General features: G+C 36.5%; 2 protein-coding genes across 2 annotated transcripts in view; one reads left to right on the forward strand and one right to left on the reverse strand.

Moving 5' to 3' along the window:
• Nucleotides 1-20,279: 20,279 nt before the first annotated feature.
• LOC148943632 (F-box/LRR-repeat protein 20) lies at nt 20,280-114,763 on the forward strand. The gene is made up of 11 exons (XM_089101023.1): nt 20,280-20,347; nt 26,917-26,952; nt 40,734-40,807; nt 57,217-57,346; nt 59,062-59,225; nt 80,569-80,726; nt 94,507-94,646; nt 100,219-100,410; nt 103,010-103,111; nt 107,195-107,407; nt 114,330-114,763. The coding sequence occupies exons 1-11, from the start codon at nt 20,285-20,287 to the stop codon at nt 114,435-114,437; spliced, it is 1,380 nt and encodes a 459-aa protein (XP_088957149.1). The 5' UTR covers nt 20,280-20,284; the 3' UTR covers nt 114,438-114,763.
• Nucleotides 114,764-123,111: 8,348 nt separating this feature from the next.
• LOC148943633 (uncharacterized) overlaps nt 123,112-144,179 on the reverse strand; it is a 22,264-nt gene continuing 1,196 nt past the window's right edge. Inside the window, exons 2-3 of the mRNA XM_089100875.1 lie at nt 130,069-130,290; nt 123,112-123,425 (exon numbers count right to left, since the gene is read on the reverse strand). Coding sequence (XP_088957001.1) covers nt 123,174-123,425; nt 130,069-130,290 — 474 coding nt within the window. The 3' untranslated portion in view covers nt 123,112-123,173. The remainder of the gene's footprint in view (nt 123,426-130,068; nt 130,291-144,179) is intronic.

Raw genomic sequence — 144,179 nt, forward strand, 5'->3', positions numbered from 1 at the left:
GCCCAAAGATTTTTCAAAGAATTCCATTTAAGAAATCTACTAATGAGATGTATTACAAGAAAAATGTTAAAATAAATTTATAAATTTCAAGCCAAAATTTGGTTATAATGCACAATCCTATGTAAAGTCAATTAAGTTGTAATTCTAATAGAACAGTATATAAAGTTTATACATGCTTTTGTTTCTAAACGAATTTTTTTTGGTAATCATCAGTTTTTTTTTCTCAATGTCTATGAACATACAGTCAGTAACACGTTCAAATGGACAGCAGATTTTTCAATAATGGAAATATTTTTTATAGTAAGATGACATCTTATTACTTTAAAGCATACAGCATACCATATTGCTATAAATGGTTTGTTAGCCTTGACAACTTAGATACATTATTTTCTCTTGTTAAGTTTTTACAAGTCGTAATTTTTAGACGTATAAAACTGAATATCTGAGGGCTAGTGGAGGTTTACATAATTCCGGCATTATGTACTTTTTTTTAAGGCATATAGCATCCCTCTCCTCGCCTACCATATGACCCACCACCCCTCCCCGATAATAGCTGCTGCACTATTATATATTTTTCTTCGTTCTTTTTATCTGTCTGCATTTCCATATGGCTGCTCAATTTTAATTGTGGGGATGATTTCCCATGTGGAATTTTCCGGGACATCGTCTCTTGTTAGTTTTTGTGGACTGAACAGAAATTTATTTAAAGTAAAATCTAAGATGGTATTTTTTTTATTTATATAGAATATTTTTTTAACCACACGGTCAGAAAACTTGTTAATAGTTCTTTTCACCGTTAATATCGATTTCAGAATGTCTGATTTAATTAGAAATTCAAGTCAGGATAATAGTACAATACGTAATAGATTATTAATGAATTTTCAAATATCTTATACATTTTCTGTCATTCACTCTCTGTTTTTCGTAGTTGTTTTCGTTCACTCCAAACTACAAAGCGATTTTTAGAGCAAACTTTTGATACGTAAATGCCTCAAACCATGATTTATACGAGATATGATTTATTTTTATTCTTTTTCTACTGTTTATACCCATGATTCTTAACGTTGGGCGAAGGCCCTACCGGTGGTGCGTGAGAATATTTTGGTGGGAGGTGGACAGAACGCGGACCCTTCGGCTGACTTTGCATTAGAGGCTTAATTTAAAAAAAATTGCCTTAATGACTTCACATTCAAATTCATTTAAAGAGAAAAGAAATAATGGAAAAACTGTTTATAATGACGCTACTTAATAATGACTGTTGCCTTAGTGACCCCACATTCAAATACGTATAAAGAGAAAAGAAATAAAGGAAAAACTGTTTAATGTCTAGGTTTGACCCAAACTTATAAGACTGAAATGAAAAACCAGATTTTTAAAATGAATTTTTCTCGTGTTAGTTTTTGTGGACTCATCAGATATTTATAAAGTAAAATCTAAGATCATATATTTTTTTTTATTCAGAATAATTTTTAAAACACAGTTTGAAATATTTTGCGTCTGTCAAAGGCCTATATATATATATATATGTATATATATATATATATATATATATATATATATATATATATATATATATATATATATATATATATATATATATATATATATATATATATATATATATATATATATATATATATATATATATATATATATATATATATATATATATATATATATATATATATATATATATATATATATATATATATATATATATATGAATTGTGTTTTAGGAAAAAAAAAGAATTGACCAAAAATGTTGAAAAATGCCAAAAAAGCACTTTTTGTATCTCGTTACCATTCAAGAATACCTCAATCACGAACCTGGCAAGCCTCTAATATATTTTCCGTGATAAGTATGTTCCCTTGCAAGACCATAATGGGCCTTTCACTAACCAAAAATTCTATCTACTGACGATTTCCCTCCAGACTCATGTTTTCCATATTAGTTTTCCCCTTTTTTCCAGGCGGCACGTCCAGAAGTTGGTCTGTATAAAGAAGATTCGTATCCTAATAACTGGATACGAAGAGTTAGTTTGGATACTGTTTTGGTAGCTTTATTGCGACCACCTGCGGATTATGACTTCAGTCCTATGATCAAGTGCCCCCTTTCCTTCAGGAATTGAATAAGAAATTGACGGATTCTGTGTCCTACGGACACGAAAAAGGTAGTTTCGTTATTGTTTTGGTAGCTTTACTGTGACCACTTGTGGATAAGGACTTCGGTCCTATGATCAAGTGCCCCTTTCCTTCGGAATCGAATATGGACTTGACGGATTTTGTGTCCTATGGACACGAAAAAGGTAGTTTCGTTACTGTTTCGGTAGCTTTACTGCCACTTGCGGATTAGGAATTCGGTCCTATGATCAAGTGCCTCATTTCCTCTTTGGGAATAAGGAATCATATATAAGGAATTGACGGAGGATTTGTAGGTGAAATGTAGGTAGATATACTAATCTTTATAGGACTAAGAGTGTCCTATCTGAAACTTGAAAGAATATTGTAAAGTTTCTGTCTCCTAAAACCATTAGAATGGTTTAAAAAGAACGAAGAAAAAGGCTTAAAGAAAAAAAGACGACCGAAAGCAGAGCTGAAAAAAGATCTGCAGACAAAAAAAAATTATGAAGAAAACAAGAATGACATAAAAGCAAAAGTTACTAATAGATTCAAAAACGATGACAAAGCTTCACTTTTAAATAAAAAACACTTGTAAACGCATTAAAACGAAAAATGCAACAGATGATTCTTTTTGGGAGCATTGTTTAGACTCAGCCCTTAAAAGAGATCAAATCAAGTACAACACTGATGAAGCTTTTCGCCAAAACCACATTGAAAGGGATCGAACCAATTACAACACTAATGAAACGTTTCGCCAAAAACGTATGGAGTCACCCCATAGAAGGGATCAAACCAATTACAATGCTGATGAAACCTTTCGCCAAGAACGTATCGAGTCAGCCCTCAGAAGGGATCAAACCAAGTAAAATACTGATGAAACCTTTCGCCAAGAACATATTGAATCATCTTTCCAAAAGTACTGGACAGACAGTGATTATAGAAAAAATCATATTGCTAGAACAACACAAAAGTACCGGAATAAAGAAAAGAATCCAATTCATGAAGTTCGAGGCACTAATGCACGGGAAAGAAATAAAAAACCAATGTTTATTAACAAGAAAATATATTTAGCCAAGATGAGATCTGACTATGAAGCATTACAAGATGCCTCTTATCTTTACACTCTAAACGATACAGACAACTCTATGGTTAAAATCAAACTACTTTCAGAAAAATCGAAGGAAATTGTAAAACATGTATCTAATTCATTGGCAAAACTGCATGTGAAGATTAGAAATCAATGCAAAAAATTTGTACAGAACCTACCTAATTCATTTGATGTGCCCGAAGCATCTCAATTCAAGGTTGCAATGGAAAATACTCTAGAACATTGTGAGAAGAGTGAAACTTTCCATTTGGAACCGCTTATAAAAGCAGTGGCACAAATAAATGCAACAGTTGTGGTCAAGTAGGTGATGTATACAAGACAATACCAATTAACACGACAGGACAAGCAATTTTTTTTTACTACGGTGAAAATTTCCTAGTACAACTTCAGGATAGATGCAGATGTAATATTTGGAAGGATGACAGAAAAGAAATGAAATCAACTGAAATTGACAAAATGAGTAGAAGCCTTGACAGTTTGTCTTTGACAGGAACTGAAGAAGTTTTGAAAACTATAAGTGACGGAGGCAAATTTTATCAACATTTGATAGAAACTAAGAAAGATTCCATAGAAGAAAACTTTAGAAAAATTCGTAGAAGCCTCGAAACAGCCACAATAAGTGACAATGAGTTTGAAGGAACAACTAATATTGATGAACAGGCTGCATCTACTGCAATCCACGAAGGTATGGTAGGTCAAATACTTTTTGATGATCTGGAAATGAGTGATATGACGTGGGAAGCTAAAAAAGCAAATCCCGAAAACAGAGATTCAGTGAATTGGAAATGTCCATCCTAAACTTTGTAAATATGAATCAATTAATATTGAAATATGTCAACAATTATTTTCTGATATAGCTGATATGAGTGAAGAAGAATCGTCAACATATTCTCTTGTCATAGGATACCTAGAGTTCCTTTATTTTGTTGCAAAAGCAAGGACATTCATATTACTGTCACCCCGAAAATGGTTGTGACAGTGCTTTTCGAGCTCTAAGAGCCTTAGCTCCACATACTTCCGTCCTTAGAAAGTTTGTCAGAGCATTGTATAAGGCTGTGTACCAATGTAAAATTATTCGGGACATAACCGTTGCCAGGACTGCAGGAAACTTTCAGATGCTTCATTCACTTGTTGAAGAAGCAATTTGCAAAATACAAATTAAATGTAGAAGAGTTAACCCACATATATCTAATCTTAGAGTGTCAACTGATGAATATCACGTTTGGAAAGAGTTAATTAGAGTAGCCCAGATCAGGGATGAGTATCCTTCGGTTCCATGCGACTGTTGTGAACAGTTGAAAAATACAAAAGATATTGGGTTTCTAAAAGCATTTTTAAAGAGAAAGGAATTCAATGACATGGTTACGGCTTTATTAGACAAAACTGAAAGATATATACCCATGGAAGAAAGACAAGAGATTACATCAAATGCTGTCTTGTAAGTAGACATCCACAGTTCCGTTAAGATATACAATACTTATTCCATAACTTTCAAGTTCAAGAACTTTCACATTTCTGTAATAGCACTTTCTGTGCTATTTACGGTCACATTCTGTGCACTTTACAACCTAACCAAAACGCTCGTGATATTATGGATCGTCTCAAAAATCGAGATGGAGATATGGAGTCTTCAATATTTTCTCTACAATCCAGAATCAGAGGTTTGCGCCAATATTTTCAGGCACTTACTGGTAATGTAAGGGCAATGATAGAGCAAGAGCGTCCACCAAAGATGTTCATTAAACTTTCTTGTGCAGAATGGTATTCTCCAGAATTTATCAAACATTTAAGAAAAATAAACAAAAATATGCCAGGCATAGATAAGATGACTGCAGGAGAATTAACTTCTATGGATCCTGTTTTCGTATCCGTGCATTTTCAACAGAAATGGAGAGCAATCTTTAACGAACTAATATGTGCGAAGGACAAAACTATATTTGGAAAAGTAAAGGATCATTTTTGGCGCATAGAGTATCAAGCAAGAGGAGCACCGCATGTGCACTGTATATTTTGGATAGAACATACACCTGTTATTGGAACGTCGACAATAGAAAAAGTGGTCGAATATTTAGACAGTATTATCACTGGTGAACTTCCAGATAAGTTAACAAGTCCAACACTCCACAAATTGGTTGCCGATCATCAAATACATCGATGCAAGAAATACTGTATTCGACTTGCAATTAACTTGATTCGACTTTAGAATTCTATTAAAAATATGAAAAAGGTCAACTCTATGAAATTTTATCATAAGCCATAATTTGATTTAAATGAATCCAATTTCTACTTCATCTTCAAATAAATCCTAATTAATTTCTATAGAAAAATTATAACCTAGCTGCCTCCATTATATGACCTGAAAGGATAAGTAACAATTAATTAAACAAACGTTTATAGGTGATAACCATGGACAAGAAATCTGTAGAGCTGTGAGAATGTGGGAAAGCCATCATAACCTGACTAAATTGTAAAAGTAGCAAACTATGACTTTTGAGTAATGATAAAGTAACGAAATATTAATTTTCTTTGTGTAAGGAAACAAACAACATTAAATTTGAATAAGTGTACCCTATATCCAACAAGGTCCATAAAATGCAAATACAAATACCGGACCGCCGCTTCAAACTCGAGGGTTCAACGACAAGAGATATTACGTGATTTGAATCACATGACAAAACAGGGTTTTTAATAGAGAAAGCGGAAACTAACTTTTTGAACAAAGAACTATTATTAGGATTACATCAAAACTAGTCTCTGGCCAATGAGAAACAAGAGTGACAAAATAAGACAAAGTTTAAAATAGGGATTCGGAAACTAAAACAGGGTAGTCTTTTTTGGACCAAACAACGAGTAAGTGTTTTTTACTTTGCAATTAAGGTAGACTACCACTGTCTGTCTGAATTCCTCTTGGAGATAAAAGTTTGAAGATAAAATTAAAATAAGAAGAAAACCTCTAAAGATTTCTGTCACTTGGAGATAACTTTAATATGTATGTAAGAGAAAATAATAATAACTAGTGCTGAAATCTAACATTTTACTATAAGTTGGTAATTTTGGGTTTATAGTTCGGTAGTATTTCCACTTAGACAATGCTTGAGCCATTTGGACAAAACAGCATTTTAAGGTTAGAATAAACTAAATTAAATTTCTTCCCAGAAATTTAAGCTTCGAATAACTGAGAGTTCAAAGAAGGAAAGGAACCTTAACCAAGAAGTCAACGTTAGAAGAGCCCTTTGTGCTCCCCTTTTTAGCCTAGAGTTCCTTGGAACTTAGCTTGACTGTATAAGGACCTTATATCCGAAAATTGGAATTATCGGACAACAACATTACTTGCCCCCCACCCTTGTGCAATCTTCAGACGTTTATACGAAGGAGAACCCTGTTCCCTTTTAATCATTCTTTCATTTCGTTAAACCCGTACTGCATGTTTATACAAAGGTGGCCTCGATGTTTATACAGATAGGTTAAAGGAAAGGGAACAATATTGTCAATTTAAAAATTTCTAGACCTTTATATCCAGATATTTTTAATTGAGAGCTTTCCTTGCTAAGGTTAAAGCTTACTAAAAGTCCTAGGAATACACAGACCTTTTCAAGAAATAATAAGAGGATCTCTTAGTTTGGGTTAGTGTAAATTGAAATAAAATAAAGTACTGTTATTCTTAGCTTAGCTCAGCTATATTTTGAACTAAAGGATTTTAATAACCAGAACTCAAGCCTTGACTAACTATTCAAGTGTAACTCTTTTAAGTAGAAACATTCGATAGCCTAGAATTAACTTAATATTTTTCTTTTCGGTAAACATTGGTGGATTGAACAAGTAGACCTTACACATTAGACCTAGAAGAGGCTTAGAAATATTCAACATAATCAGAACTAGAATACTTTTCTTTTTATCTTCTTTTGTAATAAAAATCAGTTGTCACTGAATTCTGAGTACCGATTTCTTACCCAAGCCTCAGTTTGTAACACGCTACCAAATTTATTAACCCTTATAGTAGGGGCAACCTTACAGAGCTATAGGACTCAGAGACACATAATTACATGCGCTGTTAGTGGGAATAATATTAAGGGGTCGGGTTTGATGCTAGGGGGCGGACAGGGTTGGCTGTGTAAAACCTTTACATTGGAGCACTGTTTTTACGAATCTCAGTGCATTTATACACAACTAGCAGCTTATCCAGAAGATCCAGGATCAAACATGCCCTATTTTCTGCTATAATAAACTAAAATAACTTTACACAAGAGATAATCATTCACAAGCAGTATATAGAGCTATCCTCCCATTTGCGCCGCAAATGGGAGGATATCATAATTAATTTGATAATTTATATAGGTGATAACCATGGACAAGAAGTCTATAGAGCTATGAGACCCACAGACACATATTTAGATGCGATGTTAGTGGGAGGATATTAAGGGGTCGGGTTTGATGCTAGGGGGCGGACAGGGTTGGCTGTGTAAAACCTTTACATTGGAGCACTGTTTTCACGAATCTCAGTACATTTATACACAACTAGCAGCGCATCAAGAAGATCCAAGATCAAACATGCCCTATTTTCTGTTAAAATAAACTAAAATAACTTTACACAAGAGATAACCATTCCTCCCATAACCCTGGGAGGATATTATAGTTAATTGGATAATTCATTTGGGTGATACCCATGGCCAAGAAGTCTATAGAGCTATGGGACTCACAGACACAAATTTATCTGCGCTGTTAGGGAGAGGATATTAAGGGTTCGGGTTTGATTCTAGGGGTCGGACAGAGCTGGGTGTTTAAAACCTTCAAATTGGAGCATTGTTTTCACAAATTTCAGTGCATTTATACACAACTAGCAGCGCAACTAGAAGATTCAAGATGAAATATGCCCTATTTTCTGCTAAAATAAACAAAAATAACTTTACACAAGAGTTAACCATATAACCATGGGAGGATATCATAATTAATCTGATAATTTATATAGGTGATAACCATGGACAAGAAGTCTATAGAGCTATGAGTCTGATAGACACATATTTACACGCGCTGTTAGTGGGAGGATAAAGCGGTTGGGTTTGATGCAAGAAGGCGGACAGGGTTGGCTGTGTAAAACCCTTACATTGGAGCACTTTTTTCACGAATCTCAGTGCATTTATGCACAACTAGCAGCACATCCAGAATATCCAGGATCAAACTTGCCCTACTTTCTGCTAAAATAAACTAAAATAACTTTACACAAGAGATAACCCTTCACAAGCAGTATATAGAGCTATCATTAGGGGGTTGGACAGACCTATCATCCCATTTGTTCTGCAAATGGGAGGAAATCATAATTATTATACAGGTGATAACCATGAACAAGAAGTCTATAGACCTATCTTTAGTCCCTATCCTCCCATTTGCGCTGCAAATGGGAGGATATCATAATTTTTTTGATAATTGAGGATTTCGTAATTAATTTGAGGATAACATAATTTAATCATTATTAATTTCTATAAAAATATTATAACCTAGCTGCCTCCATTATATGACCTGAAAGGATAAGTAACAACTAATTAAACAAACTTATATAGGTGATAACCATGGACAAGAAGTCTATAGAGCTATCTTTGGACAGACCTATCTTCCAATTTGCGCTGCAAATGGGAAGATATCATAATTAATTTGATAATTTGATAATTGAGGATTTCATAATTAATTTGAGGATATCATAATTTAATCATAATTAATTTCTATAGGAATATTATAACCTAGCTGCCTCCATTATATGACCTGAAAGGATAATTAACAATTAATTAAACAAACTTATATAGGTGATAACCATGGACAAGAAGTCTATAGAGCTATGAGACTCACAGACACATATTTACATGCGCTGTTAGTGGGAGGATAAAGGGGTCGGGTTTGGTGCTAGGAGGCGGACAGGGTTGGTTGTGTAAAACCTTTGCATTGGAGCACTGTTTTCACGAATCTCAGTGCATTTATACACAACTAGCAGCGCATCCGGAAGATCCAGGGTCAAACATGCCCTATTTTCTGTTAAAATAAACTAAAATAACTTTACACAAGAGATAACCATTCACAAGCAGTATATAGAGCTATCATTAGGAGGTTGGACAGACCTATCCTCCCATTTGTACTGTAAAAGGAGGATATCATAATTATTATATAGGTGATAACCATGGACAAGAAGTCTATAGGCCTATCTTTAGTCCCTATCCTCCCATTTGCGCTGCAAATGGGAGGATATCGTAACTTTTTTGATAATTGAGGATTTCGTATTTAATTTGAGGATATCATAATTTAATCATAATGCCCCCAGGGCATAACTTAAAACCCTTGCCCCGAGGGTTGTGGGGAGTGTCCTCCTCAAAAAGATATTTTCTATCTGGAAATCAGCTACGCTGAACAAAATTGCTATCTCAAAATTTTGATTGGATATGTTTGGAGAATGATGGGCGTGGGGGTGGTGGGGGGGAGAGGGGCTAGTTCCCCTCCAATCACTTTCGACTATTAAAAAGGGTACTAGCCACTCCAATTTCCAATAGAATGAGCCCTTATCGAAGTTTCTACGACAACTCCTTCGATACGAAGTGCCCGGATATGGAGAAGAAAAAATAAATAATACATTGTGCCCCAGGGCATAACTTAAAACCCTTGCCCTGAAGGTTGTGGGGGAGTGTCCTCCTCAAAAACATATTTTCTACGTGGAAATCAACTACGCTGAACAAAATGGCTATCTCAAAATTTTGATTGGATGTGTTTGGGGGAAAGATGGGTGGGGGGGCTAGTTGCCCTCCAATCACTTTCGACTATTAAAAAGGGTACTAGGCCTTCAAATTTCCAATCGAATGTGCCTGTTTTACGACAACGCCTTCTATAAAAACCTTATATGCCCCCAGGGCATAGCTAAAAAACCCTTGCCCTGAGGGTTGTGGGGGAGTGTCCTCCTCAAAAACATATTTTCTATCTAGAAATTAACTACGCTGAACAAAATGGCTATTTCATAATTTTAATTGGATGTGTTTGGGGGAATGATGGGCGGGGGGGGGGGCGTTTGCCCTCCAATCACTTTCGGCTATTAAAAAGGGCACTAGAACTCTCAACTTCCAATCGAATGAGCCCCTTTTGAAGTTTCTACGACGACCCCTTCCATATGAAGTGCACTGCTCTAAAGGAAAAAAATAATTAATAGTACATTGTGCCAACATTGTTCTTATATGCCCTCGGGGCATAACTTAAAACCCTTGCCCCGAGAGTTGTGGGGGAGTGTCCTCCTAAAAAAAAATATTTTCTATCTGTGTTTGGGGGAATAATGGGCATGGGGGGGGGGGCGACTTGCCCTTCAATCACTTTCGATTATTAAAAAGGGCACTAGTCACTTCAATTTCCAATCGAATGAGCCCTTTTCAAAGTTTCTACGACAACTCCTTCGATACGAAGTACCTGACTGAAGAAGAAGAAAAAAACACATTGTGCCCACATCGTTCTTTACTTAGGCAGCGCTAGCGTGCTGCCTATGATAGAACCGTATCCTACTTGAATTTTCTGACTAATAAAACTGTAACAAGTAACAACCCCTACGGCTAATACCTTCAAACTTGGATTTGAGCGTGACTGGCAGATGCAATCATGGAAGTAAGAGTGAAATACAGCCAATTTGTGTCGTCGTCATTGCTCACCATCACCATCATAAAATCTGTCTTAGATGCGGGACTTCGCGATTTAAGGTAGGTTAGGGGATTAACCCTTTCCCTATGTTTGTTATGAAAAATTGTTTATATTTATCAAGTGTTTTTTTTTCAGATCGAGAAGTTTAATTGTTATAAAGATAAGGTTATACGTTAGTGATTTAAGGGGATTAGAGGCAAAAGCAAAGTTTATAAGCGGCAAGTAGGCTAATTTAGCAGTTTTAAATAGGACGAAGTTATCTCCAAACTCATTGTTTATATCCGTAATCTAATAAGTTTTAAACTCTCGTTCTCAATTTAAAACTATTCTTAAAACAAACCGTTAAAACATACAAATGTGATGTATTGGATTAAGGACGCATCTTGACTACTAAGGTCCTTGCATCAGCACTACAGTCTGTTGCTACAGCTGGGTTAGAACTCTGGGACCCATATTACCAAGCTGAGATTAAACCCACTGCACCACCACAGGACAAGCCCATACAACTCTCATATTATGTAACGTTTTTGAAATTCAATACAATTTGGAGGTTTTAATTTAAAGTCTAAATTCTTGGTCAACCTGAATAAGACTCTAGGAAGGCCTGCCCTTCCAAAAGCTAATAAACATGTATTGGTCCGATAAGAGAGTCATACTTACTACCACCGTTTACCCGTGCCATTTAACCAAACACTTGCAAAACTACAGATTTTACCGCTCACTTGCAAGTCCATGGGACTTGTTGGTCAAGTTTCAATCCTATGACACAGTATTCCATCTTTAATCTATAAGCTTCCATTATTCAGTTTTCAATTAGATCATGAACTGTCAAGACGTCTTGTTTGTAAATAAATGACGCTTGTGATTTTTAAGTCAAGACGCGAGATTAGCCTTGTTAACTTTTCTCTAGCAAGTACCAGTGCTAATCCTGTCTTAGACGACCAGGTTTTAGTTGAAATTTAGCTTCCAATTCAAGGTCTGTCCCCTTTTTGTTCCTGAGCCCAGAATGTCCCATCCTTGTAACGAATACTACAGAAAATGTGGAACAGGGTCTTTCCAGTGTTCTAACTGCAATGCTTGGCTGCACCCAGCTTGTGCTGGAGCAATAAAAAGTAATCGTCTTGAAAACCCTAATTGGTTATGTCCACAATGCCGAGCGTCAATGGTTGAAAATGACGAGATAAATATAATCGATAATCAACCAGAAGTGGTCCAACCAATCGAGGCTGTAAGATCCTACCTTATTTCTAATGAAGAAAATTCATTATTTCCAACGAAAATTAACTGGAAGTGATCGTTCCAAGTGGTATTGCAAATTCCCCTGCTGTACCTTGTGTTTCGAGTAATGTCAACAATAGTTCTGCTGGATCGATTGATTCTACAAAAACAAAAATCACCCATCAATCACAAATTACCCCACAAATCTCTTGTTCCAGTAAAGGTGAATCAACACACAGTGCAGAGACGGCTAGTGTATTCAAGCTCCATAACTGTGAAGATTGCCTAAAAAAAGACGCAGAAATCGTCAATCTCAGGAAACTGATTATTAATCTCAAATTACTTTATGATAGCCTATCTGATCTTTACGAGCGCCAGAAAAGTGATCTTTTCAAGGACAATGAAATCAAAATGTTCAAAGTCGGTTTTCCGCTCGCAATTGTTGATGCTATTCATGGATTAAAATCCCCTACACTGCCCAGAGTTTCCCCTTTAGCTCATACTTCTGCTCCAAATATGCATTATCAAAATTCTTCAAATTGCGTAAAAACAGTCAAAACCTTTGAACAAGAAAACGTCACTAAATATAATCAAGCAAGTGCTAGTGAACTTCCTTCATCAGAATTTTCTCCAGAGATTAAAAAGGTTACGCAAGCTAATCCTACTGAACTTGTTTTAACTGAAGATAATTTATTCTTGAAATCCAGTGGTAATGACACATCTTTAAAAATTTGACAATGTAGTCGAACTTGCAAGCGGAAATTCTCACCCAATGCAATTATATATTCCAAAAAATGCGTTCAGTGATCTTAAGTGTAATCAACCTAATGTTTGCTTTAGATTTTTAGACAGTAAGCGTACGTCTAGTAATTGTAAAAATGTACACATTTGTAAATTTTATGTTCTTAGCCGTTGTACAAATAATATGTGTAAATACCCCCTTGTTGATATTTGTAAACAATTATCAAGTGGAAGGTGCTTTGGCTGTGCAAAAGCTCATATAAAATTCCCCATTAAGAATCATAGTAGGTTCCACAAAACTGGGCTGCCCATAGGTCACCTTAATTTTACTAATCCTACTAAACATTTTTTAGACCATTGCTCACACACAAGAAAGCCCTCGATCCATCCAGTCTTTTCCAATTGAGTACCTATCCAAAGGATATCCCAGCCTTAAGATCGACTTCCATACACCTTCCTTTTTTCCAAGATAAACCCACACACCCTTCTGCATGCTTTCCAGCATTTCCCTACGCTTCCTTCTATCCTTCCTCGACACCTTGCGAGCCCACTCAACGTAGACTCTTCGTATCATGTGCCTGCAAAAATAATCTCATCTCTCTTGATTCCTCCGGTTCACCCCAAACTCAGCCACTACTTGGTTACTGCTGTTTAGAGTTTCCGCTAGTAACTGCTAGATTAAATGCCGTTGCATACGAAAAAGAAGAATGTGATCCTCCAGCCCCTTGTTCTGACTACACGAGCTTAGCTCCTGACAAGAATTCCACTAAAACTCCTGATCTCATCTGTGATATAAAAAAGTAAAGTGTTAAAACGGTACCTTCACAAGTCGTTTTCAATTCCCCACACTTTTGTCGAGCAACGCTGAGGGCCTTAACTTTTACAAACTTAATGAATCAAACACCCTTCCTAAAATATATAGATTAGATGTAATCAATATTACTGAAGTGCAAGCTCAAAATTTACACATGTTAAAAATTAATATTTTCTCACAATTTATTAAATTAAGACCTAAAAACCACTCTTTGGGTAAGAAAGGTGGTGAAATTCTCTTCTTTGTCCGCAATGACATGTACCCAAGTGAAATCTCAATTCCGTATCTTTCTCCCTTTGATGAGATTATGTGGGTGTCTGTTCGACCTAAAGTCTTGCCGCGTCCTTTAAATTTAATTGCCCTGGGGTTTTTATTACTCCCCTAATCAGAGATCCTCTAACAAAAGTAATTTTATTGAAAAATTACATGCAAGTGCTGAATTTTTACTATCAAAATAGCCAAATGTAGGAATTTTCCTGATGGGTGAAGCAGATGATATAAAACTTTATTCTACATGCAATGCTTTTAATTTAAAACAAATTGCTAAGGTCCCAACTACAAAAGACAATAATACTCTTGATTTAATTTGCACCAATCTTTCGAAGCTCTACAAACCCATTTCCACTCTCCCCCCTCTTGGGGTTAATTACTACTTTACCCTTCTCCTATCTCCGCTGGCTAAAGTTAAACAGTCGCTTTCTATAACTGAAACTGCTTATAGACCTCTTATTGACTCAGGACTCTAATATTTTTGCTCTTGGATTACTACTGAAAATTGGTCCACTGTGAACCCCCTAATAAGACTACCAACGATTCGAACTTGTACCTTGCTTCCGTCATTGAAAGTCTTCCCTCTTCCACTCGCTCAAGTCCAACTATTCCTCTCAATACCTCAATCCCCGTTATTTATGAACCTGATGTTATAAATAAAAGCCTAAAGCTTAGAAAATCAAGAACTTTTCCCTTGGACATCCCAGTTGAATTAATTAAAGCCTTTTTAGACAAAATTGCTGAGCCTTTGTCAAATATTTTCAACCACATGACAAAATTTGGTTAATTCACAAGTTGCTGCAAACAAGGTTTTGTAACACCTGTCCCAAAAAAATTACCCAGTCTGACTTTCGTCATTATTCGCCCCACTACACTCGCTTCAATTTTTTCCAAACTTTTTGAAGGTTTCCTCTGTGACTGGCTTAAAGTTAGAAATTTATCCACATATTGACATCCAATAGTTTGGTAACTTAAAGAAAATTTCCATCACCCATTACCTTATGCACTTAATACATACCATCTTAAGTAACCTTGATAAACCAAATGTTTGGCTGAACCTTGTCTTAGTTGATTTCCGAAAAGCTTTTGACCTGGTTGACCACACCACCCTATTTTGTTAACTACTTGTTAACTTTGAACTTAATTCTCTGATACTATATATTGTTATGTTGTTTCTCTCGAATAGATCTCAAGTTATAAATACAAAAATATTTTCTCTAACCCTCTCCCTATGTATTGTGGAATTCCTCAAGGAGCCTTATTGGGACCACTTTTATCTCTAGTTAAGATTAACGATATTGGTACCTTTATTGGTACCCTTCTTTGGGGATTTCCCCCAAAGATGGAAATACGTAGATAGCTTGTCGATTCTTAAAGTATGTCACAAGAATTTTAAAAGTGATCCTTTCGAAATCCTAACCCATATTTCGGGTGTCAAGCTAAGAACCTAAATATGAAAGTAAATTCCATTAAATCAGATATAATGACGATAAATTTCTTGAAATCCACTCCCCGCTTTTTTTTAACCCTATCCCACCCGAAATACTTGTGAAACATGTTAAAATCCTTGGTTTCACAATTTCAAATAATTTTAAGTGGGACATGCATGTTTCAAATATTGTTAAACAAGCAAATGTTTTATTATCTTTGTTGACACTTTTAAACAAGTTTAATTGCCCTAAGATGCATTCTCTCCGTGTTTATTTATTTTTTGTCATGCATTTAAGGTCTGGCATTTCCATCTTTAAAGCGAACTTAGCGACAAAATTGAGTCAGGCCAAAAGCATTTGCTTAGGATCCTTTACAAAAAGATCAAAATTCCATACTCTTTCCTCCTTATTTCCGCACGTATTACCACGTTAAAAGAAAGGAGAGAACAAATTTGTTTACGTTTCGCTAAATCTGCAATATCTAATCTGATGTATCGAGGACATCTTTCATGATTTTCAAGGCCCCATTAGACCCCGATTGCCCCACTTAGCTTCCTTGGCAGTTGCAAAGTATTGACCGATCCGTACCATTACTGAGAGGTCCCGGAAAAGTTTTATTCCCTCTTTTCTGGAGCGCCTAAATAATTCCTGAACTATGTCCTGCACCAAAATTAACTCCTCCGTTCCTTATTTTAGTTGCTGGTGTATAATCACAACAATCATGCGTTATTTTTTCTCTTTATCTTTGATCACTGTATTTTTCCCTTTTGTGGTATTTATTTATGCTATACTTCATTTTTGACCTTCATTTGTAAATCCTTTGACATTTAATCGTCATCCTTTCTTTAATTGAAATATTTCATTTTGACAGTTAATTTGACATGATTTTAAGTGTTTTTTTTTATTTTACGGTATTTGACTTTGAATACGAATTTGGCAATCTTTTTCTTCTTGCCTATGATTTTGCTTTATCCCCAACCCTTTCTGTTTCTGTTTTTGCCATTATTCGCACAAAGTTCATTTTAGTTCTTGGAATAAGTTTTTGCGTAAAGTTTTTATTGACCATTTTTATACTTTGTTAGTGTTTCTTTTCTCTCTGTATTATTTGTTTTTGTTTTGCTTTTTTTGTTCTTTTAGACATACGAAGCGAATTTGGCTCTATTAGAGTTTGTGATAGCCTTTTAAAAATAAGTATTATCTTATCTTATAAGCGGCCAAACCTATTAGGCTTAGGTTTCACTTATTCGCCGCGTATGATTACAAGCATATTGAGTCCCAGATTTTGCATACAAGTATAGTGGACATTGTTAGTCACGCGCAAATATCCAATCTATTGTCCCTTAATTCTATGACTATCTACCTTAGTTTTGGCCTAGGAATGACATTTGGATAGACGGTAGATAGACTTATCTATCAAAAAATGAAACGACATCATTTTTATACAATCCTAATTGGGCTTATCCCAGATTTGCCTCTCAATCTCTCGAACTATTTTGATTCGGCGCCAAATCCATGAGCAACAAATGTGTTCGACTCAGGGTTGCCACTGGTGACACTTTAGTATCACTTTTGACACTTTTTTTTAAAAATGGCACTTTTCGGGACACCTGACACTATTAGGACACTTTTTAGCAAAAGTGGCACTTTTTTTTCCTAAGTAGCACTATTTTACAAAAAGAGAATTTTTTCGGACAAAAAACTGGAAGGAAAACTGTCAATGTAGATATGCATTGATATCCCTTTTCTGTCAGTTAAGATTCTTATCTTAACTCCGCGCTTGGCAATTATTGGATGCAAGAACAGGGTTGCCACCCTGGCCTGGAAGAATTTACTAAATCTGAGAGAAAAAGTTTACTAAATCGAATCTGTTTATACTAAATGCTGAAAAAAAAATTTTTGTGCGTGCAGCTACCGCCGCACGCGCACCATCAAGCTTCGATGTTTACTATAGGAGGACAATCAATAGGATTTCCACAATCTCTTTTCCTTTTTTCTTCTTTTTTTTCACTTTTCCTCTTTTCTTTCGTGCTCATAGTATGATTGAAAATTCCGGAAACCTATAAGTTCAAAAACCTTTTTTTTATTTGGATGTACTACTGGATATGCTTCATATTCCAGATGAGGTTTATCTAAGACGGCAAACAAATGTCTGGAATCTTAGATTCTGGAAATCCTGCTGGTGAAGCCCGGCTTTAAATTTATCAATGGTCTTCAGGTCATAAAATTCAGATATATTGAAAAATTAAAAAACAATCAACGAAAAAAAACTGCTATAACTCTTATTCACGAAGCAATTCAGACGATGAAGTGCTTAGAATCTCAGGTGTGTTTGAAACTGACAGCTTTTGAAATATGTCCGTCAGTTTCCGTTTTTAGGTTATAAATCTAAACCCTTCAAATTTGCATTTTTAAGAGGAAATTTGCCACTTTTAGAACACTAATTGGGCTGGTCTTTAAATAAGGGATAAGCTGCTTACAAAGATTTCTGGCAAATTTTCAAGCAATCAATTTAGGACTTTTTTTTAACTGATTTTTTCTGGCTCCAGCCAGAACCGATTTTAACTGATCAAGAACTGTATCTCTGCTCCAGCACTTGAATGGGGCAAGCTGCACAGAGTTAGAAAGTATTTGGGCAAGTATGGAAAACGTTCTTTTCCAGCAGCGTCTTTAAAAAGGGACAAGGCTAACTAACAAACGTGATAGCTGTTATGAGAGTCTGGGAAAATTATCTGAAAACAAATTAAGGCGGCATGCCAGTCCTGGTTTTAAATAGTTTGCCTTTCAAAGCGAGTATCAAGAAGAGCTGAGAGAAAAGTAGATTTTTAAACGCTAAGGTTGACGCGAAATCACAAAAATGAGAGTAATAGTAGCCATAATATCTAACATAATATCTGAAATCACATTAATTAATGAAGGGACCCTAATTTTGTTCCCTGAATTCATGGAAAATAGTAAAAGTTTTGTTAACTACAAATCATGACTTTTAACTAGATTTCGGGAAATTTACTAGATCCTCTAAATTTACCAGTTTTTTTTTACTAGATCTAGTAAAATCCTACTGACGGTGGCAACCCTGTGCAAGAATCTTTCTGTGCGGTGAAAACTTAAACATGTTTGTATCCATCTTTGTGTGAGAAATTTTTATATTCTTATTCTTATCACTGATAAACGAAGATCAACCAGTGATTTTCGGTACGAAATACTTGGCAATGAATAGGACAGAAACAGACATTTAACTGAAATGTGTTGTAGAAGCCTTCAATTTTTTTCAGCTGTTTAGTTCAACTATTTTGTGTTGTTGCAATAATTTGTAGGATCATAGACGATAAGTCAGTCAAGCGGTTTACACTTATTGAATTCAATTTTTATGTTCTGTTAATTGAGGGTAGACTTCAATTCAAAGAAGAAAAGAGCAAGAAAACCTTAGAGTGTATTTTCGTACCAATATGTTAATATATTTTACTATATTAACCTGTTACTAGACAAGTGACTGATAAGCTTTCCGCGTCTTGACAACGATTCCTTTGAATGGGGCTCTTGAATCCTAGTGATTCAAAACCTTACTGGTGATATCACACGACTCAGCACCGCAAAAACATCCACTATGTTCAATGGTATCCCATCACAATGTCTAGTGACCTCTTCAGTGACTGGGCCAGTGACACAAAATGACCAGTGACTGGGCCAGTGATGCGCTCTAACATTTCCGTTCATATTTTTCATATTTTTTCTTTGAACTCTTGGCAATGGACAAATGAAAAGTCATACATAATCATCATACTAAAAACAAAATTGATACCAAAACTTCCATTATCTTAAATCCCATGCAATCAATAGCAATATCACAATCTAATTTCACTTTTTTTTCTCACTTAAATTTATGTTACATAATTAGATAAATTGAATTTGGACGCACTTCCTCATTTTAGTTATTTCATTCCCACTAATTTTTTATTGTAAATGTGCTTTCACACTGATACTCTAAATGCTCGTCTTTTATTATAAAGGTGCTTTCATATTGATACTTAAAATGCTAGTTGACTGTTCCGATGCCCTTGTCTTTGGAGACATCTTATAGAAAACTTACTGAGAGTTGCGAGAGTTCTCGTGAAACTTATTCTATTCAGGTTGTGATAAACAGATTAGATGATATAGCTGTTTTATTGCTTTTCCACTAGTTTTTGCCAAATAAGTTATTTGAAAAATTTAGTGTCTGAACAACTATTAGTTGTGTTTATCTTAGGGTCATCAATAGCTACGATCTATGTCCGTGGCATTCTCTTCAGCATTTTCGGAGAAAAGAAAAGTTTCAAGCACCTGAATGCACTGTAATAATTCAGGTAATCCATTTTATGAAGAAAGGATGAAAAACTTTCAATGTAGACGAGTATTGCTGTCTCTTTTTTCTGTTTCTCAACAAAAAAACTGAAGGTTTTTCCTCTTTTCTTTTTCTGTTCCTTTTTAACGTTATCAACAAAGAATGCTCAGAAAAAAAAGAGAAGAAAGTACTCTGTGGAACGAGCTCCCATTTTATACAGTAAGCACCATTTGTGTTTTAGCGGGTTTTTAGGAAAAGACTGGAAAGTTGACAAGAGTGGAAGTGCTGCGCAAAGCTGGAATCAGCACCGACTAAGTAAAATCAAAATTTCCTTTATATAGTTGATCGACGGCATTAGATCCGAGATTTCATGTTGGAGAGTTTAAAGATGAAGGAAACTACGGGGGTGATTCCAAGCGACTTGGCCAATATTTTAAATTTAAAAAGGTTGTTGATATGAGCGCGAGCGACGCGAAGCGTCGCGAGCGGCAATTTTTTGAAAATGACACTTTTTATACAAAATTGACACTATTTTGCTACCCAAAGTCGCACCAAAAAAACCGACTGAGTGGCAACCCTGGTTCGACTATAAAGCAAATGTTTCAAACTACATGCAGCATGTCTTTCGACTAATTATGAATTTAATTACTAGTGCTAAAGCTACTGTCCTTGAGGTGAAAGTTTTTCATTAGAAAGGTTTTCTGGTGCCGTTTGGAAGAAGCTTGGGTTGTTCGTAATGCATGACTTCTCTTCTAAACCAGCTAAAATGCTTGCTTCATTCTTATCTAAGAAATTAAGCATACTTGGGCTAACTAGCCTAGTTAAGTTATTCAAGAGTAACACGTTCCAAAATTTTTTATTCATAACAGATTCAACCTTATTTATTAGGCAACTCAAATATAAAAAATTTCCCTAGCCTACCATTTTAAGTTTTTTTAATGTCATCAACAAAAATAGCTCTGAATTTTGCTATTTGAAACTTTGTTGTCAACTATTCATGGTATATTCCAATTCAGGGTATATATTTGCACATTAGAGGGTGGAGGTGAGTAAATTTCATGGTAAATTTGCAGTTGGCCATATAATTTAGCAAGGATAAAAGTGAAACTCCATTTGATGTATTTTTATGCTCTTTCATTATTCATATAAAATACCTTCAGGGCCCCTTTAAGGGCTCAAGATGCAGTAAATATTTACCAAATAATATTATTGAGTTGCAACTAAAGTGAATACACCCCATGATGCTTCTTTTTATGCTCTTTACAAATATAATAATAATTTTTGTCAGAAATGCATTTTAGCCCCAATTCCTATATATACCAATTCAGGGTAGCCTATATATTCGCACATTAGAGGGATGGGGGGAAAGTTTTAACTTACCTCTTATTTACATCAGAAATAAAATTACTCCCACCCCCTAATGTGCAAATATATAGGCCTACCCTGATTTGGTATATATAGGGGTGGGGATAAAATTCATTTCTGACCAAAATGATTATTCTATTGGTAACGGTCAATATCTACCAAATCATATTGTTGAGTTAGGACTAAAGTGAATACACCATTTGATGCTTTTTTTTTGCTGACTATGAATATAATAAGCATTTTGATTGGAAATGAATTTCAGCCCACCCCCTATATATGCCAATTCAGGGTTAGGTTAGGTTGGGTTAGGTTAGGTATAGCCTATATCGGGGGGGGGGGCTGGAATTCATTACTGATAGAAATGCTTATTATATTTGTAATCAGCATATAAAAAGGCATTGAATGGTGTATTCACTTTATTCCTAACTCAATAATATGATTTGGTAGATATTGACCTTGGTAACGAGCATAAAAAAGGGCATCAAGTGGTATATTCACTTTAGTTGTAACTCAATAATATGATTTGGTAAATATTTACCCAAGATGCAACTAGTCCCAGAAGCAATTCTTGAATTAGGAAAAAGCATAAAAAAGCATCAAATGATGTTTCCACTTTAATCTTAGTTAAATTATGTGGCCCAGTGCAAATTTGCCACAGAGCCTATCATTAACTTTCATTACAAAGGGATTTTCATTTGAATTGCATTGAACCTTCCCCCTCACCTAATGGTCAAATATATTCTTTCATTGCATATTTGTCTTGAATTTTTGTTGTTTTGAAAAACTGTACAATCAATTTAAAGAAAAGTGACATTTAGAAAATTTAGTACACATAGGCTAGACAATTAAAGTTGTATATTTGATCATTATAGATGGGAGTTAAGCTAATTTGCATTATAAATGAGTATTATATTTGGAATCAAGATGAAAATCTGATTCTAAAGGCATGTCTATTTCTTAGCTAGGCTATTTAAATATTCAATTTACCCAATCAGAAAATTTAGCCTATTGGATTTTAGTGCAACTCTCTCCTTTTAACTAATTTAACAGCAAATGGTAAACAATTATGTAGACTACCATACTATGGCTCTAAGGACACCTTTGAATTTATTATTGAACAGAGGTTTCTCTTCTTCAAATTAGTTGGCCTAATTTTACCCCAATATATTTTGGGATACTGGTATTGGTGCTAAGAAGATTTGCTGGTATCATTCCAAAGGTAGGCCTTTGTCTCTTTTAGAAAATATTAAGAATAGATACCAAAACTCAGAAGTAATAAAAAGCCCTTGTGATCTGCAGCAAATTTGTTTTGAAGTATCTATCTCTATTCTTCCCCTCTCCAAAAGGCATACACCTTTGATATGCCAACTGATTGTTGTAACCACATTTGTGATAAAGAGCTTGCATATCAAAGATTCTCAATAAAATTCAAGCTATCAACAGGTGACTTGTCATTTTCAGTGACTTCAACAGACGTCTGAATGATTCCTCACTGCTACTTGCACAAATACTTCTTGTCATTTCCACTTGATGTCCACCCTACCTAAATGTAAGACTATTATATGTTCATAATTTGGGACCAACCTCAAACCTTGATTTTGTCCTGTCTGATAATCCAGACCTTCTAACTGGTGGTATTATTTTCTCAGATGACATCCTATCAAGTGGCCATATATGTCTCCAGTTCACCATCAACTTATCATCTTCACAAAATAAAACCCTGTTGGTTTACAAAATTATCATGAGAACACTTAGGTATATTGTCTTTTCAGTACACACTTGATTCTTTGCTGATACAAATTAAAATCCCTTTCCTCCTTCTGTCTACATCTCTTTAAGGGAATCCCCTAGACCTTGATTGCTTTCTAGCTGAGTTGATGAATGCTCTTAAGGTTGCTTCTTCAGTGTCTGTGGCTTTGGCAAAGGTCAAAATGGTCCTGTTGACACACATCAGGGTGTTGCCTCAATAATGTTTACCTAGATTGCTTTTGCAAATGGACCACTATATGGAGACTCAAGTTTAATTTTGGGAATTGCAAGATTCTCCATTTTGGAAGAAATACCCCACAATGGGAATATTCAATGTTGTCAAATTCTAATGCAAGACAACTGATTTCCAAGAGTACCTCAGAAAGAGATTTGGTGGTTGTTGTGGATAAAGACCTCAAATTCAACTGTCACACTCATGCTGCAGTAGCAGGGGCTAACCAGACTCCTGCTATCATTAAGCAAACAATCACTAGTAGATCTCCAGCAATAATGACTAAACTCTATAAGAGCCTGGTGAAACCTAGATCAGAGTATAGAATGTGCATTGTCACACCAATTAATAAAACAGGCCAGATGGCTCTCAAATCTATTCAAAGACAGGCAACAAATTGTGTAAAGGGTCTCAAAGATAAAGATTATGGATGTTGACTGCTGAGCCTGAAGCTACCAACTCTGACATACCATCAATGCAGAGGCAATATGATAATGACCCATAAGTTGCTCAAGTCTGACAAAAAAGATATGTTTGACCCTGCCTGGTTGTCAAGTAAAAGAGGTTATTCAGCAAAGCTGTTCCACAAGCATGCAAAGACAAGAAAAAGAAACAATTTCTTCCACAATCAAATTGTAGGTCTGTGAAACAGTCTAAGCAAGAAGATAGTGGGATCTACAACGATTGATAGCTTCAAATCAAATCTTAACAAGGACTGGGTGTGACAAACCCATGGCTTGCTCAATGAGATGCAGCAGACTTCTCCCAGCCCCATCATCACTAACTGGCATACACTGGATTTGTCCATATTACTAGCAAGTATGATTTAAGGTAAAAGAGGAACACAGAAACATGGTTGGAAAGAGAATGATTATTTGCAAGATACCAACCTCTCATAAGTTTTGGTATTGGATGGGGCTGACTGGGATTGTAAGATAAGATATTCATTTCCAAAAACATTGATCCCAAGCCCTAAAGGACCAAATTCACATTTTGGAGTTGCATCCCAATTTGGGTGTTATTTGCATCCTGATTTGGGTGTTATTTGTTTTTGATAATTAATTCAACAAAAAATGAGTTCTGAAAAGCTTTCTGCTGTTTGAAAAATTGACAAGTTCAAATGGCAACATATGAGATAAGAAATAACCCCCAGCAGCTTTGGAAGAGAGTTTCAAATCTGATGATTTTAAGAGGATGTTTATCAGTTGAAATCAATTTTTAGGAAGTTTGAAGCAATGGAGATGTTGCATCCACTTGTCAATTGTATAACTTTGATTTTTGTATTCAGCATAATTGGTTACATCAGATTGTATTCTCAAACTTTCTGCTGCATACTGATCAACCAAAACCTTGGCTCCCTGACTATAACAGACAGAGCTACATAAGAATAGACACAGGTTGAGGTTTTTTTATTTACAAACTAAACACAACTACAATATGGGTATGCCCAGCTGAGAGAAAAAGAAAGTTTAAATAGGTATTTCCATCAAAAAAATTGATTCTTTTTTAAATATTATGTTTTGGTACTTGCAAAAAGCGCTAGATATAGCAGTTTCCTTTAAAATGAGCCATTGAATAACTCTCTATTATGTTCCAATGCCCCACCAGCAGTAGAGAAGGAAAAAAAGAGAACACATTAGTGCTACCCATGCAAAAAAGTAATGTTAATTTTAAAGAAATAAAATCAAAAAGAAAGGAAAAAAAGAAATATCAACTTCTCTCTTATGTGGTTCTCTGACTGTAATAGACAGAGCTACATAAGGATAGAAACTTGGTTTTATACACTACTACTACTAACAACTCACCACAGCACCAAGCTGCCTGAGGCCAACACAGCAATGCACACTCCTCATCCATCCCAATCTATTCAAAACCTCTCTTTACACCCTTCCAGGAAGTTACCATTTCCCTTAAATATTTCTTTATGATATCCTCCTACCCCAACTGTAGACAACCTGCTTTCTGTTTAACCCTTGACAGTTGGCCAAAAAGGACAATTTTTGGAAATCTGTCATCCTTCACCTACAGAATGTGCCCAATCCATCTCAACTTTTTTCTCATTATAGCTCTAGAAAGTGAGATTGAACCACACCTTTTTGTACAGCTTACTGTTTGAAATATGGTCAGTCAGCTGGGTGCCCAGAACAAACTGTAGGCAATTCCTCTGGAGAACATCTAGCAAATCTTCATCTGCTTTTGGTAGTGCCCGTGCTTCAGAACCATATTTGACCACTGGCATCACTGTAGCTTCTAATATTCTAATCATGATTTGTAGAATTATCTTCCTATTCTTCCAAACTTTTTTCAACTATGAAAAAACACTCTGAGCCTTGGCTACTCTACTTTTAATATCTTCACTGCTCCCAACGTCCTGACTAATAATACTACCAAGTTCAGTGAAGCTGTCCACCTGGTAAATCTTTTCATTACCCAACACCCTTTTCATCTTCACTTATTCCTAGCCTTAGCAACTTAGTCTTCTTAACATTAATTTTCTAACCTATTCTAGCACCCTGAACTTGAAAAATCTCTAAAAGTTCATTCATTTTGCTCATACTTACATCTAGGATGCTTAAATCATCAGCATAATCTATGTCCAGGAAAGAGTTTCCTCCCCATTTGATTCCGTGTTCTCCTGTTGCCTTTCCTGTGCTTCTTAAGACAAATTCCATCAAAATGATCTGTATAAAGGGGGAACACAACTGTGCTTAACTCCTGATTTAATACAAAACCAGCTGCTAATCTCATTTCCTACCTTAACTGCAGCAGCATTATTCTCATACATATTACTAATCACTTTACTGTATTGGTCTGGTATACCATACACGGATAAGAAATTTGCTCTCTTCTATCAACAGAGTCAAATTCTTGCTCACAACCTATAAAACTGAGGACCAAAGGTGTTTGACAACTCCATCACTTCTCAAATATTAACCTAAGAGTGAAAATTTGCTTGACACATCCTCTACACTTTTCTAAAACCACACTGTTCTTCTCTTATCTCTGTCTACAGCATCTCTTAGTATCATATTACTAAGTAATTTGCTATATTTTTGTCAAAAAATTGATTATATTGTTATTTTTTGGTACTTACAAAAGGAACTAGGTACAGCAATTTTCTTTAAAATAAGCCCTGAAACAGCTCTCTATGATGTTCCAATGCCCTGCTGGCAGTGGAGAAGAAAAAAAACACATCAGTGCTACCCCTGCAAAAAGTGATTTTCAATGTTTTTTTCAAGCCAGAGGACTGTAAGTTTCCTGAATAGCGTTTTTGGCTATGGCAATTCCAGTGGTGTACTTTTTGTTTTGACCCGTCACCATTTTTAGGGGTTTCAGCCTATTTTTTGAAGTTCCCTTAAATTTGTTTTAAAAATACTTTTTACTGTTAACACTAATTTTGAAAACAGTTACCAAAAAAAGAAGAATAAGTTGCAGAAAAAAGAAGTTTTGCAAAAAAAGTAAAGAGCCATATTTAAGCTTAAGACGATTAGAAATAAAGTCTTATTATAATTTAAACTTAGAGTTGCCAAAAATTACCCCACCCCCACCCAGATCCTCAAACATTCTAAGGGCTATTGTGTCAGTTGTGTTGTATTGACAGCTACATTTGTTTGAACAGACTGGTTTACTTTTTGAGAACATTGACGAAAAATAAAATCACTATAATGATCAAGATAACTGAAAGAATTAGTAAAAGTAAACTGAATGCTACCTTTCACTTTCAAAATCTTATGGAATTTATGGATATTGGCTTAAGCATGTTTAGCTTCTGATATTACATATGACCAAGTAGAGTGGCAATATTTTTGAAATACATCATTTGTTTTTATTCTCGCTATTTTATACATGAATAGATTTGTAGATCATAACCTTGCTTTTTTTTTTCTTTCGTTTTAGGCAGAGATGATTCCAATGAAGACCTGTACCTTTAAGGTAGCTAATTTTTTGTTTTGTTTATTGTAGCCCAACAATTATAGCATAGTAATGGTTCCTAGCCTTTAAGCACCAACGACTGTAAAAAGGAAATATGTAATATGATTTGTAGATGTACTTTTGCAGACAGAAAACGACCAGGAAAAACAAAACAGCTAACAATTTTGGCCATCAGTAATGATTGTGCATTATTGGTGGCATTGTCAGTAAACAACACTGTAGACTGTAGCGTCTGCTTTTTTGAAACATGATACACATTTCATACTGCGTATAGAGACTCTGAGCATAGACGTCAGAACCTTAGTTCAGTTGCTAACACTGTAGAATAAAAAAATAGGGTTTTCCATAGGCATAGCGTGATGTGTATATTAGAATCGTGCATGCATGAAGGCGGAGCATGAATCTTGTGTGGTTTTAAATGCGTTTCACTTTTTTTTTTAACAGAGAGTGTAGCCTTTGTCAAATACTGTATATTCTCTCTACTGTGATCAGAGGCAACGCTATAGCGTTGCCTGTAGTATAGGCCATATGGCTGCAATGTTTCATTATTATTATGTATTTTTTTTTTCCGAGAGGCACTTCATGTCGAAGGGGTCGTTGTATAAACGACCCCTTCAAAGGGGGCTCATCAAAGGGGGCTCATTCGATTGGAAATTGAGAGTTCTTGTGTCCGTTTTAAGGGTCAAAAGTGATTGGGAGGCAACTAACACCTTTTTCATGCCCACCATTTCCCCAAACACATCCAATCAAAACTTTGAGATAGCCATTTTAATCTACGTAGTTGATTTCCAGATAGAAAAGATGTTTTTGAGGAGGACACTCCTCCCACAGCCCTCAGGGAACAGGTTGTAAGTTATGCTTTGGGTGCATATATGGTTTTTAAAGAAAGCTTTGTCGTAGAAACTTCAAAAAGGACTCATTCGATTGGAAATTCAAGGGACTAGTGCCCTTTTTAATAGTCGAAAGTGATCAAAGGGTAACTAACCCCCCTCTCACGACCACCTTTTCCCCAAACACATCCAATCAATATTTTGAGATAGCTATTTTGTTCAACGTGGTTGAAAGTTCTGGAAATTAGGTCTTAGAGGATGACAACCTCCTCCCCCCCACAGCCCTCAGGGCAAGGGTTGTAAGCCATGCTCTGGGGGTATATTAGGTTTTTAAGGAAAGCGTTGTCGTAGAAACTTCAAAAAGGGCTCATTTGATTGGAAATTTAAATGGCTAGTGCCCTTTTTAATAGTAAGAAGTGATTGGAAGGCAACTAACACCCCTTCCATGCCCACCATTTCCTCAAACACATCCAATCAAAATTTTGAGATAGCTATTTTGTTCAGCGCAGTTGAAAGTTATATCTTTGAGCAGGTCACTCCTCCCACAGTCTTCAGGGTAAGGGTTATAAGTTATGCCCTGGGGGCATATATGGCTCTTATGGAAGGAATGCTCGTATAAACTTCAGAGATGGCTCATTTGAATGGAAATTGAAAGTTCTAGCTCACTTTTTAATCATCAAAAGATATTAGAGGGTAACCAACCTTCCCCACGCCCCTCTTTCCCAAATGCATCTGATAAAAATTTTGAGATAGCTGTTTTGTAAAAAATATTTCTAAGATCATATAACAAAAAGTCCGGTGTCGACACAGCCCCCCAGGGCCCGGGGCAGGCATTGTAAGCTATGCCCTGGGGGCATGTAAGATTCTTATGGAAGAGAAGCTCGTATAATGTTCAAAGAGGGCTCATTTGATTGGAAATTGAAAGTTCTATTCACTTTTTAAGATTCAAAACAGATTGGAGGGCACCTAGCCCCCCCCCCTCCACGCCCTTTTTTCCTCAAACCCATCCCATAAGAACTTTGAGATAGCCATTTTTTTTTAAAAATTAGTTCAAATACCATATAAAGAAAACTCCAGGGTCCACATAGCCCCCCAGGGCCTGAGGGCAGGCATTGTAAGTTATGCCCTGGGGGACTATATTGTTCTAATGGGAGGAATACTCGTATAAAATTCATAGAGGGCTCATTTGATTGGAAATTGGAAGTTATAGTTCAGTTTTTGAGAGTCAAAAGAGATTGGAGGGCAACTAGCCCCTCCACGCCCCTTTTCCCCAAATGCATCCGATAAAAATTTCGAGATAGCCATTAGGTTAAAAATTATTCAAAAGTCAGATAACAAAAGATCAGGTTTCAACACAACCCCCCCCCCCCCTCCATGGCCTGGGGGCAGGCGCTGTAAGTTATGCCCTGGGGGCATATATGGTCCTTATTAAATGGATGCTTGTATAAACTTTAGAGATAGCTCACTTGATTGGAAATTGAAAGTTTGAGCTCATTTTTTAATAGTTAAAAGAGGTCCAAGGGCAGCTAGCCCCCCCCCCACGCCTTCTTTTTCCAAACCCATCTGATTACAATTTTGAGATAGACATTTTGTTAAAAACAGTTCAAAGGTCAGCTAAAAAAAATTCCGGTGTCAATACAACCCCCCCCCCCCCCGGGCCCGGGGGAAGGCGTTCCAAGTTATGCCCTAAAAGTATGTATTGTTCTTATGAAAGGGATGCTCGTATAAACTTCATAGAGGGCTCACTTGATTGGAAATTGAAAGTTCTTGTTCACTTTTTAAGAGTCAAGAGATTTAAGGACAACTAGCCCCCTACGCCTTTTTTTCCCCAAACCCATCCACAAGTTTTGAGATAGGCAGTTTTTTGAAAATTGTTCAATAATTAGATAACAAAAACTCCTGTATCAACATAACCCCTCCAGGGCCCGGGGGTAGGCGTTATAAGTGTTGTCCTGGGAGCGTATATGGTTCTTATAAAAGGAATTTTCGTATAAACTTCAGAGAGGGCTCATTTGATTGGAAATTGAAAGTTCTAGTCCACTCTTTATTAGTCAAAAGATATCTGAGGGCAACTAGCTCACACTCTTTTTTCCCCAAGCCGATCCGATAAAATTTTTAAAATAGCCGTTTCATTAAAAATAGGTCAATGATCTGATAAGAAAAGCTTTGTGTCGACGCAACCCCTAGGACCCGGAGGCAGGCTTTGTAAGTAATGCTCTGGGGGCATATATAGTTCTTACGGAAACGAAAACTCCGGGGTTGACACAATCCTTCAGGGCCCGGGGTAACCGTTGTAAGTTATGCCCGGAGGGGATATACCGCTGTTGTGGTAGGGATGCTCGTATAAACTTCAGAGAGGGCTCATTTGATTGGACATTGTAAGTTCTAGTTCAGTTTGTAAGAGTAAAAAGAGATCAGACGGCAACTATCCCCCCCCACGCCCCTTTTCCCCCCCATGCATCTGATCAAAATTTTTAAATAGTCATTTTTTTAAAAGTAGTTCAAAGGTCAGAATAAAAAAAAACTTTGATATCGACACAACCACCCAGGGCCCGGAGGCAGGCGTTGCAAGTTATGCCCTGTGGCATATATGGTTCTTATGGAAGGGATGCTCGTATGAACTTCAGAGAGGGCTAATTTGAATGGAAGTTGAAAGTTCTAGTTCAATTTTTAAGAGTCAAAAGAGATCAGAGGGCCCCTTGCCCCAGCCACCCCCATTTTTCCCCAAACTCATCCAATACAACTTTTGAGATAGCCATGTTTTTAAAATAGTTCAAAGGTCAGATAACAAAATCTTCGGTGTCGACAAAACCCCCCAGGGTCCGAGGGGCAGGCGTTGTAAGTTGTGTCCTGGGCCGTATATGGTTCTTATGAAAGGGATGCTCGTATAAACTTCAGAGAGGGCTCATTTGAATGGAAATTAAAAGTTCTTGTTCATTTTCTCAGAGCACAAGAAAGATCGCAGGGCAACTAGCCCCTCCCGCCCTCCACGCCTTTGGGTTTATCGGATGGATAAACCCATCCGAAAAAAAATTCGAGGTGACTATTTTGTTAAAAATAGTTCAAACATCAGATATTTAAACTATGGGGTCGACACAACCCCCCAGGGTCCAGGTACAGGCGTTGTAAGTTATACTTTGACTATTTTGTTAAAAATAGTTCAAACATCAGATATTAAAACTATGGGGCCGACACAACCCCCCAGGGCCCAGGTACAGGCGTTGTAAGTTATACTCTGGTCGAATACATGGTTCTCATAGAAGGGAAGCGTATAAAATTCAGAGAGGGCTCATTTGATTGAAAATAAAAAGTTCTAGTTCACATTTAAAGAATCAAAAGGGATCAAAGGGCACTCAGTCTCCCCCCCAGGCCCTTTTTTCCCCAAAACCATCCGATAAACATTTTGAGATAGTCATTTCGATAAAAATAGTTCATACATAAGATATTAAAACTCTGAGGTTTACACAAACCTATTTTTTCACTTTCATTTTGTTACTTTGATACCAGTTTTAATACTTTGATGAACATTTGATTTTTTTTAAAAAAGTTTAATTTTGAAATAAGGAATTTTAAAAACTTGAAACTTTTTGCAATCAAAAACGAACAAAAAGCAATTAAAAATTATCCAAGCCTAACTCTCATTGGAGAGAAATACTCAGATGCCTTCTTAAAATTAATTAAAAAAAAACTTTCCGAAAAATAAGTTTTTCAAAGAAAAGTAAAGGCCATTTTAAACTTAAGCTCAGCAGATACAAATACCTTTTAAAATTCAAACTCAAAACGACCAGAAGTTACTATTAGAGAATAAATAAAACCCAAAACGAACAGCAAATAAAATAAACAATCAAAGCAAAAAACATACAACAAGTAATAATATAAATGAATAAATAGATCTTAAAGCCAGAAATGCTTAGATTGAATATGAAAATCAAGCTTAAAACGAAAAAAAATATTTTACTGTTGAAGTATAAATGAAACTTAAAACGAACAAAAATTAAATAAAAAATCAATGCAAACAAACATACAATAAATATTAATGGAAATGAATAAACAAATCTTAAAACGAGGACACTTAATTTGAATATGCAAATCAAGCTTGAAACGAACAAAAATCACTACGAACAAGAGTTTGGGTATCGCCTCCTTCTCTCACTGTAAAAGTCTAAAATTATAAATAATTTAAGATCTGTTAGATATTGCATATTATTTAAAAATGTGGACAACAATAGAACGAAGGATGATAATTTCATGAACAGAAACATAATCATATACGATAAAGTAAGAAAATTATTGGTTTAGGTAGGATATTGCTTTCAGTTTCGTATTCATTACAGGGCTAAATCTTGGACCATCAGGGGGGGGCAGTGGTGTCAAAGTGATCATGATGCTTAGAAAGGGTACCAAACAATGAATCTAATGGGACCATTTTTGTTTTATTAGCATGTTTTTTAAGTGTGATCATGCACTACAATGTGCCTTTTTCCATAAAAATACCAAAAATACGACATGTTTTACTGTACTTAAAATACCAAAAAAAAGTATTTTCAAAATCTAGGATGGGGGTAAAATACTCCCCTCCCCCTCGTCCCACAATTGACACCCCTGGTTTTTATTGCATCTCTTCTTGATATACATGCTAGTTATAAGTAGTTCACTCAAAATATTTTTTGTGCTTCTTCCTTACCTACCTCTCGTCCTATTGACGCTGAAAAATCAGAAGCCGAATAGATTATTCTCTGTGGCAACAGTTCAGAAGTAAATAGCGAAAGCCTTTGCCAAATTTGCCGAATTAATTTCCGTTTTTGTTTTGACGGCTCAACGTGGCAATACTGGTGAAACTGCTTCACTAAAAACACCGAAAAAAATATTTTCAAAATTTAGAAAGTAGGAGTCAAATACCCCCCCCCCCTCGAATTGACACCCCTGGTCGTTATTTCATCTTGTCTTGGCATAAATTTTATATTGTCAATAGTTTACACAAAATATTTTTGCGCTTCTTCATTGCCTAATTCTCGTTCTATCGACGCTGCAAAAAAGTCAAAGAGATTGTTCTGTGTGGCAACAGTCCCTCATTCGTATTTTTACGAACGACAGACTTTGTCAAGCTTATCGAACCAGTTTCCACTTGTTTTTTTTTTCACGGGTCAGCGTTGCAACACTGGTGAAACTTCTCACTAAAATACTAAAAAAGGTATGGTTAAAATCCAGGCTGAGGGAGTCAAATGCCCCCCCGGGGGGCTAGAATTGGCACTGCTGCTTGTTATTTTAGATTGTCTTGACATATGGTACCTATCATATTGCAATTAGTTTGGTCAAATATGTTTGTGCTTATTCATTACCTAGCTCTGTTTTATTGACGCTGCAGAATCAGAAGCCAAAGAGATTATTCTGTCTGGCAACAGTTCCTCCATCAGCTTTTACGAAAGAAAGGCTTTGTCAAATTTACCAAATTAGTTTTCGCTTATTTTTTTCACGGCTCTGCGTGGCAACGCTGGTCAAACTTTTCACATGGCTCGTAAACTTCATAGTATTGTAACAAACAATAGAAAAATTGTAGAAAATCCCAGTTTTTAGGCATGAATTGACGGATCTAAGATGGATCTGGGGGAAAAAATGTTTTCATTTTGATGTCATTGGTACTTTAATTCAAACCGGTTTGAACCGTACACAAATGCACCCAGGTACAGTAACAGAAATCGTCCTAGCGGGGGGGGGGGGTAAAACTATCCCCCTTCCCCCACGAAAAAAGAAAAGGGGAAATGAGAAGCGTTTGATGGTCAAGCATCCCCCACAAGAAGTTGACAGATGAAATATTTTTGAAACTTGGCCTGAAATGAATGTTTGTTTTTCATCAGTTTCAGATATCCATCTGGCAAAAATATTCAACAAGTCATTCACCCTTCTTGAAAAGTAAAATATTAGGGTGTGTACAGTTTTGATTAAAAATAAAGGGATTTTCTGTAGCCTTACAGTCACTTCAGTCAACTTTCTGTGTTCAAAATCTTTTTGATTGCAGGATTCGTAATTTAGTTCCAAATATTTGGTAATAATTGGTATTATTACCAATTGGTATTGGTATATGAAAAACCCTCTTGTACTCTATATGTTATTAATGATAAGGATTGTACCGATTTTCTGTAACTAGAAACTGTAAGCTCTCTTTGGTGCGTCACCCCTAGCTGTAAAGCTGCTATATTAGAATACTAACCCCGACCCATAGAGCTATTATTTGAAAAAAACTACGTTTTCTAAAGAGTTAAAGAGGCTGAGTCACAAGTTCGAAGCTTAAAACGTACAGGGATTAGAAGGTACAGTTGGGGGGCTGCCGCCCTCCAAACCCCCGCTTTCGCAGCCTTTAAATAAAAAAAATTTTTTTTTAACTGAAAGTAAGGAGCAACATTAAAACTTAAAACGAACAGAAATTATTCCGTATATGAAAGGGGCTGTGCCCTCCTCAACGCCTCGCTCTTTACGCTAAAGTTTTTATTGTTTAAAAAAAAGAGCTGTGAGAAAGTCAAACTTTAGTGTAAAGAGCGAGGCATTGAGGAGGGCACAGCCCCTTTCATATAAGGAATAATTTCTGTTTGTTTTAAGATTTAATGTCGCTTCTTACTTTCAGTTAAAAATTTTTTTATTTATTCAAAGGCTGCAAAAGTGCGGGGTTTGGTGGGCGGCAGCTCCCCAACTATACCTCCTAATCCCTGTACGTTTTAAGGTTCGAACTTGTGACTCAGCCTCTTTAACTCTTTAGAAAATGTAGTTTTTTTCAAATAATTTCTGCACATTTTTGTACAGTTTATTACTTATTATTGCTTGACTAACTGTTAGATGATTGTGTATTATTCTTTTCTTTCTCGACAGGGTGTTTTAAGGGTCGACCTTGTAACTCAGCCTCTTTAACTCTTTAAAAAACGTAATTTTTTTCAAATAATTTAAAAAAGAAACTGAGTTTCTTTTTTAAACTTTATATTCAGTATATAAAAAATTTCCTCTGCCGGGGAATCGAACCCGGGTCTTCCGCCTGACAGTCAGGAGTATCGACCGTTGTACTAAAGAGTCACAATTGAAATTGTTTTATATTATGGGGAATCTATTTTTGACGCAAGCAAATACCCACAAAACTTGATATTTGGTTTTTGGAAAAAAGTGAAAGAGTCATCAGATTGAGCTGCAATTTTGAGAATAAGCTCCCAGGCCCCAGGAGAACTTATCCTCTAAATGTCAGCTCGCTCAGACAAAGTTAAAGGGGGGCTTTGGTGGGAAAAATTAACATGGGCTCTTATATGAAAACGAGGTTTTTCGTAAATGTAAATTCGGGGGATAGTTTTTTCGGTCTAAAAATATCAAAAGGCCCTAACAGGTCGAATTCTGCTTCGAATGATTCCTCATTCACCCGGATCAGTTGCCAACTGTGGCCTGTAGGCGTCTATAACAAAAAAAAAGAGAAATGAACTTTAAGTGGCTATATTTGGTTTTTGGAAAACAGGGAAGGAGTGATCGGATTGAGCTGAAATTTTGAGGATTAGCTTCTGGGCCCTAGGATAGCTGAACCTCTATATTTCAACCCAATCAGACAACGTTAAAGGGGGGGCTGTGGTCGGAGGGTCGAAACTTCCGGCCCACTTTTACCCATGAAGATAAAGTCGGAGGGGGGTGAAACTTTGCGCGTTTCTTAGTTTGAGGTTGGGCTAAATAATGCGATTACCGCTGTCTCTCTGCGACCGCTAGGACCGGAAATCGCTTAACATTGTGGTGGGTCGCCTCTTTATAGAGGCACAAGTGTGCCTCCTTGATGAAACATTTAACCTATAACTCCCGCACCTAAGCGCAATTGAACTTGCATAACAAACTGACTCAAATTCTGTTGTTTGTTGCTGAAAAATTCGATTCCTAGCCCCCTCATTCAACTGCAATTCATGGTTTTAACTCAACAGTATGAATTTAATTGAATTTTACAATTCTGAATAATATGAATGAACGAACTAATTTTTTTACTCAGCTCATAGATCAGTACAATATAGCCACAAAATTCTAGACACCCAAGCAGAGAGTTGGGCTGGTAATTAATTGTTGGATTCAACAAATATAAGAATTAGTTTTCAACACAAAAAAGGCAAATGAATAAATAAATAAGAAGTGGACATTGTCCGTTTATTTTGACTGAACTTCTGTACATTCTTTGGAAAATTAGGTAAAAAACATTGTTTTTTAATGAATGTGAAGAGCGGGATTATAACTTAAAATGAACCAAAATAATCCCTGTGTATGAGGGAGACACACCCCCCCTCCTGCTCAACCCCAGAATCTTTATGTTAAATTTTTGCTAAAAGCTTTATGAATAAAAAATTAATGAAACAACCAATTGGTATTTAGAAGTATTTTGTTTACCAATTACCTTGTATTCAACCTTAATTGTTTTTTTTTTGTTTTTTACAGCAAGTACTTATCATTACGCTTTCATTCTTAATATTTTGTGGAAAAGAAAAATGTTTATCCCATTCCACGTGTTCGAGCATTCGTCCTAAAGATACGTCCTTAACGACAATCCTACATCTGTAACTTGCGCACAGAGGATAAAATGTTTATATCACTGGATTCATTATTCCCAGGTCAATCCATTCACCGAACCAGAATTATAATATTACTTTAACTTTCTCCTAGGGAAGATTTCAAACTTGCTTTAAAAATAGGAAATTGTTGTTTTCTGAAAAAATTTTAACCATTTTTCAAAGTAACTTCAATCTAAGACACCATGTACGCCAAATTTAAAAAATTTAATTTGGCGAATGTATAGAATTGATTGTGATCTATAGAAAAATATCAAAATTGTCTTTATTCGTCTATATATGAAAACCATAAGAGAGCAAAAAAATAACATACTATATGTTGCTCAGAGAACATAAACCTTAAGGCATTGGAGCCAAAATTCAAAATTTTGTGTTAAAAAGTAAAGGGATCAGGCATTTAGCCTCATCATATTCAAATATTTTTTTCTTTTGTTTTAACTTTTAATATTGCTCTTTACTTTCATTTGAAAGAACTTGCTTTTTATTTGAATTGATTTTGTTTTTAATCCACTATTAATCTTTGTTCTTTAGGTGAGGGGGGTTCATTACCCCCAAGCCCCACCTTTTTACGGTAGCTGCAACTTTAAGATAACAATGCTTTAAGAACAAAGGCTTATTTAGGTGTACTTTATTTTCTTCAAAATAAAGAATAATTTCCCTAAATATGAAAGAAGCAAACGCTCTTACTTTAAATTAAACTAGAACTCTCGATTTCTCAAAAGGCACTAGAACTCTTGATTTCCTATCGAATGCGCTCCCCTCCGAAGTTCATGCGGCGGCCCATATAAACTGCCTCTGGAAAAAAAAAATTAATAAAACATTGGAGCCGTATGGCCTTTACTATAGGCAACGCTATAGCGTTGTCTATGATGAAACGTAGGATTTTAAGTTATAAGAATTTTGTGTTAAAAAGTAAAATTTTGTAAAAATTTTAAGTAAAAAATTTAAAATTTTGTGTTAAAAAGTAAAGGGATCAGGCATTTAGCCTTATCATATTCAAATATTTTTTTCTTTTGTTTTAACTTTTAATATCGCTCTTGACTTTCATTTGAAAGAACTTGCTTTTTATTTGAATTGATTTTGTTTTTAATCCAGTATTAATCTTTGTCCTTCATGTGATGGGGGTTCATTACCCCCGAGCCCCACCTTTTTACGGTTGCTGCAACTTTTAGATAACAATGCTTTAAGAACAAAGGCTTATTTAGGTGTACATTATTTTCTTCAAAATAAAGTATAATTTCCCTAAATATGAAAGAAGCAAACGCTCTTACTTTGAATTAAACTAGAACTCTCGATTTCTCTAAGGTCACTAGAACTCTCGATTTCCTATCGAATGCGCTCCCCTCCGAAGTTTATGCGACGACCCATATAACCTGCCTCTGGAAAAAAAATTAATAGAACATTGGAGCCGCATGGCCTTTACTATAGGCAACGCTATAGCGTTGTCTATGATGAAACGTAGGATTTTAAGTTATAATACAAATCCTAAAGCGAGTTCGTAGTTCTAATACTAATAAGATTCCTTCATTTCGAACTTGTCTAAAAAATTACTTATCTTTTGTCTTTTCAGATCCAAAACGACAGTCATTGTGCAGAAGTGATGCCAAATTGAACGAAAAAAAAAATACATTGCATTTTTTTACTTTTATACTGTTAAAAGTGTCCTTAAAAGGCTTGCTTTTACCGTACCAAAACTCCTATATTTTTTTTTTTTAGTAAAGCGATAGTTTTCTGCAATCCTACAAACATAGGCAAATATCACCAGTTGATTTGTTTGCATTCGTTTTATTGATATGTGTTAGATAGGCTGCGAAGTAATAATTTTTGTTCGTTTTAAGTTTCAACTTCACTTTTTATTTCCCTCGGAAAAACTTTGTGTTTTTAAATTAATGTATTTCATGCACTTGACATGCCAACAAGAGCAAAATTCTCCCTGGTTGATGTTGTGCTAAGCTTGTATAAGAAGTAGATGACCTATTTCCTTGATGATAGACTTCAAAGGCGGTATATTTGTATAAATATTAATGAGGAAGCGCAATGGACCACTATTTTTCGCGTTTTTTACATTAAAAACGAGCTGGGATTGATTAAAAGAATCATCTGGTCGAAGTAAAGAGCGAAATTGAAGCTTAAAACGAGCGATAGTTTTAAAATAACTTAATGTAATACAGTTTTCTCTCCAAATTATGGGGGGGGGGGATAGAAACTGTCCCCTCTCCCCCTCCAAACGACACCACTGTCAATATTCGACTGGTAACTATGAAGAATGTCACGAAAAGAAGCATGAAGAGGTTGTGAGTCTGCAGGAAAAATTTGAAGAAAAATGATCATACTAATCAGACATGTTAATCTATTCTAATTGAAGGGAATATGAACGAGCACGTTTAGTGACTTGTTTCAAGAGAAGTGAAGGAATGCTCTGGATAGATAGATATTTCACAAACGTGTTTTTTTTTCTTTTTTTCATTCTCCAACAGCCTTATGGAAAGCAAAATTTTTTGGATTTCAATAGTTCAGATGCTACACTAGAACGAGACCTGTCATACTCAAACCATACATGATACCAGTCACGATGTTGGAGCTTTACTTTGCAGCTGAGTGTTCTGATGGTGACTGAAGATACAACACAAGACTCGGTAACTTTTAAACAATGCACTATCTCCGCCAGATAACAATCTAGATTTATAGGTTGTCTTTAGTGCAGGAGATAGCAGGTAATATGGGACCTTGATCTTCCAAAGGTGGCAATCTAAAATGTCACGGAGTAACTTGATATCCATGTTTTTCCAGCACATCTTTGTAATAAAATTTTGGTTAGTTAAAGGTTCACTTGTCGTCACCGAAATCATTAAGGAAAATTCAAGATGAGGCTAGTCATTGAGCTAGAAATCAAAAGCCAGTTTTTTTTTTGCATACATTGTCCCCATTCCTTTGTTAGAGTTTTGTTACTATTAGCGCAAGTTTCTATTTGCTTGTAGTTTGTTACCAGGTACTGTTCGACAAGACATTCCTTTTTGTTGATCACTGACTATAGTCCAAAGATTTCCCCCCTGTTTCTATATAGTTTCAAGTATGTTTTTTTAAAGCAGGGCGAATACTGGTTCAGTCTTTTCAGTAAGATTTTGTTAGTGGGCCCTCTAACTTGCATGATATATAGATGGTATTACTGACAGGCCAAATCTAATTTTGTTAAATGAAAGTGACTTCTTAATCTTGTGTAATTAAATCTATTGATTCCATAAACTATATCTGAAATTCAAAGGGATAGTGCCCTTTTTAATAGTCGAATGTGATTGGAAGGCAACTAACCCCCCCCCTCCCCTCACAACCACCTTTTCCCGAAGGCAAGGCGAATACTTCTTCTGTCTCTTCAGTAAGATTTTGTTAGTAAGCTTGCATAATGTATAGATTGTATTACTGAAAGGCCAAATCTAATCGCGCTGCCTAAATAAAGAACGATGTTGGCACAATGTATTATTTTTTTTTTCCTTTAGACCAGGGCACTTCGTATCGAAGGAGTTGTCGTAGAAACTTCGAAAAGGGCTCATTCGATTGGAAATTGGAGTAGTTTATGCCATTTTTAATAGTCGAAAGTCAGTGGAGGGTAGCTAACCCCCCTCTCACGCCCAACTTTTTCCCAAGGCAAGGCGAATACTTCTTCAGTCTCTTCAGTAAGATTTTGTTAGTGGGTTCTGTAACTTGCATGATGCATAGATGGTATTACTGACAGGCCAAATCTAATTTTGTTTAATGAAAGTTAATCCTTAATCTTGTGTAATTAAATCTATTGATTCTATAAACTATATTTGAATTTTTTCCACCGTTTTTTTTTTTCCCATGATTAAAGCAATCTTTTCTCAATAGACTATTTTGAACTAAAACAAAGCTTACCTACTATATAAGTTGTCCAGATGGAAACCTGTAAGCCAATTATAAAACGTTTTGTTTTCGTTCTGGCACTGACAGTTTCTGCATTATTCACATATGTTTTTTTCTTGGAAATTTTGGCGTTTTGGGGGAAATCAAAGTATTAAGCAAGCCTGTGGGTCCTAGAAACCACCAGGTTACATTTTAAGGTATAAAAAGATCCAGAATTAAGGCAAAATATGTTAAAAAGACGCAACAAGAACTCTGAGGCTGAAACACGAAATCGACATAGAGCGCTTGATTGGACTTACTCGTGATCATTGCTTAACAGGGAAGGATAAATTTTGTTCACCATTTTAAGTTATTGCTATCCTTTCTATCTCACATGCTTACTGCTTCATTTTCTCTTTATGTATTTCCCACCTTTTTCTATATTTTCACCCCCTCCCTCCTTCCTTTTCGTTTATTTGTATTGTTATCTTGATCTAAGTGAGTGCAACATTAACTTCTCTTTTAGTTGACAAAATCGAATAACAACTCTGATGAAGAATCACTGATAAATCGGAAGCTTCCAAAGGAACTTCTTTTAAGGTATATACTTTATGTTAAATATTTGTACTTGTATTTCAAAATGCATTAGTACTTAGCTGGAATGATTACCGAGTTAAAAGTCTTGTTTCACATCAGTGACTGATATTCATGAACGTATACGGGGAGGGTGAGGTGTAGATTTTCTGAGTTTTGGTTAATGAAGATATTTAAAAGAGGTTTTAAAATATAATCAATCAATTAATCAAATATTTATTACCCACTCAAGAGAAAAAACAGTGGAGTAAACCACAAAAAGAAAAGACAAGGACATACACTGAAAGATTCATAATCATAGGCAGCGCAATCGCGCTGCCTAAGTAAAGAACGATGTTAGCACAATGTATTATTTTTTTTTATTTTTTATTTCCTTTATACCAGGGCATTTCGTATCGAAGGAGTTGTCGTAAAAACTTCAAAAAGGGCTCATTTAATTCGAAGGCAACTAACACCCCTTCCACGCCCACCCTTTATCCAAACACATACAAACAAAATTTTGAGATAGCCATTTTGTCTTAAGTAGTTTTGTCCGAAAGGTCCGAAAATTATATCTTTGAGGATAACACTCCCCCCACAGCCCTCAGGGTAAGGGTTTTAAGTTATGCTCTGGGGGTGATACAATGGTTTTATTGAAAGCTTTGTCGTAGAAACTTGAAAAAGGGCTAATTCGATGGGAAATTCAAAGGGCTAGTGCCCTTTTTAATAGTCGAAAGTGATTTGAAGACCCCTCTCATGCCCACCTTTTCCCCAAACACATCCAATCAAAATTATTAGATAGCAATTTTGTTCAACATTGTTAAAACCCTCAGGGCAAGGGTAATCCTCTGCCGTGGGGACATATAAGGTTTTTTTTTTATAGAAAGCGTTGTCTTAGAAAATTAAAAAAGGAATCATTCGGTTGGAAATTGAAACGGCTAGTGCCCTTTTTAATAGTCAAAAGTAATTGGAGGGCAAGTAAAAGTAATTATGTAGAAACTTCAAAAAGGGCTCATTTGATTGGAAATTAGAGATTTTGAGATAGCCATTTTGTTCGACGCAGTTAAAAAGTCCGGAAATTATGTTTTTGAGGATGATACTCCCCCAGACAACCCTCAGGGCAAGGGTAACCCTCTGCCGTGGGGGCATATAAGGTTTTTTTTTTTATAGAAAGCGTTGTCGTAGAAAATTCAAAAAGGAATCATTCGGTTGGAAATTGAAGCGGCTAATGCCCTTTTTAATAGTTAAAAATAATTGAAGGGCAAGTAACCCCCTCTCACGCCCACCATTTCCCCAAACATATCCAATCAAAATTTTGAGACAACCGTTTTGTTCAACATAGTTGAAAGGTCCGGAAATTATGTCTTTGAAGATGGCAACCCCCTCACAGCCCTCAAGCCAAGGTTTATAAGCTATGCCCTGGGGCATATAAGGTTTTTTTTATAGAAGGTGTTGTTGTATAAAGTTCAAAAAGGGTTCGTTTCATTGCAGATTCAAAGGGCTAGTACCCTTTTTAATAGTCGGAAATGATTAGAGGGCAACTAACCTCCCTCTCATACCAACCATTTCCACAAACACATCTAATCAAAATTATGAGATAGCAATTTTCTTCAAAGTAGTTGAAAGTTCTGCAAATTAGGTGTTTGAGGATGACACCCCCCTCCTAGCCCTCAGGGCAAGGGTTGTAATTTGTGCTCCGGGGCATATAAGGTGCTGATAGAAAGCGTTGTCGTAGAATCTCAAAAAGGACTCATTCGATTGAAAATTGAAAGGGCTAGTGCCCTTTTTAATGCTCGAAAGTGTTTTGAAGGCTTGTTGACATTTTTGTTGTAAAGATCGATGTGGGTAGCTATGTAATATTAATTTGGTAGAGTATCTAAAAGCAGCGATGCTCTGTCAGAGTTCACAAGAGGGTTGGTGTTGAGATCACCCGCTAACAACCAAAGAAGAGACTTAGAACTCAGGACATTTAGAAGTGTTTTCAAAGTGTCACAGGCCTTTGCGAATGAGTTATTTTGCTGTTTTTGTATCGTAGGGACAGATTTATAAAGACAGTGTTTCTAAGTTGAACTGCTAAAATACTTTAGCTTGAGAATATCTGGGTTGGCATAATTGAGCTAGATCTTATAAATATAGCTAGGCCGCCTGTTGGCCGTCGACGGGTAGAAATAATTGGGTACCTGTCAAGCCATATTGTTATTGATGATACTGGAGTCCCCCAAGGATCAGTATTAGGGCAATTACTATTTTCGATTTATATAAATGACCTTCCGAGGTGTTTACCCCAAGATAGTAGCTTAGCAGTTATTTTTGCAGATGATACAGCCGTGACAGTAAAAGCTAAAACACCATCTTTGTCGGTTGAGAAAATGGTGACAACAGTGAAATATTTGAATAACTGGTTTGCATGTAACTACCAAGCTCCGAACGTTTCTAAAACTGAAGTCATGATTCTCGGGCGGTCACAGCGGCCAGTAAATAAAATTACCGTAGAATAGTTAATTGTAAATCAAAGTAGGATTAAAAGAATAAATTCATTTCGTTACCTTGGGATTATTCTCGATGAGCTTTTATCTTTCCGTAAGCATTCTGATTATTTGAGGTTGAAACTTGCCCATAACTTAAGATGTCTTCATAGATTGAAACATGTGTTTCCTTTTTCGATGCTTAAAATTTTATACCATTCTCTAACTGACTCATATCGTAATTATTGCCTTGTAATCTATCTCAACACATTTATGGTCCATCTGCAACCTCTTCAGATAATTTAAAATAAGGCAATTAGAATTCTCGGCACTTTTGTTCATCGCCCAGTGAGGCATCAAAATCTCTCGGAAACCCAAACTTTATATGTTTTTCTCAGTATACTTAATTTCAAACAACTGAAAGATCTGCATACATCAATGTGGTATTATGATATCCTATCTTCAACAAATTACTTCCATGATTTGGGTATAATTGAGACTTCCAAATCTCCTGCCCACCACGTCCGCTCTAAAAAGTATTGCCTTCCTCAATTAAATCAGAAAGAGCTAGATTTTCAATCAGATACTTGATTCCTCATATTGTAAATAAGCTTAATTTAGTAGAAATGTTCCCAAGTTTCAAGAGCCGATTTTCTTTGAAAAACATATTTCAAAAATAGTTCTTGGTCTGGATGTTAGGATTGATGAATATTAGATATTTGTATGAATTTTGTTGTGGTGTTCTCGCACTGGGGTGGCCTCCTCTGTTATCTCCTACCTTGTATGTTTTTCTTGTTTTTTTATTGATATCCTTTATTTGTTATTTCGGCACTTTCTTATCTCTGTTTATGGCTGATATATCAGGCCCTGCTCCCCGTCGACCAGTTTAGAAAATTATCTGTCATGTATTTTGTCAATAAAAGATCTTATCTTGTTTTGTCTTGTAGTGTACACATAGTGAGACGAAGAGCGTTTGAGACTAGGCAAATTTACTTTTGTTAGAAAACGATAACGAGGGGGGACATTTTAATTTTTACGATATTTTTAATGAAAATACAAAGAAAAATTTTTCGTAATATCTATGAAAGCCTCTCCCCCCGCCCTACCTCCAATAAGATCCCATGTATCAGATGAATAGAGGCATGCTTGCACAAAACCGGATGTGATACAGACTTTTCCCCCTTGAAGAGAGACCTGAATGAATCCATCCTTGCCAGGATAATTGAAGTACTAGGGGCAATTCCTTTTTCCAACTCTACCTGCAATAAAGGTTCGTTGATCCAACATTAATACCTTTCTCAAGGGCAGCGCTAGTTAGCACTTGAATGCCTACTGACATGAGAAAATTAACTTTGCAAGGTATTTAAAACGTTTAAAGGCTAGAGGAATGAAAGAAATATCCAGGATTATCAAATTCATTTTTATATTTTCGAAGGAAAATGTTGTTTTTCATTTTTTCGGTTTTACTTTTAATTTAGTAAAGTTTTGAACATGTAAAGACATAATATCTTAGAAATTTCTAGCTAGACAAAACAAAAGAAAATCTAAGGTCTCTAGAAACTGCCTCAGGAAAATCTAGAGGAAAAATCTTCTGCATGACAGCCATTAATCGGAACATAAATATAAAGTAGATAATCATGTCCTATAAAATAAAGTAATTGTGGAAGAAGTTTATCGTGAAAATATTCATGCTGCTCCTCATTGACGCTCGTAGTCATAATCAGAGGCAACGCTGTAGCGTTGCCTATAGTAAAGGCCATACGGCTCCAATGTTTTATTATTTATTTGTTAGTAGTATTTGTTTTTCCCCAGAGGCACTTCATATGGAGGGAGTCCTCGTAAAAACTTTAAAGGGGGCTCATTCGGTTGGAAATTGAGAGTTCTAGTGCCCTTTTTAATAGTCGAAAAGGATTGGAGGGCAACTAGCCCCCCCACGCCCATCATTCCCCCAAACACATCCAATCAGAATTTGTGATAGCCAAATTGTTCAGCGTAGTTGATTTCCAGATAGAAAATATATTTTTGAGGACACTCCCCCACAACCCTAAGGGCAAGGGTTTTAAGTTATGCCCTGGGGGCATATAATTTTTTCTATAGAAGGCGTTGCCGTAGAAACTTCAAAAAAGGCTCATTCGATTGGAAATTCAAAGGAATAGTGCCCTTTTTAATAGTCGAAAGTAATTGGAGGGCAACTAGCCCCCCCACGCCTGTAATTTCTCCAAACACATCCAATGAAAATTTTCAGATAGCCATTTTGTTGAGCGTGGTTGATTTCCAGATACAAAATATGTTTTGGAGGAAGAAACTCCCCCACAACCCTCAGGGCAAGGGTTTTAAGTTATGCCCTTGGGTACATAAGGTTTTTATAAAAGGCGTTATCGTAGAAACTTCAAAACAGGCTCATTTGATTTGAAACTCGAAGGACTAGTGCCCTTTTTAATAGTCGCAAGTGATTGGAGGGCAACTAGCCCCCCCCCCCCACCTGCAATTTCCCCAAACACATCCAATGAAAATTTTCAGATAGCCATTTTGTTGAGCGTAGTTGATTTCCAGATAGAAAATATGTTTTTGAGGAGGACACTCCCTCACAACCCTCAGGGCAAAGGTTTTAAGTTGTGCCCTGGGGGCATATAAGGTTTTTATAGAATGTATTGTCGTAGAAACTTCATAACAGACTCATTCGATTGGAAATTCAAAGGGATAGTGCCCTTTTTAATAGTCGAAAGTGATTGGAGGGCAACTAGCCTCCCCCACGCCCATCATTCCCCCAAGCACACCCAATCAAAATTTTGAGATAGTAATTTTGTTCAGTGTTGTTGATTTCCAGGTAGAAAATATGTTTTGAGGAGGAGACTCCCCCACAGCCCTCGGGGCAAGGGTTGCAAGTTATACCCATGGGCCACATAAGGTTCTTAAAGAAGGTGTTATCGTAGAAATTTAAAAAAATGCTCATTGGATTGGAAATTAAAAGGGCTATTGCTCGGTTTAATAGTCGAAAGTAATTGGAGGGCAACTAGCCCCCCCACGCCTGTAATTTCTCCAAACACATCCAATGAAAATTTTCAGATAGCCATTTTGTTCAGCGTGGTTGATTTCCAGATACAAAATACGTTTTTGAGGAGGACACTCCCCTACAACCGTCGGGGCAAGGGTTTTAAGTTATGCCCTGGGGGTACATAAGGTTTTTATAGAAGGCGTTATCGTAGAAAATTCAAAACAGGCTCATTCTATTTGAAACTCAAAGGGCTAGTGCCCTTTTTAATAGTCGAAAGTGGTTGGAGGGCAACTAGTCCCCCCACCCGTAATTTCCCCAAATACATCCAATCAAAATTTTGAGATAGACATTTTGTTGAGCTTAGTTGATTTCCAGATAGAAAATACGTTTTTGAGGAGGACATTCCCTCACAACCCTCAGGGCAAGGGTTTTAAGTTATACCCTGGGGGCATATGAGGTTTTTATAGAATGTATTGTCGTAGAAACTTCATAACAGACTCATTCGATTGGAAATTCAAAGGGACAGTGCCCTGTTTAATAGTCGAAAGTGATTGGAGGGCAACTAGCCTCCCCCACGCCCATCATTCCCCCAAGCACATCCAATCAAAGTGTTGAGATAGTCATTTTGTTCAGTGTTGTTGATTTCCAGGTAGAAAATATGTTTTTGAGGAGGCCACTCCCCCACAACCCTTAGGACAAGGGTTTTAAGTTATGCCCTGGGGGCATATAAGGTTTTTACAGAAGGTGTTGTCGTAGAAACTTCAAAAAAGGATCATTCGATTGGAAATTCAAAGGGGTAGTTCCCTTTTTAATAGTCTAAATTGATTGGAGGGCAACTACCCCCCCCCCCACCTCCACGCCCATCATTCCCCCAAACACATCCAATCAAATTTTTGAGATAGCCATTTTATTAATTGTAGTTTTAAGTTCTGGAAATTAGGTCTTTGAGGATGACAACTGCCCCACAGCCCTCAGGGCGAGGGTTGTAAGTTATGCCCTAGGGGCATATAAGGTTTTGTATAGACAACGTTGTCGTAGAAACTTCAGAAAGGGCTCATTCGATTGGAAATTCAAAGGGCTAGTGCCTTTTTAATAGTCAAAAGTGATTGGAGGGCAACTAACACCCCTCTCACGCCCACCATTTCACCAAACAGATCAAATCAAAACTTTGAGATAGTAATTTTGTTCAACGTAGCTGAAAGTTCTGGAAATTATATGTTTGAGCAGGACAATCCCCCAACAGTCTTCAGGGCAAGGATTATAAGTTACGCCCTGTGGGCATGTATGGTTCTTATGGAAGGAAAGCTCGTATAAACTTCAGAGAGGACTCATTAACTGAAAATTGAGAGTTCTTGTTCACTTTTTAAGTGTCAAAAGATATTGGAGGGTAAGCAGCTCCCCCTCAAACCGTTTTTTCCCAAATGCATCCAATAAAAATTTTGAGATAGTTATTTTGTTAAAAATAGCTCGAAGATCATATAACAAAAATTACGGTGTCAACACAACCCACCAGGCCCCAGGGGCAGGCGTTGTAAAATATCCCCTGGGGGCATATATGGGTCTTATGGAGGGGATGCTTGTATTAACTTCAACGAGGGATAATTTGATTGGAAATTGAAAGTTCTAGTTCACTATTTAAGAGTGAAAAGAGATTGGAGGGCACCTAGCCCCCCCCCCCCCCCTCCACGACCTTTTTTCCTCAAGTCCACCCAATAAGACCTTTGAGGTACCTTTTTCTTAAATAGTTCAAAGACAATATAACGAAAACTCAGAGGTCAACAAAGCCCCTCAGGGTTCAAGGGCATGGTCAGTAAGTTATGTCCTTTGGGGGAATATATTGTTCTTAATGAAGGGATGCTCGTAAAAAATTTAGAGATGGCTCATTTGATTGGAGATTTAAAGTATTGGAGGGCAACTAGCCCCCCTTCTCCACGCTTCTTTTTCCCCAAATGCATCCAATAAAAATTTTGAGATAACCATTAAGTTAAAAATTGCTCAAAAGTCAGATAACAAAAACTCAGGTGTCGTCACAACCCCCAAGGGCCTAGGGGTAGGCGTTGTAAGTTATGCCCTGGGGTGTATGTTGTTTTTATGAAAGGGATGCTCGTATAAACTTCAGAGAGGGGTTATTTGATTGGATATTGAAAGTTCGGGCTCACTTTTTAATTGTCAAGAGATCCGAGGGCAGCTAGCCCCCCCCCACGCCTTCTTTTTCAAAACACATCCGCTGAAAATTTTGAGATATACACCTCGTTAAAAATAGTCCAAAGGTTGGATAAGAAAAAATCTTGTGTTAATACAACCCCCCAAGGCACATGGAAAGGCGTTCCTATTTTTGCCCTAAGGGTATGTATGGTTCTTATGAAATGGGTACTCGTATAAACTTCATAGAGGGCTCATTTGATAGGAAATTGAAAGTTCTAGTTCACTTTTTAAGAGTCAAGAGAGTTAAACTATCCCCCCCCTCCACGCTCTTTTTTCCCCAAACCTGTCTGCTACAAATTTTGAGATAGCCAGTGTTTTGAAATTGCTCAAAAATTAGATAACAAAAACTCCCCCCAGGGTCCTGGGGATAGGCGTTGTAAGTGTTGTCCTGGGGGCGTATATGGTTCTTATGAAAGGGATGCTCATATAAACTTCAGAGGGGGCTCATTTGATTGGAAATTGAAAGTTCTAGTTCAATTTTTAAGAGTCAAAAGATATGCGAGGGCAACTAGGCCCCCCCACTCACCCTTTTGTCCTTAAGCCCATCCGATAAAATTATCCGATTCATTAAAATAGTTCAAAGGTCAGATAAGAGATATTCCTGTGTCGACGAAACCCGCCAGGACCTGGCGGCAGGCATTATGAGTAACGCTCTAGGGTCATATATAGTTCTTATGGATGGGATGCTCGTATAAACTTTGGAGAGAGCTTATTTGATTGCAAATTGAAAGTTTTTGTTCCCTATTTAAGAGTCAAAAGAGATCAGACGGCAAGTACCCCCCTCCTCCACGCCCTAAATGCATCAGATAGAAATTTTGAGATAGACATACTGTTAAAAATAGTTCAAAGTTCTGATAACAAAAAACTCCGGTGTCGACACAGCCCCCAGGGCCCGGGGAGAGGCGGTGTAAATTATGCCCTGGGGGCATATACGGTTTTTATGGAAGGGATGCTCGTATAAACTTCATAGACGGCTCATTTGATTGGAAATTTAAAGTTGTAATTCACTTTTTAAGAGTCAAAAGTGATTGGAGGGCAGGTAGTCTCCCCCACACTCCATTTTTTCCCAGAGGCGCTTCATATAGAAGGGGTCGTTGTAAAAACTTCAAAGGGGGCTCAATCAATTGAAAATCGAGAGCTCTAGTGCCCATTTTAAGATTAAAAAGTTATCAGTGGGCAAATGCCCCCCCCCAATTTGAGGTAGCCATTTTGTTAAAAAATAGTTCAAAGATCATAGAACAAAAACTCCTTTAAGTATGGTCATTTCGTTAAAAATAGTTCAGAGATCAGATAAGAAAAACTCCTGTCAACACCCCCCCTCCAGGGCCGGGGAAGGCGTTGTAAGTATCGCTCTTGGGGCATATGTGGTTCTTATGGAAGGTATGCTCGTATAAACTTCAGAGAGGGTTCATTTGAATGGAAATTAAACGTTGTAGTTCATTTTATCAGAGTGAAAAAAGATCAGAGGGCAACTAGCCCCTCCCACCCTCCACATCTTCGGGCGTATCGGATTGATAAACCCATCCGAATAAAATTTTAGGTGATCATTTTGTTAAAAATAGCTCAACCATCAGACATTATAACTCCAGGGTCGACACAGCCCCCCAGGGCCCAGGGACAGGTGTTGTAAGTTAAACTCTGGGGGCATATATGGTTCCTATAGAAGGAATGCTCGTATAAACTCCAGAGAGGGCTTATTTGATTGAGAATAGAATGTTCTAGTTCATTTTTAAAGAGTCAAAACAGACCAAAGCTTAATCTAGTCCTCCCACGTCCCTTTTCCCCAAACCCGTCAGATAGAAAATTTTAGATAGCAATTTTGCGAAAAAAAGTTCAAACATCAGATAATAAAAAGTCCAAGGTTGACAAAACCCATTTTTTCCCTTTAATATTGTTACTTTGATATCAGTTTTGATACTTTGATGAATATTTGATTGTTTTTTAAAGTTTTTCAATCAATCAATCAATCAACCTTTTTTTTAAATAAATGAACAAACGAAACAATTAACATGAACATTTCGACTCAAAGCAATGCTTGTACGAGTCACACCGGTATTGGTAAACAAATTTATATCACACTATGAAATGAAAAGAGAAGAGCTGATAACATAAGAGAGGGATAAATAATTAGAAAGGAAAGAATTGAGACGAGGTGGAGTCAAAGAAGGAGAGCGAGAGGATAAGATACAAACGAAAAATTGACACATTAACTCATGCAGCATCCAATACTGTGTAATAGAGGTATCATTTTTGGAGTGCGCCAAATGATTTTATGGATTTAACAGATTCATTAATTGAATTCCATACAGACATACTTCTATAAACTGGAGAGTGTTGAGACCTTGTAAGCTTTCTTCTCGGTAGCATAAAATTGTGCTTGTTGCAGCGGAGAGCTCTTCCTCGCTGAATTGTGCTGCAAAGTTCGAAGTACCTGGAAAGACCTTGAGGAATTCTGTTCGATATTGCCGTGTGTGCTAAACGCAGATTACTAACGTTGATTATCTCTTTTATATCTATTGTTCTAGTGTCTCTGTATATGTCTGTTGAGGGTTATAGCCTGGGGAGATAATATATGGCCCTAACTGCACGGTTTTGTGATCTCTTTAATGATTTTAGATGAGATTTGAATGTATTACCCTAGAAAGACCAGCAATAATTCAAGTAGGGGAGGACAGAAACATTATAAAGCTTTTTCATCATGTCAGCACTTAGAAGCATGCTAGCTCTATGTAACATTGATGTTTGCCATGAGACTGTTGAAGACAGCTGGGATATGTGATGTTTGAACGAAAGAGAGGAATCTACAAATACACCAAGGAACTTTGTGACTGTGGTCTGAGGAATGGGATTTCCATTGATTGACAGTGCGCTATTTGAGACAATGAGGAGTTTGAAAGAGCAGAAGTGAAGACTATGATGCAACTTTTTGTAGTATTTACCTGCATTTTGTTACGAAAACACCAGTCAGATATTTCGTCAAGTGTTTTTTGTGCCTTTTTTGCAGCAGACTCGGATGATTCAGGAGCAATGAAGAAATTTGAGTCATTAGCGAACAGTGCTGGGCATGCGTTTGTAGTAAGACATGTTGTCAGGTCTTTGATATACAAAATAAACAAGAGCGGTCCAAGTACCGACCCCTGAGGTACGCCAGATTTTACCGGTAATACTGGCCACATACTACCCTCCACAATTACACACTGCTTACGATCAGTCAGGTACGATGAAAACCACTCGTGAGCAACACCATATATTTCAAATAAATGTAATTTTGTGAGGAGGATTGAATGGCATACCGTGTCGAAAGCTTTAGTGAAATCCAGAAATATCCCTAGTACTTTTTCTCCAGCATCCTGGCTATTTAATATGTATTCAACTGAATCAACTAAGGCGTGCAAATTTGAATGATTACCCTGAAACCCATGTTGACGGGGAGAGAGTAGCTACTTGACATTGAAGAATCTATATACTCTGTTATAAACCACTCACTCGAGGACTTTTGATATAACCGGTAGAATTGATATGGGTCGATAATTAGAGATAAGACTCTTGTCACCTTTTTTGTAGAGGGGAAGGACTTGGGCAGTTTTGAACACATTAAGATGAACTCTGGTTGCTAGTGAAAGGTTGACCAAGGGTTTAAGTTGAGTTACAAGACATGCAGAGGCTTTCTTCAGGATATAGTAGCACAACCCAAAGGTGTCTTGAGTTTTGCCATGAGGCAGCTTACTGATAATCACTGGTAATTCCTCTTTCGTACCTGGTGCTAGAAAAAGACCTGATATTGTTCTACTCTGGGTTTGTTTAGGAGATGGGCCAGAAGCATGTAGAAATGTCTGATTAACGAAAAATTGATTAAAAGCATCAGCACGAGATTCGCTTGCTACTGTCTCACCACGCATATTTATTATTTTTTTTTGGGGGTATAGCCACCTTCTTCCTTTTTTGACAAATTATTTCATTAACAACCTCCCATACTTTTCTCAAGTTACTCTTACATTCATTTATTCTCTCCGCATAATACCGCCTTTTTGCACTACGTACTAATCCGTTTAATGTATTTCTGTACTTTTTGTATGTCTTTCTCGCTTCAGGAGTTGTAAAATTATAAGCTTTCAGGTACAGTCTCTTTCTGTGTTTGGTAGACTGAACGAAATCTTTCGTCATCCAATGAGTTTTGGGAACACTTTTGATCCGACTTGCTCGTAGAGGAAAACACCGTTCTGTTAATTGTTTAAGCCGGCTAGTGAGTACATATGCAGCCATATCTGCTAAAGATGCATGATTTACAGCAGACTAGTGATTCGATTTCAGGGTTTCAACGAAGTAATCAATGTTTTTTTTTGGCAAAAACTTCGCTACGTGAAAACACGATTAGATGCTGACTTAGTGGACCGGCCTGCCCTTGTTGGGACCATTGTGATGACTGGGTAGTGATCGGAAACATCAGATGTTATAATATGCGAGGTAAAAAATGTGCGAGGGTTAAAGGAAAGGAATATATTGTCAATCAGTGTTGCAGTATTTCTAGCTGAACAATACCGCGTGGGAAAGAATACAGTGGGGAGAAGACCAGATGATACAGTTGTATCAAGGAACGAACGTGAGTTGGCGTCACCGTCAATCGTCAGAAGGTTGATGTTAAAGTCGCCCAGAAGACAAGTATTTTTACCTCGACCACATTCATTAATCTCCGACATAAGCTGCTCAACTTGCGAACAGAAAATGTCACTTGGAAATGGCGGTGGCTTATAAAAAAGGCACACGAAATATACTGGAGATGACATTCCAAGAATTTCAATGACTATTGAGTAGACAGATCGACAGCGTTCGACCACACCATTAAGAACTGATTCCAAGTCATCGCGGCGCTTGTAAGAGATAAATTCATTAACAAATAATGTAATGCCACCGTAGCACTTTTTTACGCGCCGTGGAAGAGGTATGGCTTCACAACCGGGCAAACAGTATGGCAACATGTTATCTTGAGAAGATAGCCAAGTTTCAGTTAAACCAACTAAACTAAAAGGATTTTTCTTTTCAGTAGTGAATGCAAGAATATCATGCCATTTGTGTTTAATTCCTTGAAAATTATGACAGAAAAGATCAAATTTATCATTAGTAGAAATTGCAGGAAGTATTTTATTAAGATATTCTTGGGGTGTTGCATATGAACACGACGAGGCATTCACCCTGTCTATCGCGGGATCAGTAGCTGACTCGTCATCGCATCCTGGCAGATTGAGAAATGCGGTTTTAAGCAGGGACTGTTCAGTTAAGAATGAAAAATCATTCATCATCGAGATCAACGATGTTTTTTATTTTCATTAATTAAACTAAATAATGATAGTGGAGGAAAATAGTAATAACAGGAGTGTTCCGGTGTTTGTAGTATTTCGTCATGATGTGTGCTGATGATGACTTGGCCAAAAGCGGGCAACCCTCACGTGAAAAAATCTCTGTTCCTTCTCTTCCCCCTTTTTTTTTTGAGTCTGAGAAATCCGACCGTCTATCACAACAAGAAGAGGGGCATAAGCAGAAATAGAGCAGGAAAAGCATTAGCAGGATAAGAAGTAGAAAGAGAAAAAGAAATGAGAAAGAGAAAAAGAAATGGTAGCACTAAGGTAGAAAAGCAACAATGTTACAAATTAATTACATCCATTTGTGTGAATTCGGCCCTTTTGGGCTTGTGATAGCCATTTTTCAGCAATAAATCTTAATGAATATGATTATCAATACACTTTCTTAGTTTTAAATGCCCCCGATCGAAGTATCAATATATCTTTTCAAAATGATAATCTCATCCTTATTTGACACTTTACGGCCACTTGTGGGTCCGGTTTTAACCATAACATTTCCATCAGTGGTCCAGACATTTTTCAGTCCAAATTCAGTTTTTGCGTATGCGAATAACTCACGTTTAGTTTTTGTTAGGCCTTCAGTGACAGAAATTCTAAAGCCCTTGAGTCGCTTCCTATTTTTCAGAATCTGCAACCGAACTCTAAAGTTTGAAAGTGTCACTACAGTCGGTCTCGGCAGATTTGACACTTTGCGTCCTATTCTTCGGGCAGAGACAATATAAGAAACATCTAAAGGAATGCCTGGAAATTGCTGCGCACATAGTTCCATAAGTTTGTTTTCTACGTTCTCCTTGATAACAGTGTTCGTTGTGACATCTTCTTCGAGGCCGAAAAATATCAGTTGGTTACCTAGCGACGCTTGTGCAAGAGTCTCATTGTGATTATCTATTGTCCCTTTAATTTCACTGACTGGCGCTTTCACAGCCTTAGTAGCTAGATCGATATCGGAAACGGACTTCTCAAGGGATTTTAAACACGGGTCAAGTTTACAGAACTTGTCTTTCACCATTTTCTCAAGATCGAGCGACATACTATTGTAAATCTCCGTCTTGATGTTTTCGATGGTGGACTCACTCGGTTCTGTTCTCTGATTACAGCACCCAGTTTGTTGACAGCTGTTTCAACTTCTTGGCTGATTTTTAAGTCCAAGTCCTTTTAGATTTTGTCAGTCCACTGTTTTGTTTTAACCTTCAGTCGGTTTATTTGGTTTGTCAGTATGATTAATTGTTCTTCCATACTTTTGTTGCCTGAGAACTTCACTTCTGAATCAGAGCGCATTGTTCTATCACCTGCCGTTAGAATCTGCAACTTTCTTTTACCCGAACCAGACACTTTACTTGCCATTGTCTTTCCTTCTGCCGCCTAAATTCTTCTTCCTTCGAATCTCTGTCGGCAAATTATTGATTATGTTGTAAATAATGTCCTCAATGTCCTTTCAAAATAATGTCCTTTCAAAATTATTGGGCTAAACGGTCTCAAAATTATTGGGCTAGACGACCATCATTCAACCATCATTTATATTTTCCTTCAACACCTTCAGAAAATCATTTAAAAAAAAAGCACGAAAACTTACTGGCAAGGGGGGCAATTAAATCCCCCCGTTTTCCAAAAGTGTCTTGCAATAAATCACGTCCGCCAGCGGTTAGTTAGCTTATGCAATAATTAGTTTGTATATCCAATATATTACGTCACAGTATACTTGGCACGGAATACAGCACTGGTAAATTTTTGAACTTGCTCGGTTGAATGCTAGTTGCTAATTTTTTTGAAATTTTTTGCAATCAAAAACGAACAAAAATTTATTTAAAAAAACTTTCCGAAAAATATGTTTTTCAAAGAAAAGTAAAGGCCATTTTAAACTTAAGCTCAGCAGATACAAATACCTTTTAAAATTTAAACTCAAAACTACCAGAAATTACTATTAAAGAATAAATGAAACCCAAAACGAACAGAAATTAAATAAACAATCATAGCAAAAAAAAAATAGAACAAGTAATAATATAAATGGATAAATAAACCTTAAAGGAAATAAAGTTTAGATCGAGTATGAAAATCAAGCTTAAAACGGCATAAAAATCATTTTCCTATTGAAGTGCAAATTAAACTTAAACGAACAGAAATTACATAAACAATAAATGCCAACAAACAAGCATACAATAGATATAAATTTAAATCAACCAATTCATCTTAAAACGAGTGAAATTTAAATTGAATATGCAATTCAAGCTTGAAACGAACAAAAATCGCCACAAACAAGAATTTGGGTATGACCTCCTTCTCTCACTGTAAAAGTCTAAAACTTACTGCGTCATTGGTGCTTTACTGAAAACCAATTTTGTGACAAATATTTTCCTTTGTACTTAATATTGAAAATAAACATTAAAATTATAGTAACATGTTGAACTGATGAGCTTTCAACAACTAATATCATTATACATCAAATATTCAGTTTAATTTATTAGCTCTTTTTAAAGTTGTTAAAGACGAATATAGTTTCCCTACAAACAAGTGATTGGATACTGCCTCCTTTCCTAACTGTAAATAAAAACCAAAAGCCTACTGCGTCATTGGCGCTTAACTGAATTAAATAAAAAAACAAGTTTTTTTAACTGAAAGTAAGGAGCGAGATTAAAACTTAAATCGAAAAAAAATTATTCTGTGTATGAAAGGGGCTGTCCCCTCCTCAACGCCTCGCTCTTTACGCTAAAGTTTGACTCTGTCTCACAACTTTATTTTATAAAACAATAAAAAATTTTAGCGTAAAGAGCGAGGCGTTGAGGAGGGGAAAACCCTTTCATATACGGGATAATTTTTGTTCGTTTTAAGTTTTAATGTCGCTCCTTACTTTCAGTTAAAAAAAACTTGTTTTTTTATTGGCATGTCTCCAACACCCAGACAATTGTTATTTTCTTTTCTTTATCCTGATGACGCTTTGTTGAAAATTATATCAGGTTACTTGTTTCAGCAATCGTTGATTATCTGAACAATGAATGGTTAAACTGTCGTGAAAATCATGCCATACGTGTGAAGGCTATCCAGTTGGGCCCCCTTCCTTCCCCTAAATGTTGAAATTTGCATACAAATTTGCATTTTTCGTTGCGTCATTGTGAACAAAATGGCATTGTCTGCGTAATTACTAAAAAAAAAAAATACTTAAATGGCAGATAATAATTATTAGCCTCGACTATAGTCAAAATAATAGCCAAAGAACCGTTTTGAATTTCCTAGATGTTGTTTTAAGAGTTTATTTCTTAATGATTTTAGACTAAGGCTGCATTTAAGTTGATTCAAGTTGAGACTAGACAAAAAGTACAGTCGTTTAATTACAATTTCGAAAGTATTGCTCGATATGAAGTATTTTTGCTATAGTTATATTCAACTATTTTCATATTTTGCTTTATTCATCTTTTACAGAGTTTTTTCATTTCTTGATGTTATTTCACTATGTAGAAGTGCACAAGTCTCAAAATATTGGCATATGCTTGCATTAGATGGGATAAACTGGCAAAGAATTGACCTTTTCTCCTTTCAACGAGATGTCGAAGTAAGGCCTAATTCTGTCTTTCTTACCATTACTGTTGTCTTGTCTACTGCACTATTTATGTTTATCATTGTCGAATTACCTTTTAGGTCATAGCCATTTGATCAAATACTTGGACTGTTGGTTAAATCTTGGTGGATGACAAAATGAATAAATGGGTTAACTGATTATAATTACAATTTTCGAATGACAAATTTAAAATTGATTAGTCTTACATATTTGAAATTAGCACAAGAAATATATTCTTTTGATGTAGCGTATGTTAGTTTGGTTACATTAGTTTAGCAATTTTCTTCAAAGTACTTTTCAATGATAATTCTGAGGTTGATTAATCTTACATATTTGAAATTGGAGAGCAAAAAAATGGAGACCAGATAGACTCTCTCCCACGCTCATTTTTTCCCAAAGTTAACAGATCAAAATTTTGGAAGTGCTATTTTATTTATCATACTTGAAAAAATCAAATAACTATGTCTTTGAGAATGACTTGATCTCTCATAATTCCCGGGGGAAGGGCTGCAAGTTGTGAACTTTACCCATTGTTACCGTATAGTATTGTTTTTTAGGAAGTTTACAGACGTTTTCTGGGGGAATTTATTCTGGTAGGGTTGGGGGCTCGGGGGAGGGGGTTACGTGGGAGGATCGTTTCATGGGGAAGAGAATTTTCCATCAAGGGAGTGCCGCTTTTCCCAGCATTATTTAAAAAACGATCAGAAATTAAGTAAAAAAATAAAAAAAGTTAAAATAAAATAAAACTTTAGTTTTTTCAACTGAAAAAACTAACTGAAAGTCTTTTAAACTGAAAGTAAGGATCACCATTAAAACTAAAAACGAACAGAAATTATTAAGTATATGAGGGGGTTCACACTCTCATCAAAACCTCGCTCTTTACGCTAAAGTATTTTTAGTACTTTCAAAAAGGCTATTTATTCTAATTAAACAACCTTTGTGATTTAGCGGGGTCATTCTTAAACAATTGGAACAAAATTCGAACTTTAGCGTAAAGAGCGAGGTATTGACGAGGGGGTGAACCCCCTCATATACGTCATAATTTCTGTTCGTTTTAAGTTTTAATGTTGCTCCTTACTTTCAGTTGAAAAAAACTTCTTTTTTTTAAATTTAATCTAGGTTATAAGGGTGTTAGACCCAATTTGTATGTTGCCGTTAGACGGTAAAACCAGTCAGTTGATCAAATACTTGGGTCGTTGGTCAAATCTTGGCGGATGACAAAATGAACAATGTTATGACTGTTTGAAATTATAACTTTTGAATGGTAAATTTAAAATCGATTAATTTTCTAATTTAAGATTAACATAGGAAGTATACTATTTAGCAGGTTAAACCTAATATCCATGCCGGAGTCTAATTGGTAAAACTTGTCATTCACTCAAGTACTTTTGGTCTTTAAAAACTCAAAAACTTCAAATTTTAGTAAAATCATGGTTAATGACAAAAACAATCAATGTAATGAATAATTGTTAACATAAATTTTGATGGTTGAATTTAAAATTCAATAAAACTAAATATTTTAATGTAGCATAAGAAATATATTTTTCTGATATAGCTAGGTTAGATTAGTTTAATTATTTAAACTAGGATAGCGGAGACCTAATTTATGTGTAGATCTGTTCCTGAAAGTTTTGTCCAAATGTATAGTCTATATTTCATTTAATTTGAAATATATGCTTGTACCCTCTCTTGATTTTTTTCTTTGCAAGGGATCTGTTGTGGAAGGGATTGCCAAAAGATGTGGGGGATTTTTGAAGACTTTGAGCTTGAAAGGATGCCAATGCGTTGGTGATGCTGCGATGAAATCTTTTGCCCTTCATTGTGCCAATATTGAAGATCTAAACTTGTCAGGCTGCAAAAGGATAACTGACAGGTATTAATAGTTCATCAGGTACTTGTCTTATACTTTTTGTGTCTTGTGGCTAAAAAAAGAAGCCTTTTGCGTTCTAAATAGCAAGATTTCTATGTAGTTTCTTCTGTTTCTATGCCCTCCTGAGGGGAGAAATTTTCTCAGTACTTTTTAGAATGTAAAGAGTTTTGTTTATTCTATTAATATCTATTTACATTGAGAAAGGTGTAGATATGAGCTGGAAAGTCGGACATCCAAACACATAAGATATAGTAATGAGCACCAATCTTTTAGTTTGACATGGTTAAAAATTAGTGCTATGTTTTACTTATTTTTTTCTATAAATCATTTTACATCCGACTAGAAGTTTTTCTTCTTGTTTTCTCATTTGTTTGGCAATTTCAACTGGAAATGGAATAGACAGGAAAATACGTATAGGAATTGAATGAAATGGGTCAGTTGAATGGAATAAATTAATAGCCGATTGTGAATGTGCTTGCTTGGATATCCTGCCTGAAGATTGTGTTCATTGAGAAAAAAGAAACGTCTAAACATAGAAGCCTTGAATTTTTCGGGCTCCAACTGCATGACTGAAATATACTAATAAGTTTTCAATGAAATACATGTCTAATATTATTACTATTTAAAAGTCTACCCTCTATTGGGTCTCGCGTATTGTCTCCAGTGGAGAACTAACTAACTATTTGATATTCAAGTACCAGAGAAAGGAATTTTCATAACCTGCGTTTGAGAGACCAGTATATAGACCCTATTTGTATCCTGGTTACCAAAAAAGTGTATCTACAATACCTCAGGCATAGCTAAGGGTGTTAACTTGAACCTGTCAGAGCCCCTACCACTATTACTACTACAACAACTGCGACTGTGACTACTCATTACTATGGATGCAACTACTTGCGACTCTGACTACTTCTAATTGTGACTACTTTTAGGAAATTTTGAAGGGGCTATTGAATAACTTAAAAAACATTAGGTGTATGCTGGTTGTCAAAAAGGTCTATCAGCAATAGCATACAAACGGCTAAGGGTATTAATTAGAAACTTTCAGGGCTTATTCAAAGGGATGTTGGAAAGTCATTGAGGGGAAGGGGGCAATAACCCTCCTTGTTCTTTTTAGACCCCCAGTGAAGAATGGTGGAAATTTTGAAACACATAAATTGTTCAAGGTAGTCAAAAACTCTGATAACTATGTCTCCGTGATGCCACGCCCCCTGCATCCCCTGGGGCAAGGATAATAAGCTATGTCATTCTAGATTGTTTCCATGCATGAATTGTCATTGGGAAAGGGGGGAGGGTGTTAGATCCTGGATATGGTCTAAAAGGCTAAGGGTATTAAGGTGAAACATCATGACGTTCCAACTATTTTGAGCAACATGGCTAATTTTAATAGGGTATCTTTAGGGGAATGATTGCTAAAAAGGGCTCGGGAGGGGGGATGGTTGCCATCAGTCATTTTGAATCTTACAAAAAGCATTAGAACCGTAATTTTTCAGTTGAATGAGCGCCCTCCAAAGTTTCCACGACGACTCCTTCAATGCTGACAAAATTATTAAAATTAAGCCCCGTCCCCCTTTGCTTCTATTGAGTTTAAAAATCTTTCCTTTTAAAGAAGTTTTTCGAAGAAAATTAAATAGCGACATTAAACCAAAGATGAGCATAAATAAAGTCAAATAATTTTTAAAGAGTAAAACTACCATGAATAACCAAGTCAAACTAAAAGCGAACAGGAACTGAGAGGAGTAGGTCTAATATCCCCTATACCTTTTAAAAACCATAACGTAATTTGCACTTTACTGAAAACAATCCTTATTTTGAGCTATGTGTTTTTATTTCTCATAAAGTCGAAAAAAGGAAAAAAGAAATCACCCTCATAACTAAGTTTACTGAAAAAGCAGAAGAATGAGGATTGACTGTTCATTGAACATGCTGCCTTATATGCATATGTATCAATATATATATATATATATATATATATATATATATATATATATATATATATATATATATATATATATATATATATATATATATATATATATATATATATATATATAATATATATATATATATATATATATATATATATATATATATATATATATATATATATATATATATATAGTGATATTTATTCCTGAAAGTCTTAATGATTTTTGACAGATAAATAAACATACTAACAATAAGTATGTTTAAAAAATTAATTAAAAAAAAAACTTTCTTAAAAATCTGTTTTTCAAAGAAATGTAAAGGACTTTATTAAAAGAATATAAGCAGATACTAATAACTGTTAAAATCAAAACTCAAAATGACCAGAAATTACTATTAAAGAATAAATGAAACCCAAAAACGAACAGAAATTAAATAAGCAATCATAGCAAAAACATACAACAAGTAATAATATAAATGAATAAATAGATCTTAAAGCGAGTAATGCTTAGATTGAATATGAATATCAAGCTTAGAATGAAAAAAAAATATTTTCCTATTGAAGTATAAATGAAACTTAAAACGAACCGAAATTAAATAAACAATCAATGCAAACAAACATACAATAGATATTAATGTAAATTAATAAATAAATCCTAAAACGAGTGAAACTTAAATTGAATATGCAAATTAAGCTTGAAACGAACAAAAATAAGCACAAACAAGAGTTTGGGTATGGCCTCCTTCTCTCACTGTAAAAGTCTAAAACCTACTGCGTCATTGGCGCTTTACTGAAAACCAATTTTATGACAAATGTTTTCTTTTGTACTTAATATTGAAAATAAACACTAAAATTATAGTAAATTTTAAACTGATGAGCTTTCAGCAATTAATATCATTATACATAAAATATTCAGTTTAGTTTATTAGCTCTTTTTAAAGTTGTTAAAGACGAATATAGTTTACAGACAAGTGTTTGGATACTGCCTCCTTTGCTAACTGTAAATAAAAACCAAAAGCCTACTGCACCATTGGTGCTTAACTGAAAACGGATTATATTACAAATATTTTCTTTTCCAGTTGTTACAGTATTGAAAATAAAAATACAATTACAGTGAAATAAATTCTTGAACTGATGGATCTTTCAGCAATAAATATCATTATTCATGAAATATTCAATTTGATGTTGTTTATACTTTCCAAGACTGTTCAAGACGCATATGGTTTTCAGTAAAGCGCCAATGACGCAATAGGTTTTAGACTTTTACAGTGAGAGAGGAGGTCATACCCAAACTCTTGTTTGTGATGATTTTTGTTCGTTTCAAGCTTAATTTGCATATTCAATTTAAGTTTCACTCGTTTTAAGATTTATTTATTAATTTACATTAATATCTATTGTATGTTTGTTTGCATTGATTGTTTATTTAATTTCGGTTCGTTTTAAGTTTCATTTATACTTCAATAGGAAAATATTTTTTTTCATTCTACGCTTGATATTCATACAATCTAAGCATTACTCGCTTTAAGATCTATTTTTTCATTTATATTATTACTTGTTGTATGTTTTTGCTATGATTGTTTATTTAATTTCTGTTCGTTTTGGGTTTCATTTATTCTTTAATAGTAAATTCTGGTCGTTTTGAGTTTTAATTTTGAATTGTATTTTCATATGCTGAGTTTAATTTTAAAAAAAAAGATCTTTCCTTTTATTTGAAAACTTATTTCTCGAAAAGTTTTTTATAACTAATTTTTTTTCGTTTTTAATTGCAAAAAATGTAAACTTTCTAAAAATTCCTTATTTCAAAATCGAACTTAAAAAAAAAATTATATATTAATCAAAGTATCAAAACTGATATCAAAGTAACAATATCAAAGTGAAAAAATGGCTTTGTGTCAACCTCGGAGTTTTTATTATCTGATGTCTGAACTATTTTTAACAAAATTTCTATCTCAAAATTTTTATCGGATGGGTTTGGGGAAAAAGGGCGTGGGGGGACTAGATTAAGCTTCGGTTTCTTTTGACTCTTTAAAAGTGAACTAGAACTTTCTATTTCCAATCAAATGAGCCCTCTCTGAAGTTTATACGAGTATCCCTTATATAAGAACCATATATATCCCCATAGCATAACTTACAACGCCTATCCCTGGGTCCTGGGGGGTTGTGTCGACCCTTGAGTTTTAATATCTGATGGTTGAACTATTTTTAACAAAATAGTCACCTGAAATTTTTATCGGATGGGTTTATCCATCCGATACGCCCAAAAGCGTTGAGAACGGGAGGGGCTAGTTGCCCTCTGATCATTTTCACTCTGAGAAAATAAACTACAACTTAATTCCATTCAAATGAACCCTCTCTGAAGTTTTTACGAGCATACCTTCCATAAGAACCATATATGCCCCCAGAGCAAAATCTACAACGCCTCCCTCAGCCCTGGGGGGTGGGGGTGTTGACACAGGCGTTTTTATTATCTGATCTCTGAACTATTTTTAACGAAATGACCATACGTAAAGGTGTTTTGTTATATGATCTTTCAACTATTTTTAACAAAATGGCCACCTTAAATTTTTTATCAGATGTATTTGGGGGAAAAGGGCTTGGGGGGCCAGTAGCCCTCTGATCACTTTTGACTCTTAAAAAGGGCACTAGTACTCTCGATTCGCAATTGAATGACCTCCTTTGAAGTTTATAAGATGACCCCTTCTATATGAAGTGCCTCTGGGAAAAAATAAATGGAGTGTGGGGGGAGGCTAGCTGCCCTCCAATCCCTTTTGACTCTTAAAAAGTTAATTACGACTTTCAGTTTCCAATCAAATGAGCCCTCTAGGAAGTGTATACGGGCATCCCTTCCATAACATCCATATATGCCCCCAGTGCATAACTTACAACGCCTACCCCCCGGCTCTGGGGGGCTGTGTCGACTCCGGAGTGTTTTGTTATTAGAACTTTGAACTACTTTTAGCAAAATGTCTATCTCAAAATTTTTATCTGATGCATTTAGGGCGTGGAGGAGGGGGGAGGGGGCTAGTTGCCCTCCGATCAATTTTGACTCTTAAAAAGAGAACAAGAACTTTCAGTTTCAAATCAAATGAGCCCTCTCCGAAGTTTATACGAGTATCCTTTCCGTAAGAACTATGTATACCCCTAGAGCATTACTGATAACGCCTGCCTCCGGGCCCTGGTGGGTACCGTCGACACGGGAATTTTTCTTATCTGACCTCTGAACTATTTTTAATGAAATGGCTATTATAAAGATTTTATCGGATGGGCTTGGGGAAAAAGGCGTGTGGGGGGGGGGGGCGGGGGCTAGTTGCCGTCGGTTATCTTTTGACTCTTAAAAATTGAACTAGAACTTTTAATTTCCTATCAAATGAGCCCTCTCTGAAGTTTATACGAGCATCCCTTTCATAAGAACCATATAAGCCCCGAGGACAACACTTACAACGCCTATCCCGCGGGCTCTGGGGGGTGTTTTTGTTATATAATTTTGAACAATTTCCGAAGCCCTGGATATCTCAAAATTTGCAGCGGACGGGTTTGGGGAAAAAGAGCGTGGGGGGCTAGTTTAACTTTCTTGACTCTAGTGAACTACAACTTTCAATTCCCAATCAAATGAGCCCTCTATGAGGTTTATACAAGTATCCTTTTCATGAGAACCATTCATGTTTTCAGAGCGAAACTTACAAGCCCCTACCCTAGGTCCTGGGGGGTTCAATACGAACGGAGGTTTTTCTTATCTAATCTTTGATCGATTTTTAACAAGATTTATTCTCAAATTTTCAGCATGTGTGTGAGGAAATAGCTGCCCTCGGTTCTCTTTTGACTAATAAAGAGTGAGCTGGAATTTTCAATATCCAATCAAATGATTCCTCTCCGAAGTTTATACGAGCATCCTTTTCATGCGACCAACATCTTCTCCAGGGCATAACTAACAACTGCTCCCCCCGGGCCCTGGGGGGGTGTGAAGACACCTGAGTTTTTGCTGTCTGACTTTTTAGAAATTTTTTACTTAATGCCTATCTCAAAATTTTTATTTAATACATTTGGGGAAAAGGGCTTGGGGGGCTGGTTACCCTTCAATATCTTTTGACTCGAAAAAAACTTAACCAGAACTTTCAATTTCTAATTAAATGAGCCATCTCTGAATTTTTTACGAGCATCCCTTCAATAAGAACCATATATTCCCCAGGGGCATAACTTAAAACACCTGCATTCGGGCCCTGGGGGGCTGTGTTTACCCTTGAGTTTTCGTTATATGGTCTTTGAACTATTTGGAAAAAAAAATCTAAACGTTCTGGTCGGTTAGGCCTGAAGAAAAAAGAGCATGGAGGGGGGGGGGGCTAGATTCACGCCTCTTGACTCTTAAAAGTTTGTTGGACCTAAAATTATATCGACCAATGAGCCCAATCTGCATTCAGAGCAAGTATCTCTATCCCTTGAACCGTATATACCCCTAGGGCTTAACTTGCAGACCCTGTCCCTAGGCCCTGGTGAGTTGTGTCGACATCAGATTTTTTGTTATATGACCTTTGAACTATTTTTAACAAAATAGCTATCTTAAAATTTTTATTGGATGCATTTGGGATAATAGGGCTTAGACGGGGGGGAGAGCTGTTTACCCTCCAACATTTTTTGACGCTTAAAAAGTGAACTAGAACTTTCGATTTCCAATCAAATAAGCCCTCTCGGAATTTTATACGACAATGTCGTCTATACATAACCTTATATGCCCCCAGGGTATAACTTACAACCCTTGCCCTGAGGGCTGTGGGGGAGTTGTCATCCTCAAAGACCTAATTTCCAGAACTTAAAACTACGTTTAATAAAATGGCTATCTCAAGATTTTGATTGGATGTGTTTGGGGAAAAGGTGGTCGTGAGAGGGGGGTTAGTTGCCATCAAATCACTTTCGACTATTAAAAAGGGCACTAGCTCTTTGAATTTCCAACCGAATGAGCCTTTTTTGAAGTTTCTACGACACAGTCTTTTATAAAAACCTTATATGCCCCCAGGGGATAACTTAAAACCCTTGCCTTGAGGGTTGTGGGGGAGTGTCCTCCTCAAAAATATATTTTCTATCTGAAAATCAACGACGCTGAGCGAAATGGCTATCTCAAAATTTTGATTGGATGTGTTTGGGGGAATGATGGGGGTAGGGGGGGGGGGCTAGTTGCCCTCCAATAATTTTCGACTATTAAAAAGGGCACTATCCCTTTGAATTTCCAATCGAATGAGGCTGTTTTGAAGTTTCTACGACAGTGCCTTCTATAAAAACCTTATATGCCCCCAGGGCATAACTTTAAACCCTTGCCCTGAGGGTTTTGGGGGAGTGTCCTCCTCAAAAATATATTTTCTGTCTGAAAATCAACTACGCTGAACAAAATGGCTATCTCAAAATTTTGATTTGATGTGTTTGGAGGAATGATGGAAGTGGAGGGGGATAGTTGCCCTCCAATCGTTTTCGACTATCAAAAAGGGCACTAGAACTCTCAATTTCCAATCGAATGAGCCCCCTTTGAAGTTTCTACGACGACCCCTTTCATATGAAGTGCCTCTGGGAAAAAAATAATAATAAATAAATAATAAAACACTGGAGCCGTATGGCTTTTACTATAGGCAACGCTATAGCGTTGCCTTAGATAAACATAATAAACGTATAAAATGCATTTTTATCAGTGAAGTGCAGATTATGTTCTGGTCTTTAGAAGGCACGGAGGGTGTCATCGCTACTCCTCTTAGTTTCTGCTTGTTTTGAGTTTCACTCGGTATTTATTGGAATTTTTGTTCGTTTTGTTTTTCATTTATTTATGGATGGTGATTTATGGTAGTTTTACGGTCGGAAGTATTATTTGACTTTATTTCTGCTCGATGTAACTCTCTACTTTTCTTTGAAACTTTTTTTTCTAACAAATGTTTTTTCAGTTAATATAAGTAAAGAGCGATAGGACTTTATTGATTTTTTTTTTAGCATTGAAAGAGTTGTCGTTGAAACTATGGAGGGTGCTCAATCAACTGAAAATTAAAGGTTCTAGTGCAAGATTCAAAGTGATTTATGGCAACCATCCCCCATCTCGAGCCCTTGTTAGCTACCCTTTCCCCAAAGACATCTGATCAAAATTTGCCATGTTCGAAATAGTCGGAACCTCGTGAATTTTCACATTAAGGAGACATAGTTATCAGATTTTTTGACTGTCTTGAACAAATTGGCTTTTTCAAAGTTTCGATCAGTCTTCACATGGAGGGAGGTCTAACAAGCACAAGGAGGTTGGTCGTCCCCTTCCCCCAATCACATTTCTTTGAAATGTTCTTTATAGAAAAAGTTTTATTTAAATTAGTATAAATAAAGAAAGTTTCTTTATTGGAAGGTTTTTTAGAATTAATTTCTGTTCGTTTCAATTGACATTGTCTTTTTCATTGGCTAAGGAAATATTGTTTTAAATTTATCCGATTTTATCTATAAGAAACCAGATTTTGGATTACTATATATATGTTGGACAATATTTTCAAATAATTTTTAGTAGTATACGTGATTTTGAAAATATGGATACACATACTATGTCTTGATTTAATTTTGCACTTCAACTTTCCCGGAAAAATAAAACTTAATACCCTATTCTATTCCAAAGATATTGGATCTGTAATATTTTGACAATCTAAAAGTACCTACACGTTGAACCGTTTTAATTTGAATCAATAGTTAGAGTAGAATAAGTAATGGTAGTAACCCTGAAAGTTTCACTTAATACCCTCAGTCGTTCTTGAGATATTATGAGACGTCTTGTTGACAACCATCATGCACATAGTACCTCTTGATTTAGTTTTAAAGCAACATAAACTTTCCCTTAAAGTTTGTACTTTATACTCTATCCCAGTCCTAAGATATTCCGCCTGGATATCTTGCAACCTGATCTATTTTGACAACCTGGATGTACTTCAAATATTTAGATTTTGTTCCATATTACCACTAACAGTAGCTGTTGAATTAGTAGCAAAAGTTGTAACAATATTAGTGGCCCTGGAAGTTTCAGCTTAACGCGCTAGGGAGTTGTTGAGATATTGCTAAAACACCCATATGATAACCCAGATGTATATAGTGTGTTTTGATTCAGTTCAACACCGCCTTCACCGTTCCCTGTAAGTTTTATTCTAAGCCGTCCTTGAGATACTGCTGATACGCCCTTTTGAAAGCCTGCATACAAAAATTGTGTTTCAATTTAATTCAACATTCCCCTAAACATTTCATGAAAATTTCTCTTTATTACCCTTACCCAAAGTAGTAGTATTAATAGTATCAGTAGAAATGGTAGTAGTAATATAAATGTACTAATTTTTGGTTGGTTCGACATCCCCCTCAATCTGCACTGAAAATTTCAACTTAATAGTATAAACTGTTCCTGGGATATAGCCGTTACGCCCCCATAATAACCTGAATCGAGATAGTGTGTTTTGATTTAGCTCAACACCCAACTAAACATTCTCTTAAAGCTTTACCATAATACTCTTGGCCTTAGTCGTAGTCACAATAGAAGTAGTAATTGTAGTAGTGGTAGCAGTACCAGTGTTAGTAGTTGCATCTGGGTGCAGATATTGCTTTTTCATCAGTTATTCGTCCCCCTTATCATTCCTTGAAAGTTCCAACTTAATACCCTAAGACAATCTCGACATATGCCTTTTTGACAACCTTGATGCACAGAGTGTGTTTTGATTTAGTCCAGCTTTCCCTTCAATATTTCCTGAAATTTTCACATTCATACCTTAAGCTTTAGTAGTTGAAGTAGTAGTAGTAGTAGTTGCATTAGTAGTAGTAGTAACAGTAGTAGTATTTACAAATTACCTTTTGGTCAGTTGAACATCCCCCTCATCATACCCTGGAAATGTCAACTCAAATACTGATGTACCCTTTAGACAACTGGTATGAACATAGTGTATTATGACTTAGTTCAACTTCCCCCTCAACATATCCTGAAATTTTCACCTTTATATCCTCTGCCTTAGTAGCAGCAATAGGAATCATAGCTGTAGTAGCTGTAGCAGTAGTGATAGGAGTAATAGTAGCTTTAGTAGTAGTAGTATTAGTAGTAGTATGTACGTATTGCCTTTTGTTCAGTTGATCATCCCCTTCATAGTTCATTGAAGGTTCCAACTTCATACTCGTGATTCATAACGATACGGCCTTTTGACAACTTGCATGCGTAAATTGCGTTTTTGTTTAGTTCAACACTCCCATTTACATTCCTTGAAAACTTCACCTGAATGCCCTTGGTATTTTCAGATGCAAAAGGTCAATTATGCCCCCTGTCCTGATAACAAATAATATATGTAAACAATGGTACGATTTGTATAACTTACAGTCCTTGCCCCAAGGGCTTGGGTGAGTTTTCATCTCAAGAGACGTAATTATCTGACTTTTTAGCTATGCTGAACAAGATGGCTCTCTCAAAACTTTGTTCGAATGTCTTTGTGGAAAAAATATCGGGGAAGGGGGCTGGTTGTCCTCCAATCACTTTTAACTCTTAAACAGGGGACTAGAACTTCCAACTCACAATCGAATGAGCCCCTTTCGAAGTTTGTACGACAACTCTTAGGAAGGTCTCTAGTGAAAACAAAGGTCAGAAAAAAACAAAAAAAAACTAGAAACTAAATAAATAATATATTGTGCTGCCTAGAATTGCATTCCAGAATTTGTCAATGAATATGTCCAAAAATTGTATCATTTCAATACCAACTTTAAAGGGGGGTAACTGAATTGGTATAGATGTGTAATTGAATATAAAGATCCTTTTTGGTGCACAAAAACTGATCACAGTGAGCGGAGAGAAACGACACACCCTAAGAAATAAAAATACGTGCTCAAATCGAAAAAAATTGTTAATGAACTAAAAACAAAGAAAACATTTCATTAGTATTATTATTTTGTATGGTTTGAAACAAAACAGAAAAAGAAACAGTGTAGTTCATGCTTTCTTCTAAACTAACACTTTACCTCGAAAATTCATATCTATTGGATTTTTAGACTCGCTTCCAATTTAACTGTGTCGAAAATCAGAGACAGCGCAATAGCGCTGCCTAAGTAAACAACGATGTTGGCTCAATGTATTATTATTATTATTTTTTTAGACCAGGGTACTTCGTATCGAAGGAGTTGTCGTAGAAATTTCAAAAAGTGCTCATTCGATTGGAAAATGAAAGGGCTAGTGGCTTTTTAATAGTCAAAAGTGATTGGAGGGCAATTAACACCCCTCTCACGCCCACCATTTCCCCAAACGCTTCCAAACATAATTTTGAGATAGTCATTTTGCTCAACGTAGTTGGAAAGTCTGGAAATTATGTCTCTGAGGATGATTCTCACCCCCCCCCCAAAAAAAAACCCTTAGGGAAAGGGTTGTAAGTTATGCCCTAGGGTCACATAAGGTTTTTTTTATAGAAAGTGTTGTCATAGAAACTTCAAAAAGGGCTAATTCAGTTTGAAATTGAAAGGGCTAATGTCATTTTTAATAGTCGAAAGTGATTGGCGGAGGACTAACCCCCTCTCACGCCCACTATTTCCTCAAAAACATCAAATCAAAGTTTTGAGATATGAATTTTGTTCAACGTATTTGAAAGGTCCGGACATTATGTCTTTGAGGTTGACCCCCCCCCCCCCACAGCCGTCAGGGCAAGAGTTGTAAGTTATACCCTGGGCGCATATAAGGTTTTTAAGGAAAGTGTTGTCGTAGAAACTTCAAAAAGGGCTCATTCGATTGGAAATTGAAAGGATTAGTGCCCTCTTTTAATACTCGAAAATGATAAGAGGGCAATTAACCCCCCTCTCACGCCCACCATTTCCCAAAACACCCAATCAAAATTTTGAAATATCCATTTTGTTCAACGTAGTTGAGAGTTCTGGAAATTAGGTCTTTGAGGATGACAAACCCCCCACACCCCTCAGGGTAACGGTTGTAAGTTATGCCCCGGGGGTATTTTAGGTTTTTACAGAAAGCGTTTTCGTAGAGATTTCAAAAAAGGGCTCCTTCGTTTGGAAATTGAAAGGGCAACTGCCCTTTTTAATAGTCGAAAGTAATCGGAGGGCAACTAACCACCCTCTCACGCGCACCATTTTAGCCAATCACATCCAATCAAAACTTTGAGATATCCATTTTGTTCAACGTAGTTGAAAGTTAAGGAAATTAGGTCTTTGAGGATGACACCCCCTCCCCCCGAAAGCCCACAGAGGAAGGTTTGTAAGTTATGCCCGGGGGGCATATAAGGTTTTATAGAAAGTGTTGTCGTGGAAACTTTAAAAAGGGCTCATTCGATTGGAAATTGAAAGGGCTAGTGCCCTTTTTAATAGTCGAATGTGATTGGAGGGCAGCTGACCCCCCTCTCAAACCCACTATGTTCCCAAACATATCTAAAAGAAATTGTGAAACAGCTATATTCCTCTGAGTATTAGAAAATTTTGGAAACTTAGGCTATGAGAGTTACACCCCCACCCTCCAGCTCTCAGCGAAAGAGTCATAATTTATGCCGTTAGGGCATATAAGGTTTTTATAGAAAGCTTTGTAGTAGAAACTACAAAAAGGGCTCATATTGGAAATTGAAAGGGCTAGTGACCTTTTTTATAGTCAAAGTGAGGGCGAATAACCCCCCTCTCACGCCCACCATTTCCCCAAACACATCCAATCAAAATTTGGAGATAGCCATTTTGTTGAACGTAGTCGAAAGTTCTGAAAATTCGGTCTTTAAGGATGACAATCCCCCCAAAGCCCTCTGGGAAAGGGTTATAAGTTATGCCCTGGGGTATATAAGGTTTTTATAGAAAGCGCTGCCGTAGAAACTTCAAAAAGGGCTCATTCGATTGGAAATTGAAATGGTTATTGCCCTTTTTAATCGTCGAAATTGATTGGAGAGCATCTAATCCCCTTCTGACGCCCACCACTTCCTGAACACATCCAATCAAAATTTTGAGATAGCCATGTTTTTCAACTTAGCGGAAAGATCCAGAAATTATGTCTTTGGGAATGACAAACCCCCTCACAGCCCTGTAGGTTTTTATAGAGTGTTGTCGTAAAAACTTAAAAAAAGGCTCAGTCAATTGGGAATCGAGAGGGCTAGTGCCCTTATTAATAATGAAAAGCGATCGGAGTGCGAGTGTCCCCCCCCCCCACGCCCGTCATTTCCCCAAACACTTCCGATCAACATTTTGATATAGTCATTTTTTTTAATATAGTTGAAGGGCCGGGAAATTATATCGTTTAGTATCACAACCCCTCCACAGCCCTCAGGGCTAAGGTTGTAAGTTATTCCCTGGGGGCATATATGGTTTTTAAAGGTGTTGTAGTAAAAACTTCAAAAAGGGCTCATTCGATTGGAAATTGAGAGGCCTATTGCCCTTTTTAATATTCAAAAATAATCGAAAAGAGAATCACCCCTCCCCCACGCCCACCATTTCCCCAAACATTTCCGATCAACATTTTGAAATGGCCATTTTGTTCAACGTAGTTTCAAGGTCTGTAAATTATATCTTTGAGAATGACAACCCCCCTCTCCCCCCCAACAGCCGTCAGGACAAGGGATTGTAAGTTACGTCGCTGGGGCATATAAGGTTTTTATAGAAAGTTTTGTTTTAGAAGCTTCAAAAAGGGCTCATTCGATTGGAAATTTAGAGGACTAGTGCCTTTTTATTAGTCCAAGGTGATCAGAGGGCAAATGCCCCCCCACCCCCATCATTTCCCCAGCCACTTCCAATCAAAATTTTGAGTCAGCCATTTTGTTCAACGTATTTGAAAGGTCTGGAAATTGTATATTTGAGGATAAAAATCCCCCCAGCCCTCAGGGCAAGAGTTAAAAGTTCTGCCCAGGGGGCATATAATGTTTTTTATAGAAAGAGTGGTCATATAAGCTTCGGAGGGGGCTCATTGGATTGGTAATCAGACACTCTAGTGCTCTTTTTAAGAGTCAAAGGTATCGGAGGGCAGCTACCCCCCCCCTACCACACACACACATACGCAAACGTCGTATTGTCTCGAAATGCATGTAATAGAAATTTTGAGATAGCCATTATATTGAAAACAGTCTAAATATCATGTAACAAGGCTTTTGGGTTGAAAAAAACCCCAGAGATTAGGGCTTAACCCCTCCTTTCATCAAACGCATCTGATTGAAATTATGAGATAGCGATTTTTTTCAAAATAGTCCAAAGAACATATAATAATGTCTCTAGGGGTTACACAACCCTCCAGCGCCCTGGGGATAGGGCTGTAAGTTATTTTATGAGGGCATATAAGGTTTTATTGAATGGGCGATCGTATTTACATAAGATGGGACTTACTTGATTTGAAATTGGAAGTTATGCGCTTGTGGCATATAAGGTTTTTATAAAAAGGGTGGTCGTATATGCTTTGGAGGGGACTCATTGGATTGGTAATCATAAGTCCTAGTGCTCTTTTTAAGAGCCAAAGTGATCAGAGCGCGGCTAACCACCCCCCCCCCCACACACACACACACACACACTCTACACTCAAACACGTCGTGTTTTCCTTAGATGTATCCAATAGATATTTTGAGACAGTCTTTTTACTCAAAATAGTCCAAATATCACATAGCAAGGCTTTTGAGGTTGGTACAAACCACCAGAGCCTAAGGGCGAGGGTTGTAAGTTGTGCCCCTGGGGCATTTAAGGTTTTTATGGAAGTGATGGTTGTATAAGCTTTAGAGGTGGCTCATTTTCTTGAAATTGGAAGTTCTAGGTCCCTTTTAAGAGTCAGTAGTGATTGAGGTCAAATAGCCCCCCCTCTCAACTACTCTTTTCGCCAAATGCATTTGATTGAAATTGTGCGATGGCAATGTCGTTTAAAATAGTCCAAAGAACATATAAAAGTGCTTCCATGGTTGGCACAACCCTCCATAGCCCTGGGCCAAGGGCTTTAGGTTACGCCCTGGGGGTATATAAGGTTTTTATGGAATGAATGGTCATTAAATTTAGATGGGTCTCATTTTATTTTAAATTGCAAGTTATAGTTCCAATTTAATGCTTCCATGGTTGGCACACCCCCCCCATAGCCCTGGGGCAAGGGCTTTAAGTTACGCCCTGGGAGCATATAAGGTTGTTATGGAATGGGTGGTCATTAAATTCAGATGGGTCTCATTTGATTTTAAATTGGAAGTTACAGTGCCCCTTTTAAGAGTCAAAGTGATTTGAGAGACCCCCCCCCCCTTTGTTCATCATTTCACATAACAAATACCAAACAAAGTTTTGAGACATAAATTTCTTTAGCATTGTTGAAAGGTTCAGTAATTATGTGTAGCAATAGTTGTAGTAGCAGTAGTAGCATTAGTAGTAGTATGCAAATAGCACCCTTTTTTCACCACCCCCTTCAACACACGATGAAATTTTTAAATTAATACCATCAACCGGTCCTGAAGCATTGCTGATACATCCTCTTGACAACCAATATGGGCATAGTGTCTTTCGATTTATTTCAGTACAGTTACAATATTGCCCAAAATTTTCGCCTTAATACCCTTAGGTTAATTAGTTGCAGTAGTAGCACCAGTAAACATATTAGTCGCAGGAGTACAGTTAATAGTAGTAGTCTTAGCTTTAGTAGCAGTAATAGTAATAGTAGCAGTAGGTGTAGGATTAGAAGCATTAGTATTATGATACAGATATTGTCTTTTGGTTAGTTCAACATCCCCCACAACCAGCGTTATAAGTTTTAATTTCACACACTAAACTGTTCCTAAGATATTGCTAATTTATCTTTCTGACAACCTGCATATGGATGGCAGGTTGTCATCCGTACAACAAACATTTTCAGAAATATTCTCTGAAAATTTCACCTTCATACCCTTAGGTATAGTTGTAATAGTAGTTACAGCAGTAGTATAACTACTCAACTTAATACAACTAGCCATATCTATGACATTGTCGATTTGCTCTATTGATAACCTGTATACTCATATTCTTCTTGACATTTTCATCTTAATGCTCTCAACCTTACAAGTAGTTGCGATAGAAGTAGTAGTTGGAGCGATAGTAATAGTAGTAGTAGAACTAGTAAATGTTGCAATAGTAGTAGTGTGCACATATTGCCTTTTGGTCAATCTGTCTTTTCATTTTAGTATTCTCTGAGAGTTTCAACTTAATACTCAAATCAGTTCTTAAGATACACTGATTTGACATTCTAAATGCACATAATGTCATTTTTTAGTTTGAATTTGCCATCAATATTCTCTAAAATTTTACTTTCATAGACTTAGCCTTAATGGTAGGCTGCTATTATCACAGTAGTTTCGGTGGTAGTCGAAGTAGTTGCAGTGTAGTGTCGTATTAAAAGTAGCAGTAGTAGTAGTAGCAGCAGTAGTAGTTGCGGTAGTAGCATGTGCATATTGCCTTATGGTCAGTTGAAAATCGCTTTCATGATGCCCCGGAAGTTTCTCCCTAACGTTAAGCCGTTCCAAAAATATTGTTGATGTGCGCTTTTGACACCCTTTTGACACCCTTTTCACCTTAATACTCGAAGTAGTAGTTGGAGTAGTTTAGTAACAGTAGTAGTATTAGTAAAAGTGGCAGTGGTATTAGTGTTAGTAGTGACCTGCATATATTACTTTTTTGTCACTTGATCTTCCCCTTTAAGTATTCTCTGAAAGTTTCAACTTAATAGCCAAATCAGTTCTTGAGATACGTCCTTTTGACAATATGCATGCGTATAGTGTGTTTTGATTTAGTTCAAATTCCCCCTTAATATTTTGTCAAATTTTCACCTTCATACGTGTAGCCTTAATTGTACTAGTATCATAGTAGTAGTGGTAGTAGTAGGAACAGTACTAGCAGTATTAGTATATAATTATTAGCAGTAGTAAAAGTAGCAGCAGTATTAATAGGAGTAGTATTAGGTACATTTTGCCTTTTGGTCAAATGAACATCCCACTCATGATGCCCCTGAAGTTTCTTCTTGATATGATAAGCCGTTCCAAAAAAATTGCTGATACGACCGGATCAGCAATCTGTAAACACATAGTATTTTTTGATTTAATTCAACTTTCCTGTCAACGTTACCTCATATGTTTTTTTCAATATCCCCAGCCTTAGTAGTACTCGCTACAGAAGTAGTAGTTTTAGTGATAGTAGTGGTAGTAGTAAAGGTACTTGTGGTAGCAGTAGAATCAGCAGTAGCTGCAGTAGTAGTAGCGTGCAAATATTGCCTTTTTGGTCAATTGATCATATCCCTTGTCGTTTCCTGAAAATTCCAAATTATTATAATCAGTCACTTCTGAGTTACACCCTTTTGACAACTTATATACACAAAACAAGTTTTGACTTGTTTCAACACTTTTCTCAACATTCCTAGAAAGAATCATCGCAGTGCCCTTTGTATTTTGGGAAATTAATAGTCAAACATGCATACTTTTTCTAAACAACATATACTAAATGTAAACAATGAACAAATTGCATAACTTACAGCCTGGGCCCTGAGGCCTCGGGGGGGGGGCATCCCCAAAAACATAATTACTGAACCGTTCAACAATGCTGAAATAATTTGATATTTCAAATCTTTGTTTGGATGTTTGTTTTGCGACATGATGGGAGGGGGGAGTGACTGCTTTCAAATCATTCTGACTCTTAAAAAGGGCACTATTGCTTCCAATTTAAAGTCAAATGAGACCCATCTGAATTTAATACGACCACCCATTCTATAAAAACCTTATATGCTCCCAGGGTATAACATAAAGCCCTTGCCCTGGGGCTTTGGGGGGTTGTTTCAACCATGGTGGCATTGTTATATGTTCTTTGGACTATTGTAAACAAAATTGCCACTGCACAATTTCAATCAGATGCGTTTGGTGAAAAAAAGGGTAGTTGGGGAGGTGGAGGACTAGTTGATCTCAATCACATTTGACTCTTTAAAGGGAACTAGAACTTCTAATTTCAACGTAATGAGCCACCTCTAAAGGTTACACAACCATCCCTTCCATAAGAACCTTAAATGCCACAGGGGCATCACTTACAACCCTTGCCCTCGGGCTCTCTCGGTTTATATCAACCCCAAAAGCCTTGGTATATGATCTTTGGACTATTTTGAATAGACGAACTGTCTCAAAATTTCTATTGGATGCATCTCGGCAAAGCACGACGTGTATATGTGTCTGTGAAGAGGGAGGGGGGATTGCTTCGCTCTGATCACTATGACTCTTAAAAAGGGCACTAGAACTTCTGATTACCAATCCAATGAGTCCCCTCCAAAGCGTATACGACCACACTTTCTATAAGAACCTTATATGCCCCCAGGGCATAACTTGCAACCCTTGCCTTGAGAGCTGTAGGGGGTGGGGACCTAAAACCTAGTACTTGTGGTAGCAGTAGAATCAGCAGTAGTTTTAGCATTAGTAGCGTGCAAATATTGCCTTTTCGGTCAATTGATCATATCCCTTATCATTTCCTGAAAATTCCAAATTATTATAATCAGTCACTCCCTGAGTTACACCCTTTTGACAACCCACATACACATAACATATTTTGATTTAGTTCAATACACCCCTCAACATTCCCTGAAAGACTCATCTTAATGCCCTTCGTATTTTGGGAAAGTAGAAGTCAAACATGCATACCTTTTCTTAACAACATATACTAAATGTAAACAACGAACAAATTGCTCAACTTACAGCCCTTGCCCTGAGGCCTCGGGGGGGGGGGGTGGGGACATTCCCAAAAACACAATTTCTGAACCTTTCAACACTGCTGAAATAAATTGATATTTCAAATCTTTGTTTGGATGTTTGCTTTGGGACATGATGGTGGTGGTGGGGGGGGGGATGCCTGCTTTCAAATCATTCTGACTCATAAAAAGGGCGCTATGTTCCAATTTAAAGTCAAATGAGACCCATCTGAATTTAATACGACCACCCATTCTATAAAAACCTTATATGCTCCCAGGGTATAACATAAAGCCCTTGCCCTGGGGCTTTGGGGGGGGGTGTTTCAACCCTGGAGGCAGTGTTTTATGTTCTTTGGACTATTGTAAACAAAATTGCCACTGCACAATTTCAATCAGATGCGTTTGATGAAAAGAGGGGTAGTTGGGGAGGTGGAGGACTAGTTGATCTCCATCACATTTGACTCTTTAAAGGGAACTAGAACTTCTAATTTCAACGTAGTGAGCCACCTCTAAAGGTTATACAACCATCCCTTCCATAAGAACCTTAAATGCCACAGGGGCATAACTTGAAACCCTTGCCCTCGGGCTCTCTTGGTTTATATCAACCCCAAAAGCCTTGGTATATGATCTTTGGACTATTTTGAATAGACGGACTGTCTCAAAATTTCTTACGGATGCATCTCGGGAAAGCATGACGTGTGTATGTGTGTGTGAAGAGGGGGGGGAGGGATTTCTTTGCCCTGATCACTTTGACTCTTAAAAAGGGCACTAGAACTTCTGATTACCAATCCAATGAGTCCCCTCCAAAGCGTATACGACCACACTTTCTATAAGAACCTTATATGCCCCCAGGGCATAACTTGCAACCCTTGCCTTGAGAGCTGTAGGGGGTGGGATTGTCTTCCTCAAATGCATAATTTTCGGACCCTTCGATGAACAAAATTCCTATCTCCAAATTTTGATTGGAGATGCTAAGTGAAATGATGATGGGAGGGGGGGTCTGTTTACTCTTAAATCACTTTGAATCTTAAAAAGGGCACAATAACTTCCAATTTCAAGTCAAATGAGCTCCATCTGAAGTTTATACCACCACCCATTCCATAAAAACCTTTTATGCCAAATGGCATGACTTACAACTCTATCCCCAGGGCACTGGGGGGGGGGTGTATCAACCCTAGAGGTATTGTTATATGTTGTTTGGATTATTTCGAGCAAAATCGCTATCTCATAATTTTAATTAGATTCGTTTGGTGAAAAGAGGGGCAGTCGGAGGGGAGGGATAGCTGCCCTCCATCACTTTTGACCCTTAAAAGGGAGCTAGAACTTCCAGTTTTCAACCAAATGAGCCTCCTCTAAACTTTATACAACCATCCCTTCCATAAAAAACTTAAATGCCCCCGGGGCATAACAAACGACCCGTGTACCCAGGCTCTGAGGATTTTTTTTTTAACCCCAAAAGCCTTGTTATATGATATTTGGACTATTTTGAATAAAATGACTATCTCAATTTTTCTATTAGATGCATTTCGGGGACAATACGACGTGTATGTGCGGGGGGAGGGGGGTAGTTGCCCTTCGATCACTTTGACTCTTAAAAAGGACACTAGAGCTTCTGATTACCAACCCAATGAGCCACCTCCGAAGTTTATGTGACCACGCTTTCTATAAAAAAAATCTTATATGTCCTCAGGGTATAACTTGCAACCCTTGCCCTGGGAGCTGTGGGGGTTGTCATCCTTGAAGACATAGTTTCCGGACCTTTCAAGTACGCTGAACAAAATGGCTATCTCAAAATTTTGATCGGAAGGGTTTTGGGAAATTATGGGCGGCGGGGGGGGGGGCATTTGCCCTCCTATCACTTTTGACTATTAAAAAGGGTACAAGTTCCGTTAATGCCCAATTTAATGAGCCGTTTTGAATTTTCTACGACAGTGCTTTCTATAAAAAAAACTTATATGCCTTGAGGGCATAACTGACAACCCTTGCCCCGAGGGCTGTGGGGGGTTGTTTTGAAGGGGGCTAGTTGCGCTACAATCACTTTTGACTATTACGAAGGGCACTAGCTCTTTTAATTTCCAATCGAATGACTTCCTTTCGAAGTTCCTACGATAACTCCTTCGATATCAAGTGCCCTGGCCTAAGACCAAAAAATAAATAATATATTGTGCCAGCATCGTTCTTCACTTAGGCAGCGCTATTGCGCTGGCTATGAAAAGCAGCGTATCTGTTCCACGTATACTTTCTTAAAACACTAGAATAATACCCTACTTCTACGCAGCCTTTAAATTCTTACCGAAATCATTCTGGGTCGTATATGGACTCAGCCGAATTTTTCGGTCCATGACCTTGCCCAGGGTCGTGTGAGTAAAATTCTTTTCATGCTGCGATTAGGGACATATCGCTTAAACGTGTGGCATATTAAAACAACTTGAGCTTCGGGCGAAAAAGGTTCTCTCTATGGGAAGCACTATTTTTAAAGAGACATCATTTGCTTTTGCTACCCAAATAATTCACTCCAAATTTCCTGTGCACATAAATACATACATAGATTAAGTAGTATACGATACCTTAGTACACGTGGGTGAGCTGCTAGTGATCCCACAAAAATTTATAGTATGAGTTTCTAAGGAATCATTGAGCAAAAGCTTCAACTGTGTGTCAAAAAACAAATTATACTTTCCTTCTATATAGAGACCCTAAGTACCTTTATTGAGATCTTTATCTTCAGGCTGGTTGGCATTTTTTTACAGTGAGTTTGAGCTTACCAGTCTCTGTTTTAATTACAGCACGTGTGTAAGTCTTGGACGACACTGCCCCAAGTTAAGCAAACTCTGTTTAAGGTCTTGTCCTCTTCTTAGTGACGCCTCACTTCGTGCACTCTCTGCTGGCTGTCATAGTCTTATTACTTTGGATCTCTCATGGTGTGAAAATATAACCGAATATGGTAATAAAATTCTCCTCAAGATTATTTATATTTAGATAGTTTGGTAAATCTTTTACTGTATTTGTTGATTACTTCTTTATGTTATTATTTTGAATTTCTTATGTTGTCTGAAAATAACTGAATATGATAATAACCTTTTCCTCTAAGGCACTAAGCTTTTTTTCTGCATGTGGATTTATGTTTGGAATCTCTATATGAAAATATATCTGAATATGGTAAAAATATTCCTCCACATTATTTGTAATTGGTGGCAGATTTTCACTTCATTGATTGATTACTTTGGTATATATTAATTTGGATATCTCGTGATTTCAGAATATTACCGAATATAGCAATAATATATTCCTATAAAAATAATGGATTTTTTTTGTAATTTATTGCTTTGAATCTGTCGTAGTTTGGAAATATGGTAATACAGTTTTCCTCCAAGTAGCTTAAGATATTTGCTAAAAATTTGCTTTAATAATTTACCTGAAAGTATGAAGTAATTGAATATGGTAATAATGCTTCCTTTCAATTAACTTTACATATATTGTTCCTTTACATAATCGGATTTGGACTTGAAAATAGTTCACCTTGAACTTGGATTATATTATTTGACCTACATATTAAATTGACCTACTACATATATATTTTGATTGGAATACTCGACTGTCCCTGGCTATGATAATTAGATTGTGCAATGACCGATCAAAATAGGAAGATTATTTTAAACCCATTACTGAACTATGTCACGAGATCTATGCTTGATGGTGCGAAAATTGATCTGATTATCGGAAAAGCTGTAAGTTTTTTTGATCATGGTACTATTATCAGTGCTAAAGAGTTTCTGCATAAGGAGCTGAATATTCAGAGCCGATGTGTGAAAAATGCAAAGGATGAAGATAATGTATTTGACATTTGTAAACAGTAAAATCAGGCGGCAAAGGATAATTTGCCTATTCCCACTTTTGTTATATTCTCACCTTCTGAAACACCAACAATCGGGGAGGCAGTCTCGGCTACTTTAGTCTCGAAAGTTAATGAATTCTCTCGGAAAATTGACGGCTTTTTAGAGAATGTGACGCATTCAGGCCCTGTTTGGCCAGCTAGAATTGATACCAATGCAACAATTAACCCTGCCCCAGCTCCTACGTTTGCCGTTATACTAAAAAACTGTCCTGCAAACCTGACCTCACCTAATGCTCGTAAGGACTTCGTCGGTAAACTTTGCCCTGAGGCCTCAGGTGAAATAAGTGAACTTAAAAAATTGGCTTCGGAATGGAAACTTGTTGTTAAGTCAAAGCCTGCAGCGAACAAAATTGCCAAGAATGCCAAAAACAGGACCTCAGGTATCTCAGTGAGTTTGAAATCCCCACTGTTTATAAAGATCCTGAAAGGTGTACCGATCGAAAACAATGAGAATCAAGTAAAATCTCTTGTACCAAATTGCGTGAAAGTTTCACAGTGCGGAAAGTCCCGAGTGTTCAAGGTCTACTTTGAGTCAAAACAAAACCTGGACCAGTTCTTAAAAGTTTCTGTGAAAGTTGGCTGCGAAAAGCTTTCTGCACAAGCATTTGTATATCTCCCAACGCGTTGTTTCTCGTGTCATAACACTGGGCATCTGGCCTTGCAGTGCTCTAGTCGGGCCCTCTGCTCTCGCTGTGGATCATGCGATCACACCTCAAACAGTGCCTCTCCATGTTCAGAAAACAAGTTCTGTCTAGAATTTAAAGTTCCTGACAATACGTGTTAAAGTGTAAAGTGTCCCAAAAACAAAGGTCAACTAGCAAAGGCAATGGTATGACATGGATTTGCCTGCTACTACGCAAGCTGTACTTTCGTGGAATATTAATGGTGGACTTTTAGTCAAAATTCCTGTGATAAAAGGTTTGCTTTCGAAATTGTGACGTATTGTGCTTGCAAGAGCATTTTTTGACGAGTCATAGTTTAGGCCTTCTGAAAATTGACAATAATTTTACTAGCTATTCGGTGCCGCTAAACGATCCGCTTCTAGTTGCCGGCCCTTGGGTGGTATTGTGATGCTTGTTAGGACCTCGTGCCGGTCAAGTATTTTTGATTCATGTGATTTTTTTTCTTGCTGTCCGTGTAAAAGAGTATGTTATTGTAACCGTCTATCTCCCAACAGATTATCGTACTGACCGATCGGAATTTTTATTTACTTTTGCGTGTGAGAAACTAGTCTTCCCTTTCAAAGATTCGCCTGTTAGGTAAGTGTTGTATTATTATAGGAGATTTTAACTGTAATTTAACTGACGCCTCGTTATTGCGTACTTCTATTTTGTCTGGTATTTTTGACGATTGACCTAGGATATTTCCGAAAGATCTTGATTACGCTTACACACACCATTCAAGTCACGTATCGAACCTTGACCATGCAGTTTCTTCTATAAATCTCAAAGTGTCACCTGTTCACGTCGTTACTGATTTCCAACTATCAGACCACCTTCCAATATCTGCATCTATTTATTGTTCCTCTGCTCAGTCTACTCCCACTACACAACCATATAAGCCCCACGCCCAATTTTACAGGGATTGGGAAAATATCCAAGAGGATCTTTTTACTGCAGTTACTAATTCTGTCCTACATAAAATTCATGTTCCGTTCCAGCTGCTCATGGAAAATCCTCAAGTTGATGCAAATGAAATGCGGATGTTGCTAGATATCTATCTTGCACAAATTTTCCATGCTCTGCGATGCGCAGAAAAAGCCAGTTTACCTCTTAAACGTATACATCGGGGTGTCACAAAGCACTGGTCCAGTAACCCGAGCCTAGTTGAAGCTAGGAGAAAATCCAAATTTTGGTACCATTTGTGGCTCCAGTGCGACCATCCTCGCTCTGGCTGGGTTTCTGACATTCGTCTTTCTACCAAAAGAAAGTTTGCAAGAGAACTATGTATCCACATGAACCAGATAGTTGGAGACATCCCAGCAAGCTTCTCTGTCCCAACCTTCCTTCTGGAGAAATGTATCAAGAGATCCTCCTAGGGCCCACCTATCTGCTCAAGTTATTCCTGATTCCGAATGGAATTCATACTTCTCTGCTGAATTCTCCCCACCAGATGCCGCCCTACAGTCCGAATATGAAGATAAGCTTGATAAATTTCTGTCTAGGTGTCCAACCGACAATTTTGTTGTTTCAGCTGATTCTGTACTGCGAGCAATCCAATGCCTAAAGCGTAAGAAATGTTCTGGCATCGATAAAATAAGTGCTCTTCACATTCTGCATGGAAGTGAGCTGCTGGTAAACCATATTGCTCTTTTGATGCAGATGATTTTTACCCAAGGAGTTGTCTTATTTCTCAATCGGAGATCTCACTCCAATTCCAAAGAAAGGTAAACTCGCTACCCAGTGCTCGTCCTTCTGCCCTATAACAGTGGCTACTACCTTCTGTAAGCGTTTTGAACTTCTGTTCATTGACCAACTGAACGCAAAATGCTATGTTCCACCTAACCAATTTGGATTCCAGCCACGTCTCGGTTGTGCCCATGTTTTGTCGGTTGTCGCGAACGCATTGACCGATGCTGATGCATCAGGTGAAACTCTCGTGGGCATGATGTTCGTAAAGCGTTCAACTCTCATTCACGCCGCTATGCTACTCCATGCAGCAAAACGTGGAGTGAGCCCCTCATATATCAGAGCCCTTCGAGACATGTATTATCGTCTTAAATTTCGCCTAATGCTTCACCCATTAGCTAAAGTTGACAGCTCTCATGTCTATGCACCAACCCCTAATATTTTTGTCAATGTTGAAAAAGGTACCCGTCAAGGTGCTATTTCTTCCCCTTCACTCTTCAATAATGGAGTTCTTGATGCACAGTCAGCTGTTCCCATATCATTCATCTTTGCCGGTCTTGATTTATCTCTCGTATGTTATTCAGACGACATTTTGAATTTGAGCCGCACTATCCAGCGCATTAGCGAGATTTTCGCAACGCTACAATCTGAGTATGCAAAACTAGGTCTTCAGTTCAATGCTGAAAAGTCTGAAGTTGCATTCTTCAACTGGAAGGAAGCGTTACCTGGGGATATTCCTCTCGGAGATAGCAGGATTAAGCCGGTAGATCAAATCACCTACCTTGGTCTTCTCATTGGTTCGTCAGTAATTCACACGCGACAACTAATAATTGCTCTCACTGAGCGTAAAGTTGGGTTATCATATGCTTCTTTTGTAACTAACAAGTTACGGTTCAACTCCCATCTTCTTTCGAAACTTTTTAACTCTGTCGCTCTACCACATTATTTGTACATATCGCCGTTTTGGAAAATGCTCACAATTTCTTACAAGTCAAAAATTCGTTCAGTTTTCTTCCGGTTCGCAAAATATCTATTACATTTTAGCTCTTGGACGCGCAACTCTTATCTGATTAGAAAATTCAGCATTGTTGACCCCATTATAGCTGTGGAAAAGCAAATTCGTGCTTATAATTCCCGTTTAATGAAGATGAATCATACATGGTCGTCAGTATTGGCCCATTAGTTAAGATGTATTTGTTGTATTTTTTTCTAAGTGTTTGTTTTCGCGCTTAGTATAATTGTTGCATTTTTTAAACTGACTGATGATTTAGTCTCTTTTCGTTTGAGTCCAATTTAAGTGACGCTGGTTATTCTCAATTTTGGTGTCAGTTTTTTTTTTTTTTTTTTTGATAATATATTGCGTATATTACTAATAAAGAGTTGTTTATTAATTATAGGTTATTTTAATCATATTGCTTTAATTAACGTTTTAAAATGATCCGTGATTTAATAATTTCCTTGTTTCTGTTATTTATGTATATCGGAGTAAATGAATCATTTGTTGAGAGTGATCTGAGTTCATGACTAGCGGGCGCAAGTTTCTTTTAACTGGTTTTACCGTTTCTTGTCATATTTAGACTAGTTAATATGATTATCTTCTGTATATATTTTTTAATCCACTGTTAATTGTTTGGTTGTTTTTTTTTGTTTTTTTTTTACCAATTAAGGCTCGATGCAATGATTTTCATATTATTTATGTTTTTTCAGAATTTAGGAGCCTAAAAAAAAAGAAAAGAAACATATCGCGTACCTACAGAGCGGTGTATAATTGTGTTTTTCTTTCTGTTTTTTGTAATTTGTTTTAATTGCTGATCTAGATCTTAGCCCCAGCGGTCTCCACTACAAACCACATGCATAACCCCTAAGTTTATATGTATTTCTTTTTTTTATTTTACTTATTGCTCCGTCTTTTCCTTTTTTGTATGACGGGTTTTCCAATAAGTAATAATATATATATATATATATATATATATATATATATATATATATATATATATATATATATATATATATATATATATATATATATATATATATATATATATATATATATATATATATATATACTGATGTTCATTCTTGAAAGTCTTTGTAATATTAGATTTATTAAAGTTAAAGAAGAGAAGACATTTAAAATATATTTTATTTTCACCAAAGTGCAGTTTGACTCGGTTATCTATTCTAATTTCTGTCCGTTTTTTGTTTCATTTATTTATTGATGGTGATTTATGCTAGTTTTATCCTTGAACAACTATTTGACTTCATTTCTGCTCATCTTTGGTTTAGTTTAGCTCTTTACTTTAAAAAAAATTCTGTCGTGGAATACATTTTATTTATTTTTAAAGTGACATAGTCTTTTTAATTGGTAAAAAAAAGAATATTTTACATCTTCACGGTGTCCCTCTATAAGAATCCAGATTTTGGCTTACTTCGTAAATGTTGGACAAATTTTCAATAATTTTTAATAATATACGCGCTTTTGAAAACCTGGACATACATAATGTTTTTTTATTTAATTTTACATCTTTTCAACTTTCCCTGAAAAATAAAACTTAATGCCCAATTCTGTTCCTAAGACATTGTATCTATGATTTTTTGACAACCTGGATGCAGTTACACCCTTTTCATTTAGTTCAATTGTAAGAATAGAAGATGTAATATTTGTAGCCCTGAAAGTTTCAACTTAAATACCCTTAGTTGCTCTTGAGATATTGCTGAGACGTCTTATTGACAACCAGCAAGCACACAGTGCCTTTAGAATTACTTTCAGAGCAACATTAACTTTCCTTGAAAATTTATACTTTATACCCTATTCTAGTCCTAAGATATCTCGTCTGGATATCTTCAAAACCTGGTCTATTTTGACAAACTGGATGCACTTAAACTGTGCTGATTTAGTTGAATAGTAGCAGGTGTAGTATTAGAATAGGTATTAAAATTGTTGGTAATATTAGTAGCCCTGAGAGTTTCAGATTAATATCCTATGGCGTTGCTGGGATATTGCTAATACCTTTTGATAACCCACATGCACGTAATATGGTTTGACCCAGTTCAACACCGCCCTCATCATTCCCTACAAGTTTTAATAATATCCTAGCAGAAGTAATAGTACGAGCATTAGAAGTGGTATTAGTGATAGCAGTAGTAGTATTAGTAGTAAGCAGTAATAGTATTCACATTTTGCCCTTTTCGTCTAGTTTAGCATCTCCTTCTCATGCCCTGATATTCTCGACATAACACTTTAAGCCGTTTATGAGATACTGCTGATACGCCCTTTTGACAACCTGCAAGCACATAATTTGTTTTGATTTAGCCCAACATCGCCCTCAGTAGTTCTTAAAAGTTCCACATTAATACCATTAGCCTTAATAATAATAGCACTTACAGAAGTTGTAGTACTACTATCGCTAGTAGTAGTAGTATACACATAATGCATTTTACTAGTTCAACAAAAACCTCACATGCCCTGAAAGTTTCAATATAATACTCTAAGCCTCTCTTAAGATACTTCTGATACGTCCTTTTGGCAGCTTGCGTTCACATAGTATGGTTCAAACTAATCCAACATATCCCTCAACATTTCCAGAAAATTTCTTCTTAATACCCTTAGTCTTAGTAGTAGTTAGTAGTAGCAGTAGAAGTAGTGGTAGTAGTATGTTTATAGCATCTTTTGGTTGGTTCAATCTTCTCCCTAACATGCTCTGAAAGTTTCAACTTAATACGCTAAGCTGTTCCTGGGATATAGCTGTTACCCCCTTGAAATATTCTGTATTGACATTGTGTCTTTCGATTTAGTTCAAAATCCTCCTCAATATTCCCTGAAAGTTTCACTGTAATACTCTTAGCTTTTGTAGTACTAGTAGTAGTCGTCGCAATAGTAGTATTAGAAGCCATAGTAGTAGTGCTAGTAGCAGTTGTATTAGTAGTACCAATTGTAGTAATAATAGTAGTAGCAGTTTCCACATAGTACCTTTTGCTTAGTTTAACATCCTCCTTAACATGCCCTGAAAGTTTCAACTTAATACCTTTGACCATTACTGGGATGTTGCTGTTACGCCCTTTTGTCAACCGGCATAAACGAAGTGTCAATATCTTCCTAAGCATTCGCTGAAAGTTTCACCTTCCTATCCTTAAGCTCAGTAGTAGTAATAGTTGCAGAAGTGACAGCATTAGTAGTAATAGCTGTATGAATAGTTTGTCTTTTGGTTAGATCAACATCCCTTTTATTAAAAATTAGTTCGGCTTCTTCTGGAGCAAAAATCTGGCGATCCGGATGCATTTCTAACACCTTGAAAGTTTCAACTTAATGCTCTAAGCTGTTCCTGAGAAATTGTTCTTACATCCTTTTGGCAATCTACATGCTCACAGTGTTTATTGATTTAGTTCAACATCCCCCTAAGCATTTCCTGAAAGCTGACCTTTAGCTTCAGTATTAGCAATAGTTGTAGTAGTTGCAGTAGCATTAGTAACAGTATGTACATAGCACCTTTTGCCTTAGTAGTAGTCGCAATAGGAGTAGTAGTTGTAGTAACAGTAGTAGTAGTGATGGTGGTAGTAGTAGTAATGATAGTAGGAGAGGAACAGTAGCAGTAGTAGTAGTGTTACCATGCAAACATTGTCTTTTGGTCAATCGATCATCCCATCAACATTCCCTGAAAGTTCCAACTCAATGCCCTTTTTTCCAAAAATAGACGGATGTTTTTTAAAAAAACGTACAAAATCCTTTTCTAATTGGCCTACATATTTTTAAATTCTTCTTCTTCTCTTTCTTTTATCCCGTGGTATTTGGTCCATACTGAAGTATCCTAACTCATTTCTTCATTTCCTCTTCCTTTCCTAGAAAATAAATTTGTTACCTTCATATTTTTGTCCCATAATTTTCCTTCGTTTCCTTTCACTACTCTTAATGTCTGAGGTGATGATGAACGAAAATGAAGCACAACAAAATTTGCGTTTAGAAGCCGTGTAACAGCGAACATCACAACAAATGACAAACGAAAACGATGCATAGCGACTAGTAACAGCGATAATCACATTGAATTGCAAACGAAAATGATGCACAACGAAACATACGGTTAAAAGAGATGCGGCAGCGAGAATCACAACGAATCGCAAATAACATGATGTACAACGAAGTTGGTGATTAGAAGGCGTGTGACAACGAGCATCGCAATGAATTGCAAACGATGAAGTGTGACAACGAACGTTAATAATTGTTGATCAATGAATAACTGTATAATTAATAATTGAATAGTTAAGCATCATCAATAATTTTAGCTGCTGGAAGGTATTTCCGTCAGTAATTACCTGTTCAACTCCGAAGCAACTGTAGTGAAGCACTCGGTTTGTCGAAAAAAAAGTCATCTCTGGAAGTATTCCAAAAAATTTTCGTAAAAAAAAAGCGTGTCTATCCTAAACAGAAAAGATTCGCAAGGTATATCATGAAACTTGGAAATGGAAATCTTCCAAAAAAGACTCCATTAAATTTCCTGAGGGTATAATTTCCAGTGTTAATTTAATTAAAAAGTATTTTGAAATCGACTTGCAAATTCAAATTACAGCAGAATAAAGAAATGCATTCTTTTAGCGCCGCTCAACAAAGAAGGAAGTAAAATTAATGCTGATATCGTGTTCCGCCTCCCAGAAGAACACAAAACCTATAAAAGCTATGATTCTGTGAAGAATAAACAGAAAAGAGGAATTGAAGCCACGGAAGAATTTCTACATTCAATTGAAATTGCGGATTTGCCACCCCTTGATTAAAAACCAAAGAATAACACGATATTTATGCTAATGCGTAATTTGGATATTTTAGAGGGTATATACAATGAAACACGCCTGATTTTCACTGAATTATTTTGAAGCTGGAGAGTTCACATTGACCGATCGTCACAGAAAGTTGGTAGGAGGGAGCTAACGAAAGAGAGTGCGTCATAGTAAAGTAATATTTCTTGTCATGTTGCTCTGAAAAAAAAAAAATGTTGGCATACAAGGCTCAAATTTCCATCCAAGAAAAATTATGATCTTACCAATCAATTTGTCTCAAAAGTCTTAAAACCCGGACAGAACTGCAATCCTCGCAGAATTAAGCCTATTTATTGGCTAACAAGTTTGAATTTGTTTTAAAATGCTGGAGACTAGTATAAAATGCTTTTCAGACATACCTGCACGCAAGGGGCACACGAAAGGAAGGGCTACAAAAATGCTCCACTCTTCCCAAGAATAAGTTTTGACCCCCCCCCCTCCCTCTCCGTCAGGAAACTCAAACATTCCAGCCTAAGAATAATGTTTTACCCACTAGACTAAAACTAAAGCCCTCTAATGGTTAGACTGGTTAAGAACAAAGTATATAACTTTATTGTTACGAGGCTGCTTAGACGTCCAAATTTGCAAAGTACTTGTATAGAGTATCTGCCTATATAATTACATGTGTCGGTTACTCCCCTCCAGCAACTGATCTTCCGCTCTGTTAACAGTTTGGTGACGTTATACTACGGGCACCAGAAGCCAAGAGAGTATTTATCATTATACCATCAGTGAGTTTAGTGGAAATGGTTACGAATTTTATCCGTAGTTCAGGTAAATCTACCTTGTTTTGTCTCGCGGCTTGGGGAGCTGTTTTATTTGATTAATTGAACATAACAATAAACATATACCCCCAGCAGAGAGCAGAGCTCGTGAAATTGGGTATTAATAATAATAAAAACACAAAAAAAGACGAATTGAAACTTCCAGAAATCCTCTTCTTGTTTTTTTTGGGGGGAGGGGGCAAGGAAACTTTGAATTTGTGATGGGGAGAGGGGGGTTAAGGGAGATAGTGTTCTTTCTTTTCTTTTATGCAATTTTTTCTTTTTTATAGAGCTGCAACCTATCGTTATTTTTATATTTAGACCGGTTTTTGTTTGTTCCTTTGTGTTGCAGTTTGAGCTCTGTTTTTTTTTTGTTTCGAGTTTTGAGTTCTATTTTTTTTTTTACTTGAACCTTTTTTTCTAGTTATCAGTCTTTTCAATTGTTTCTCTTGTACTTACTGGTCTTTGTTTCATGTTATTCTTATAATTCTTGTTTTGGTCTTGAAACGCTATTTTTTTATCTCAAAACAAGTTTTTTAAATTTCAGTTACTATGGGTCAGGGTTAATATCTTATCTTGAGTGAGTGTTTTTAGGGTCTGAAAACTCTAGCAAGGTGAGAGCTCGCCAATCCCTAATGGGGTGGCTATTTTTTAAGTATAATGTTGCTTCTCAAGGCCGAAGACCCAGGCTTTCAACTGAACGAGCAAAGCATCTCAGTCCCGCAGAGTATGCTGCTGTGAAAATAAAAATTATTTCAAGAAGGCATTTTTTTTCATGTTCAATGATAACAGCGATAAAGTATGAAACGAGTTTCAGAGTTCAGAGTTTTATTCACCAATAAATACAAAATGGAAATATAAAACCCTCATTCCCCCTCGAGAGGCCGCAAAGTAAAGGTCACAAGGTGGATAATAAAAAAACACAATATTCACAACAACCAAAAAAAGAGAACAAGAGCCGAATACTATTTAAGGTTAAAGAGAACATACCTGAGGTCTGGAAGTTTAAGTGCAGAGAAGGCAACCGTAAACATTAAACTAAACACTCGGGGGACATGAGGTTCACAGAGGAAAAGGAATTTTTTTTTAATAAAGTAAATAAATAAAAAACGAAATGCTCTTCTGTTTGATTCTTAACTAAATGGTCCTTAAGAGTTCTTTTAAAGTCCCAAACGAGTGGCATCTCTGTACTGAAGAAGGTAGGGAATTCCAGACCTGTTGACAAACAATGAGAGGATTGAAATCTGATCGCAAATGAAGAACGAAGGCTATATGGAGCGGAATCAGAGATAAAAACGGGAGTTTTTTGAAGATATTTTGGAAGATTGCCATGAAGCTGATGGAAGACAAAAGAAGCAAAAGAAAGAATGTAAATAGACTGTAGATTTAAGAGCGGTGTTGGAGCGGCTGATGTCCATAGCCGAACGCCGTGCTTCATCATGAATGACAGAAAGTGACCACAGTGTAGAAGGAAAGGTAGACATCCATCCAATTGGGCAATAGGATAGATATGACTGTACAAGGCAGAAAAAACGAAGCTTCAGAATACATCCTAGAAATGCGTGTCCCAGTTTTTGAATGATATCCCGACTCTGCGAATCCTTGACCTAATCATGGCTATATCGTTTCTAAACGAAAAGTTCTCAACAAGAAGGATACAAAGAAACTGGATTACTTGATTCTCTAGTGTACACAGTGGGTCCTGTGACACCTGAAGTTGTGTAAGCTGAGGAAAAGCTATACCAATTTGAGAAAAAATAAGAAAATGTGACTTACCAACATTTAAGGCCAAGTAATTAGCATCAAACCATGAAATAACTCTCTCGAATATTTTCACAAGGTTATACTTGATATCCCATTCCGTCTTCCCTAAAGTCTCAAGAGTGGTGTCATCAGCAAAAGCAACGAGAAAATCTTCATTAGAAGTAGTAAAGTCCTTCTTCATTAGAAGGAGTGAATACCAAATGTTAGGCAATAGATAGCTAGATAAATACGAGCTGTATATTATAAAGTAAAAACTCCATCTTTAAAATGAACATAAAATTTGTAATCTAAAAATGCTTCTTTTTGTTCTTGCATTTGGTTTGGCTTCAGATAACGCAAGACTGATGGTTGGAAAGTAAGAAGGCCTGACTTCGCTTCTATAAATGATGTGCCATGGTTAACTGTTTTCGGATGTGCTCGCCTTCATTTCCCCCTTTTAACTTTTTTCCTTTCATACCCTTTAGCAGAAGCATCTTTAAGAAGGCAAGCCAGAGCACGGTGAGCGTGCCGGCAACCGATGTCAGACTGAAAACAGAGCTAGGGAGGGCTGCCTGACAAAGGAGTTATAAACTAAAGCACTTCAAACTTACTGACATATAAAAAACGAAAAAAAAATTTGACTTAAAAACGAAAATATGACGATACATAAAAATGAATACTAAAAATGATGTATTAGATATTCCGTGGGTATCTCATCTCGTAGATAGATATTCCCTAGTGGTGTAGTGAGATTGATCTCAGCTTAGTAATGTGGGACCCAGAGTTCAGACTCAGGTGCAGCAACGCACTACAGGGCTTGGAATTTTATTCCTGTGATGAGATTGTACGAAAGCATCTACATACTAATCCAATCAATCAGAAGATAGATAGATATTTATTCATATAATAAAAAAATAACAAGAACACCACATTTAGCATTATATACCCGGGAATGTTGGGAGAAATGAAAATGAAAAATCAAAAAAGGAGAAAAAAGCAAAAAAGGATAAAAAAAAACAGAAAAGAAAGAAAAGAAAAAAACAAACATTCAACAAACAAAAGATACACACTAAAAAGGAGGATGACAATCAACTGCCCATCAAGGACTACCCGCCAAAAACCAAGCCGGATCAATGTACTTCACGTAGTAAACAAATCAACACACAGTTCCAACTTGGACCAGAGACATCAACCGCACGGGGCATTAAGAAAAATAAATCAATAGAAAGAATAAATAAAGAAAAAAACAACAAAAAATAAAAATTACCCGAGATCAAATATGTTTTTACAGCTCTTTTAAAATCACCAAACCCGTGACACTTTCTAGTCGATTCAAGCGAAGTATTCCAGGTAGACTGAAAAACAGTCAGGGGGTTGAGTCCCTGCTTCCCTCGTGAAGTCCTATTGTATAATTTTCCCTAACTTGAAACATCACATCATAAAATGCATACACACACCCAAATATTAATAAATACTTGTATATTTCTTTTTTTTTCAATGACTGGCTGCCCAGGGTATAGAAGTATGTTCGCTAACACGCACGGAAAGAACATGCTAAGTGTTTTCGAGAGAAAATCTTTAAAGAATTTGTGTCTTAGTGCTGATGTACAAAACACTCCTTATTTTAGAATAACCTGTTCCATATGACTTGATGCGTGCATGTGAAAAAAAAAGTGTGGGCTGTCAAAAATTATCAGGAGATAAACCTCCCATCCCTAGAATTATTTTTACTGAATAGTTGATACGAGAGTAAACGAAAGAGAGGAGTTTTCTGACTAAACCATAATTAGATTTTGAAAGATGACTTAAAGTAATTTGAACAGCACTTTAGATTCAGCTACTTTAGCTAGATGCAGCACTTTAGAGCAGTAGTTTTTGAAAGGGTGGAATGGAGGCGGATTGTTGACCAGTATGTTACATCAGGTGGATTAATGCTATGACGAATGATTGGCAAAAGCTGAAGCTGTATGTAAGCCTGTGTCCTATCCGATGGAATACAGTTTTTTGTCGCTTATTGTTTACTTTTACTTTGTTTTTAAGGTTTGTTTTACTTTATTTTTTTAGGGTCTGTTCTTATATTTTTTTTTTTTTGGTTATAGCGCTGTTTATTGTAGAATTTGGATGAGAAGTAAATACTTTATGATCGCATATTTTTTTATCTTCCCACAGGTATTGAAGCTCTGTCACGGGGTTGTAACAGAATTCGAATCCTCGTGCTTGATGGATGTGTTGGTGTTAATGATTCTGCCCTTTTTCATGTTGCTCGTCATTGCAGAGAGCTTAGGAAACTTAACATAACGACTTGTTCTGTAAGCTATTTATTCTATTGGATTAAAAATAGGATTCTGAATATTGAGTGCTTAGGAATTTAACAAGAGTTAACGCACTAACAGTAACTTGGTAAAGAGTGAATTGTCTTATTCACCTCGCCCCCGCCCAAGTCCTTTTATATGGAAGGGCTATCGTAGAAACTTGAGAGGGAGGCTATTTGGACTGTGGGTTCGCCCGAAAATATGGCCCAAAAAGACAAAAAAGTTTTTTTTTCTAATGTACATAAGCTCCTGGACAAAAAAGCCTTATTGCACGAAAACAAATTGGATTTGGAGCATCGGTGCCGCGAAAGTACTTCAAAAAACTCTTTTAATGGCTTGAAACTAGTCTCTGTAAATCCTTTGATCATAGGAATCCAACTCATAAAGAAAAACAATTGGTTTGCCCAAATAACAGCCTAAAAAGTTTGTACTTATGGTTTTAATTTACATTTGCATGTTCTTGGGCAGAGGCCCAAGGAGCAAGAAAAAAAAACACATTTCTTAACCTGGAAATTGCCTACATTTTACAAAAGCTACATTCGTAACTCCCTGTACTAAGAGTATCCTAAAGCCTCCCCCCGAAAAAAAAATAGATACTTTTTTTAGAGCAATTACTAATTTTTATCCTATCCCGGGTCAAGAGATCTCCAATAAACAGATAAACCTTGGAAAATGTGTATGGGTCACTCGAAAATAAGGCAAAATGTTTTTTTTTACCGATCAGCCAGGACAGTCAACACAGACCATAAGGAGTTACTGGAAGGCTTCTGATAATCCTGGATAAAATTATAGTGAATTCCTGAATCTGAAAACGGGCCATGTGGAACTAATGCAGAAAAAAAAACTTTTTTGGGCTGTAGAGAAATTTTTTCGTCTCTGATCAATTCAAAACTTACATGACTATAGGCATGGTTAAGCAGAATTCAATGAAGAAAAAAAAATCTGGTTACGTCGAGTTGTAACCCTAAAAATAGGCAAAAATAAAGCCTTGTTTAAATTTACAAAGTATATACACTGGACCAAGAGATATTCTCAACGAGTGGATAAGTAAAATTGTATAAGAAAAACTAATCGATTCTATTCCAGAAGCAAGTAAATCTAAAAAATAAGCATTTTCCGAGTCGTTTGAAACTTGCTGTACAAGGAACAAAGACACAAAGATGACAAAGACCAAGGGAGATATCCTTGGCTCATTGAATGTGGATGTAAAATTTTGAAAAATTGGTTGCATCAGGTTTTGATTCAAGAATAGCTGAAGAATTCTCTCATTGATTACAAGCTTACAGCCTTATAGTGGACCTTAGTAAAGGCGAATCATATTGTAAACGCTCGTTTGTTTCGATTCGCTTTGCCCATGGTAAGCTTCAATTTTTCCCTCTTACTGGCTTGTAACTTATTGGCCATGAGTGAGATAAATGGACCTAGGAGGGGAAAAAATTGGAATTAATTACGTTGAGCCGGTTTGTAATGCTCCACAATGGGCCAAAAATTTTCTTTCTGCGAAATACTTTAAACTTTCAGGGCTATGTAGACTTGGCCAATAGGACCTCAATAAGGATTAAAAAAAAACAATTAAATAACAGTTTGATTGTACCGATTTGTGATGAAAAAACATATTTTTGTTTTTGATCGGTGGAAGCTTAAAGGCCTTGTCGGCAGGGTGAAGCGAACGTCAACGAAGAAACAAATTTTCGAAACAAATTTGGATGCATGGATGTGTGGCCCCCGATTTTTTTTTTTATTTTATTTCATTTATTTTTTTTTTTTTTTTTTTTTTTAATGCAACAAACTTAACTAATTTCATATATGTGCAATACATGCATTTATCAAAATTCTCCAACAATTTAAAACCTAATATAACATGACGATCATTATATAAAAATGTTGATTTAAGATGCAATTATATTCAAGGATGTTTAAAGGATGGAGGCCCGAATTTCTTAAGCCCTATAGGATACTAAAAACTTTGCATGTTTTCAATTCGAGGTATTAAAAATCCCCTCTCCATACATCTAAATTTTGTAGTAAATTATATGTATATAAAAAAAAATGCTACATGCCTTAAATATCAATTTTAATCCTGTATTTTAGTTTTTTAGAAAAAAAAAATCAGGAGATTTTAAGTATTCCTTGGATCGATCCACAATAAATGAATGTTAATTAAAACACATAGATCTTAGAAATGTTTAGAAAAACTTTCAAAGAAAAATAAACAGCGATATAAAATCAATAGCGATATAAGGTCAATAGTCAAACAGCGATATAAAACTCGCTAAAATCTACAATGAGCAGAAATAAAGTCAAATAATAAGTCAAACTTAAAACGAATAGAAACGACTATTAATGAATCAATGAAAACCCAAAAGAACAGAAACTAAATGAAAAATTGCTTAACTTACTAAGTAGTCAAGCTTAACTACTCAAACATAATTAATAATTATTAATCAGTCAAACTTTAAGAAAAAAAAACAGATATTAGTATGGATGAATAAGTGAAATCTAAACCGAATAAAAATAAAATTACTATTCTACTCAGACTCAAAACAAAGAGAAATTATCACAGATAAAAGTTGAGCTACCTCTCTAGAACTTCATTCATCTATAGACTAGAGTTTTGCTTATGCTTTAGTTAAAAAAAAAGTTAGTTTGACAGTTCTTCTTTTTCATTGTAACCTCAAGAAATCGAAAATTGTATCCAAGAATTCTTTTTTTCACAATCTGTTCAAAAATTCTAGTTGCATTCGTCTGATATTATGCTGTAAACTTCGATGGTATTGCCTTCCTTTTTGATGAATTCCATTCAAATGTGTAAAAAAACTAATACATGAATCATATAGTGAGTCTTCAAATTGGAAGGCGGCTTCGACTAACAAAACATTTGATTAAAGAACTACCGGTATTCGTTTTATTTTTCATAGCTTTGAATGAAATAGAATAAAAGGAAAAGTTCTGATGCGGGTCCATAATTCTTCTCTTCTTTTGGGTGGATTATTAGGATGCGCTTTCGTATAATTCCATAAAAGGAATCAAATTCAAGGCCTTGTGGTGGGCTATTGCAGCTGAGATTGAACTCCAGGCCCCATATTACCAAGTAGCGGTCGATCCCACTGGGCCACCACAGGATGACTCCATGATAATTTAATGTATACTTTATTTATTCTATAAATACGTATATGTATTTACAAAATTCTTTTTGTTTTTGACTTCGCTTTATGGTTAAATTATCCTCTGACATTTCGCCCAATCTTGAAGGTTGAACCTGTTTATATCCGTGATTTAAGAGGTAATTTCTATCACCTGTCAATTGTGTGTAAATCAATGGAGCCTCCCCCCCCCCCCCCCTGACAATATTTCCGCTGACTTGCAAGTTTGTTTCTCAGTGGTTCAAGATGAAATGGTCTCACAAAAGAGCAGAAAACTTAAATTAAAATTTATTGCACTGGCTCGATTTAAACAGTAATATTTTTCATTTCAAATGTCTTGAAAGGCTATAGGCGAATAAAACGATTTCATTTCTCAATTGACAATGTTTGTTGCCCTCGAAAATACTAGTAGCCCTCGAAATGGCAGCCCTCTCATCTATAAGCTAATTTCTGTCCGTTTTCATTGTTAATATAGCTCTTTAATTTTATTTTTATAAAAATTTTAATTTTCATTTATCACTTTAACTCTAATTTTTTTTTTTTAAATAAATTTATTGTAAATTCGGGTTGTCGTATTTGAACCTGATATAGGCCTTATAGAGGGGACAGAGTTTTTTTTCAAGAAGTGATGGGGTCAAAAATGCAAAAAAGTACTTTTTAGGGATGAAAATCCTCACTTCAAATTTGATGAAATTACAGCATTACCTGGCGATCTGCAATATGAGTCTCGAAATGTACTCTGGTGGCCAAAAACGATGTTTATGGGTACGTCCACTAGGATTCTCCTTTCATTACCTTTATGTTCTTTGTAGCTCTCCTGGTTTCTATGTTTACCCCTGCTTCCTCCAGAAGATAATTCATACTTACGAGCCTGGAAGTCAAAACAAGAATGATTTCAAGCTAATGGTGACGCTAGAAAATTGGATATATGAGTTTTTAATCGTGCTTTTAAGTTTTTTCTTGTTTTCTTCTATTACGGAGAGGTTTCATATAATTATTTCAGGGGGGGGGGGGGTTGATTTGATAGGTTGTGTGGAAAAATTCTTTAGAATATAAATTTTTTCCACAAGAAAGTAATAATGATACTCAAAAGCTTGGCACTGAGAACAATTCACTTCTAGAGATTGATACATATAAATAGATTTGGTAAGCAATATCTGTGTGTGTATTTCCATATACTGAATAAACGGCTAAATGGTTGAAACATGAAACATCATAGCTCTTGCTGGAGATCAAACAGGGGATTTCTTTAAGTAGGGTCAACATTAACAAGGATGTGCTGCTAGATTTGGTATTCGTCTACTTTAGTGTTTAAAAGGGTTGGATCTCCGAAAATATAAGTGGCTTTTTTGTATTACTTCGGTTTGAAGTATTTTCTAGGCTTGATGATCTTAATTCAGTTATTTCTAAATGCCTATGGGTTAAGGACTAGGATGCTCAGATTTAGCATTGACGAAAAATGCCAATTGAAGACCTGATTTGTATAATTTCTTTTTTCTAACTGATGGGTACTGTAGACTAATTAAAATAAAATAAAAGAAGAATGCTTTTCTCAACTTCCAGACATCTATCTTTCACAAGAGGGCATCTCTTGAAAACTAACCTCAAGTCTTTAAGATGGTAAAAAACAATTAAATTTTGTTTGGCTCATGTGAGTTCTAATCACAAAGAGTCAACATAATATGCATCTAAAATCTTTATTTATGGTGTAATTTAAGGATATTTAAAACTGACGATACCGATTGCGAATTTCGGCGCTCAGTAAAATTAATATAGTAGAACAGAGAGCACATGATAAGACGTCTTTTTATTCAAAGGGTACCGGGGATATCGTTGCTTGCTGAAACCGTTCTGCTAAGAACATTGAACCGTTATGCTACATAAGAATCGTTATATTATGAACCGTTATGCAAATCATGAATATAGATGGTAAACTGGGAACAAATATTGTTGATGCATTGCTTCCACCCCCCCCCCTTCCCCCACCAAAAAAACAAATGTTTAAAGTCATGAAAAAAAACCACTTATATAAAGTATCCATGGTTGGTGTTACTGAGAAAAAAACCCGCTAGGTGCCGCCCCTTGTGACTAAATTAAAGAACTTGTTAGAATTGAGAAATAATTTACTTGATGTAGTCTTAAGGAATACACGGAGCTCCTTATATTCAGGGAGATGTTATCATACCCTAAAATGCTGTCGTGACAGTTTTTAAGGAGCATGTGGAGCTTCTTAGATTCAGGGAGATGTTATCATGCCCTGTTCTGTTTATTGGAATTCTGGTATCGGAACTAGCAAGCTATATGATTTTACATGCCTTTGGGTCCTGGTATTAACAAATAGGGACTCCGATTTTAAATCCCAAAGAGTGCAAAGACAAGTGCTTAAGACCCTGTTATAGTGAGAACCTCTGTACTGTTAATTGCAGGAAATAACGGATGAAGGAGTTATCCGTGTCGCAAGGTCTTGTCCTGAGCTTGCCTGTCTTGGAGTCTCTGGTTGTACTCAACTTACAGACGCATTCCTTATTGCATTGAGTCAAAACTGCCCTCAGCTAGTGACACTTGAAATGGCAAAATGTTCTCAAGTTACGGACAGTGGTTTCCAAGCTTTAACAAGGGTGAGTTAAACTGATTTAGGTAGATTAATAGTTTTCAGGAGAATCTGGTGTCGAACACAGCCAAAAGTAAATAGTTTTGACCAGATTTTTGCTATGTTGAATTATTCCTGCAATTAAGTAATTCTTTACTAAGTAATTACTTCCTGTAAGAAGTAATTCTTTAGCTTCCGGAGGCATCTGTTTGGCACGTACGCAGCCTCTGGATATTTCTCAAAGGAAGAGTGTTTTACTTTCTGTTCAGAGACGCTTTGGGAATATATTTTCTAAAAGACTTATTACTGCTAGACACTAAACATTGAGGCTAAAGGCCCACACTTGGTTTTCTTATCGAAGGGGGGGGGGAGGGGGTTAGGGTAGGTTTAATAGGGACAAGAGTTAAATATGAGGGAAATACTGTTCCTTAATATGGCAACTCGATTCTGCGTGTTGTTTGTGTTTTGTATTTAGTATATTAGTAGATTTAGTATATTGCATTTTTTCCTTTGTATTCTTTTTTCTCTCCTGTTTTTTTCCTGGCCATGGAGTCTCGCGAGGGAGGCTTTGTTGAAGTTGATTTTTTGTGTTGTGAATTCATTGATATTAATTTGTATTGCAATATTATTTTGATATAGAAATACAATAATATATTGTTTCCAAGTGGAAACCTCAGAAGTCTGCCTACTAGAGAACGCCAAATATCAGGGGTCTCACATTCATTATGATTTCGTAGAGCTGCAGGGGAAAAATGTCTTTTCCCTACACGTCTAGACGAAAGGTGTTCATGTACTCATATATAGGAAAACTCATGTTGAAGACTCGTGAATTAACTGCACACGGACTATCTTTTTATCTCTTAGTGGAGAGAACCAAACCTCGGGCTCATAACCCCGGACATAACAAGACAACATGTTTTCCCAAAACATCTCGGATAAAATTGCTTACATGCGCGTATATAGGAATAATGGCAATGAAGATCTTGACTTAACTGCAAAAGGGTTATTTCCTACTCGAGGGAACCAAATGTCAGGGGCTCGTATCTTTGGCCAGAATGTGGGATTATATTTTCCTTACATTTATCAGGGAAAAGCGTTTATATACACACATTTAGAAAAGCTTACGTTGAAGACTCATGACTTTACTGCACAAAGGCTATCAGAAAATGACGTGTGCAACAAAGAAAAGAAAGGATATAATAAATGAAAAATAAAATCAAATAGTTGAGAAAAAAGAGGATTTTTTCAGCCAGTAGCAAAATATGAAGACGAAAAACAAGCAAATATTTCGACAAGGACCTCTGCCATGTCGTCCTCAGTGCTCATAAAAACAAAAACAAAATCGAAGAAGAGAAATATGAAATATGAAAGACAATCTACCAATTGGAAATTCCCTCAATAATAATGCTGCTAAAAAATGGCCTTGTTTAAGGGTGTGGTTTACCTGCATTAGCAGAGCTTGAGGAGAAAAAACCACATACGACAGGATTCGAATAAGATAAAAAAAAAAAAAAGTTTTTTTAACTGAAAGTAAGGGGCGACATTAAAACTCAAAACGTACAGAAATTATTACGTGTATGAAAAGTGTTGCCCCCTCCACAACTCCTCGCTCTCTACGCTAAAGTTTTTTATTTTTTAAAAAAAAAAATAGAGTTCTTAGAAAGTCAAACTTTAGCGTAAAGAAAGAGCGTGGGAGGGGGCCTAGTTGCCCTCCATTTTTTTGGTCACTTAAAAGGGCACTAGAACTTTTCATTTTCATTCCAATGAGCCCTCCCACGATATTCTAGGACCATTGGGTCGATACGATCACCCCTGGGAAAAAAAAACAAATAAACAGGCATCCGTGATCTTTCTTCTGGCAAAAAATGGAAAATTCCACATTTTTGTAGATAGGAGCTTGAAACCTCTACAGTAGGGTTCTCTTATACGCTGAATCTGATGCTGTGATTTTCATTAAGGTTCTATAACTTTTAGGGGGTCTTTTCCCCTTTTTCGAAAATTAGCCAAATTTTCTCAGGCGCGTAACTTTTGATTAGTAATACTGAATTTGATGAAGCTTATATATTTGAAATCAGCATTAAAATCTGATTCTTTTGATGTATCTATTGATATCAAAATTCCGTTTTTTATAGTTTCGGTTACCATTGAACCGGGTCGCTCCTTACTGACAGTTCGTTACCACGAACTGTTTGATACTTTGGGGTTACCAGCCGCTTTGCTGTGGATTATTATATGGCTTGTCGTTCTTTGTCGGCTCCTGAGAAACCTTATCGATTTTATATTTTTTTTTAGGGGGGGGGGGGGGAGGGATGGGTTTTAACTACTGACGTGACTGGTCGCAATGGAATTTTGAAGACTGGTGGCAAATCCTAAACTAGCTCATGGCATCGCAAACCAAAGGCATTACAAAGGAAACAATTCTGCGCAGCCAGACAAAGAACAAGTTTTTTGTTGTTTTTTTTTTAACATTAATTGTTCAAGAAGGTTTCTCAGGATAGGGATGTTCTATAAAGATAATAGCTAATTGCCATTTATGAGCAAGAATATTTCTATTGCTTTTGAGCTTGTAAGCGTGTTTTTTTGGTTTTTGAATTAATTATTTTTTATAGGGTTGTCGTATTTTTTAGGGCTGTCGTCTTATTGAGAGATTGGATCTGGAGGAGTGCGTTCAACTTACTGACGCAACTTTGTCATACTTGTCTACTGGCTGTCCAAGGCTTGAAAAATTGGTAATTTTTCTTTTCTTCTTCTTTAACGATTTCGTTGTAGTTAGGTTTATGGCTCTTACACACTCTGCCGTGAAACTATTCACACTAGCATAACTTAAAATTTATTTTATATAAATTTAAAAAAAAATTGATTAGCTTTTCCTAGATCACGCTTGATCAGAACTCGAATCTCTATCTCCGTTTTATATTTTTAATTTTCGATACGTTTTCGGGTGATGATTGTGATGATCTCAGACGATAATTTTAATAGTTTTATAGATTGTTACGTCAGCTTTGTTTGAAAGAACTTGTTTAAGTGTGGATATTTTTATTTGATGTACTGCAACTTAGCCACTTTGCATAGAAAATTACGTACGTAGTGTCAAAGCCGCTTAAGCCTCTCCTTTAGCTTGGCATGAAAACTGCTTAAGCCTCTCTCTTGGCGTAGTATGAAAACCGCTTATTCTTTGTTATCCCTCTCTCTCTTTCTCTCTCTCTCTCTCTATATCTCTCTCTATCTCTCTCTATCTCTCTCTCTATATGTCTCTCTCTTTCTCTTTCTCCCTCTCTCACCCATCTCTCTCTCCCTTTATCTCTTCGAAATTGTAGTTAATTTTTTGTTGTCGTTCCTTTAGAGCGATAAATGTTTCCAGTCGTTCTAGAACCCCGCCCATAGCTTGAAACACTTAGCAACCAAATTCAGAGAATGTGCAATGCTGCCAACTTCTTCCAGTGTCACCTCTTATATGGTATTATTTGAAAAAAACTACGTTTTCTAAAGAGTTAAAGAGGCTGAGTCACAAGTTCGAACCTTAAAACGTACAGGGATTAGGAGGTACATTTGGGGGGCTGCCGCCCCCCAAACCCCCGCTTCCGTATATGAAAGGGACTGTGCCCTCCTCAACGCCTCGCTCTTTACGCTAAAGTTTGACTTTCTGACAACTCTTTTTTTTAAACAATAAAAACAATAAAATAAAAGGAGTGATCGGATTGAGCTGAAATTTCGAGGATAAGCTCCCGGGCCCTAGGAAAGCTTAACTTCTAAATTTCAGCCCAATCGGACAACGTTAAAGGGGGGCTGTGGTCGGAGGGTCGAAACTTCCAGCCCACTTTTACCCATGAAGAAAAAGTCGGAGAGGGGTGAAATTTCGCACGTTTCTTAGTTGGAGCTGGAGCTACAAAATGCAATCACCGCTGTCTCTCTGCGACCATTAGGACCGGAAATTACTTAACATTGTGGTGGGTCGCCTCTTTAAAGAGGCACAAGTGTGCCTCCTTGATAAGGTAGCACATTTTACGAATGCTACAAGATAATTGCACATTTTGACCAAAAATGTGCTTAAGGTAGATTTTTCAAAATGCATTTTCGAAAAACACGCTGATTTTGTAATCTCAATTCACAACTACCTGAAAAAGGCACCCATGTGGCAAAACTAATCCATTTTCTTCTCGTTCTTAATATTTGGATTGTTATGGAGACGCCTTCTTATAATCTCCTCACCGGAATCAAACTGGATCTTGACACAGCTGAGATTGAACTCCAGGTCCTGAATTACCAAGCAGAGATTAATCCACTGTGTCACCAAGATGCCACTTATCCCTTCTGTGTCCTTTTTATTGGTCCTCAATGGGGGCGTGTAAGAAGGAACATTTTCCACTAATGTTGTGGGCTTTACCACAGCTTTAGCCACGACGGCTTCTATTCAATACCATTTTTCGTGGAAAAAAAATAATTCTTTTTGTCGTTTTTTCCAGTAGCATGATCTTCTGTTTACAGGTGCTTCACAGTTTCTTCCAATGGCTGAACCGGTAATACATGCATAACTCTATTAGACAAGGTGTTTTGCACGCAAGCTTTCTTTAGTAGAGTCTAGTGACTCTAAACAACCCAGATTCAGTTAGTTAGAGTCTACCCAATTTGTTGGACAAATGCGTCGTATAATGTTTTTGACAAGTCTGATGTATGCCCCTATCTTTTATTTTTATAAGTTTGTTCAAGCTGAGCTCGAAGAATGTCTGACTTGACTAATAATTCCACCAATTGTATGTTATAAGGTAATCCAAAGATCCACTGCAAGAAGTATAAGACCTCGATCGACCCAACATTATATAAAACTAATAATTCTTCTTAAAATGCCATCTTCTAAAGTTTGGCCTAAGAGAATTCTTTTTATCTAGCTTGTCGGAATGTCCTCTTTTGGGACACCTAGTAAAGAGCAAACTATCTTCCATTTATCATTGTTGTCCTTTTTTCCCAGCCACTTCATATAAACTTTCTAATATTTCACAGTAAACTACTTTTTTGGCAGCACAGATATTATTCATAGTGGTGCAATCACCGTACACAAATCTGTTAGCAACGAAGGAGCAAAGCGGTGAATAGATAAGCCCTCATATTTTCAAGCCTGTGTACTAGATTTGTTGCTGCTCCCCTCCCTTCCTCATGTAGACATAATGCATAGGATATAGGGCTGACCCCTTAAATTACAGATATGAGCAGACTAGAGTCTTAAGGATGCATTACTAAAAAATGACTTGAACTCACATCATAAATATCGACGAAGACCACACTCTCTTTTCATCATAAGTATGTATTATAAATACTTATTATTTATGTTAAAAAAAAAATCCCTATTGCTCTACTTATTATTTATGATGGAAATGCAGTCTGGTCTTCGTCGCTATTTATGATTTGAGTTCAAGTCATTTTTAGTAATGCATCCTTAAAACACTAGTCTGTTCATATCTATAATTTAAGGGATCAGCCCTATATCCGTTGCATAATGTGTGCATGAGGGGGGGGGGAGCAGCAACAAATCTAGCACACAGAGTCGAAAATATAAGGGCCTCTCTATTCACATTTTATTTAAATAATAACATTAACTATTCTAAATATTTTGAAAGGTAATGGATTAATAACACACTTGCAGTGATGCACGAACACACGATTTTTTTTTCGGGAGGGGGATATTGCATAAGAAATTCGAGTGTATATTTTCAATAAGAAATGTGCAGAAATTCGGGACAATTTATGCTTTACTCCTTCTCTTGGGAACGTCCTTGCTTGCACCTACCGACTGGAAATATTTTTTGCCCTCTTAACTCCTAATATTACAGTACTGTAACTCCAAAAATTTTTATATTTGTCCGATAATTCGCCTCATTTTTTCAATTTTCTAAAATTTGGATCCCCCTTTGAAATTAATTTCTGACTATTTTCAGTAAAGAATTTGAGGTTTTAACATTTTGTTTTTTGTGTTTTAACTTCAAAAGAGAAAGTTTTTAATAAGTTGGAAGGTTGTTTTTGGACATAACAGTATTTTGTTATGAGCCTTGACTGTAATTGCACTTAAGGTAGCTTTAGAGTTCTTATAATATACATAAAATTGATGAAAGGCTTGAGAGCCATGGCTATTTAAAGTAAAGACAGATAGTCTCTATGAGAGGGAAAGCTGGCATAACTTTTCTGAGTTGTATAAATGAAGATTCTTTTCACTTCTTGATTATCACGTCTGTCATTCATCCTAGGGCAGAAGTAAGGTAGATAGGTATACAGTAATAGCCTATCAGTTCTCTGAGCCATTTGAAGGCAATTGGAACCTAGAAATGATTCAGTGATTGATGACCGACCATGCCCACAGGACCTGCAGGCCAGTGGGTGATTTAGATTGTTCATAGTGTATGAGCTTTGCCCACTTGGAAAGGCCACTGGAATTGCAATGGGGGTGAGAAATGTGTTTGGGCTGACTCATGACGGACTCTGTCCACTAGACTTGTAGGCAAAACGGGGGACTGAGATGTTTTTAAACACTTTGAGTGTTGCCTAGTGGAAAAGCCCAGCAGAATCGCAGTGGGACGAGCAAGATTCGCCTAAACTTGCCTGAACTGTTTCACTATGAAGACAAATTCAGGGACTTGCATAATTTTTTGGAATTATAATTATTAATTTTTTTTAGTTAATTTTTTTGGCTAGCTACACGTTATTCTGTTGTTTGGAAAAGATTATTTAATGAATGTTTTTGTCCACGATAGTTTCAATATCCTTTTTTTTCTTTTTGTTCAAATTAAATTATCATTCGCTGAATATATTATTATCTTGTTTAGAGCTTATCTCACTGTGAACTTATATCAGATGATGGAATCCGGATACTTGGTTCTTCTGCTTGTGCCTCTGAGCGTTTGACTGTTCTAGAGGTTGATAACTGCCCACTTTTAACTGACAGTGGTTTGGAACATTTGGCATTTTGCCACAGTCTTCAACGCATTGAGTTATATGACTGCCAACTAATTACTCGGACTGGAATTCGAAGGCTAAGAGTAAGTAGTGCTATAATCAAATCTCTTAGAAACTTATGAAATAGTTATAGGTTTTGTAATGGAAAAAAGGCTCCCTTTTTCAAACGAGCTAGATTTCGGAATAACCGAATTATGAGCTTTTAAGGTGGAGTGGGCTATCCTTCAACCTCATTTTTGGTGTAAGAACACAGCCGAGGCTGCGTAACCTTGCTCCTGCTCATTAATTTAACCAGAAAACTTACAAGCAGGAATGCATAAGTGCCTTATCCTTTAGTGTTTGAATTTGTATTTATAATGCATCTGCATTTGTTATGTTATATTTGTTAAATGAACCTTTTCTCATCTTTTGAAGTTTTTTAGTCAGTGAAATTTTGACGAATTTCATGGACGAACTCTTGTGTTATACCTTTGTTAAATTATCATGATTTTATTTAACAAATTTGTTGTCTCCTTTTTTCTAGTTTTTGGTCAGTTTTTAATATTTTTGATGTTGACTTGAATTTGTCGATTTGACTTATCAGTATTTGAGATAGTCAATATTTAAAAATAGATTTTATTATGCATTTTATAATTCACCGAAGGCTATATGTAAAGGAATTTTAACCAACGATACGGATTGTTTAAGTCAGTAAATAAAGATAAATTAAACGAATAGCTAATTAGTACCATTTAATGATATTAATCGTAATGATTAAGTGAAAAGATTAATTGGAATGTTTCGTTTTCAATTTAATCGTTTTGACCTACCCTTGTTAGGAGTTTTGGAAACTCGTATTTTAAGAGGTAGGAAACATGAAATTAGGTGATATAGGATTTACTTACCCAGGCAGGAAAGATGGGGTGAATAGGCGGGGAGTAGGGCTCATGAAGAATAAGGAAGCTACTAAGTCTTGTTTTGGTTTTGAAGTTATAAATAATATAATACTAGTAGCTCATCTTACGACCACAAATAGCAAGGCATCAGTCACATTAGTGTATGCCCTTGTAGAACCGACAGATGGAGACGGTAGTGACTGAGATAAATTTTACTTAAAGTTACAGGAATAAATAGACAGGATCCCAGGTAAAATAGGTTATTGTTTACTGACTTAGATCTTCTCATACCTAGAGGGACATAAGGCAGCAACAGTATACTTCCAGTTCAGGCGATCTTGTGCCAGGGACCAGAGCTTATTAACGGTAGGTTTAAGACTTGCTGCCTCTTTCTCCAGTGACCGACCTACAGTGTTGCGCTGTCTTCTCCTTCTTCGAAGACCGGATGGGGTCTAACGCCATATATCGAGTGTGAGACGTCCTTCATTCATGTGGACCGTGTGCTCCCAGTATCTGGATCGCCTTATTCTGATCTCGTTGGTCACAAATAGCTGTTCAATACTTGTCCTTATCTGGGCATTCGTCACTCTGTCGGTCCAGTGGATTGCAGTGGTTTTACGTAGGCAATTGCTTTCGAAGCTATGTAATTGTTTATGTGCATTCTTTGAAAGGCTCCACGACTCGCATCCATACATAAGTACATAGAGCACATTATCCCAAATAGTATTGAGTTTGAGCTTCCGGGAGTAGTTTCTGGATTTCCAAACTATACTCTGCTGATAAAAAGCTGCACCTGCTTACGCTATACTCATCATGACTGTTCTGTTACATTTCCCATCTTAGGTCTCTGTGCTACCGAAATATTTGTTTTGTGACCTCTTCGACATAAGTACCCGTGTATTAAATGCTTTAGCAAGGTTCGTTATAACTCACCTGACATAGTTTCATTTTACCTGTAATTATTTGTAGGCTAATAGGGGCAGCTTTCGCTGCTAGTTTCATCAGCTTACGTTCGCTGCTAGCTCCATAAGCTTTCTGGCAGTGAGTAGTAAGAGCGATAATGTCAACGAACTCACAATCATGTAGTTGACATTCAGAGCCTAGTTCAATACCTCCTCTAAAGTGGTAATTTTGGATCACAAAGTCAATAAGTATTGCAAACAGCATCGGGAATAGCAAGCATCCTTGACGAACACTGGACTCGGCTTGAAACTGCTGTCACAGCCCTCTCTCTATCTGTATTGCACATACTTCTGTAATATAAAGGGCTTTAATCATATTCACAATTCTCAGAGAGATTCCATAAGTTATGAGAATTTTTCACATAGCCTCTTGGTTCACGGAATCGACAGCTTTTAGAAAGTCTATAAACACTAAAATAAGCTGCGCTTACCTTTTATTCTATTCTCCCGCCTATGCCTTAAAAGGCATAGGCCTTTTATGATGTTCGTCCCTTAATAAGGAGTCACCCTGAGCCTTTGAACAACTTGCTGGTCTTATTAAGGAATTTTAATGCCCAGCTTTGTAGAAGTAAGGATAAAATTTATCCTAGTCTAGGTAAATCTGGTGTAGGAAAAGACAATAGCGACGGTTATTGACTGCTGCAATTTTGTAGGTATATCAATGTCATTATAACCAATACAGTATTTGCATATAAACTGCCCCATAAGTTCAAATTGTGTACACATGACGGTAGGACAGCTAACATTATGGATTATGTTATTGTAAACTCAAAACTGGCATGATTGATGCAAGATACTGGAGCACATAGGAGTGCTGTTATTGATGTTAAAATTAAAGATCACCATCTAGTAGCGTCTAGACTTAATTTAAAGCTGACATTTGGGAAGAATAACTACCTTCCGGATAGCTATGACTTTGATAGACTCTAGGATGAGAATTTGATAGAAAATTTCCAGGAGCAGTTGAATAATAAACTGAAGAATTTAAAATTTGACAATGTAGAAGATGGGTGGAATAACCTTAGGAAAATAGTTTGTGAAGTCGCTGATGGTGTCTTAGGGAAGAAAGTTAGTAACGCAGCTAGGACTATTTGTGAAAATGCTTTATGTTTAACAGGCATGAGGAGGGGCTTGTTTTTAGATCATTTTAAAACAAGAGGAATGTAAAGAAAGTGGAGAAAGCATTAAAATGTGAACTAAGGAGGTGTGAAGTGGAGGTCATGGATAAAAGTGCCGAAGATCTAGAAGATGCAGCTAGACGGCATGATAGTAAAATATTGTACTTGTATGTTAATAAATTGAGAGGGAGTAGTCAATCTGGACTTGCACCAGTTAAAGATAAGAATGGGGCATTTAGTCATAAGGAAAAAGTTAAAGAAAGATTGGCCAAACATTTTGAGAACGTGATAAACCGTGATTGAGGTACAGGAAAAGATACAGAGGAGAATGAAAAAGTTCGTGACAGTACTGAAAGGATTAAAAATTAATAAGGTCCCATGTGCCTACAGTGTTGTAAATGAGTTTCTTAAATATGGGGATTATGAGGTTAGGTCTTTGAAAAAGGGGAAGTACCTAGCGATTTTACGAAAACTAATTCAACCCTTGTACAAGAAAGGTGATAAAAGCGAGTGTGAGAATTATAGAGGCATTAGCCTGGTTTTTGTTGGCAGCAAGATCAGTTAGTATGATGATACTTTTTAGACTTAGATACGCTGTAGATAAAGTTTTAAGGGGAGAACAGTGTGATTTTAGGAAGGGTAGAGGGTGCGTTGACCATATTTTCATGCTTAGATTAATAATCTAGAAGTGCCTGAGTCATCAAACACCTTTAGTCCCCGGTTTTATCATTAAGAGCAAGCGTTTGATTCAGCTGATAGAAGAGCTTTAGCGAAGGTTTTATCCTTTTATGGTGTACCAGACAAAAACATTAAAGTGTTTAGTGCTATGTACGATAATGGCATTGCTGTGTTAAAGAAGAAAATGTGGTTAGTCTGGTTTCGTATTAAATGAGGAGTTGTGTTTTATCCAATATAAATCGAGCATTGTGATGGACCTTGTCTTAGGGGACACAGCCAAGCCAATGGGAGAACACGGAATTAAATTGAGAAGTAAACCTCCTTTGATGGTTTAAATATCCTAGATGAAGGTGTTTGCAAAGTGACTGAACTTTTAGAGATTTTGCGAATTCAGGGTGCGAAAATATGTTTAAAAATTAATTTTAAGAAGACTAAGTCGCTAAGGCTATAAATAAGTGAAGATCAAAAGTTGATGTTGGGTAATGAGAAGATCGATCAAGTAGACAGCACTTACCTAGGTAGTATTATTAGTAAAGACTGATGTTGCAGTGAAGATGTTAAAAGTGGAATAGCCAAGGCTCAGGGTGTTTTTTTCACAGTTGAAACCACTTTGCAAGCATAGGAAGATAAGTGTCCAAAACAAGATTAGAATATTGGAAGCTACAATGATGACATTGGTGAAGTATGGTTCTGAACCATGTGCGCTCTGAAAAACGAAGGCAGATTTGCTAGATTTTTTTTTTCAGACAAATTTCCTTCAAATTGTTTTGGGTACCTGACTGACTGACTGTATCTCAAACAGTAGGCTTTACGAAAAGTGTGGTTCAATCTCGCTTTCTAGGGCTGTAATGAGAGAAAGGTTGAGGTGGCTAGGGCACAATCTGCAGATGAAGGATGACAGATTGTTAAAGTTGGTCCTTTTTGGCCAGCCATCTAGGGCCAAACGAAAAGCAGGTTGTCCCCGGTTGGAGTGGGAAGATGTCATAAGGAAAGATTTAAGGGAAATGGAACTTCCTCGAAGGGTGTAAAAAGGGAGGCGTTGAATAAATTGGGATGGAGAAGGACCGTGCGTAGCTGTGTTGGCGTCAGGCGGATTGGTGCTGCAGTGAGTTTTTAGTAGTAGCAGTAATAGTAGTAATCAGTAATGTTGATGTAAATACAGACACGGAGATTTGACGATGGAGTATCATTCTGTTTTCGATGGAAGTGGTTCTGACATGCCTAAACCGAAGTACGTTTGGTGGCTATTTTCGAATTTATCCTGAATGATGTTCCCTAGGACTAATTCTCCTGCGATCCCTTCTGCAGCCAAAGAATGAATGTAAATATATCAAATTTCTAAACCTATGACATTAGATTGCTGATATTTTTCTCTTTGATGAGAATACATATGGTTTAAAATTAGACGGAAAATATATGGTGTTTAGAATATTTATGGCGTTCAAATGGAGTTAACATTATGGTGTTAATATATATCGTGCTGAAATTGAGCTGCTATTATTTGAATCTTAGTAAGCAATTCGGCTGAATTTTAGTGAATATTTTCTAACCATTATCTTCACTTCGAATAAGTTCAATTCAACAAAACACTAGAGCAGATTTATCGAGAATTGAGTTGCGAGGCTGTTTACTTCGCCTTAGACCTTAGTCCATCCTGTGCCGCCAGAGGTATACAGGGGGATCCAGAAAGATAGGTCAGTCATCCTTCACGTCTACTGTTGCCCAAAGACCCTCGTACAGGGGTTTGATTATGTGGGTGCACTCCAAGTCTCTCTGGCAGGTGTGACGAACCATGTTTACCAGAAGGAGCTGGCAAATCTTAAAGAAACGTATTAGAAAGTTAAATTAAATGTCCCACTTATGCCTTTTAGGAAGAGGACCTAATCTGTACTCTTTGGGGAAAGCGTACCAAAACTATTACCATCAGAACTGAACCGGAGGAATTGTCGGGTTTCGACCAAATCTAGTCAGAAGTAATATTCTATGTGTCCTTTTTACATTTTAGAGTCAGGGAGTGATCTGACTTATGCGGGGAAGGGTGAAGAAGAGCAATTCTAATTTAGTTGTCATATTTTTGGTCATGATACTGTTTAAAAGTAGAAATGAGTATGTATTTCGTAAATTGTTTTTGTTGGATTTTAAGACGGCTACAAACATATTATCTTTTTTCTAATGGACCTTTTTCTTTTGTATAGAGGCTATATTTTTCTTCAAAAAATTACAGTTAGTACCCCCAACCTTACCCCCTTTACCTGTTCTATGGATGAAGAGTTGATTTTGGCGGCATGTAAAGGCTTGCACGGGTTAAATTGCATGTTTAGATAAGATAACATTTATTGCAGAAAATGCACTATCACAATCCACGGTTGGCCGAATTTGAAATTTGAGTCAAATGAACACTAAAAGAAACGGTTAAAAATAGGCCACAAACATATTTACGACGCAACCTACCTCTTCTCCATTTTATGGCTTATAACTTTAATTTTTATAATTATTATTATTTTTTAGCAGGAGGGAGTATAGGTTTTTACCCTTTTCAAAATTCGGCATATTTTCTTTGAATGTATTACATTTTCTCCTTGTAATCACTTAAAATGTCGAGGTCCAGCCTATTCAAGTAGAGGAAATGAGTGTGAGTAGGCTATGGAGGTATAAATCTTTAAAGAATGAGAAGGGAGCAGATAAACTGGTTTTTTTTCACATTAATATCGTACTTTTGGTTAATAAAAGTGTGCTGCCTAGTAGTTTCAAGAAGAAACTGGAAATATCAGGAAGGATTGGATGAGTAAACGGGGTAATGATTGAAGGAAAATAAAATCCCGCTGACGCCACTCCAGCTGATTCAAAATCGGACTTCAACTGCGAATTGTAACATCAGTCTCGTACCTTCACTGCCTCTAAGCTGGAGAATTGATATGGTGGCAATGACCATTTCCTACAAGTACATCAAACACCCTCCCTTCGACGACCTATCTTAACTTGTGCTGCCATTTGCAAATTTTATGCGGCAAACTTTCAGAAATACAACGTGGTCAGATTACATACAAGAGGCTATACCACGCACTGAATATATGAAGAACAACTTTGTAAAACACTGCACCTTAATATGGAATGGTCTTCCGAGGGAGGTTATCCCTGGAAACCTGTCTGTCGGTCCCTTTAAAAGGAAATTCGATAGACCACAATTCTTAGGAGAAAAATTTGGTGAATGGTCTGGTGAGTTTGGTGAAGTGTTAAGTGGTCCGGTACCATTAAAATAGTGACAAGAAATCTCTCTATTTCTTTTTCTTCTCTTTCACGATTCTTTTTTTTTTATTAAATATTGACAGTTATTTCCTAATATTATTGCCTTGTGATGCTCTTTCTTTGTAGAGCCATCTGCCAAACGTTAAAGTTCATGCCTACTTTGCACCGGTTACTCCACCCCCATCGATCGGAGGATCAAGAAGAAGATACTGTAGATGTTGTGTAATATTATGAGGAAATGAAACTGTTGTTTGAATGGTACCTAGGTAAAAGTGTCTTAAACGCTTTTTATTGCGTGTCATTTATCTGGTCTCTTTCTTAAACTAAAACCTTGCTCTTCAACGGTTGATCTAGGAACCAGCCCCGTGATCAGCTCATGGAAATCCTTACGTGGGTTAGAGATGGAATGCTGATATATTGCTTCCTGGTCATCATCTCTTGTGCGTTTCATCTGCGTTTATCGCCATGTGTGTATTAAAAGGCTTAAGACCAATGACCTAGAAGTTGATTCTAGTTTGACAGGAATTCTGTATTTAGATAACACTGTCATCAAGGCCGTATCCTGGATTTTGTTTGGTGGGGGGGAGATACTTTTGTGGAGGGGGGAGGGGGCACAAAAAAAAACGATTTACAAGATGCATCTTAAGCTTGTTTATACACATGTGTATTACTTTGTACGGGTCCGACAAATATGAAAAAAAAGAAGAGAAAATAGTTCAATATTATGCAATAGAAAATAATAAAATAAATGGAAAAGATTCTCCAGTTAACTAGACCATATTCTCTGATAAAAGACATAATATACTGGAAATCCAACGTGGATTTCCAGTTTTTGGATAATTGAAAATCCCAATTATTTAATTTTTGAGTGTTTTCATTAAGGACATCGATTTTTCGATTTAATACAATTTTTAATCATTTATAATATTACTAAGATTCACTAAGATTTTATTAAAAAAAAAGATCCACTAAGAAAAAGATGACTATATCAAGTCTTAAACTTATGTATTTTATTAGGTTGGTATACGGGATAAGAAAGTATTGTCAACTTCAAATTTCATGAAAAATCATAAATAAGAATTTTGCCTGACTAAGTCGTGGTTTGTTTCTTTTGATGTATTTGTTTTGGTGTCAATCGATGTTAAAAGTAACGTTTTTTGTTAAGATTTCACAGTTTGTTAAAAAGTGTTTAGTTAAAAGTTTTGGATATTCTAGAAAGTCGGTGAATTACATTTTCAGCTACATTTCCTAGCAGTAGCTGTGAGTTTTTCTATTTTAATCTTCCTTTTTTTTGTTTTGCCTTTCCAATAATTTTCAGCTAATATTTTTTTTCGTACTACCAAAACTAAATGGAAAAGATCTAAGGCTGGTATCTTTTACTTAGGTATCGTGTCAAAACGAAAGAAAGCATCTGACAATGTTTCGAGAACTGAGCTACTGGGCACTAAGGATGGGGTAGACTGACAACTACTAGGCAGGGGTGCCAGTTGAGGGGAGGGCGTTTTCGGTTCTTGGTAATTTCCTCCTCCCTAGAGTTCCCCTTACCCAATTTGCCCCCCCCCCCACCTTAGATTTAATAATACCCCCTTTCTGTATTTTTGTGAATTGTCACCACTGCTATTTGGACAAAATTAGTGTACTTCTACCCTAAATACTGTTGAACATTAAGTGCTGATTGAAGCCCAGCTACGCACTTTCAATCTTAGATTCCCCCCCCCCCCCGAAGATTGGAAAAGGACCTGAAAGCCCTCAAAGAATTATTTCTACTCTCCTGTTAAAACATTATTATATCAGATATGCCCTTTTGTTTCAGGAATGACTGTATTCAAACAACGTTTGATCTATTAATGAATATTATGTTCCATGTTTCTTTTTTGTGTTTTCAGAGGTAAACACACCGTAAGGCTCAAAAATAGTAGGGAGACCTTGGACGGTAAAATAGAATATGAAAGAAAGAGAAGGCCAACAGGAGGACAGAACAAAGAGTTTAAACAACATAAAGTCATTTACAAATAATATTGGTATTAATAATAGATTCAGGTGCCAGCCAGCTGACTACTTCTAGTAACGAATTGGAGGGATCTGAATTTTACAAATAGATTGATCACTGTACGGTATTTTGGTGGATGAATTGGGACATTTTCCCCAATCCAAATTTACAACGAAATGGTAAATTTAAGGGGATATTTGCTTGGGAATGGTAATAATAAGCTGATAGTGGGGATCCTTAAATCAACAACCGTGTGAATTGTGAATTTTGAATTGAAGCTATGAAGTATTTTGCAGGTTGCATAGGTTGCATCAAGACATGGCTATCTGTCTTGGCTTTTCTCTGTCTACAATTAGCCATGTCTTGATGCAACCTACTGCAAAATACTTGATAACGTCAATTCAAAATCAACGGTATTTTGTACGGTATATATACGGTATTTTGGTGGATGAATTGGGACATTTTTCCCAATCCAAATTTACAATGGAATGGTAAATTTAAGGGGATATTTGCTTGGGAATGGTAATAATAAGCTGATAATGGAGATCCATAAATCGACTTCTCGGTGAGAATGCTAATAATAAGCTGATAATGGAGATCCTTAAACCAAAAACCGTGTGTGTAGCTGAAGCCCTGTTTAGCTCAAACCCCCTTGCAACTCAAATCTCATGCAACTAAATACCCTTTTAATTCGACCCCCTTTAAGCAATTCAACCTAACATAAGGGTTGGATTGCAAGGGGTAGAGTTAAACTGGGTTGAGTTGCATTATGGTTTAGTTAAATGGGGGTTGAGCTGAATGAGAGTTAAGTTGAACGGGGCTGAGTTCAACGAGGGTTGAGTTGCATGGGGGGCTGTGTTAAAACGGTGGTTGAGCTTACGGGGAGTCAGTTGAGTTCAGTCGCAAGGGAAACTCAACCTCTCCTAGATAGTATATCGTGGCAAATACCTGGATGTATATACCTAGATACTAGATATATATACTAGATAAATGCAGGGTATACGCACATATATAGATGTAAAGAGGAAATAGTTTTTTTTTCCTAAAGGTTTAGGGGCCCGTAAATAAGAATTTATCTTTTTGTTAAGCCCCTTTGTGTCAGTCTTATGCAAATTTCCTAAGAACTGTTCCAGTTCTTTACTTTCTTAAGTGGTACATTGTTATGTACCATTTTAAATTGGTCATTATGATATAAATAAATTACATATTTCAATCAGTATTAGTCGCAAATATTCCAAGTCTTTCTCTAAATAAGGACTTTTTTACGCTGAAATTTTTATGACCCTTTAGGAGAGTGTTTTAATAATTCACAGAATTCAATCTCAGCGTTTCCTAATTTCTCAGTAATCTTTTTGCACGTTTCGCAGGTTCTCCCTTATCTTTTATATTCATTTCTGTTTTACGGATCAGATATTTCTTTCGTGTTCTTTTGTAACTCTTCTGTGTGTCCTTGCAAGTGTCTCTATTGTTTTCACTATAAGCTCTATCCAATTCAGATTGCTTCTGGACCCTAAAAAGTAAATTGCATCACTCTTGTATTGTCCAAATCGTATGATCATTCTCTGTCTTAGACTTAGAACTGGGCTCAACATCGAATCCAGATATATTTAACTAGATAGCGTTTAGTCGGTTTTTAATTGGCAAAGAGCCTCTACAGCTCTTGTTTACTGTTAAGACCACGACTCGAAAATGATGGAAGCCATGGACTAACTCTTGAAAAATTCCTGCATTATTACCTTGAAAATTAGTTTGTACTGTTTTACTAAGAATTTAGTTTTTATTAGTTTTATGATAATTATGGCTAGGGTCTTTACTCTTTTAATTTTCGTATTCGCGCACTTTGTTTTAGTACTGGATTATATGTATTTCCTTTTGTTCTGTACTTACGACCGTTCAATAAAAATATTACACGTCTTGTTGTTTCTATAATTTATAATAGTTTGTCTTGTAACAGTAACACCTCATCTCATTCGCAGGTCCTATAAAGCGTATTTACTTAATAAAAAGGAGTGGAGACCTTCCTTGATTGGGGCAAAAAAAATTCTTGTTTCTTGCTCAAAGGCAGGCATGTTTCTATATTATTACATGAAAATACAAACGTCAAACCATACAAATTTAAAAATTTGTTTTTGTCCTTGGATAAAACTGTAAAAAATGATAAGTGCCCTTTGGTTTTGGCCTCCAAGGTCGTTATGGCTGTTGAATTTTAATCAGATTTTCTCTTGTACTATGACATTAAGGAAGATTTATTGAGGCTTTGCTTGATTTTTTTTTTTGGGGGGGGGGGGGTATGCGTGTGTGTGTTTGCTCAGAAAAAACGAAAATTTACTTTACAACCTTTGGCAGGGGCTTCATGAGGCTCATTTTATTGGGGGGGGGGAGGGCGATCTTCGTAGATTTTTCCGAATCGCTACCTGATTTATGCCGAATTTTCTGCAGAAATCAAGAATTTTGCTAAATTTCGGCTGATTTTACAAAATTTGTGCCGAAATTTTTGCCTTCGGCGGAATTTTTACCAAATGCCGAAAAAGTTGGGGTGAGGCGTGACCCTCCCCGCCCCTCCCCTCGGGACGCCCTTTCCCGTCGATACTAAGAAAACCTGACTTTATTTTAGATTCAACACAAACACCACACAAAAATTACAAAAACTTATCATCGATACAGTACCAAGCTGCCATAGGCCACACAGCTGCGCAGGCTCGAACCCAATCTGTTCAAAGCTACACACTTTGTCCCTTCTAATAGTCTTCCAGTTTCCTTTAAATTGCTTTTTATAACCTCTTTCTAACCCATTCGGGGATGACCTGCTTTTTATTTGGCTACAGCTGGACGACCGAAAAGCATAATCTTTTGCAATCTTTCATCTGCAACACGTGACCTAACCATCTTAATCTTTTTTTTTTTCATTGTGACCCTAGAAAGTGGGATCACACCAAATTTTTCGGGCAGCTAAGTGTTTTGTATGCGATCATCCAAGTGAGAACCTAAAACTATTCTTAGACGATGCTTCTGGAAACATCGAGCTTACCTTCCTCAACCTCTCGAAGCGTTCACTATTCAGAACCATACTTAACTATTGCCACACCATGGCTTCCAATATTCTATTTTTTTTTCTGAAGACTTAGCTTCCTATTCTTCCAAAGTTTTTCAACTGTGAAAAAATGCTCTTCATCTTGGTCATTCTACTTCTTACCTCATCACTGCATGCACTATATTTACTAATAGTACTACTAACAACTCACTGCAGTACCAAGCTTCCTGAGATCACCATTGTTGCGTATGATCCTCCTCCATCCCAATCTATTCATAGCTTCCTTCTTTGCTCCCTTCCAAGAAGTTTCAATTTTTAAATTTCTCTTTATGACGTGCTTTTTGCTTGGCCCAAAATGGATGGCCGAAAAGGACGATCTTTGGCAATCTTTCATCGTTTACCAATAGAGTTCTCCTAGCCTCAACCTTTTTCTCATTATAACATTAGAAAGTAGGATAGAACCATATGTTTCGTACAGCTTGTGTTTGAATGTACGGTAACTATCCGTAGGCAGTTCCTCTGGAAACATCTAAAAAATCCTCTTCTGTCTTCCGCAGCACCCACGTTTCAGAACCATATTTGACCACTGTCATCACTGTAGCTTCCAATATTCTAATCTAGGTTGGCAGACTTACTTCCTACCACAAAACTTTTTTGAACTGCGAAAAGACACCCTGGGATTTGGCTATTCTACTTTTTCCATCTTCACTGCATCCACTATCTTTACTAATAATACTACCTTGGTAAGCGAAGCTATCCACTTAATTGACCATCTCGTTACCCGTCATTAAATATTCAAGTCTATTTGTTTCTAGTTTAAGTGACTTGGTCTTCTTTACTTGAAATTTCAAACCTGTTCTTGCACCTTGAATCCTCAAAACCTACAAACCTTCATTTATTTTGCTAATATTTTTATCTAGGATAAAATCATCAGCATTATCTAAGTCTAGGAGAATCTTGCTATCCCATTTTATTCCATGCTTTCCCGTAGCCTTTAGCATGTTCCTTGGAATACTACCCAAGCAAGTGAAGCTGTCCTCCTGATTTAGTTTCTCGTTACCTAGCATCATCTTCTCACCTTCATTAAGTCCTAGTGAAAGTGGTTTCTTAACAACAGGCTTCGTAACGTTAGTTCTAATTTTTATTCTTTCACCTTGAACTTTCAAAACCTCTGAAAATATATTTATTAGGCTAACATTTTTATCTGTGACATTCAAACAATCTGAATCATCTATGCCGAAGCATGTTTAGTACCATTTTTTCGCAAAGGCTTTGCCGCATTCCTTTGGACAGAGCCCGTTGAAACATACTGTGTTAATCACTCAAATACTAATAATAACCCATTAAAAAAGAAAGTGGGAACAAAAAAGTTTTTATTTCAAATAATTAGTTACTTGTTTGAGCTGTGTGCTGCATTTTTCTATATTTTTCCTAGCCAAATAAAAAACTATTCCCTCGAAAAAATTCATAAAAAATTATTCCCGGTCCTTAATAAAGAACTGGAAATTCAACTTGTGCCCTTTGATTTTAGCCTCAACAAAATCCGAAATTATTTTAGTATATAATAAAGAAGAAGAGAAAATGTACGCATACCTTCTTCTAGATAACTAAAATTTAAGAGTTTATGCATTTTTGAAGAAAATCGGCTAATTTTGTTTTCCACTTGTAATCTTCTTCCAACAAATTAAGACACGATAATCATTTCATCTATTAAGTTTTTAATAACACTGGTAGGTTAGCATTATTAAAAGAATGCTCATTAGATACAGGTATACAATGTATTATGCAGGGCGTAATTAACCTAGATTGAGATGACTTGCATGGTATTATGCATGTGGCTTAGCGTTGCGCCCTCTTTCCCCTATATCTAAGAAATAGTTGACCATATTAAAAGCTGTGTGAGCAAAATTTGTCAATAACCCTATGGTCAATTGTTTATATAATAGAAGTTAACATCATTGATGCTATAGAAACTAATCCTGAAAAACAAAGTTCTGTGACTGACATTGAATAGCGCACGACGCAGACACGAGATTTAATTCGACTTCTAAGACATTTTTTAAAACACCAAAATGAAGGTGTAGACGATTTGTGGCTTATCATGTTTCATTGCAATGTGGAACCACAATTTGACTAATCTATATCTGAATAACTATGAAATGTTTAGCCAAATTTGATAGGTTATTAGTGCCATAACGGCTATGAAAGCAATTACTTCTAGTGCTCATTTTATAATAAAGGACTTTTAATTAAAAACACCATGGGATATAATTCGAAGTATTGGGATAATAAACCAATTCCTATGCAATATCTTACCTTACCATCGGAACTAAAGGGCGTCTGTGTTTCCACCTTAATTTAACAAACTAAGCTTATTATCGATGACCTCATTATTTATTTGTTTTCATACAAAGGGTGGGATTCTAAGCCAATTGGACAGGAGCACCATGTCGTGTTCCAGTTTTAATTGTTCCCAAAGCCCTATTATGGTGGGATCTTTTAAAAAGTGGAGAAACGTATTTGTACATTTTTTTATAGTTGTTAATTCTATTTCAGCATGAAATAAATATTTGAGGTTTTAAGCTCAGAATTACGTAATCTAGTTTTCATTGTTCAAAATTATGTTATTGCTCTAGATCAGTGGTTCTCAAACTGTGGTACGTGTACCGCTTGGGGGCACGCACAAATTTTTAGGGGGTACGCGGCCGGCCAACAAAAAAAAACTAAATAGCCTTTTAAGCTATAGTGTACTTAGTACTGATAACTGAGAAGAGGTACCTAAAAATTTCTGTGGGTAAAAAGGAGTATAGTGTTTAAATAAGTTTGAGAACCGCTCCTCTAGATTATTATCTAGAATAAGTTATTCTAGTAACAAGTTATTGATCTGAGTAATGTATTTTTCTTAGTTATCAGTTTAACTAGCTTTAAATAAACATTTGAGTATATGATGTTAAAACTATGTTACCCAAATTAAATTTGCAACAATTCAAACACACAAATAAAAAAAACACACACAACAAAAAAAAACAGTTGAAAAAGATAAATTTAAACATATTATCAATTCATTTTTTTTTCCAATATAACTTTCACGTCATTTAATATCCGTACCAGAAGACTGGTACTCAGTACGAGATAGGTTTGTATATATGTGATTGTCGCTGTCGCTTGCCTTCTAACTGCGGATTAATGTGAACTTCTTTTCCAGCTTTTCCCCCAGTAATTGTTTTTTATTTAATTGCATTGTTGCATAATTAAGTAACAATCAAGTGTGTTCTGTGACGGCTTGTCAGTCTGCCTGCTTTGCCTGATTAGGCTAGAAAATGTCATTCGTTTTGTGCCTTTAAAAGGAATGTTAAAATATCACTAATTAAATCTCTTTTATCTTTTGTGTGTTCTTCTTAACGCCCGTATGCGGTTCCTGTGTCTCTGGTCAAAGTTGGAAATGTGTGGTGTTTTTTTTTTAACTGGCATGGCATTTTGCTATGGTTTAGTTTTTGGATGTAGTCAGGGGTGGGTGGCTGACTAATATTTTCATGTTTATTTGTGTATTTGTTTCATTTTCCTCCGTTCTTTCTTTTGTATTTGTTTTTTTCTCGCTGCATTCCCGGGCATGGAGCTTTGAGGGGGGAGGGGATTATTTGATGCTTTTGTTGTTGTTATGCAGTGATGTACGTGGTTTTATTATTTAAATATTTTGTATTGTTGAATCGTTATATAGGCTTTCCTGGACTCTGAAACGTAGTTTGTATCTTTGATATATCAGTGCCCAGAATCATCAAGATTAGTTCAACGTTGTCTCTATATTCTAGCTGGGGATTCAATTTTGAAGACTAGTTTTCAGATGTTTTTGGTTTAAATTCCAGATCCTAAAGAAATTTAAAAGATACTTTTGAGCAACCTTTTTTTTAATGGGCAAATATATACACTATTTTAGGCATAATCCAAAGAATCAATCCAAAACTGTTTCCCTTCGTTTTCCTCGAAGTCCGAAAAAGTTGCTTTTCTTTCCTCTTAATCCGAAGAAGTTTCCGGCCAGATTATTACGTGAAAAGCGTCGTCCTCCCTCGGGGCGAATTCCATCGGCGTAAAATCCAGCCAGTTCACCCATCTCATCTTCGAAATCCAAATTACGCTTCTCCTGTCTTTGCTGTACTATCGACTTAGTTTTAGTGTATGGTTGCAATCTAAGGCTTTCTTCTTCCTGAAATTTCAATAACGAGAGTAATTGTACAGGTATTCAACTAATAGAAAAAGACGCCGATTCGCGGGCTCTTTAGCTATAAAAAAAGGCTTGGTGTCTTTTTACTACCCCTTTTCATTAGCTTGGGTCTTCGGCCCTTGTAATTATTACTGCTAATACCAACTCACTGCAATACCAAGCCACCTGAGGCCAACATAGCTACGTACGCTCCTCCTCCATCCCAATATATTCGAAGCCTCCCTATTTACACCCTCCCAAGAAATTCCCATTTCCTTTAAATCTTTCCTAATGACATCCCCCCACCTCAACCGTGGACCACCTGCTTTCCGTTTAGCCCTAGATGGTAGGCCTAAAAGGACAATCTTTGGCAATCTGATATCCTTCATCTCCACTACGTGCCCTAACTATCCCAACGTTTCTCTCAATATAGCCCTAGAAAGTGGGATTGAATCACACTTTTCGGCCACCCTACTGTTGAAATATTAACAGTTTGGCGGGTATTCAGTACAATCCGTAGGCAATTTCATAGGCAGCGCAATCGTGCTGCCTAAGTAGAGAATGATGTTGGCACAGTGTATTACTTTGTTTCTAGACTTAGGCACTTCTTAAAAAAGGAGTTGTCATAGAAACTTCGAAAACGGCTCATTCGATTGGAAATTGCAATGGCTAATGCCCTTTTTAATAGTAAAAAGTGACTGGAGGGCAAGTAGCCCCCCCCCACGCCCATTGTTCCCTCAAACAAATCCAATCAAAATTTTGAGTAACCATTTTGTTCAGCGTTGTTGATTTCCGGATAGAAAATATATTTTTGAGTAGGACACTCCCCAACATCTCTTGGGGAAGTGGCTTAAGTTATGCCCTGAGGGCCCCCCCAGCCCTCATGGCAAGGGTTGTAAGTTATGCCCTGGGGACATATACGGTTTTATAGGAAGCATTGTTGTAGATACTTCGAAAAAGGTTCATTCGATTGGGAATTGAAAGGTCTAGTGCCCTTTTTAATAGTCAAAAGTGATTGGAGGGGCAAATACCCCCCCCCCCCTCTCACACCCACCATTTTTCAAAAATATCCAATCAAAATTTTGAGATAGCCATTATGTTCAACGTAGTTTAAAGTTCTGTAAGTTAGGGCTTTTAGGATGCAACCTCCCACAATCCTCAGGGCAAGGGTTGTAAGTTATGCCCGGGGGCATATAAGATTTTTATAGAAAGTTTTGTCGTAAAAACTTCAAAAGGGGCTTTTTCGATTGGAAACTGAAAGGGCCAGTGCCCGTTTTAATAGTTGAAAGTGATTAGAGGGCAACTAACCCCCCTCTCATGCCCACCATTTCCCCAAACACATCCAATCAAAATTTTGAGATAGTCATTTTGTTCAATTTAGTTGAAAGTTCTGGAAATTAGGTCTTTGAATATGACAACCCTCCCGCCTCCCCTAACAGCACTCAGGGTAATGATTGTAAGTTATGCCTGGGGGCATATAAGGATTTTAAAGAAAGGGTTGTCGTAGAAACTTCAAAAGGGGCTTATTCGATTGGAAATTGAAAGGAATAATGTCCTTTTTAATATTAGGAACCATTTTCCATAACACATTCAATCAAAATTTTGAGATAGCCATTTTGTTCAACGTATTCGAAAGGTCAGAAATTATGTCTTTGAGGATGACAAACTCCCAACAGCCCCCAGGAAGAAGATTGTAACTTATGCCCTGGGGTATATAAGGTTTTTGTAGAACGGGCTGTCGTAGAAACTTCAAAAAGAGCTCATTCATTTGGGAATTGAGAGAATTAGTGCCCTTATTAATAGTAAAAAATGATCGGAGGGTGAGTGCCCCCCCCTCAACATTTCACCAAACACTTCCGATCAACATTTTTATATGGCCATTTTGTTGAATGTAGTTGAAGGGTCTCGAAATTATGTCTTTGAGCATTACAACTCCCCCCCCCCCACAGCCCTCAGGGCTAATGTTGTAAGTTATGGCCTAGGGGCTTATAAGGTTTTTATAGAAAGCGTTGTCGTAAAACTTCAAAAAAGGGCTCATTCGAGGTGCTATTACTCTTTTTAATTGTTGAAAGTAATCTGAGGCAGAATCAACCCCCCCCCCCCCTACGTCCATAATTTCCATAAACATTTCCGATCAACATTTTGATATGCCCATTTTGTTGAACGTAGTTAAAAGGTCTGGAAATTATTTCTTTGAGGATGACAACCCATCCCCCATAGCCCTCAGGACAAGGGTCGTAAAATCAAAATTTTGAGACAGCCATTTTGTCCAACGTATTTGAAAGGTCTGGAACTTAGGTCTTTAGGGATAATAAATCTTCCCAGCCCTCAGGGAAAAAGTTGTGAGTTATGCCCTGTGGGCACATAAGGTTCTTATAGAAAGCATATATTCATATAAACTTCGGAGGGGGCTCTAGTACTCCTTTTAAGATTTAAAATTATCAAAGAGCAACTCCCTCCCCCGTCCCCCGCACACACACACACTTCGTATTATCCTAAAATGCAACTAATAGAAATTTTGAGATAGCCATTCTATTCAAAATATTCTAAATATAACAAGGCTTTTAGGGTTGAAACAAACCCCAGCTATTAAGTGCAAGGGTTGTAAGATATGCCTAGGGGATATTTGAGGTTTTTATGGAAGGGATGGTTGTTTAACTTAGGAAGAGATATGTCAATACAAAACGAACAGCAATTAATTAAAAAAACTTTTCCCACAAAATAAGTTTATAAAAAAGTAAAGAATTCCATTAAACCAAAAATGACCAAAATATAATTAAAAAATCTATACAAGCATACACTACCACAAATCAGTATCAATAAGTAAATGAAACCCAAAACAAACAGAAATTAAAATAAATACCAGAGACAAACTGAAAACGAACAGAGATTAATATGAGTAGGGTTTTAAACCCCTATGCTTTCTAAAAGCCAAAATATAATTTGTACTTTACTGGAAAAAGTTATTTTAAATGTTTTCATTTTTATAACTTTAAGAAATTAAAAATAAATTAAGATTTTAAGGATTAAATATCAGCATATGAATATTAAACTGAAAATGCACATTTTTTCAGTAAATACATTTGAATGTTTTTCAGTAAAGTACAAATTATATTCTGGCATAGGGGCTTAGAACCTTACTCATATTGATTTCTGCTGATTTTCAGTTCGACTCTGTTATTTATTTTAATTTCTGTTTGTTTTTGGGTTTCATTTATTTATTGATACTGATTTGTGGTAGTTGTATGCTTGGTAGATTATTTGATTCTATTTTTGTTCATTTTTTGCTTAATGGAGTTCTTTATTGTTTTCTGAAAAATTTATTTTAGTCAATCCGGACTTGTCCCAGTTAAAGATAGGAATGGGGTGGCAATTAGCGATAAGGAAAAAGCTAAAGCGAGATGGGCAGAACATTTTGAGAACTTGCTAAACCGAGATAGAGTTACAGGAAAAGATATAGAGGAAACCAAAACAGTGGGTGATATATTGGATTTGACGGAAGATTTGTTTTGCGATGAGACATGAGCAGCAGTACTAAAATAACTGAGGAATAATATGGCTTCAGATGATAATTGAGTGATAAATGAGTTTTTTGAATATGGTGGCTCTGTGGTTAGAAATAAGTTATTGAAGATTATGAATATTATTTTGAAAAAGGGGAAGGACCTAATGATTTTAGGAAAACCTTAATTAAGCCACTTTATAAAAAAGGTGATAAAAGTGAGTGTGGTAATTATCGAGGCATTAGTCTGATCTCTGTAGGTAGTAAATTGCTTAGTAATATGATACTTTTTAGACTGAGAGATGCCGTAGACAAAGTTTTAAGAGAAGAGCAGTGCGGTTTTTGAAAAGGTAGAGGATGTGTTGACCAAATTTTCACTATTAGGTTAATAATTGAGAAGTGCCTGAGTTTTCAAACGCCTTTGGTCCTCAGTTTTATAGATTATGAGCAAGCGTTCGATTCAGTTGATAGAGGAGCTTTAGTAAAGGTTTTATCCTTGTATGGTATACCAGACAAATGCATTAAAGGGATTAGTGCTATGTACAAGAATAACACTGCTGCGGTTAAGGTAGGAAATGAGGTTAGCAGCTGGTTTTGTATTAAATCAGGAGTTAAGCAGGGTTGTGTTCTATCCCCCTTTATATGGATTATCTTGATGGAATTTGTTTTAAGGAGCACAGGAAAGGCAATGAGAGACCACGGAATCAAATGGGGAGGAAAAAGTCTCCAGGACTTTGCTGATGGTTTAAGCATCCTAGATGAAAGTGTGAGCAAAATGAATGAAGTTTTTGAGGTTTTGCGAGTTCAGAGTGCTAGAATTGGTTTCAAAATTAATGTTAGTAAGACTAATTCACTAAGGCTAGGAATAAGTGAAGATGAAAAGGTGACGTTGGGTAATGAAAAGATAAATCAGATGGGCAGCTTCACTTACCTTGGTAGTATGATTAGTAAAGATGGTGGGAGCAGTGAAGATGTTAAAAATAGTATAGCAAAAGCTCAGGGAGTTTTTTCACAGTTAAAAAAAGTCCGGAAGAATAGGGAGATAAATCTGCAAACCAAGATTAGAACATTAGAAGCTGCAGTGATGGCAGTGGTAAAATATGGATCTGAAGCATGGACGCTCCGAAAAGCGGATGAAGATTTGCTAGATCTTTTCCAGAGAAATTGCTTAAGGATTGTTCTGGGTACCCGGCTGACTGACCGTATTTCAAACAATAGGCTATACGAAAAATGTGGTTCAACAGCGCTTACTAGGTCTATAATGAAAGAAAGGTTGAGGTGGTTAGGGCATGTTGTGCGGATGAAGAATGACAGATTGCCGAAGATTTTTCTTTTCGGCCAACCGTCTAGGGCTAAACGGAAAGCAGGTCGTCCCCATCTGGGGTGGGAGGATGTCATAAAGAAAGATTTAAAGGAAATGGGAACTTCGTGGGCGGTTGTAAAGAGGGAGGCTTTGAATAGATTGGGATGAAGGAGGAGCGTGCGTAGCTGTGTTGGCCTCAGGCGGCTTGGTGCTGCGATGAGTTGCTAGTAGTAGTAGTAGAAGTTTTATAATTAATAATAAGTAACGCTAGAGATACCTCTGATGCATATGCATAGTCACTATCTGTCACTGTCATAATTTGCTTCCTGTTTTATAGACAGGTGGGATTGGCCCAAGGTAGTTATGACTAGGAATTTATATATAGCGCAGCACATGGCTATCTTAGTGAACAATATCCTATTTCGCAGCTCTTCGTTCGCATATGAGTAAAATTTGCTTTCCTTACCAATTTTTTTGCCAACTTCGTCAATTCACCTGAATTGGCAACAACCATGTAAATTTTTTTATGATTTTTTTTTCTAAGTAACAACAGTAAAAAAAAGGTACTTTTATTTAAACATAATGACAATTAAAAGGGTGCATTGAGGCGATTCACAAACATTGCCTATAGCAGCAATATTTTCTTTGTGAATTCAGAGTACAAGACTAAAAGGTACTCCTATGTTAAACGCACTCTTTTATATAGTGCTAGTTTGGTTAATGCTAATAAAATAAAATAGGATGAATATATAATAGTTTAGAAACAAATTTGGGCTATATATTTGCACATTAGGGGGGAGGTAAAGCTTAGCATATATTATTACGTAACCTAATCTAGGTTCCCCCCCCCCCTAAACCGCCAAAAACAACAGTTTAAATATCGTATACGCAATTAAAACCACGCTTATAAATTGTATAACCCTATAGCGGTATCTTAAATTAACCCGCCAAAACAGTATTTTGGTGACTGGTTTCCATTGTAGTATATAAAAGGGTGCGTCTAACACAGGAGTACTAACTAAAATTTTGTAACTTTTTAGTCAGTTAGCATGATTTTTTTTTTCCCGCTATTTCGATGGTCAATGGTTTTTAAGACTTTCTGTTGATTCAGGCGAGTCGGCCTAAGAGAGAGTTTAGTTTAATCACAATCGACATGTCAGCACGTAGCCTATCTCAAGAGCAAAATTATCCTACAAGCAAGATTATAACTTCGGGCTTATTTGTTCACTGCAAGTGTAGAAATCACTTGTTCCCTCTGAAACAGGTGATTTTGCCTCCAGCTTTCAGCTGCAATTTGCAACAAAAAGAAAGTTTTCTTGTATTATTTGATACATTAGTCTCAATTCTATTAATTCCTCCAGCCAGAATTAGGATATTACTTGTACTTTTTCTTAAAGAAAAATCTAAACTTGCTTAAAAGTAGAAAACCTATCCCTTTTTCAACCGATTTTCAACGTATTTTTAGTCTAAAAAACCTTAACATTGAATTTCAAAAATTTTATTTTGTAGATGAATAGAACTAAATTTTTGGTTTGGGATAATAGCTATGTTTTCATCTATCGTTTATATTTTAAACAACAGAAGAGCAGAGAACAACATACCAAACCGTATTACAGGAAAAATAAGGCTTAACGGATGAAGAAAAAATTAAACTAATATTCTTTTGAGTGAAGGCTTCAAAACTTTTAATCCTATTTTGATCGAAACGAGTTTTTGAAAAGTCAACTAACTTTGCTCTTAGGTCACGAAATGTGTGAACAAGCCTTTATGAAAATGGGTTTATGAAATTGTTAGTCAATGAAAGGCCCTTTTTAATATATATTTTAAATGATAGTGCTTACCATCCCTTTGTAGGCTTTAGGCTCTGGAGTGCTTCCAAGAATCGGTTGTGGTAAATTACACATTTTCAGATGCGCTAAAATGGTACACAATATATTCATTAGCTTTACTTTGCTGCGAATCACATCTGATTCTTGTGGCATTCCTCTTTTAGCTAAATCAGCATTTGCAGAAGAATATCCACGGGCAGAGCTTATTTGTCCTGAATCAATGTCTCCAAACTCCTGAAAGAACACAATGATGGCGTAATCATATTTTTTTTCTAGGGAATTTTTCTTAAAAGATTTTCAAACTAATATCTTGTTGGGGGGGGAGTGAAGTGGGATATATGTTTTATTATTATTTTGGCCCAACCGATATATCGGCCAGCCGATATTACAGAATCGATATGGCGGTCAGTGTCATTATTGGTTATTGGGGAAAAGAATATCGGATATCGATCTATTTATCTTTATGCTAACTTATACAGAAGATGGCACCAAATTTTCTCAAGTAATTATTGCTTGTAGAGTCCTTGGGGCAGAGCCACCAACTAAGTCTGACCATGGTGGAAGAGCAGAACAGGTGAGTCAAATGAAATGAAGTACATTTGTTGTCAAGACATGTCAATACACCTGGTGTAGCAGTGTTCGGAACGTATGATGAGTAACGAACGGACCTTATTTGGCTGTATTTGGCTTATTGTCTTTCTAAATAAATCTTTTTTACATTTTTTGCAATTCACAGTGAATTATCAAGGTTGATCTCTGGTGTATAATAGACCAAGGAGAAACATGTGAGTATGAATATGGGCAGAGAACTCAGGGTTTGTGCTATAGGTAAGGTATTTTTTCCGGAGGGTAATTTATCGGTAAATTATATTGGTATCGTATCGGTACGTTACCAATGTATCAGTATCGGTATCAGACCCCAAAATCCATATCGGTCGGTCCCTAATTATTATTATTATATATTTTTGTTTTTAGATTTTACATTGAAGCCAGGAAAAGAGGGGCATGTTTGATCTTGGGTCTTAAAAAAGGCAAAGGGTATTAACAAAAGCTTTAAAGGAAAGATTGAAGGGAATGTTAAACTAAATCAAAACACACGATGTGCATGAAGGTTGTCAAAAGCTCAGGAATGGCTAATCAGCAGAAGCTCAGGTACGGTGCAGCGCATAAAGTTGAAACTCGCAGGGTCAAGTTGAAGGGAGTGTTGAACCCAAACAAAAGGTACTATATACATTCTAAAACTACTATTACTACGGCTACTACTGCTACTGCTATTACTACTATTGATACAATTAGCCTACTACTATGACTACTACTGCTAAGGCTAAAGGTATTTATGTAAAACTTTCAGGGAATAATATGGGAAATTGTAACAAATGCATGCACATTGTCACTATATTTAAAAATATAATGACAGATTAAAATGGAGAAACGATGCAAAACTAGTCGTAATACCATCTCCTGAACTGCCAACTGTTTCAATATTCTGAAGCAATCCACTAATTGTGTGACTTTTCATTTCAGAGGAAAAATGCTGTTGAAAATTTAAGCCCTCTTGAAGGGAACGCATATTCTAAAGTCATGAAAAACTATTCTTTTATGAGTGATGTCACTTCTAACGAAAAAAAAACTACTACAAACTATATTTTTTCCTTTTTGTAGAAAAAGGCCAGTCAAGGGCCAGCACAGAGATTTATGAGCTCTGATGCAGGGGAAGCGACAACAAGCTCAAATCCTCTCCTGTAAGTTTACGTTCTTGTTTTACATCCGCAATAACACACTATTTTCCTTAACTGGTTAGAATATATTCTTGTAACTCTGATAATTGCATTGTCTTTTTTTCTTCCCACTTTGAAATGTTAATAATTTAACTTTTCTTGCGTATTTATTTCTGCCCTGATAATGTTTTTTATTATTTTTTTAAAGCCTACGTAATCTTTTAAAGAAATAACTTAGTCTTTTTCAGATTATCTGAAATTCTTTAGAAAAAACTTAAATCTTCTCATTTTCGTTTCAGAGGGAAGCGTCAACATCGATTACAAGCTATGGTCCAGGGCTACAAGCCGTTTTCGATAAATATGTGGACCAAGCATCTGAAGACAATAATCTTTTTAAGGGGTATTCTCCAAATACACGCTCTCTGTGTCCTGATTCACCTCATGTAACTTATTTATATTCTTTATATTACATTCACAACTATACACCCCTCACTCTTCTTTAATAGGTTATGAAATAGGGTTGTAACCGTGATAATTTATATATCTCTTTTCATTCCTCTTTCAGCTATTGATAATTAATTCTTTTCTGTGTAGCCTATATCCGTCCCTACTATGTAGAAATTGTATATGTATTTTTCAGGTTATTGGAATCATTTAAAGAAATAACTTATACTTTTTCAAATCATCTGAAATTCAGTTTTATTCAGGTGCAAGACAGCAACAATTTTGATAGTTTCCACTCCTTAAAAAGCGCTTTCCAGATGATGAAATGTAAGATTAATTAACGTATATAGCACATACCCGTACGAGTACTTCAATTCTACCTCAAAGTTTGGTGAAGAAAATCATCAACAACAAATCGTTTTACTTCACGATAGGCAATCCACAACTGCCGAATACGAACTTGCCAAAAACGTTTTGGCAAAGGGAGGCTGTAAAGATGGGTTGGACTATTGTAAATTTTACTTGGCAAGAGATTTATTGACATTGTTTTTGAATTGACATTGAATTGATTATTATCTATTCGTAGAAAGAACAATGTGGAGCGTGTGTGTTTTTCAAAGGGATCGTATCCAGAAAACTCAACCGACAGGACTTACCGGTGAAAAATTAAATGCAGTTTTCCTGAATATGACATCTCTCTATCTGCCAGTAATATCTCACTACCCTTTGCCGTGTGGCAATTACAAATGGCTTGAAAAGCCTTGTGATCTAATTCCCCGAAATTACCAATGTTGAGGAGAATGAGTCTCAAGGATTGTTTTTTTAATTGACGGTGAAACGCCGGTAGAACTCCATAACTCAGTAAAAGGTTTTGTTTTCCCTTGGATAGACTGACTGGTAACAAAGGAATCACTGAGTCCATACAATGTTTCATTAGTAGAGGATAAGAGTATGCACTGGATGTTTTTAAAACAAAAATAGATTGCCGACCTTCATCCAAAATGAAATATTGTTGCAGACCATGCTTTTCTGAGATGGATGCTACCGAATGGTTTCATAATTAAAAAATCCATAGAGCCCACCAATTTGACCAAAATCCCTATTTGAAAACGCTTATAGACACTTTTATCAAGAAACCATCCGAAGGGAAATAAAATCTGAAAAGGAAATCATTAAACTCATTTTGAAATCAGCCTTTGGTAAAATGTGCGATAGTGTGTGCAATAGCGATGTGTGCAATGTACTCAGTAATTGGCAATGCGAATTTTACGTCGTTCACCATTATAGACTTGAATATCGTTCTTTTATGCAGAAAAAAGAAATACTGTTTGTGATAAGAATATTGTAGTAGGGACCTCAATTCTAGAAATTTCGAGAAAACTCATGTTGAAATTTTGTACGTGTTTAGGCTCCAGTGCCCGAGGGACGGTTGACTTCAAGTATATTTAGAGGACACAGATCCACTCTTGTTAAAAATAAAAACTGACAAGTTATGAGATGATTTGGTCAATCGTGAATACATTAGCTCGCGGATGGACTATACTAATGGGGATGAGTTGATTTATCCAGAATTGGTGAAATGCCAGACCCCAAACAAACCTTTCTTTTTAAAATCTGAAACAGAACGCGACTTGATTTCCCTTGCTGTCAAGGCCGTACCCAGAGGGGGGGGGGGTAGGGGGATTTGACCGCCCCACCGAAATTTTTGTCTGACTCGTAAGAACATAACATAAATTGTATGCGTTTAAACAAATAAACAAATTTTGTATGTGTTTTTGAGTTTTTATGTACCCTACCCCCCCCCCCCCCGAAATTTTTTTTAGTAAAACCCCCTCTGAAAAAAATCCTGGGTACGGCCTTGCTTGCTGTACTTGTAGGTCGGAAGGTGTACTGTGTCCAAACACATAGTGAAGAAATAAAAAAGTTTTCAATTGAGTGCCTAAACACTATGTAAAGAACAATTTTGATATGAGTGTTTATAGTAAATAATCAAAAAACTTTTTGCACAAAATGAGTTTTCCAAAAAAAAGTAAATAACTCTATTAAACCAAAAATGAGCATAAATAGAACCAAATAATCAATCTAGCATACAACTACCACGAATCAGTATTAATAAGTAAATTAAACCAAAAACGAACAGAAATAAAAACAAATAAAGATAAAAACGAGCAGAAATTAATCTGAGTAGGGTTCTAAATCCTATGCTTTTTAAAATCCAGAATTAAATTGTACTTTACTGAAAAAAATTCAAATGAATTTACTGAAAAAATATGCATTGTCAGTTTAATATACATATGCAGATATTATTCCTTCAAATCCTAATTAAATTTTGATTTCTTAAATTTATAAAAGAGAAAACACTTAAAAGAATTTTTTCAGAAAAGTGCAAATTATATTCTAGCTTTTAGAAAGCATAGGGTATAGAACCCTACTCAGAATAACTTCTACTCGTTTTGAGTTTGACTTACTTCAATTTCTGTTTGTTTTCGGTATAGTTTCCGGACTTTCCAACTACGTGGAGAAAACTGGCTGTCTCAAAATTTTATTGGATGTGTTTGGGGAAATGGTGGGCGTCGGAGGGGTGTTAGTTTTCATCCAATCACTTTTTACTATTAAAAAGGGCACAAGCCCTTCGATTTTTTGAAGTTTTCGAAGTTTCAATGACAATGCTCTATCAAACCTTATATGCCTCCAGGGCATAACTTACAACCCTTGCCCTGTGGGGTGTGGGCTGGGTGGGAGGGGGGTGGGGAGTATCATCCTCAAAGACAGAATATCCAGAACTTTCAACTATGTTGAAAAAAATGGCTATCTCAAAATTTTGATTGGATGTGTTTGGAGAAATGGTGGGCATGAGAGGTAGTTATTTGTCATCCAATTAGTTTCGACTAGCCTATTAAAAAGGGCACTAGCCCTTTCAATTTCCAATTGAATGAGCCTTTTTTGAAATTTCTATGACAGCATTTTCTATAAAAAAAACTTATATGCCCCCAGGGCACGACTTACAACCATTGCCTTGAACGCTGCGGGGGGGGGGGGATTGTCATCCTCAAAAACCTAATTTTGAGAACTTTCATCTACATTGAACTAAATGACTATCTCAAAACTTTTATTGGAAGTGTTTGGGGAAATGGTGGGCATGCAAGGAGGTTAGTCGCCCTCCAACCACTTTCGACTATTGAAAAGGGCGCTAGCAATTTCAATTTTCCAATCGACTGAACGCTTTTTGAAGTCTCTTCGAAAATGCTTTCTATAAAAACCTTATGTGCCCACAGGGCGTAACTTACAACCCTTGCGCTGAGGGGTTAGGGGGGTTTGTCATCCTCAAAGACATAATTTCAAAAGCTTTCAACTACGTTGAACAAAATACATATCTCAAAATTTTAATTGGATGTGTTTGGGGAAATGGTTGGCGTGAGAGGAGGGTTAGTTACCCTCCAATTACTTTCGACTATTAAAAGGGCACTAGCCCTATGCATTTTTCAATCGAATGAGCCCTATTTCAAATTTCTACGACAAAGCCATAAAATGATACAACCTTATATATCCCCAGGGCATAACTTATAACCCTTGCCCTAAGGGCTTTGAGGGGGTTATTATCCTTATAGACCTAGTTTCCAGAACTTTCAACTACTTTGAACAAAATGGCTATATAAAAATTCTGATTGGATGTATTTGGATAAATGGTGGGAATGAGAGAGGGGTTAGTTGCCCTCCAATCACTTTCGACTATTAAAAAGGGTACTAGCCATTTCAATTTCCTATCGAATGAGCCGTTTTTGAAGTTTCTAAGAAAACGCTTTCTATGAAAACTTTATATGCTCTAAGGGTATAACCTACAACCCTTGCCCTGAGGGCTGTGGGTGGGTGGGTTGTCTTCCTAAATGACCTAATTTCCAGAACTTACAACTGCGTTGAACAAAATGACTATCTAAAAATTTTGATTAGATGTGTTTTGGGAAAAGGTGGCAGTGAGAGGGGGGTTATTTGCCCACGAATCACTTTCGACTATTAAAAAGGGACTAGCCCTTTGAATTTCCGATCGAATGAGCCCTCTGTGAAGTTTCTAATTTCCATGTGGAAAGCAAAATGGCTTTCCCAAAATGGCGTTGAACAAAATGGCTATCTCAAAATTTTGATTGGATGTGTTTGGGGAAATGGTGGGCGTGGAAGGGGTGTTAGTTGCCTTTCAATCACTTTCGACTATTAAAAATGGCACTTGCCCTTCCAATTTCCCATCGACTGAGCCCTTTTCGAAGTTTCTACGACAACTCCTTCGATACGAAGTGCCCTGGTCTAAACCAAAAAATACAAAATAAATAAACTATACATTTTGCCAACATCGTTCTTTACTTAGGCAACACTATTACGGTGTCTAGGATTGTGTTAATCATAGTCTTATCCCAAGGGCGAAAGTCATGGCCATTCCCTCTTTAAAATTAAGAAATTAAATAGTTAGTTTGGAAAAATACCAGGTTGGTCATATCCGATATAGCCTATGGATATGAAGACGGTGTGAAGGTGATAACCTATTGATACTACCGAACTTCGGTGGTGGTGGGGGGTTGACCCTGCCTTCTGCCGGCACTACTGCGGTTACCCAAATATTTCTATGGTGATTTAAAAATAATGTTATTTTGAATAAAAAAGCTTAATGTTTGATGTTTAGTAAGATAGCTAGTATATATTGTTTTATGTATGTGATTTTAAAATAGTATATGTATGGTGTGTTGTTAATAAAAAGCTAATACTTAATATTTCTGTATGATAAGTAGTGTCCTTTGTATGATTTTTAGTGCACTTTGTAAAAACGCTTGTATGATTTTATAATTTTATTATATTTTTTAGAGCCTCATCGAAACATTAGAGCCTCAGAACAAGGGATGTAAGTTATACCCCGGGGTCATATACGTTTTTATGAAAGTGGTGGTCGTATAAACTTTAGATGAGGCTCATTTCAATTGGAAATTAAAAGTTCTACTTTCCTTTTCAAATTTAAAACTAGGATAGCATCTAGCCCCCCTCCGACACAGGGTTGCCACCTTGCACACTTTTCGGGTGAAATGCACTCTCTTTTACCTCAGAATGGGTGTGGAAGGGTGAGAATTACTCTTTGTGGGTCACAGTTTTCATTGTCTTTAATCGTCAGCAGTTGGAATATCAGAGGCAACTCTATGGCGTTGCCTATAGTAAAGGCCATACGGCTCCAATGTTTTAATATTTATTTATTATTATTTTTTTCCCAGAGGCACTTCACATGGAAGAGATCGTCGTATAAACTTCAAAGGGGGGCTCATTCGATTGAAAATCGAGAGTTCCAGTCTTTTTTTTAAGGGTAAAAAGTGATTGAAAGGCAACTAACCCCCCTTCCACGCCCACCATTTCCCCAAACACATCCAATCAAAATTTTGAGATTGCAATTTTGCTCTTCGTAGTTAATTTCTAGATATAAATTGTGTTTTTGAGGAGGACACCCCCCCCCCGCCTCACAGCCCTCAGGGCAAGGGTTATAAGTTATGCCCTAGGGGCATATAAGCTTTTTATAGAAATCTTTGTCGTAGAAATTTCAAAAAGGGCTTATTCGATTGGAAATTCAAAGTGCTAGTGCCCTTTCTAAAGGTCAAAAGTGATTGGAGGGCAACTAACCCCCCTCTTACGCCCATCTTTTCCCCAAACACATCCAATCAAAATTTTGAGATGGCCATTTTGTTCAACGTAGTTGAAAGTTCTTGAAATTATATCTTTGAGCAGGACACTCCCCCACAGTCTTCAGTGTAAGGGTCATGAGTTGTGCCCTGGGGGCATATATGGCTCTTATGGAAGGAATACGAATATAAGCTTCAGAGAGGGCTCATTTGATTGGAAATTGAAAGTTCTAGTTCACTTTTAAAGCATTAAAAGATATCGGAGGGTAACCAGCCCCCCCCCCCCGACGCTGTTTTTTCCCATATACATCCGATAACAATTTTGAGATAGCTATTTCATTAAAAATAGTTCAAATATTATATAACAAAAACTTCAGTGTCGACACAACCCCCCAGGGCCCGGGGGTATGTGTTTTACGTTCTGCCCTGGGGGCATATATGGTTCTTATGGAAGGGATGCTCATACAAACTTCAAAGAGGGCTCATTTCATTGGAAATTGAAAGTTGTAGTTCAATTTTTAAGAGTCAAAAGAGACTGGAGGGCACCAAGCCCCCTCCTCCGCCCCCCTCCTTGCCCTTTTATGTAAAACTCATCTGATAAGAACTTTGAGATAGCCATTTTTAAAAAAAAGTACAGAGATCATATAACGAAAACTCTGGGGTCGAGACAGCCCCCCAGGGCCCGAGGGCAGGCGTTGTAAGTTATACCCTGGGGGAATATATAGTTCTTAGGGAAGAGATGCTCGTAAAATTTCAGAGAGGGCTCATTTGATTGGAAATTGAAAGTTCTAGTTCAGTTTGTAGATTCAAAATAGATTGGAGGGCAACTACCCCCCCCCCCCACGCTCCTTTTCCTGAATACATCCGATAAAAAGTTTGAGAAAGCCATTAAGTTAAAATTGTTCAAATGTCAGATAACAAAAACTCAGGTCGGCACAACCCCCCAGGGTCCGGGGGCAGGTGATGTAAGTTATGCCCTGGGGCATATATGGTTCTTATGAAAAGGATGCTCGTATAAACTTCAGAGTGGGCTCATTTGATTGGAAATTGAAAGTTCGAGTTCACTTTTTAGTATTTACTAGAGATCCGAGGGCAACTAGCCCCCCCCCCCCACGCCTTATTTTTCCAAAACCATCTGATTAAAATTTTTATATAGAAATTTTGTTAAAAGAAAATAGTTCAAAGAACGGATAAGAAAAATTCCGGTGTCAATACAACCCCCCAGGGCCCGGGGGAAGGCGTTCTAAGCTATTTCCTTAAGGAATGCTTTCAGGGTTGTGGGGGAGTGTCCTCCTCAAAAATATATTTTCTATCTGGAAATCAACTACGCTGAACAAAATGGCTATCTCAAAATTTTTATTGGATGTGTTTGGGGGAATGATGGGCGTGGGGGGAAGTCTTTTTTAAAAGTTTTGTTTTTTGCTATGATTGTTTATTTAATTTATGTTCGTTTTGGGTTTCATTTATTCTTTAATAGTAGTGTCTGGTCATTTTGAGTTTGAATTTTAACAGTTATTTGTATCTGCTGAGCTTCAGTTTAAAATGATCTTTACTTTTCTTTGAAAAACTTATTTTTCGGAAAGTTTTTTTTTAATTAATTCGTCAAAAGAGCATTTAACCCAAGCAACAGAGTTTCGAATTTGCACATTTTTTCGCGTCAAATGTACTCTTTTTTGCTTCAGAGGGGCGCATAATAGGGGATAAGCAAATTTTTGACTTGCACTCATTTTTAGCAAATATCAGTATTTTATTGATTTGTACTCTTTTAAGATGTCGGTAATTGTCAACCCTGCTCCGACACCCCCTTTTCCCCAAACGCATCAGATCGAAATTTTGAGAGAGCCAATCTGTTTAAAATAGTCCAAAGATCATATTGCAATGCCTCCGCGGCCTCGAATGCCTCCAATTCTTCCTGTTGTTATTAATACTACTACTACTAATTCTACTACTACCATCACTACTGCCGCTAAAATTACTTCTTGTAGTGCATAAATATTTTTGTAACAGCTTACCACATAAAGATGAAACTTCTAGGACATCATGAGGGGAATGTTCAAATGACAAAAAGCCAACATTTATATTACCTACTACTACTAATGCAAACTATTACTGCTACCCTACGAATGCTCCTACTGCTACCACTTTTACTATGATAATTTTAATATTAAGGCTACGCGTTTGATGGTGAAAATTTGACAGAATATAGAAGTGGAATTTGAACTAAGTCAAAAGACACTATCTGCAGGTAGATTCTCAAAAGACCTTATCTCAAGAATGGATTTGGGTGTTATGTTCAAACTTTCAGAGAATGCTTAAAGGGTAAAATAAATTGACCAAAAGCTAATATTTGCATGCTACTACTAACACTGCTACTACTACTACTGCTACTTTTGCTAATGCCACTACTACTACGATTAATACTACTACTTCTACCAAACTGTTATTTCAGCTGCAGCTTCTTGTAAGACTAAGAGTGTTAAGATGAAAAAGACGCCAAAAGGGCGTCAAAAGGACACATCAGTAATACTTTTGGAACAGCTTACCATATCAAGGTGAAAGTTCGGGGTATCCTGAGGCGGATGCTCAACTGACCAAAAGGCAACAAGCACATGCTACTATTGATATTAATACTGATGCTACTATTTTTCTACTTATTATAATACAACACTGCTGCTGCTACTAATTCTCCTGCTACCATCAAAATTACTATGATGCTAGTACTGTTAAGTCTAATTGTATAAAGGTGAAAATTTGAGAGAGCATTGGGGAAAATTTGAACTAAATCAAAAGAAATTATTTGCATACAGTTTGTCAAAAGTTCGTATCTCAAGAATGGATTTGGGTATTAAGTTGGAACTTTCAGAAAATGTTGAGAGGGCAAGATCAATTGACTAAAAGGCAATATACCAACACTACTACTAATAATGACACCACTACTACATTTATACCATTTCTACTACTACTTATACAACCCTAATACTACTGCTACTACTACTACTGCTGCTGCAACTACAACTTTTACCACAACTATTTTTAAGGCTAAGAGCATTAAGAGAAAAACTTCAAGAAGTACATGAATATACAGGTTATCAAAAGAACACATCAGCAATGTCATAGCAATGGATTTGATGAGAGGCATCTTCAACTGACGAAAAGGCAATACCTTAATACCGCTGCTGCTACTAGTGCTAGTCCTATTATTATTAATATTAACACTGGTGCTACTACTGTGATTACTATTATAAATATGCCTCAGGGTATGAAGATTAAAATTTCAGGGAATATTGAGGGGGGAAGAGGAAATGAATCAGAACACGCTGTCTGTATGCAGGTTTTCTAAAGGGCGTATCAGCAGTATCTTAGGGACAGTTTTATTTGTGAAATTGAAACCTACAGGGCTTGTTGTGGGGGGTGTTGAACTAACAAAATGACAATATTTGTATCCTAAAGCTACTGCTTCTGTTCCTACTATTATTACTACTATTTCTGCTACTACTGATGTTGCTATTACTACTACTGCTCTTAAAGGTACTATTACGATTACTGTTGCCGATTATGCTTTAAAACTAAATGTTCCTTTAAAAATAAACCAAAAAGCATTGTGTGAATGCTGGTTGGCAATAAGACATCTCAGCAATATCCCAAGATTGACTGAGTGTGCTAAGTTTTAACTCTCGGGAAAACTGCTATTACTACTTCTGCTCTTAAAATTTAACTAAATCAGTGTACCCAGGTTTTCAAAGACCATAGAAGTAATTTTTGGGAATAGTATTAAAATGTATTTTTCAAATCAGCTTGAGAAGGTATAAAACTAAATAAAACAATACTTTTTGTGTTCACGTTTTTATAAGGGTGTATGTTGTTGAATATTGTTAGAAAAAACTTTCCAACATTCAAATAGTAAGCCAAACTATGGAATCTTACAGAAAAAAACGAAAAGATATAAAATATTATTTTGTATTTCCATGACATAGACTACGTCAATAAAAACGAAATGAAATTAATTTAAGAATAAAACTTTCTCTCAAAACAAGTTTTTCAAAGAAAAGTAAAGAAATCGATTACACCAAAAATGAGCTGAAATAAAGTCAAATAATCTTTCAAGCACAAAACTACCACAAATCACCGTCAATAAACAAATAAAACCCAAAACAGACAGAAGTCACTATAAATAACTAAGTCAAACTCAAAACGAGTAGAAATTAACATGAGTAGGGCTGACAGTCCCCATGCCTTCTCAAGACCAGAAACATAATTTGCCCTTTAAGAAAACAAAATAGGCGTATATTTTAAATGTTTTTACATTTTTAATTTTAATAATTCAATAATCATTCAGACTTTAAGAAACAAATATCAATCCATATTCATTTTTTCAGTAAACTGCAAATTATGTTCTGGTCTTAAGAAGGCATGGGAGTTGTCAGCCCTACTCATTTTACTTTCTGCTCGTTTTGAGTGTGACAGTTTATTTGTTGTAAATTCTGTTTGTGTTTGGTATCATTTGTTTGTTGATGGTGGTTTGTGGTAGTTTTACGCTTGGAGAATTATTGGATGTTATTTCAGCTCATTTTTGCTCTAATGGAGCTCTTTACTTAAAAAAAAATATTTTTTAGAAATTTTTTTTTAAATTAATTTCTTGTAAATAAGGGATGGCCAGCAGTATTAAGCTGAAACCTTCAGTGAATGCTGATTGAAATAATGAACTAAATGAAAAGACACCTGTAATAGGTTGTAAAAGTGGCGCACCTGCAGTATCTTTGGAACGGCTAAAGGTGTTTAGGTGAAACTTTTAGCGCACATTGAGAGCGATTCTGAATCAAATCAAAAGACGCTCTGTGAATCTAGGTTGAAAAAACGGTTTATGCATTTTTTTAGAACGGGCTAAGGTTGGAACTTTCATAGTATCTTGAGCTGGGTATTGAATTGAATATACGTCCATCCAGGTTGTAATTATAGTGTATCTGTTTTTTTTTATATTTAGGAACGGCTAAGGGTATTAAGGGGAGGTTGAGAGAAAACACACCTCACACCAAAAATCTCTAACCCTGCCCAGATTTGTCCGTCCCATTAACAATAATAAGAAAAGTAAATACGAAAATGAAAAAAAATATATATAAATATGAGTCATTCTGACATAACGAAAAAAAAGTCTTAAGATTCTTTTGAAAGCACGAAACGAGTAACATTCTAGAACTGAATCAGGTAGGGTATTCTAAACGATATGAAGGGTGGTTAATCGATTGAAATCAGGCCTCAAATACGGAGTAAATAAAATATTAATATTCCTTGAACTACGATGATGAGGGATATATTAATCAGTGACGAAAGATGGAGCGGCGTGAATGATTTACAAGTTACTTTGTTGTTTTCCTTCACTGTTCGTTTGGGTATTCTTTTTTTTTCTACGTAAAAAGCTGAAAATGTACCTAACTAAGCCCTCAGATTCAAAGTAGTATTAATACACAACTTATTACATCAAAGGAATTGTTTTTTTTTGTGCTTATTCCGAATTTATAAATTCATAAAGTTTAATGTACCCATCAAAAGGTACAAACCTGAGACAATTTGTGGGATTTTTGAAAAAAGGAAGGAACACCTTCAAAATTTCAAGCAATTTTAATGAAAATCATACCATCAGATTTAGCATACCAGAGAACTGTAGAGGTTTGAAGGTTCTTTAATTGTCTAGATTTTGCCAGAAGAAAGATAAGGGATGAGGGTTTTTTTTGTTTGTTGTTCTTAGGAGTAGTCTTATAGAACCAATGGATTTAGAAGACCAGCAGAGAGCTCATTTCAACGGAAACCAAAAGTTCTAGTATCCTTTATAAGAGACCAAAAGAATTGAAGTGCAACTAGCCCCCTCCCATCTCCTTTTTTCCCCAGAGACATCCAATAAAAATTTCCTAATGCCTTTTTTTAAACATAGCTGAAAAGTCCAATAGCAGTGCCTTTGAAGATGGCATAACCTCCCAGAGTCCCTGGGGAAAGGGTTGTAAGTCACGCAGTTTTCCGATTATTTACATATAGCATTTGGTATTGGGAGATATACCAATTTTTCTAGGGGTAATTTATTAGTAGGAGGATCTTTTCTGGGGAAAAGTTTCCAAAGGAGAATATTCAAGGAAAAAATTTACATGGGGGAGGGATTCCTGTCATGAATTGAAAATTAGCTAGGAATAAATACAAAAACAAGTTTTGTCAACTGAAAATGAGCAGCAACTTTAAAACTTAAAACAAACACAAATTATTCCGTATATGAAGAGGGGTATCCCTTCTTTAACCATTGCTCTTCCCTTTAAAACTTGAATTTTTGTCC

Source organism: Artemia sp. Qi Xiang Cuo, chromosome 15 (genome assembly GCF_049724085.1).
Source record: "Artemia sp. Qi Xiang Cuo chromosome 15, ASM4972408v1, whole genome shotgun sequence".
Lineage (NCBI taxonomy): Eukaryota > Metazoa > Arthropoda > Branchiopoda > Anostraca > Artemiidae > Artemia > Artemia sp. Qi Xiang Cuo.

What these genes read in the sequence shown, in the direction of transcription:
- LOC148943632 (XM_089101023.1), top strand. Translation starts at nt 20,285, where the DNA reads ATGCAGCATGTCTTTCGACTAATTATGAATTTAATTACTAGTGCTAAA. An exon ending in TGAAAATATAACCGAATATG is followed by an intron (nt 80,727 to 94,506) that starts GTAATAAAATTC and finishes ATCTTCCCACAG; the next exon opens with GTATTGAAGCTCTGTCACGG. An exon ending in GTCCAAGGCTTGAAAAATTG is followed by an intron (nt 103,112 to 107,194) that starts GTAATTTTTCTT and finishes TATCTTGTTTAG; the next exon opens with AGCTTATCTCACTGTGAACT.